This window comes from Tachysurus fulvidraco, chromosome 13, assembly GCF_022655615.1.
Source record: "Tachysurus fulvidraco isolate hzauxx_2018 chromosome 13, HZAU_PFXX_2.0, whole genome shotgun sequence".
Classification (NCBI taxonomy): Eukaryota; Metazoa; Chordata; class Actinopteri; order Siluriformes; family Bagridae; genus Tachysurus; species Tachysurus fulvidraco.
In genome coordinates this window covers 13,476,966-13,604,900 of record NC_062530.1, presented here as the reverse complement: position 1 = coordinate 13,604,900, position 127,935 = coordinate 13,476,966, and the positions used below count along the sequence as shown (strand labels likewise).

At 39.9% G+C, this 127,935-nt stretch overlaps 1 protein-coding gene across 4 annotated transcripts; it reads right to left on the bottom strand.

Moving 5' to 3' along the window:
- Window positions 1-35,540: 35,540 nt before the first annotated feature.
- Window positions 35,541-126,951, bottom strand: slco3a1a (solute carrier organic anion transporter family member 3A1a). Of its 4 annotated transcripts, none has more exons than XM_047822270.1 (11): window positions 126,462-126,951; window positions 98,745-98,857; window positions 90,796-91,252; window positions 60,944-61,042; window positions 55,717-55,977; window positions 48,784-48,948; window positions 48,451-48,649; window positions 47,977-48,145; window positions 38,539-38,720; window positions 38,209-38,273; window positions 35,541-38,054 (listed from the first exon to the last, which is right to left on the bottom strand). In XM_047822270.1, the coding sequence occupies exons 1-11, from the start codon at window positions 126,502-126,504 to the stop codon at window positions 37,693-37,695; spliced, it is 2,115 nt and encodes a 704-aa protein (XP_047678226.1). In that variant the 5' UTR covers window positions 126,505-126,951; the 3' UTR covers window positions 35,541-37,692. The 4 variants fall into 4 exon arrangements, with proteins under 4 accessions (XP_047678226.1, XP_027017583.1, XP_047678225.1 ...); XM_027161782.2 differs by lacking the exon at window positions 98,745-98,857 and adding an exon at window positions 95,928-96,040; XM_047822269.1 differs by lacking the exons at window positions 98,745-98,857; window positions 126,462-126,951 and adding exons at window positions 95,928-96,040; window positions 96,264-97,740.
- Between the last annotated feature and the right edge of the window lie 984 nt (window positions 126,952-127,935).

Below are 127,935 nucleotides of genomic sequence, written 5' to 3'. Positions count from 1 at the left end.
TTCAGACTTTTCATTCAATATATTCCGAGTTTTTCAATCAATATATTCAGACTTTTCATTCAATATATTCTGAGTTTTTCATTCAATATATTCCGAGTTCCCTTTCGAGGGAACTCAACGCTGCGTCAGTGCTGACGCTATGGGAATGCTTCTGTGAGGAAGTTCTGTGCGCACACACACCATTTTAATGGCTCGGGAAGGACACGTGACGGAGTGATTATGCGCCAGCAAGTCCATATAAGGGCATCTACGTCACACTACTCCAGCTTCCTTGTCTTCAGGAAGCGCTCTGTGTATGTGTGTCAATTGTTTGTCCTGTCTGTCTAGTACAGGGAGAAAATATATACATTTTAGGGCTGTAATTTTCAGCTGCAACTTCGCCTCATTGTTCGGGTCCAGTGTCCGCCGAGGCGGCGCGGCGGCTTCGATCACGGGGTTCGCAGGTTGAGTTAGCGGATATGGAGCAAGAGACGGGTTCTTCCCTTTCTCTTTCCCTCTCCACTAACTCTGTTCGCTCGATTTCGGTTTTGGGAGCTCGCGCTGCGATTTCTCCCAACCCGGGCACCCATGATTGTTGGCAGACACAAGGGGGCGTTCCTCCAAGAGGAACTCTCTCACTCCTGAGGAAAGTGGCCATAGAGCATGTTCCCCTCCCGAGCGGGACTCCAGCTTTACAGCCGATATTTCATTGTTCCTAAGAGGTATGGGGGCTGTGTCCGATTTTGGACCTGTGGGCTCTGAACTGTACTCTGAAGACTTACAGGTTCAAGATGCTCATGCTCAAGGTTATCGTGTCCTAGATCAGGTCCAAAGACTGATTTGTGACGATCGCCCTTGAGGACGCTTATTTTCACATAGGCATTCTGTCAGAGCACAGGAAGTTCCTCAGGTTCACTTTTGGGGGCGAAGTGTAAAACGGTGTCAGCGGTGAAAGCTATTCGGCTAGGCCGAGGACTCTCTGTCGCCGAGCCAACGTTATCAATTTGGTTCTGCTCCACATGAGGCCATTCCAGCTCTGGCTCAGGGGTGTGGGCTTTTGTCCTCACAGACATCCCCTCAGGGTTATAAGGGTTACGCGCTGTGGACTTCGTACCCCTATGTGGAAAAGACCCTGGTTTCTGGCCTTGGGTCCTACTCTAGGGGCGTGTCACTGTTGCGGGACTCTTTCGACAGACGCCTTGCTTTTGGGCTGGGGAGCGGCCTAGGATGGCCGTCCTGCCCAGGGTTTATGGGAGGGCCCTATCTCTCATGGCACATAAACTGCCTAGAGATGAGGGCCGTGTTTCTAACACTTTATTTCATGCCTCAGGGGCTGCCATGTCTTAGTACAGACAGACAGCACTGCGGTGGTTCCCAATATCAATCATCAGGGTGGTCTGCATTTGTGCCCCCGTTTTAGGTTGGCACAGCAGATTCTGCGCTGGGCGGAGACCAGGTTCCTTTCGCTGAGAGGGATTTTCATCCCAGGGCATGTAAATAGGGAGGCAGACTTCCTGTCGAGGCAGGTGCTGAGGCCCAGGGAGTGGCGTAGATGCTATAAATCTCTCCACCCCCATGGGGTGGAGCGACATTGGTGTGGACATGGCCAAGTCTCTCTTTTCTCGGGGCTTGTCCCCATCTACTTTAAAGGTGTACTTGACCGCCATTGCTGCCAACCACGAACCTGTCCTCTGGCCTCCTTGGGTAGGCACCCTCTGGTCTCTCGCTTCCTGCGTGGTGTCAGGCGGCTGAGGCCTTCCTGCAGACCGCGCCTTTTCTCCTGGGACCTTTCTGTGGTCCTGGAGGGGCTGCTGGAAGCCCGCTTTGAGCCCATGGAGTTAGCCTCTGAGAAGTTTCTGACCCTGAAGTCGGCTCTGCTTCTTGCCTTGGCCTCTCTCAGGAGAGTCGGGGATTTGCAGGCTTTGTCGATCGCCCCCGCCTGCCTAGAATTTTCCCCCGGCATGTCCAAGGCTATCCTGCACCCCAGGATATGTCCCTAAGGTGCCCAGGATGGTGGGTTGTCCAATCATCCTGCAGGCCCACTGTCTCCCGCCCCATGAGTCGGCGGAACAGGGGAGGCTGCACTTGCTTTGCCCGGCAAGGGCCCTGAGGACTTGCGTCCACCGCTCTAGCTCGTGGTGTAACTCCTCCGCCCTTTTTGTCTGTTTTGGGGGCCGGAATAGGGGTAATCCGGTTTCCAAACAGCGCCTGGCACACTGGGTGGTTGAGGCCATTACTCAGGCCTATGAGGTGCGCGGTCATGCCTCACCTCTCGGCATCAGGGCCCACTCCACTAGGGGTATCGCCTCGTCCAGTGCCTTGGCCAGGGGTGTCCTCATTGAAGATATTTGTGCTGTGGCAGGGTGGTCCTCTCTGCACACCTTTATCAGATTCTATGACCTGGACTTGGACCCCACTCCAGGGTCCCAGGTACTGCGGGGCCTGTGATGTACTGTTCCCAGTCTGCTCGTGCTCTCTCACGGCCTCTGGCACAGTCATTGGCCAGTGCGTGGTGGCGTGGGTTTTGACGTTCCCATAGCGTCAACACTGATGCAGCGTTGAGTTCCCTCGAAAGGGAACTACACCAGGTTACGTATGCAACCCGGTTCCCTGAGAAGGAAACAAGATGCTGCGTTGCTGACCACGCCCTGGGCATCCTCTTGCGCTTCCTTCAGACAAATAGAAGGTGGAGTAGTGTGATGTAGATGCCCTTATATGGACTTGCTGGTGTGTAAGTGTGCTATGTGTGTTTGTTAGATACTTCAACAATGCAAAGGGTACATCCTGTGAAGACTTACTTAGCCTTACTCCATTCTGTCACACTAGAATTGATGCCAAGAATGCTGTGTCCATCGCTACAGTGTGTGATCTGATGGCAACAGAGACATCTAATGGCAACATTCCATCTCCATTCCTGGTCAAGAATGTTGAGGAGTTTTCAAAAGAAACCAAAAGCATCTTCACATGGGCAAGCAGAGCATCTCTGCAGACTGAACTCATTGACTTGCAGGAAAATGTGGCTTTGCAGGAAGTGGACTGCGACACTGTTTTGTACTAAAGTGGTTAATGCGCTGAAAATTTCCCTAACTTACAGAGGGAAGCCATCTGTTTTCTTATCATGTTTAGGTCTACCTCTCTGTGCAGCATTGTCAGCAATAAATGTTGTGAAGAACTCGTACCATAGCAGATTGTCAAATGAACATTTAGGCCAGTGTCACTGTCTAGCAACCACACCTTTTGTGCCACAGTTCACAGGCAGCTGATGGAAGACAGACATTTCTCACATTAGACTGGTTTTTATTTTGCACCATCTTACTTTTCTTCTACCTCTTCTGCTTTGTTCAAAAATGCTCATACTTAAATTTATTGTTTTGCCATTTTTGTACTTGTTTTGTTACACTTGGTATTTTGAACACAAAAATCACTTTTTAAAAAAAACATTTGTGTTGATTTTGTATGCATGTTTATAAAAAACAAGTTTTGTAATAACTAATTGTTCCAGAACATTGAAATTGCTGAAAATTCAGATTTGTACATTTGAATGTAGACTTCGAGAACCCCTGTTCTAACATCATATCCTTTTGAAGTAGAACATGAAATAGTCCATGTATAGTTTATAGTGTTAATAGCAAGATGTTAGTATAAGAAATTATTACTCTTGCAGTAGAGTTAAAGCAGAATTAACTTTATTAAAATCTTTTAAAAAATATATTTTAATCTTTATTAAAATAATTAAGAACCCTTCAAACTAATTGAACAAATCGATTTGAACAACTGCTAGCATCTTTTATATTTTATGTCTTTTGATGAATATCCCAACTCCAAATGCAGAACACACAAAAAATGTATGTAAGTCTTGTTAATTTCACCTATTACCAAAGCACAGAGATGTAGAAGTACGAATATATTGTTATAACACAGTTTAGGTTTGGGATGCAAAGCTTGAGGAACGGCACAGGGTATATGTATTATATGTATGTATATCATATGTATTATATGAAACAGAACATGAATATGGTGCCCCAGAATTTGTAATGACACAAGGTTGACATATTGTAATAGCGGTATGTACAGCACAGTAACGTACAACAAATACAGGAATTAGGAACTAACTAAGCTACACACAAAAACGCATATAAAAACACTTGACTTCTCTAACTACCCTTACCAAGGAAAACAGAGACAAAAACCCACTCCCCAAGAAAAATTAAACCCCTACTAACCCTAATGCATACAGTGTATCAATAGTTACAAACATAAATGAAAAATATAGCTGCAAGCAGCGATGGCGGGCCCTCGCACGTTTTTTTATCGCTATACGGTGCCTCCCAGAAAACAATGCACGGTGGGCAAGTGCATCAAGTGGGTAAATATCAGCGGACAATTTTATGTTGTTACTGACCCATTTGGGAACTGTGGGTAAATGAAACCCCACATTTTAGACAAACGGGGGTGCTAGTGAGCCACTTAAGAGACACACCTTTGTCTGACCTTTTTGTCCACACTTAACAGCCGACAAATGTGATGTATGTATAAAATTTCAAGTTAATCTAAGCATGCCAAAAGCCTTAAATATGCTTGAAATAAAAGTAAAATTTGACACGATGCCATGGCAACAGTGTTTGAGATATCAAAAATCCGTTCGCAATTTCGCATCTCTGATATCTCTGCATCATGGTGGCCAAGTCTGGTCTCAATTGCATGAACCTCCTAGTAGGAGCATTTAAAAGTTTACCGCATGCAGCTGTCAAAAAATCCACCTTTGTGACTGACACACTTCCTGGAGCCTGTTGGTGGCGCTATACCCGGGACTCACAATAAGCACATCGATGCGATCAGAATCCTTGGCCGAACATACACACCGCGTGTCATCACAATAAGACATTTTTTGCCTTAGATAGAAGACACTTCCTGTTTCTCTGAATTCGCCATAACTTAGTCGCCTCGCCATGGCAGCACAAGATATCAAAAATCCCTTTGAAATTTAGCAAGTGCAATTTCTCGGCATCATGTTCACCATGTTTGATGTCAATCGCATGAATTCCCTAGGAGGAGTATTTAAAGGTTCACCGCATGCACGCACTTTAAAAACAATCCAAAATGGCCAATTTCCTGTTGGGCGGAGCTCATAGTTTAGAGTGGTACCAACTCTCGTACATGTGCGTACATAATTGCCCGATCTGTGCACAAATGTTTGTTTTTGCATTACAGGGTGCGCTACAGAGCCCCCCTGCCACGCCCATATTCCAGCCTTTGCTCGAGCCTAGCGTCGCACGACTCTGACGTGTGTGCCAAATTTCAAGAGTGTTCGAGCATGTTAAGGGACCCCAATTGGCCAATGTGTGCAAAAAAAAATAAAAAAAAATAATAATAAACTCGAGCAAAAACAATAGGGCTTCGCACCATTCGGTGCTCAATTATGTCATAATAACGAGAAAATAATTTGTTAAAACGAGAAAATATGTCATAATAACGAGAAAATATGTCATAATAACGTTAAAATATGTCATAATAACAAGAAAATATGTCATTAAAATGAGAAGATATGTCGTAAAAATGAAATCATATGTCGTTAAAACGATATATATTTTTGGTAGTAGTTTAGTCATGTTTTCATAGGTGAACCACGGCACGGCCCACTGTAGGCTACGGTAGTCAACATTGCCACAAGACGGTCAGGTCACCATGGATTTTTGTACCTTTCTGGATATATATATATATATATATATATATATATATATATATATATATATATATATATATATATATATGGTGAGGTGAGGTGAGTGGACAGAAAGATTGTGAAAGCTACTGGACCGCTAGGGTGCCAATACTTTTGGAGGTGAGCAGACATGAGCATATGACGTGATCCGAATACCCGTGAGATAGTTCCCCTCATTGTGCTGAGTGTTTTGATATGTCACATGTCCATGTTGTGCAAATTTTTGATTTCGCTTGTTTTGGGGGGCGGGGCTACACGTGACGTCACGTGATGTGACCAGAATACCCGTGGGGCAGTTCCCCTCAATGTGCTGAGTGTTTTGATATGTCACATGTCCATGTTCTGCAAATTTTTGATTTTGCTTGTTTTGGGGGCGGAGCTACACGTGACCTCACGTGACGTCACGTGACGTGACCATAATACCCGTGGGGCAGTTCCCCTCATTGTGCTGAGTGTTTTGATATGTCACATGTCCATGTTGTGCAAATTTTTGATTTTGCTTGTTTTGGGGTGGGGCTACACGTGACGTGACCAGAATACCCGTGGGGCAGTTCCCCTCAATGTGCTGAGTGTTTTGATATGTCACATGTCCATGTTCTGCAAATTTTTGATTTTGCTTGTTTTGGGGGCGGAGCTACACGTGACCTCACGTGACGTCACGTGATGTGACCATAATACCCGTGGGGCAGTTCCCCTCATTGTGCTGAGTGTTTTGATATGTCACATGTCCATGTTGTGCAAATTTTTGATTTTGCTTGTTTTGGGGTGGGGCTACACGTGACGTGACCAGAATACCCGTGTGGCAGTTCCCCTCATTGTGCTGAGTGTTTTGATATGTCACATGTCCATGTTGTGCAAATTTTTTATTTCGCTTGTTTTGGGGGGCGAAGCTACATGTGACGTCACGTGACGTGACCAGAATACCCGTGGGGCAGTTCCCCTCAATGTGCTGAGTGTTTTGATATGTCACATGTCCATGTTCTGCAAATTTTTGATTTTGCTTGTTTTGGGGGCGGAGCTACACGTGACCTCACGTGACGTCACGTGAAGTGACCATAATACCCGTGGGGCAGTTCCCCTCATTGTGCTGAGTGTTTTGATATGTCACATGTCCATGTTGTGCAAATTTTTAATTTTGCTTGTTTTGGGGGCGGGGCGACAAGTGACGTCACGTGACGTGACCATAATACCCGTGGGGCAGTTCCCCTCATTGTGCTGAGTGTTTTGATATGTCACATGTCCATGTTGTGCAAATTTTTAATTTTGCTTGTTTTTGGGGCGGGGCTACATGTGACATCACGTGACGTCATGTGACGTGACCATAATACCCGTGGGGCAGTTCCCCTCATTGTGCTGATTGTTTTGATATGTCACATGTCCATGTTGTGCAAATTTTTAATTTTTCTTGGTTTTGGGGCGGGGCTACATGTGACATCACGTGACGTCACGTGACGTGACCATAATACCCGTGGAGCAGTTCCCCTCATTGTGCTGGGTGTTTTGATATGTCACATGTCCATCTTGTGCAAATTTTTTATTTCTCTTGTTTTGGGGGCGGGGCTACACGTGACGTCACGTGGTGTCGAGTGACGTCACCAGAATATCCGGTGGGGTGCCAATACTTTTGGCAAAAAGTGGCTACTGAGGGTTTGGACATTTCATGTCAATACTGCAGTCATTAATGGATTCTACTCATTATTATACTGCGTGGATCACAGAGAGAGAAGCCGTGCCTGAGCTCTGCGCACGCTGTGTGTGTGAGAGCTTAGAGGAATTTTCGGAATTCCCCATTCAAGTCTATGGGATGTTCGATCGTCGACTACCGGCAAACCGAAAATTCCGTCGGAAGTCCGAAATAAAAACTTTGTCCGGAGTAAGGTCCTAAAGAACCTATCCGAGTTCGGTGTAAATCGCTCGAAAACTTGCCGAGTTGTAAACCTCAAAAGTTTATAATGGAAGTCTATGGGAAAAAAGGCCACTTTGAGCTTCCGTACTGGGAATGCCGGAATTTCGATCGCTTAGAAAAATAGAAGCAACAAACTTCAGACCAGGGTCTACGACATATTTGGTGCATGTGGCTCGAAAGCCCTAGGCCGCATTTTTTTAAATAAATTTTTGTCTAATAATAATAATAATAATAATAATAATAATAATAATAATAATAATAATAAGCTTATAACGGAAATCAGAATGTTGGCTTCTACAAAACCAACATAATAATAATAATAGTAATAATAATAATAATAATAATAATAATAATAATAATAATAATAATAATAAGCTTATAACGGAAATCAGAATGTTGGCTTCTACAAAGCCAACATAAGCTTATAACGGAAATCAGAATGTTGGCTTCTACAAAGCCAACATAATAAAGTAGAAAATTTGATGTGCAGTCTAGTTCGAGTATATGCACTGTTTAAACGAGTGTTCTCAACTTCTCACTGATACTTTTGTGATTCGCGGAGTTTTGACAAGTATTATAGCATTGATATTGTATGGACACGTTAAGAAGCCCACTGTAACTGTGAGGCGCCGTATGGGGTTTAAATCAAACATTTTTAATATATATATACATATATATATTCAAAATGTTTGATTTAAAACCTATTCGGCAACTTATAGTGGGCTTCTTAACGTGTAGGTTACTGTAATACTGTAGGTAAATGTAGCAACGTTTTAGCAAATAACCTGTCTGTGAATCTATACCTATCATCTTTTAACTGATAGATGAAGCTACAATAGAAGACCTTGATGATGACAGCTTATCAAGGTAAATTCCCATATGGTGTAGTGTTAATTTCGAGACAAGACGAAATATGTTCGTCAACAACCTTTTTTTTCATGACTAAGACGAGACGATGACAAACTGCACCACTGTCTAAAAACGCTGACTAAGACTAAATGAACATGCATTATTGTTGACGAGAAAAAACAAGATGAAAATGTTTTGTATAAAATAAAAACTAAGATAAAATCTCTCTTCATTTTCATCTACAATTGTCTCTGCTTTTTCATCAGCTGTTACGACTTTAAAATATTCAGAACGAGTTCGGCTCGGCTTCGCGCTGTTGCTCAAGTTACAGGTCTCATACGCCTGTGGCTGCAACACAAAACTGCTGAAAAATTGTTTTTCTTCCACTAAAGAAAATAGTGTGCTCCGCCTCTATGGTTAGAATCCTGTGTGTCCATGGCAACGCTCTGTTTTTCACAGCAACGGTGTGTTATAGTTAGCAGCGGTCTGTTATCAAGTAAAATAGTGTGTGCGTAGAAAGAATTCGTCCACATGCCGCTCAAAAAATAAATAAATAAATAAAATTATATAAAAAAATATAAAAAATCCTGAGTGCAAGTCCACCGTCTAGGCAGGTTTTTGTGTTAAATTATATTTCCTGTCGCTGCACAGGCTCTTTTATTGTACATGACAGCTTATGTCCCAAAGACCGGTCTTTGCATTACGATTAAAAGCAGTATCAATAAAGTAAAAATTGTGATGTGCAGTCAAGTTCGAGTGTATGCACTGTTTAAACGAGTGTTCTCAACTTCTCACTGATACTTTTGTGATTCGCAGAGTTTTGACAAGTATTATAGCCTTGATATTGTTTCTAATTCAAAAGTGGTGCCAGAAAAAACTCAGCACCCCCAACCTGAAACCTCTTCCCATGCCCCTCTCACAATCACATCATAATCAAAATTAATAATTAGGCTTAAAAGCAAATTTATGTATACTGTATGCAAGGGAATCAAGTTTAACAATTACATGTAAAATTGCTCCAAATATCATCAATAATGGTGTGTGCAATACCATGTATAACTTTATTAAGTTGGTAATTTACTTATATAATTTACTTATATATATATATATATATATATATATACACACACACACAATTTTTTGACTAAAACTTGAGTAAGATACCTTGAGTTTTCTTTTGACTAAAACTAGACTAAAATGATGAGACTTTTAGTCGACTAAAACTTGACAAACAAAAAAAGATATGTGAATGACTAAATATGACAAAAAAATAAAATAAAAAGGACATTTGGCCCAAGACTAAGACTAAATTAAAAATAGGTGACGAAATTAACACTAATATAGTGACAGGATTGCAGCAAGAGGCTTTTGTAAAATAAATAAATAAATAAATAAATAAAAAAAACAAATCACATGATACAATACAGACTCTGCTTGAAAAACTAAGACAAAAGATGGGAATAAATACCAGAACAGAGGCTGGTTCATCTGAGGACTTTTATGTCAATACTGTAAATACAGGAGGGCAGAATGCCTGCAACATGACAGGTTGTGAGGGGGCCGAAGGCACCTTAGGTACTCAGGTTATGGATAGAGAAACACTCTGGTCATGCCAGGGGCAAACTCTAGGTGAGACGGGGTCATGGACAAGGCCTGCAGATCCCCTATCCTCTTCAGGGAGAAAATCGCCAAGAGGAAGGTGGTCTTAATAGACAAAAACCTAAGGGCCACTTTGGTCAATGGCTCGAAGGAGGGCTCTGATAGAGCCGCCAGCACAACTGCCAGATCCCAGACAGGCACTCTGGGTCGCGTTCCGGGCCTCAGCCTCCGGGCGCCATGGAGGAAACATGTAACCAATGGGTGCCTACCCAGTGACTGCCCCACCGGAGGGGTGCTATATGCCATCCTGGGGGAATTTCCCACGGAGGGCCATCGAGTAGGGACACCAGATCCGCAAACCATGGCTTGCCCGGCCATCGAGGTGCTACCAGGAGGAGACGGAATCCATCCCGGCGAACTCTCTCCAGAACTCCAGGGAGCAGTGCGATCAGGGCAAAAGGTGTACAGTCATAGCCATGGCATTCAGACCTAACGGGGCTGGGTGAGAGAGAGAACCAGAGGGAACCTCCGCCATATGAACTCCACCACGTCGGGGTGGAGACACCATTCCCCAGGCCTTTCATGGCCTGGCGTCACCTTGGGCCCATAGGCCTTGCCCGCGGAGATCGGGTGGCCACGCTCACAGGTGGAGTCACCTTGGGCCCTTAGGCCTTGCCCGTGGAGATCGGGTGGCCACGCTGAACAGCCCCGCGAGATCGCCAAGGGAGGTACTGCTGAAACCCAGGGCATCGACAGGGCATCTGCTCTGACATTCAACCGTCCCAGGATATAAATGGCCCTCAAAGAGAGAAGTCTGTCCTGAGACCACAAGAGGACCGCTCATGCTAGCTTGTACAAAGGGCGAGATTGTGACCCCCTTGGTGGTTGATGTAGGAGACCACAGCAGTATTGTCCATACGGACCAATACATGGCAATCTCACAGCTCCAGGAGGAAGTGTTTTAACCCCAAAAACACCGGCATCATCTCCAGGCAATTTATGTGCCACGAGAGACGTGGGCCGCTCCACAGACCCTGGGCGGAGTGGCCACTCATGACCGCACCCCACCCCGTGAGGGAAGTGTCCGTCATTAGCGTCACGCGATGACATTGAGCCCCCAACATGGGGCCTTGGGACAGAAATGTTCGGTCTTTCCAAACATCCAAGGCTCGAAAGGCACGCCGTGAGACCTTGATGGAACGATATGGGTTTCCCCTGAGAGAAAACCCTCTGCAAAAACCGTGCCTGCATCCTGGCCGAGTCCCATACCACGCCCAAAAAGGTGGTTCTCTGTGCTGGAGAAAGCACACTTTTGCTGGCATTTAGTCTAAACCCAAGCACCTTCATGCAGGCGAGGACGGCATCTTGATGCCAAATCGCCTGGCGCTCTGAGCCAGAATCAACCAATTGTCTATGTAATTTAAAATGCGGATGCCCTGGAGCCGCAGTGGGGTCAGTGCTGCGTCGAAACATTTCGTGAAGGCAAGAGTGCTAGGCCGAACGGGATGACCCGATATTGGTAAGCTTCACCCCCGAAAGCAAACCTCAGGAAACGTGAAAGTACGCATCTTCCAGATCTATTGTGAGGAACCAGTCCCCGGACCTGATCTGAGTCACAACATCTGAGGGTGAGCATCCTGAACCTGAGCCTCCTGAGAGAGCGGTTCAAGGAGCATAGATCTAGAATGGGACGCAACCCACCATCCTTCTTCAGAACGATGAAGTACGGGCTGTAGGAGCCTGACTCTAGAACCGAGTGGGAAACCACCTCGATGGTTCCTTTCCTCAGGAGTGTGTGCACTTTTTGTTCCAGGACCAGAGCCTGCTCGGGTCCCACCAGGGTGGGACACATCCCGTTGAAACGGGGAGGAGAGGATGAGAACTGAACCATGTAGCCATCTTCCCTGGTCCGCAGTACCCACCGGGAGACTCCTGGCAGCTCCTCCCAAGCTGCCAGAAAGTTCCTCAAGGGAACCAGCCCCTTGGGGCTGGCCTCCGACCCACTCAGAGCAGCTGCGGCCAAGCCCTGCAGCTGATGGTGCCTCGCGAGAGGCAGCGGACCCTCCCCCTCCACAATGAACCTTCGAGTGGAAAGGTGGGGAGCGAACCACTGTGCCCTGAAGCACATCTTGTGGCAGGGCTGACAGACCGGCCTCCATGACCCGACCGGCTGAAGCAACGTACTGTGGCCATTGACACCTCCTGTGAGGCGGCAGGTTTCCCCCATCCGTACCGAGACTTTGGGCGGAAGTGGAGGGAGGTGCCCGCTGGAGGGGGGCCATGCTCTGAAGCACATCCTGTGGCAGAACCGATGGCCTGGCGTCGCCTTGGGCCCTTAGGCCTTGCCCGTGGAGATCGGGTGGCCACGCTCTGTTTCTGGGCTTCGCGGTGCCCGGAAGGACCAGGCTGGGGCTGCCGCCGAACAGCCCCACGAGATCGCCAAGGGAGGTACTGCTGAAACACAGCCGACTGCTTTTTAGACTCCTGGAACTTGTTCACGACCACCGTCACAGCGTCGACAAACAGTCCAGGAGGAGCCATTGGTGCGTCCAACTGCACAGACAGTCGACAAACAGTCCAGGAGGTCGGACAAGGTGAGCCACAGATGCCTTTCAGTTGCCACCAGGGTCGCCATGGACCCGCATCGTGTGTTTCGTGACCCGAAGTGTCAAGTCGGCAGTGCGACGCAACTCCTCAATATCAGCGGTCTCGGAGCTAAGTTCCTCATCCAAATCTCGTAGCAGGTCAGCCTGGTATGCGTGCAACACACCCATGGTGTGGAGGCAGCCCGTGGCCTGACCTGCTGCCGCGTAAGCCTTCCCCACTAAGGCCGATGTAGCACGTAGCTGCTTAGTAGGGAACACTGGAGCCTTTAGTGATGATGCTACGCTAGGGGAGAGATAGCTAGCCAGCGTCTCTTCCACACGTGTCATCGCCCCATAGCCGCAACCACATTCTTGTAGATCGAGGAGTGACGAGGAGAAGTGCATGCAGAGTACGGGGTTTCCCAGGATCTGGACACCTCGGCGTGCAGATCGGGAACAAATCGCAGGCCCCGGCGCTCAGGAAGTATATATATATATATATATATATATATATATATATATATATATATATATATATATATATATATATATATATATATCTTTCAAAAACCATCATTCTGTAAGATTTATATGCTGCTTCCCTCAAGGAGCCCGGGAAGTCAACATTTGTTGGTATTACTATATTTAATTTGTGTAGACACTTTAATCCCTAACGAACGATTTTTAAATGTTTTTAATTCTTTGTTATTCAAAGCTTTTTGAGCTTTGTTATTTCAGCATGGAATTCATGCTGGTTTTTTTTTATTTTTCAGCAGGGTTGTTTTTCTGGGAAATAAGGGGAGGTCTTACTGTGTATTTTGCAAAGTAAGGGGAATTTAGAAAGGATTACCTGAATGTATAGAAGGCACCTAGAGGTGCCAGGGTATATATTGAGGAGATTTCCTTTGCAGGGGGCTCTTGCTTGTTTTGTGTTGAAACTCTTTGGGTTGCAGGGGGATGCTTGCTTGGGTTTTTTCATTTGATTACTTTTGACTTAGAGATTTTTCCTTGAGCTCAATGGAATTGTTGGCTGATTGTTTTAAAATAAAGAAGTTTGCTCATTCTCATCCAGGTTTGGAAAGACTTCTCATTGTTTAATTTGTATCAATTATAGTGTAACAGTAAAGTTTAGTTTAGATAAATTGTTTAATAGTTCATGTAAATAGTTAATTTTATAGTAAATACTTAAATAGTTCATTCATATTCATATTCAATATACAATATCCGGCTAAAAGTCTAAAAGTGCGATTCACCCTGTGATGTGTCCACTCGGAGGTGGGCTCTGAGTTCCGACACAGCCCTATCACAGATCAAGCAGAAGCTGCATCTAATGGGGTCACGGTTTCAGCTTCAGAATATACACTCCTACGTGTAACCATAAAGCTGCATAGAAGCACTCTTTTGGATGAGATCATTGGCCAGTTTAAAGATTCAAGGATCATGACATACAACTTAAAGTACAGTATCATAGATGAGAAGGGAGCTGATGAAGATGGTGTGTCCAGAGATGTGTACTCAGGCTTCTGGTCAGAATTTTTGGATCATGCAGCTGAAGAGGAGGATATGAGAGTGCCATCACTCTCTGCAAAATGGCAGGATGAAGACTGGAAGTCAATTGGAAGAATCCTGGCCAAAGGATTTAAGGACCACAGATATTTTCCAACCCGTCTGGCAACAGCTTTCACAGTGGCACTCATTTTGAAGAGAATTCAGTCATAGATGAGATTATGATTGAATCATTTCTCTCATACCTGAGTCAGTCAGACAGGGACCTGGTCTCTTTAGCCATAAAATAAGATCTCCTTGGTGATGATAGAGATGAGCTGCTGGATCTCTTGGATTGTTTGGGTGTAACCACCATGCCAACACAACAAAACCTAAAAGAACTGTTGCTAAAAGCTGGTCGCAAACAAATAATCCAACTGCCAAAATATGCTTTAGACAACAGGTCTGGAGAAGCCAAACAGATTTTCAGAGAAACTTTCAATAGCCCAGTGGATGTGCAACATATGTATGTAGACAAAAGACCCACAACAAGAAGGTTCTTGAAATTGCTGGATGTCTCACCTCAAATTCAAGCAGAGAGCAAGTGCTTGCATTTTTTACAGAAGTACATAAGAGGATTAGATGGAGTGGGATTGAGGAAAATGCTTAGATTTGTCACAGGCTCTGATGTTGTCTGTGTCAATGAAACACCTAGCCCAGTTCTGGAGCTTCCTTCCACATGCAGCTCTTACCCAGAGCTGCGCTCTGATTTCGAAATTACATTGTCAAGTACACATGTACTTATCATGGACATTGTCAAATCATGACCTAAATGTTAACAGAAGAAAATGGTGGTGATTTGTTATTGTATTTGCCATAAAAATTGGAGTTACCTGTTAAAAATGTTACCTCAAACATGTGCACTGCATGGTTTTTTATTTTTGAAAGTTCAGCTTTTTCAAAATGTTTACATTGTTTACAAATGTTCATATTCAGCATATAAACTGTTAAAACATTGATTTGATGTAAATTTGCAGTTGATCTTATCCTCTTCAAATAATGTAATTAATGTAAGGTGTTCAAGGCTGCTCAGGTGACTTTTTTATTGATATCTTCAAATGGAAATCTTAACTGGGAATGTTATAAATAGGTTGCATTTCCTGTGACATAAATAAAAAGAACCCAGTTAATTTTATAAAACAGTATGAAATTTATTATTGAAATTTGATTTTACATTGTGCTTGATTTTATAATTGTTAGTGTGTCTCACATATCACAATAGATTAGATTACATTGTACATTTTTGCATCATTCACTTCTCAAATTGTAATGCAGATGAACTGATGGATGAAAGATGATGGATATACTTGCAGAAACTAAAGGTATAAGAACACATGTTTGGGACAAGTGAACATTTAAAGATAAAAGTGGGGTTTAAAGGTGGTTATCAGAAGAACTAAATACTGCTAAGATGTGGTACTTAACCAAGTGGGATAAGTTGTTGAACTTACAGGTTGAGTTTTCTGAGTTTTCCATCCCTTTGTTTGATTTTTTTATAAAAGATCCTGACAACAAAGAAGAGGAACGTGATACATTTAATCCAGGCCAGACCTGTCCAACACAACTACTGTTCAGGGCTAACAGCAATAGTCACTGTAGAATTAAGAAGCATGAACTGTGAGAGACGATTGACAGTATCTGTGCCTATCTCAGGCGTCATCGGCATCACAGGGCACACACACACTTTCATTCACTCACGCAATCACACACTACGGACAATTTCCCAGAGATGCCAATCAACCTACCATGCATGTCTTTGGACCGGGGGAGGAAACCGGGGTACCCGGAGGAAACCCGGAGAACATGCAAACTCCACCCACAAGGCATTGGCCCTGGAGGTGTGAGGCAAACGTGCTAACCACTAAGCCACCGTGCCCCCCCACAGCGGTTCAGAAAAGAGAAAATGCATCCTTACTTGGACCACAGAAGCCCTTGCAGCATTTGGCTTGTTAAAAGGTGGCTTTGTTCTGGGCCAGAATTATCTGGGCCCGATTACAGTAAACCATTTCACTTGTATGTCTCATGCAACCACTGTTCTAACTCAACATTGTGAGGGTTAGCAGCGGCCGCTTTTGCATATCAAAAAGCGTCCTCAATTATTATGGGCCACCCAAAAACTTAATAAACATCCCATGAATTGCATGCCCTTTTAACAAGTCCAGCATTATTAATTGCCCATGCACAAAAACAGGATACGACATGATTCTTTCAGCACCTGAATTAACAGTCCAGAGGTGTCGTACAGTAAATTCAGCAGACAGAATGGTGACAGGGGAGCCACATTACTGTCATGTCTCTAATGAACTTTTATAAGCATGCCAAGATCTTGAGAATCTGCCACAGCCATGTTCAACCCTAACTTATTTTGTAGATGGATCATGTTTTAGAGGAACAGAAGGAAATGTAGCTGGCTATGCAATTGTGGCCCCCAGCCATGACCACTCATCTTTCGATACTGTTCAACCTCTACCTGTTAGTTAACTCTGTACAGGTTTGGAAGTATGTATTACCCACAGTCACAAGGAATGGTGGAAAGAGCTAACAGAACATTGAAAGAAAAATTGGCTAAAATCTGCACAGAGAACAAAGTAACATGGGATGCAAAACAAACCGCATCACACATTTAACACCACATGAAATGCTTACGGATCTACCCATGCCTGTGCCATACTTAAGGGGTCCTTACAGTGGGAAGAAGAATTGCCAGCTATATAAAATATCTAACCCAAATACACAGAAATTTGTTTCAACAGGTAAAAGGGACAACAAGGCAAAACTACAACCCACCAACATCACTGAATTAAACCGGAAAGGGAAAGATCCAGAAAGTATGAATCAAGAAAGAGTGCAACATGAAACAAAGCAAATAATAATAGAACACTTGGAGGAAGGTTTTTACTCTTTTTACTGTTCCTACCAATGGGACGAAGAAACGATTCAGACAGTAAGGAACACATCACTGGTATGAGCATGGTGACAAAGGTTTACAGCTATGCATCCCACAAGTTGCTAGGTTTTCTTGAATTGGTACAACCCTAGCTGTTTGTTTTCTCTGAGCACAGTCTATCTTCACAGTTTCCTTAGCTGTAAATGTTAGCCATTTTAGGTACAGATTTTCTGTACCATGGTCTACAAGGGCTATGGGCACAAAGTACTATGAGAAGTAAAAAACTGTGAAGAAGTGAGGGAAACTAACAAAAATGCACAAGTAATAAATGAGTCAAATGAAAGTATGTGGAGCCAAATGAAAGAAAAATAAAACATACTTGGAGAATTTCAGACATGGTAAAAAATAGGCGCGCTGCCAATAGCAGATTTATTCTGGTATTGCAGACAAGGAAAAGCTCTACAATAGAAGCTCCCAGAACAATGGGGACGAATTTGTGCCCCAGTAATTCTGTTGGGTCGCTGACAATTCTTCCAATAGGACAATCAGAGAAACCCCCGGAAAGACGGAAAAGATTCAACTATGTATCAATATACATTGACTGGGTGGGGGTTCCAAGGCATACCAAACTATTACAGAGCCCAAGGACAAGCAGCTGTGGATAATCTATTTGTGCTTTTTCCATGGTTGCAAACAAAGAATACAGAATAGATTAACTTCAAATGGTATAACCAGCAGCGAAATTTAAACCATACTATCCTAGCCTTACAAGGAAATGAGCAGCAACTACATGCAGTATCCATGATGGCATTGCAGAACAGGTTAGCCATCAACACAATGAGAGCACCAGATGATGGGGTGTGCAGCTTAATTGGAGATGAATGTTGCACAGTAATTCCTATCCATATAGAGGAAGGAGGTAACCTCACCGTTGCCATCAAAGCATTGGAAGACCTTGTAGCGTCTGGCACCGTTCATTTTAGATTTCATGTCCCAGGCACCCTAAATTTCAACATCTACTCCTCAATTAACCGAAGACCACTCCGTTTTACGATTTTATTGAGGGCTACACTCCACAGCGTCACACACCCACACCTGGCTCCAGAATGTCTGGAGTCTCCACAAAGACCAGATAACCCCATGCGGCTCATTGGGGCCCGCAAACAGAACTCGCACACACACACACACACACACACACACACACACACACACACACACACACACACACACACACACACACACACACACACACACACTTTTCTCTCATTAAATAAAAGATATCAACAAAATGAGTATTTCAGCTGAGGAAAAAGACTCCCTATGCCCTAGTAGCTAGTATTTCCCCCTTTGGCTAAAATAACTGTCGGAACTTAGAGCCCGCCTCCAAGTGGACATATCACAGGGTGAATTGTACTTATAGGCTTTTGGTCAAATACTAGCTATTAACTAATCTTAAATGATAACACTATAATTATTGCAAATAAAGCAATGAGAAGACTCCTCAGACCTGGATGAGAATGAGCAAGCTTCTTTATTGTAGTCACTCAGCCAACAATTCCATTGAGCTCAAAGAAAGATCTCTAAGTCAAAAGCAATCAGATAGAAAACCCAAAATAGCATCTGCATGCAACCCAAAAAGTTCTAACTTCCCCAAGAAATTCCCCTCAATATATACGGTGGCACCTCTAGGCGCCTCCTCTATTAATTTACATACTCTCAGGCAATTTCCATTAGTTGGCATTTCTTAAAGTTGTACTTGAAGCCCCACCAAGTCATTTACATTTACATGACTTCTCATTTACATGACATTTTCGTCATTGTTATTAAAAAATGTACTCAAGATAGCCTTACTTCCTTGTTCTTGTCACTTTTGTCATTCTGTCTTTCATGACAGACATCTCGTGGATTAATCCTCTTTCCAGCCACAATGAGTAAGTTTTCTCATTTCTTTTCTTACTATTTTCTACCAAGTATGATTTCTACAGAGTATATCTTAACTTCGTGAGTTTGACTTATTATGAAAGTTCTTACTTATATTAATTATCTTTGAATAATAGAATGTCCCCCACACCATCTTATCCAATCACATTGATCTTAATCTCAAAAGAACTGACAAAATTCTAGATAATTACCATTAAACCCAATTCTTAAAGCACTTCTAAGATGGACCCAGTTAACCCAGATATTTCCCATAATCATATAGGCTACTGTATTAATTCTATCTTCTGCTTTCTCTCAACCATGTCACAATTCTTGAAGACCTGTCTACGTCCCATCATTGACAACCCTTTGATCCTTATGGCTAAGTGCCTGGAAGCCTATACTCCCCACTAATGCATAGCCACTAGAGCTTCTACCAAAATGCTGAATTTTTCCTCAAAAAATAGACAGCTCTCCCAAACATTAAACTGACTTGAATTCAAGTTTCCTAGAATTCCATGCAAAAAGGTTTCAGTAAATCACACTACACCTTATTAGAACTGATTGGCATGTGGCAATGTCAATAAAAGATAACAGATAAGTCTCCAAATCAGAACAAGCCTTATAAAAACACATACCATATTACATGCATGTCTGGACTGTGTCTGGACCGTTTCTCACATACCAACGAGGAATCGAAAGGTTCAGTAGACTTTTTGCTTTAAATGAATGGTTACACAGTCATGGTGTGACACTCAGAATTTACTCTTCATTGATAACTGGAATCTTTTCTGGGAGCATCCAAGGCTATTCCATGCTGATGGCCTGCACCCCAGCAGATTTGGAGTTGAAATCCTCTCAGACCACATCTCCAGGGTGCTGCACACCTTCTGACTGGTAAACTATGATTTAAATCTAAATTTCAATAGCCATCCTTCATCACATTGATACAAATACACACATAGCTCATCCTATAGAAACTTTGTCTGTTCCCCGAGTAGTGAGATCAAAAAGTAAATGCATGAGAAATTCTCTAAATAATCAGCGTAATTAGACCAGAAAAATGCCAAAGAAACAAACAAAAACAGTTCCTAAAGTTTGGGCTTCTGAACATTAGATCACTTGCACCTAAAGCACTTATAAGTAAATGAAATCATCTCAGAAAATAGCCTTACTGCACTCTGCCAGTCTGTAACTTGAATTAAACCAAATGATTACATTAGTCTAAATGAGACTACCCAATCAGGATATATCTATAAGCATGAGCCTCGTCAGACTGGTTGTGGAGGTGGTGTTGCCACTATCTTTAGTGATTTCCTTACTGTTACTCAGAGAACATGGTATAGATTTCATTCTTTTGAAGTTCTTGTTCTTAATGTTGCACTCTCGCACAGGCACACAAAAAATCCCTGATGTCTCTTGCTTTAGCAAATCTGCAAATTCTCTAAGAAAATCTGCAAATTCTCTAAGAAAATCAGTGTAGGGCCCTGGGGGTCTATACACAACCAAAATTTGCAGATTTTGTTTCAGACCTGGGGGGGGGGGGCATGGTGGCTTAGTGGTTAGCACGTTCGCCTCACACCTCCAGGGTCGGGGTTCGATTCCCACCTCCGCCTTGTGTGTGTAGTTTGCATGTTCTCCTCGTGCCTCGGGGGTTTCCTCCAGGTACTCCGGTTTCCTCCCCCGGTCCCAAGACATGCATGGTAGGTTGATTGGCATCTCTGGAAAATTGTCCCTAGTGTGTGATTGAGTGAGTGAACGAGAGTGTGTGTGTGCCCTGCGATGGGTTGGCACTCCATCCACGGTGTATCCTGCCTTGATGCCCGATAACGCCTGAGATAGGCACAGGCTCCCTGTGACCCGAGGTACTTCGGATAAGCGGTAGAAAATGAATGTTTCAGATCTATTGGTTAATTTTGATAAAGTATTGAATGTAGGAGATTTTAACATTAACGTTGACAATACCAATGATGCTTTAGGACTCACATTTATAGATGCTTTAGGACTCACATTTATACTAAACTCATTTTGGCTTAAACAAAACATCACTAGAGCAACCCATTGTCTTAATCATAGATGTCACTGATATAGATATCATACCTCAAAGTGATTACACACTACCTGTAGAACAGCCTAACTGTGTCTCAACACGTTGTCAACGCGGTAGGACTATTATTCTGACCACTAAAGACAGATTCACAAATAACCTGCCTGATCTGTCTCAACTCCTTACTGTACCCATAAACACAAACGATCTAGATGTAATGACTAACAGCATAGGTGCTATATTCACTAGCACATTAGACACTGTTGCCACCAATCGATTAACGAAAGTTAGAGACAAAACATTAAGAAACAGAATTTAGATCCTAATGAACTATCAAATTATAGACCTATTTCACATCTTCCATTTATGTCTAAAATACTATAAAAGGTTGTGTCTGTTCAACTGAGCTCCTTCTTACAGGAGAACAATATCTTTGAGGAAATTCAGTCAGTTTTCAGGCCCCATCATAGCACAGACACTGCACTTGTGAAAGTTACAAATGACTTGTTCCTAGCTTCAGACCAAGATTGTATGTCCCTATTAGTTTTACTTGACCTTAGTACTGCATTCGATACTAGAGAAAACAACATTCTCCTAGATCGATTACAAAATTACACAGGTATTCATGGACAGGCTTTAAGTTGGTTTAGCTCCTATCTGTCTGATCAATACCTTTTTTATAGAATTAAATGGTGAATCCTCCAGTTAATTATGGGGTCCCTCAAGGATCAGTCCTAGGACCCCTGCTTTTCTCAATATCCGTGCTTCCATTTCCATTTCCATCATTTGGCAGACACCCTTATCCAGAGCAAAATACCTAAGTACTTAAATCTCTAACATTGAATACATTAATACTGGCTCACTAGATTACATACTTAAGATACCATGAGTTTTAAACATTTGTTCAAAGTTACAATGAAAAAGTGTCAGTTTTTGTTTTGTTTTGTTTTTTGTATTTTTTTTAATGCAAAAGATAAAGAAAGAAGTGCTAGTTGAAGTGTTTCCTGAATAAGTAGGTCTTCAACCGCCGCTTGAAAATAGCCAGTGACGCAGCTGTCCAGGGGTCTCATTTATAAAGTGTGCGTATAAACGTTGCCTTTTCATGCAAAGGTTGTGATCTATAAAAAACAAACTTTTATAAATTTATAATTTATAAAAAACAGACTGTTGATGGCGCTAAAGGGTTTGAGCTAGACACACCAAAGTTGCTAGAGTAACTTCTAAGACTGGCCTCTACATGTGCGCCAAATTACATAACTTTCCTATGTACGGTTCTATGGGCTGCCATTGACTTCAATGGAAGAAGAGGAATAATAATAATAATAATAATAATAATAATAATAATAATAATAATAATAATAATAATAATAAAACTGACAATAACAATAGGTGTCTACGCCCCAACAAGGCTTGACCCCTAATAAATATAGCTGCAAGCAGCCATTCTGCAGTCAAGCCGATCACATGTGCTCAGAACACGTCGCTGATGAACCATACCAAGTTTTATAGCGATATGGCATTGTTTTTAAAATCTCGTTGCCACTAGGTGGCGCTGTCACAAAACGTTGCATGCACCCTCAGGTCATGACTATAATAATACCAAGATTCGTGTCGACATGCATAAGTTTTGCGAAGATACAGCCTCACGTCTGTTTTGGCGTGCTCGCCACCATGTATGTTGCCACGGTATACGAGAAGGCATTGGTCTATCAAAAAACTTTTGATAACTTTTTTGTCTTGGGCGTCTCTAGATGCTAGATACCAAAGGACATGCAAATTAGACAAACGGTCTAGGAGGAGTTCAAAAAAGTAGGTTTTAAGGAAAATTCTAAATGGCGGAAAGGTATCCATGACGGAAATGATGTCATATGGTGCATTCGAATCGGCATGAGCAAAGGATCCAAAATATGCAAGAACTGTGTCTCTAGGCCTTATGAGTCAGCAGTTATGAACATGAACATAATTGGATGTTTGGACTGTTGGTGGCGCTAAAGGGTTTCAGCTAGACAAACCAAAGTTGCTAGAGTAAATTTTTAAACTGGCCTGTACATGTGTGCCAAATTACATAACTTTCCTACGTACGGTTCTATGGGCTGCCATTGACTTCAATGGAAGAAGAGGAATAATAATAATAATAAGAAGAAGAAAACCGACAATAACAATAGGTGTCTACGCCCCTTCGGGGCTTGACCCCTAATAATAATAATAATAATAATAATAATAATAATAAGAAGAAGAAGAAGAAGAAGAAGAAGAAGAAGAAGAAGAAAACCGACAATAACAATAGGTGTCTACGCCCCTTCGGGGCTTGACCCCTAAATATAGCTGCAAGCAGCCATTCTGGGGTCAAGCCGATCACATGCACTTAGAACATGTCGCTGATGAACCATACCAAGTTTCGTAGCGATATGGCATTGTTTTTAAAATGTCGTCACCACTAGCTGGCGCTGTCACGAAACGTTGCATGCACCCTCAGGTCATGACTATAATGACATATACCAAGTTTCGTGTCGACACGCATAAGTTTTGCAAAGATACAGCCTCACGTCTGTTTTCGCGCGCTCGCCACCACACAAAATGGCTGTCCGAAAACCGTTTGGTATCGTTTGACTCGACATGCCTCAAAGAAGTCTAACAACACATCCTTCATGATTTTAGACTCACGTTTGCAGTAGTTATAAGCAAAAATAGCTGTTTTTAAAATCTCGTGGCCACTAGGTGGCGCTGTCATGAAACGTTGCATACACCCTCAGGTCATGACTATAATGACATATACCAAGTTTTGTGTCGACACGCATAAGTTTTGCGAAGATACAGCCTCACGTCTGTTTTGGCGTGCTCGCCACCATGTATGTTGCCACGGTATACGAGAAGGCATTGGTCTATCAAAAAACTTTTGATACTTTTTGTCTAGGGTGTCTCTAGATGCTAGATACCAAAGGACATGCAAATCGGACAAACGGTCTAGGAGGAGTTCGACAAAGTATGTATTACAGAAAATTCTAAATGGCGGAAAGGTATTCATGACAGAAATGATGTCATGTGGTGCATTCGATTCGGCATGAGCAAAGGATCCAAAATATGCAAGAACTGTGTCTCTAGGCCTTACGAGTCAGCAGTTATGAACATGAACATAATTGGATGTTTGGACTGTTGGTGACGCTAAAGGGTTTGAGCTAGACACACCAAAGTTGCTAGAATAACTTCTAAGACTGGCCTCTACATGTGTGCCAAATTACATAACTTTCCTACATACGGTTCTATGGGCTGCCATTGACTTCAATGGAAGAAGAGGAATAATAATAATAATAATAATAATAATAATAATAATAATAATAATAATAATAATAATAATAATATAAATAATAGTAATAATAATAATAATAAGAAGAAAACCGACAATAACAATAGGTGTCTACGCCCCTTCGGGGCTTGACCCCTAATAATAATAATAATAATAATAATAATAATAATAATAATAATAATAATAAAACCGACAATAACAATAGGTGTCTACGCCCCTTCGCGGCTTAACCCCTAATAAGAAAACCGACAATGACAATAGGTGTCTACGCCCCTTCGGGGCTTGACCCCTAATAATAATAATAATAATAATAATAATAATAAAACCGACAATAACAATAGGTGTCTACGCCCCTTCGGGGCTTGACCCCTAATAATAAGAAAACCCATCCATCCATCCATTTTCTACCGCTTATCCGGGGCCGGGTCGCGGGGGCAGCAGTCTAAGCAGGGATGCCCAGACTTCCCTCTCCCCAGACACTTCCTCCAGCTCTTCCGGGGGAATATCGAGGCGTTCCCAGGCCAGCCGAGAGACATAGTCCCTCCAGCGTGTCCTAGGTCTTCCCCGGGGCCTCCTCCCGGTTGGACATGCCCGGAACACCTCCCCAGGGAGGCATCCAGGAGGCATCCGAAACAGATGCCCGAGCCATCTCAGCTGACCCCTCTCGATGTGGAGGAGCAGCGGCTCTACTCTGAGCTCCTCCCGAGTGACTGAGCTCCTCACCCTATCTCTAAGGGTGCGCCCAGCCACTCTGCGGAGGAAACTCATTTCGGCCGCCTGTATCCGGGATCTTGTCCTTTCGGTCATGACCCAAAGCTCATGGCCATAGGTGAGGGTAGGAGCGTAGATCGACTGGTAAATAGAGAGCTTCGCCTTGCGGCTCAGCTCTCTCTTCACCACAACAGATCGGTATATCGACCGCATCACTGCGGAAGATACACCGATCCGCATGTCGATCTCCCGCTCCATCCTTCCCTCACTCGTGAACAGGACCCCAAGATACTTAAACTCCTCCACTTGGGGCAGGAACTCTCCACCAACCTGAAGTGGGCAAGCCACCCTTTTCCGGCTGAGAACCATGGCCTCGGACTTGGAGGTGCTGATTCTCATCCCCGCCGCTTCACACTCGGCTGCAAACCGTCCCAGTGCATGCTGAAGGTCCTGATTTGAAGAAGCCAACAGGACAACATCGTCTGCAAAAAGCAGAGACGAAATCCTGTGGTCCCCAAACCTGACTCCCTCCGGCCCCCGACTGCGCCTAGAAATCCTGTCCATATAAATAATGAACAGGACCGGTGACAAAGGGCAGCCCTGCCGGAGTCCAACATGCACCGGGAACAAGTCTGACTTACACCCGGCAATGCGAACCAAACTCCTGCTCCGGTCATATAGGGACCGGACAGCCCTTAACAGAGGGCCCCGGACCCCATACTCCCAGAGCACCCCCCACAGGCCATCACGAGGGACACAGTCAAATGCCTTCTCCAGATCCACATACTGGCAATAACCGACAATAACAATAGGTGTCTACGCCCCTTCGGGGCTTGACCCCTAATAAGAAAACCAACAATAACAATAGGTGTCTACGCCCCTTCGGGGCTTGACCCCTAATAAGAAAACCGACAATAACAATAGGTGTCTATGCCCCTTCGGGGCTTGACCCCTAATAATAATAATAAACTTTATTTTCTATAACACCTTTAAAAAAGTAGCATCTCAAAGCTCTTCGCAGAAGACAAAGGAAACATACAATTATACAAATAATATGTAAGATATAAAAACACACCAAATAAGAACATACCATCAAAACAAGTAAGTTAAAAAAATAAATTAAGTCAAGTTAAAGCTACCCTAAAGAAATAAGCTTTAAGGGAGGATAAACCAAGATAGCTGTGCGAGGACATCGCAAGGCTCAAGGTCTCTCCAGAATCTGCAATTTTGTGGTATTTCTGCTGCTTATCTCGGGTCTGTTCGTGCAGAACAGCTGTGCCTATACATCGTACACCCGACATGAGCGTTTGGATATTGGTTTGTGACTTTCAGACAGTTTTATTGACAATCTTCAACTCCTTCCTGAGATAGCCAGAACACCTGAGGCCGCTCACTCTACCCGGCCGGGCGGAAGTGCTCGCAGGTGCCGTCAAGACCGTAAAACAAAAGCGGGGGAAGCGTGGTGGAGTGAAAGCTAAGCTAAAGCTAACACCACACCGTCTCTCTTTACCCAGCATCTTTCTCGCATGTTCTGTCACTGGAGAACAAAATGGAGGAGATACAACTCAGCATCACTCTCAGCATGAAACTGTTAAACTGCAATGTGATGATTTTCATGGAAACATGGCTGCACAGCGGCATTCCGGACAACGCTATTGAGCTAGCGAGACGGCACACACTTCAGGCAGATAGAACATTTGATGGCTCCGGTAAGACCAGTGGCGGTGGACTGTGCATTTATGTTAACAAAGCTTGGTGCACAAACTCTGTTATTGTTGGGAAACATTGTTCAGCTAACCTGGAGTTTCTCATGGTTAAATGCAGACCGTTTTATCTACCGCGGGAGTTCACTTCCACCATTGTAACTGCAGCTTACATTCCCCCCGATGCTGATGCTAAGCTTGCTATGAAAGAACTTTATGCGGCCATCAGTAAACAACAGACTGTTCATCTGGAAGCTGCGTTTATTGTTGCGAGTGATTTTAATCACCTAAAGGCAGTGCTCCCCAAATTTCACCAGTATGTTTCCTGTCACACCAGAGGGAACAAAACCTTAGACCATGTATACACAAACATGGCTGGGGCTTACGTTGTGACCCCCCTCCCCCACATAGGACAGTCAGGTCACCTTTCTTTGTTCCTCACCCCCAAATATGCACCTGAGATGCAAATGTACTCCAGTCTGTGTGTTGAAACCTTCTCTGGAGTGTGAAATCTGCTTCTGCGGGCCAGACCTTGATAGTTCTTACTGAAGGCTTCACTCGATTGATGAGGATCAATCGAGTAAGGATCAATCGAGTGAGGATCAATCGAGTGAAGCCTTCAGTAAGAACTATAAATGCACTTCCATTGTGCAAGTGCCAAAACCCTCCAGCCCAATGTGCCCGAACGACTACCGCCCTGTAGCACTGACACGCATTGTCATGAAGTGCTTTGAGCGGCTGGCCCTGGCACACCTGAAGGGCTCTCTGCCATCTAAATTGGACTCTCACCAGTTTGCTTACCGCAGCAAAAGGAGCACAGAAGATGCAGTTTCCATGGCACTGCACTCTGTGCTCACACACTTGGACAATAAGAATACCATGCACGTATGCTGTTTGTTGACTTCAGCTCAACATTTAACACCAACATTCCATCCAAGTTGATGTCCAAATTAGTAGATTTGTTCATTAACACCACAACTTGCAACTGGATCATGGACTTCCTGATGAACAGACCACAGCAGGTTCGATCGGGCTCCATCTGCTCCAACACTATCACATGCAACACTGGTGTACCACAGGGCTGTGTGCTGAGCCCCTTCCTCTACTCCCTCTTCACCTCCGACTGCAGGCCTGTGAATGGATCTAACTCCATCATCAAGTTTGCAGATGACACTACAGTGATCGGTCTCATCACCAACAATGATGAGACTGCCTACAGGGAGGAGATCCAACACCTAGCCACATGGTGCAATAACAATAATTTGCTCCTTAACACCTACAAGACAAAGGAACTCATTGTGGACTTCAGGAAAGAGACAAGAGGCACGCATGACAACATCTACATCAATGGGATGGCTGTTGAGCGCGTCTCCAGTTTCAAGTTCCTGGGAACCCACATCTCGGCGGACCTGTCCTGGACTACCAACACCTCCAGCCTGGTCAAGAAGGCTCACCAGTGCCTCTTTTTCCTGAGGACACTAAAGAAAAATCCTCGGACATCCTGGTGAACTTCTACTGCTGTGCAATAGAAAGCATCCTAACCAGCTGTGTCACAGTCTGGTATCGAAGCTGCTCTGTTGCAGAGCGCAGGGCATTGCAGCAGGTGGTGAAAACCGCCCAGCGCATCACAGGAACTCCACTGTCAGCCATGGAGGACATCCACAAGAAATGCTGTCATAGACTGTTTTCACTTCTGCCCTCCGGCAGGCGTTTCAGGTGCCTCCGGACCAGGACTAGCCGATTAAAGAACAGCTTTTTTCCTTAGAGCTGTCTCTTTATTGAACTCTGCCACTCGTGCCACACACACACCTCACACTATGCTATTGGACTGTCTAAAATAAACTGAGAAAAGAGAGAGATTCAAATAATGATAATAATAATAATAAAAAAAAACCCAAATAAAAGCAGATAACAAAATGTCAAAATAGAAATTCAGTAAAAAAATTACTACTAATAGTAGTAATAAAAAAAAACATCCAAAATTGATAATAATAAAAAGGGCAACAATAAAACAAAATGAAAAATAAGAATAACAAAACAATAATAAATGAAGATACAAAAATAAAAATGAAATAAAATTGAAGGGACAAACCTCAAAAACCAGGTGGCAGAGAGAGAGAGAGAGAGAGAGAGAGAGAGAGAGAGAGAGAGAGAGAGAGAGAGAGAGAGAGAGAGTTAGTTCACACATGCTGAAGTTATATACGTGTCATGCGACCTTATTTCGACCGGTTCAAATTAAGGAAGCAGGCTTTATTCGCTACCTATAAAATTGTAAGACTGAGAGGATGAAACTTAATAATAAAGATAAAATAGAAGTAGTATATAGTGTTTAGTATATAGTATACAGGGTTTCCTTTGCTGTTGATAAGAGTTAGCTGGTAAGAGTTACATTACTCAAATCACAGTTTAACAACTGAGGAAAGGTTTCTCCTTTCCACAAAATCAACAGTTTGTGCCACTCAACAGCACACAGTGGGTGGGTCAGGTTTTCTTCGCTGCCCCCCAAATAAATAAACAAAAGAACAGGGTTTCTTCTCTGTTTTTATTCGTTACTTGATCAAGGTTTGGGACTCCTTTTACATACCAATCAACAACTGGTCAGTAGTATCTTTATGATTGGATCTGCATAAGGCACGCATCAGTTAGCTACTCTGATGGTTAAACCTAAAGGAGTGCTATCGTCTAGTTGAACGAATTTGGAACACGCAATGACTTCAACAGCGATACAATTACAAGGCCTTAAAAGATGATAAGAGGAACACGCTCAAATCAATCTTTAATCGAACTATGGGGAGATTTCTTTGTCCCCACAGCTGATCTTGATAATATTAAAATGTGCAGTAAAGAGATTTCTTCATCTTTACGAGGGATTTTTAATATTATGATGGCAGTTTAAATTCTTCTCTTTTCTTTTTTTTTTGATTATATGTGAGTTAGAAATAATTTTTTTTTAAATCAAATAAACTCAAATAGTGATCACTGAAGCTGCGTCTACGTTGCGACCTATCTCACCACAAGCGCACAGTAAATCAACACAAGTAAATTGATGCTGAGTTAGCTCACAAAGCAAAGCATGCCCGCATTCTCCACCATTATATGTAGCGATTTTAGCTCGCGAAGCAAGGTAAATATTTATAAGTAATTATAACATGTTATAGTGACTCCTAAATATTTTAACCTAAGTTGAAATTAACGGTAATGGAATTAACGTTACACTTATTTGGTCTGTTTGTCCGGCGAACAGGCCGTGTAACCTCTATTAATTCTATGAAGGCGGTATCTTCCTGGCCGAGAAAGACGCACTTTCCTTTTACTTTATACCATAATATAAATTAAATTAATTTTATTAAATTAATATTAATAACTTAATAGAGCATGTAGTTCAGACCAGATGTTGCAGGTACCTTACATTTGTGAGCGATACACAGAGACAATCACTTGTGGAACAAAAATATGTCATTTAATGAATGAGACAAACACAACATAAAGCCCACTACACAAACAAACAAAAGAAGTAGAGAAAACGAAGACGAAAATAAAAGTACACAAAAGAAATTAAAGTTGGGGAAAGGGAGGAAAAGGAAGGAAAAAGGAAGGAAAGGGATGGCAAGCTTAAACTTCAAAATTAATCACACCCTAACTGGGAAATCGTCACCGGAAACTTAAATTCACCTTAAGACTCAATACAAGGTTCATACTTAAATTACGCATCTAAATTGGTTGGTAAAGGAAACGGTTACTTGCATTGGCTTGCTGCACAAGAGTCCGGATGCAACAGAGAAATCTCTGAAGAGTCAGTTAGGGTGGGGTCAGACGTTCTTCCAAGTTCTCCTGAAGATCAGAGCAGTTGTCATTCTTGGAAGTGAAGCTTGCTGGAAGTTCTTTGGAGGAAGATGGAGTCGTCTCCAATCTGTTCCGAAAGTCTGACCATGTATTGGTGGTGTTTGTGACATTTTGAAGGTCCCGAACTCCACCCATCTTTGGGGAGATGGCCAATATTACGGCCTGAAATTTCGGAGGGAAAAACTCCCTTTCTTTCAGGTGTCTGTGGGCATGGTTTAGCTATAAAACTTTTAGATGACTTTAAAGTTTTATCCAAGGTGTATTGAGACGGTATGGCACCTTTTGTGCTCAAATAAAATACACCATAGTTTGAAAAATGAGTAACTGATAATTTTGTGGTCATTTGGATACTAAACATGAAAGGGAATGTTTGTATAAAGGCAGCGGTACATTACATACACAGATCAGTAATCAAAGTGTAACTGATGTTAATACAGTGTTGTGTTCTGATAAAGGCAAAGAAACAAAAATGAAACACAAAACAAAATGCACTTTCATTTGGGAAGTGAAAAACCGATAACTTCGTATACATTCTGACATCAGACCTTAAAGGGGCATACAGCATTAGAAAAGGTATACATTAACATGCCAGGATCAGTAATTAGAGTATAAGTGATGTTGTATAGAGTGTTGTGTTCTGACACATGAATAAAATACACCCTTGTCAGGAAAGTAAGGAGCAAATAATTTTAAGTCAGGCAAGCGTTAAGCAGGAGGAAGTTAGTAAGCATCCACTGTCTAATGTCCTTCACACAGTCTTCAAGCTTATTAAGCTCACATCTGACTTAGCTCAAACATAACAGGTAACGGAACGTAACAGGTCATTTACAACTTTAACCAGCACTGTCTCTGTCTCTGATGAGGCATAAATCCTGACTGATATATTTCATGAATATTATTCCTATGTAGGTATGAGCATTTTCTAGGATCTTGGAGATAAAGGGGAGGTTGGATATTGGCCTATAGTTGGACAGCTGGCTTGGGTTGAGGTCAGGTTTTTTAATCAAAGGTTTGATAACCGCTAAGATTTTGGCACATAGTCAGTGCTAAGGGAAAAATTTGTTATCTTTAGAATGGGTTAGATAGCTACTGGTGGTATCTGTTTAAAGAAACATGTGGGTAAGGGATCCAGTATGCAGGTTGATAATTTTGAAAATAAGTCGGTCTCCTGAAGGAGATTAAAATGGTCTAAATACTGATCAAAATCAGAAATGTTATCTACGGCATTATATATCAATCTATTTGGTATTAAATGAATGCTCTGAATTTTCTGCCTGATGTTATCAATTTTCCATTGAAATAATTCACGAAGTCATTACTGCTACAAATAGATTGTGTGCACATTTCGAATGTGTTTTTATTCTTTACTACAGTATTAAATAAAAATGAAGAATTATTTTGTTATCTTCAATTAGGCTGACAAGAGAGTTACACAGAGTTTTTTTGTAGCTATGAAGGCTTTCCTTCCATGCTAAACAAAATACTGAAAATTTAGTATGATGCCATTTACATTCTAATTTCCTAGCTGATTGTTTTAAAGTTTGTGTGTTGTTATTGTACCAGGTTGCAAGTTTTTTCTCTCCAATTACTCTCCTTTTAAGTGGAGCTACAATATTTAGGGTGCACCAAAACACTGACTCTATAGTCAGTCACCTGATCAAGTTCTGTGGAGTCAGATAGTGATCCAACCATGAATGATAATTCTGGGAAACTGTTGGTAAATCTCTCTGCAGTAGCAGGTGTAAATGTACGTTTAACACGGTGATGTGGCAAATTGAAAATATTGTGTCCAAAGCACAATTTAAATGAAATGAGATAACAGTCTGTGAAAGCTTCTGATTGATGCACTGAGACTATATTTTCTATATTTAATCCATGGCCTAGAACGAGATGGAATCTGAGACAGAAACAACTGATTTTCTCAGAGGATCTTTTAACTTATCAAAATGAAAATCTCCTACAATTACTGCTTTTGTTTAAAGAAACAACTAGGTCTGAAATGAAATCTGCAAATTCACAGAGGAATTCAGAATATGGTTCAGGAGGTCTGTAAATAACAATTAGAGAAATTGACTTAAATTGAGTTAAACATGTCTACAGTATATGTCCTCGGATTACTGCGACACATCCTCCCCTGCCTGTTAGGTGTGGCTGATGTATTTAACTATAACCAGGCAGACAAGCTTCATTTAAAGAGACAAAATCGTTTGGCTTGGTCCACGTTTCTGTTAAACACAGAACATTAAACTTCTAATCAGTAATCATGTCATTAGCTATAACAGCTTTAGATGCAAGTGATCTTATATTTAACAGTCCTAGCTTCAGATCAACGGTGCTGGCTTGTTTTTGGTTTAGTTTGAAAAACAGACTATATATCGTATCAAAGGTACTACTGTATATGCTATGCTGCAAGAAATGAGAGCAGCACCTTCCCGAGTGGGATGGACACCGTCCCATCCTAACAGGCCAGCCTCAAAAGTGCTCCACGCGACCATAACCTGCTGTAAGCTACAATGCCACGGCACAAATTTCAGAATGTTCCGCATGTTAAAAAGTTTCCAAAATTTGCCGGGTATTCAATCCGCATGTTCTCTGTAGTTATTTCCATCTCCCGAGCATTGCAGTTATTGTTCAAACCTTAGTTTAGGACAGCAGCAGAGCTCCTGATAAACTATGATTTTTTTTTTTACCTCTGCCAGGTGGTTCTAATAGGTGGATTTGCTGTGATAGTAACAATGTCGCCTTTTCTGATTTTCAGATTTAGTTTTTCTGTTTATTTTGATGCACCCATGTCCTTTGTAAACTCAATTTCATCCATATTTAAATAATTTTCTTTAATGTATATAATGTATATAAATATTGTATATAATAATGTTTATAAAAAGTTTAAAGTATAGAAAGCACTGCAAAGATTTATTGATATAATAGATTAGACATTAATTAGACATAATTACACTAATAAAACCACATTTATTTAACATTTTTTTGTGAAAACATCTATGTATAATAATAAAAATTGCCTTAAAAAGTCCTATAGCATGAAAAGAACAAAAATTTCTTAAAAAAAAAAGAAAATGGTTATTCAAAAATAAAAAACTTTCTATGGTATTTTACCTTAGACATGTAAATTCACAGAATATATGTGTCAAATTAATTGTATTCTGTGTTTCTCAAAAATACAAAAATCAACAGTAAAAACACCATAAAAGTAACTCCAACTACTTAGTTTTATTCTTTTACTCATCAGAGTGTGAGCCTAAAGAATTATCAAAAAGGTGTTGATCCTGATCAAGCTGAAATTTGGTACATCATTATGCTAATTTGTAATTTTCATTGCAGTGAAAGTTCTTGTTAGATATGAAAACTATATAAAATTTTTATTTAAATCATTTACACTGTCCACTTCAATTTACATTAATTTACAATTACCATGATCCAAAACATCTTATGGCATGGGTCTTTTCAAAACCTATATTTGCGAACTAGTCCTAGGAAGTCAAAGGATCTGATTTTCTCAAACATTTATAATTCATGAGTCCCAGGAAGGAATTACACTTTTAACTTCAATTATAACTTGAAATGCATAACCAAAGATAAGGGTTAGGCTGATATAGTTCCAATTTTGCTGAAATTTGATGTTCTGCATCAAAGTTTAATCTGTACCAGATATTAATCACTACTGCTTTATTTTCAATAATATGACCACCTTCAGCCAATCAGAGTTCAGCAGTCATTTAGCTATTCAGATTAAAAAAAATAATTATAATTTCATGTTCATGTATGGTTTCTTGATTGTTATTACAGCAGCAAGGACAATTCTTTTTGAAAATTAAATTTTATAGATCATTTAAAAAAGCACTTTCTTTGGTTTTATTTGTTTATTTATATTACTTGAATTTTCCAATATTGTTAAAATAAAAATAAAATGCCTCAATATGCCGCAATCAAACAAATGAGCTGAAAATATTATATTTCTTCATTTAATTATTGAGTAAACTGATCCAGCATTATATATCTTTGACTTGCAAAACTATGTGAACTTTCGATTTCAGCATCTGTTGTGAGCCCTTGCACAGTCATTCAATCCTGCACAATGGCCTGGAAGAATTTTATTCCATTCCACAGAACAGAACAGCTTGGACAATGGGGTTTTGGTGGATGTCCTCACATGAACTGCTTGCTTCAGATCCTTTGGATTAATGTCAGGACTTTGACATGGCCATTCCAAAACAATATCTTTGCTCCTCTTTAATCATTGTTTGGAAGACAGACTTGAGTGCTTGTGATTATTGTCTTGGTGTATGACCCATTTTCTCCTGAGATTCAGTTCCTGGACAGATGTCTTGCCAGTGTCCATTAAAATGTACTTTTATAATTCTGTATTCATTGTTCCATCAATGATGGCAAGCTGTCCTGGCAGATTCAGCAATGCAGGCACACAGCATGATACTACCACCACCATGTTTCACAGAAGGTATAAGGTTAGTACGCTGGAATTCAGCATTTTCCTTTCTCCAAAAATTAACGGTCCTCATTTTAAACCAAAAAGTTCTATTTTGGTCTCATGTCTCCACAAATATTTTTTCTAATAGACCTCTGGCTTGTCCACATGATCTTTAGCAAACTTCATGGGCAGCAATGTTCTTTTTTTCCCCCTGCTGCCATGCACAGCAAGGTTGATCAGTGTTCACCTCATGGCAGACTCACAACCATTAACATTAACCAAAGTAAAAGAAACCTTTAGTTGTTTATAAAGTTACCATGGGCTCCTTTCTGACCCAACAAACTATTACATGTCTTTTGGCTTTTGGAGTTATCTTTGTTGGTTTAAAACTCATGGGGAGGGTACCAATAGTCTTAAATTTCCTCTATCTGTACAGAATCTGCCTAACTGATATATATATATATGTGTACGCACACACACACACACACACACTGTGTATAGTATATATATTTTATGGAAAGCAGAGTGATCAAAAGTAGACAACAACAACCACTGTAGACTGAAAGAATATTTCAGAGTTAGAGTTAGTTATCATAACTTAGAGGGAAATGAAGAGGCCCCTGTTTGAATGATTGCTGCAGCCACAAGGATATCACTAATTTCTATTCTGGTGTAATCTTGGTCCATTCTTCTTCTAGTCTCTTTCACATTTCAGTAACTGTAATGGGTTTTTTAATAATAAATTTGTTTCCCCAGATTTTATAGAAGTTTTCAGAAAACATCACCGAAACCATGGCATCTCCTCTTTCAACTTTGTTTATCTTTGTGTGCAAATGTTTATCAGAATATCGTTTGGCAACTTGCAGTTCCTTCCTTGTGAGAATCTCCCAATAAGCCTGCAACAAAGTTATTGCTAAATAACCCACTACAGTTACCAAACTGTGGGAAATAAGTGGACCAAGATCACACCGGAGTAATTTGAGAAAAAAAAACATGACATTCTGTGGCTGCATGTATAGTACATGTGAATATAAATATTTGCTTCTTGTTCAAAAAATTCCAAAATCTACTACCAACTATAACACAGTCAGGTCCATAAATATTTCAACACTGATAAAGTTGCCATTTTTGCTTTCTACCAGGGTACATTGCAGTTTAAATTACCGTAAATCATGAATATTTAGTATTAATAGCTTTAATTTGAGGGAATTTTCATCCAAATACAGTGAGAAGTGTAGAAATTACAACATTTGCTCCCCAACCTTTTTAAGTGACCAAAGTAATTGGAAAATTGGCTTCATGAAAAGGTTTGTATCATTTTTCCTCCTCATTATTTTAGATAAAGATAATGATTATTAACAGATAAAATGTCTAGGGATGATGGGCATTTTCATTTGAAATCTGCTGCTGTTAACTTGCAATATTAAGTCCTGTGAGCTGTCATTGCCAGCAAATCAAGCATGATTAGGCTAAAATACAAACCAATCAGAGACATAGCAGAAATATTAACTTTGGCCAAAACAACAATTTACAACATTCAGTACACAGGTGAGCTTAGGAACACCAAAGAGCATGCAAAAGAACAGTGGTGGAAAACAGAAGAAAAACTCATCTAAGACAATTGGCCAGATAAGAAACACTCTCCAGGAGGTAGGTGCAACTGTGTGAAGTCAACAATCTACAGACATCCTCACCAGAGTGATTACAAAGGTAAAATTAAAAAACAGCAAAACCGGACTAAATAATTTTAGTAAACTAAAACAAATAAATAAAATGTCAAACAACAAAAGTTGGTACAGTTCTGAAACAACACTCTATGAATACATAAATGTTCAATGTTTTCCACAATGATAGGAAATAAAAAAATTTGAAAAAGGGAAGGAACTGCTCATTATCTAAACTATACCACCTCATCTTATAGCATCTTATACCACCTCATCTTATATGTATAGCTGCCACTGGAACTGTTTCCTTGTATTTTTTTAATCCATTTAACACATATGACATATGAGAGCTGACAAAAACCATATGACATATAGCAGCTGACAAAAACAACAGGATAAATTCTGATATATATCTATATTATCTGCTCAGATTCAGCCAAAAACCAAGTAAGAACTGCAAATATGTGCTGTAAAGGCCTGAGCATCATCAGGGAAACCCAGCATCTGGGGTTGTCTATGGATTCCTGACTAAAGGCAAAGAAATTTACGGCAAAGTATTTAAAACTGTGTGTTAAAAGCATAATTTATTTGAAAAAAATGATTAATTATAACTATGCTTATCTGATTCGATCAGATTTTATCTGGTTCCTTTAATAATAAGCTGATTAAAAAAGTGCTGTAATGGTGCAGTTTGAGCTCATATTAGTTTCTCTCTTTCAAAATTTACTTTGGTATTCAAATAAAAATAGCCATGCCAATGACAAATTATTTATGGACCTTACTATGGATTACTGGAACTGAAAAATGAGCCACACATTGGACTAAGAATTATTAGCATTACTTCCAAAAGTGCATTATAGACAGTGACCAGTGAAACTATAAACATCACTGTATATGGAGGAAATCAAGTGCTATTCTTTAAAAAAGTTATAAACCACCAATGTTATCCTCAGAAGATAGTTATGCATTAACAAGCACCAGCCACTATAAAACAGATTCCATGTTTTCACACCATTCATGATCTTCCAGGTTGTATATAAATTTTGTCCTGTTAATTTCTTTGCCTAGACTATCCAAATTAATGTCAGAAGAGAAAATTTCAGGGGATGTCACATACACCTCATTATTCTTGATGTACTTCTTGTAGTTGCAGCGTAAACACTGCCATGTGGTGGTGTACAGCAGGAAGGCAATTATTTTTAGTACAATGGCCAAGCTCACATAGAGGTGGCGATAGGCTACATTGTCATATAGCATGCATGCACCCTTTGTGTTGCATTCGCTGCTCCAGAACAGGCAGGTGGAGTCAATTCCAATACCAAAGATCAAAGGAGGTGGGATGAATCCTGCAGTAGAGTAAGATTTAGTAATCATAGATGACTTTACAATTTCAATTAAAGATGACTGTAAATCTACTTAAATCTAAAAAGTATTCAGAGCCCTATAACAACAGAATCTGTACCTAAACATTTCCTTAACATTCAGTGTTATGCATCTTACCCAGCAGTCGCAATAAGAGAAACAGTACACCAAGTGCATATGATTTCAACTCTGGGCTGACTGTTCTAAAAAGACAAGAGATGCAAAGAGAGGGTGAGAAATATATAATTAATGTAGTTACAGAGTTAATGATTCTAATATCCTGTCTAGCAAAGAAAAAGTTAAATGTAAGCAAGGCAAAATATTCTTTTTGCAAATTAACAAATTTTACATAATAATGTCAACTCAAATATGTTCATTCTCTTTAAGCCTCAAATGTCTAGCCAAAGCACATGTGAAATTCTGAGTCCCTCACTATGTCTCAAACTACCTTGAGGAGTCTCAAGTTACCTGATGAGGATGATGACTGAGGGTGTCTGAGCCATAGCTCCTATCATGCTGCAGGCACAAATCACACACAGGAAAATGAGAAAAGCCTCCTGGCACCCAGGACGTGGGCATTTTCCTGGAACAACTGTGGATGGAATCCCATCACCAGAAATGCATGCACATTCTGTCAGGTTCTGCATGGACTAAAGGGAGAATGGAAAATTAGTCCAAAAGTGAAAAGATTATTTTTATTGTGCATTACAATAAAAAATGTATTAATATTATTCATTAATTTATTATTTACAAAAGTCTAACAAAACTCTAACTGTAACAAAATGGAAAAGTCTAAAAGCAAATAATAACAAGGTTCACTTTATAAATCAGTATAAAATGTATAAAAATTAAAAAACTCATGATATGCATGATGATATACATTTTGTAATTTAATATTACAATTTACTTTGCTTTCTAGAACTGTGTACAATATGCTCAACACGTACAAATTCATTGTAGAACGTACAAATTCATTGTAGTTTTTAAATTAGGCCTATCTTGTTGAAGTTAGCAACTGTTCACAGATAGAGACAACATAGCAGTTGTAGTACTGTGACAACATACGATCATAACATTTCACTAGCATACTCTAAGCCTGTGGTCAGATTTGTGCTCAGGTCAGAAATTACATTGAACTACAAATGTTCAGGAGCTCTTGGTTGAACAACTCCACTTGACTGTAAACAGTTGGAGAAATCTACATGATTTAATGTCTGGTTTCACCCAAATGGGCTGCGGTGGGCTGGGGTGGGCTCCCTCCCATGGTTTCTTCCTCATATCATCTCAGGGAGTTTTTCCTTGCCACTGTTGACTAAAATGGCCCCAATGGTTGGGAGGTTCACCCAGATCAGAATAATTCTATCACTCTCCCTGTTCACCCTTCCCACAGGACAGTTGAAATGAGGCAGACAAGAACAGTCAGTAATTAACTTGGCTCCTTAGCAGGGATATTGGCCATTGAATCCTGTCTCAAAACAATGAGGGTTATACTTATACTTGTATATATATATATATATATATATATATATATATATATATATATATATATATATATATATATATATATATATATATATATACTGTATACTGTATATATATATAGTACTCAGTGCTAATATATTTGTCTGCATTAAGCTATTTCCTCTTAAGTACTCTCATTGTACGTTGGAAGAGTGTGCAATAAATTGGAAGCATCAGGATGCACATGATCATGATATTAGTTAAAGAGATAATGACTGCATGAAAGTACAGACTTAATTACAACTTGAGGCACTTTAAAGTAAATTTAAAGCATTTCAGTTGTTACTTATTTTTTGTATTTTTGCCAACAGTTGATTTAGCACCTGAGGTCATGAGGTCAGATGTGAAATGAATGTGCTGCACTTTATTAGGGCCCGAGCACCGAATGGTGCGAAGCCCTATTGTTTTTGCTCAGGTTTATTATTTTCTTTTCTTTTTTGCACACATTGGCCAATTGGGGTCCTTTAACATGCTCGAAAACTCTTGAAATTTGGCACACACGTCAGAGTCGTGCAACACTAGGCTCGGGCAAAGGCAGGAATACGGTACGCATGAGTTGGTACGCGTATAGATTTCATCGACCCGACCAACTTTCGCGCTCTAAACTATGAGCTCCGCCCAACAGGATGTTTTGGATGGTTTCAAAAGTGCCTGTGGTGAACTTTTAAATACTCCTCCTAGGGAATTCATGCGATTGACATCAAACGTGGTGAACATTATGCTGAGACATTGCACTTGCTCAGATGCGAAGGGATTTTTGATATCTCGAACGGTGCTGCCATGGCGAGGCGACACATTTATGGCGAATTCAGAGAAAAAGGAAGTGTCTTCTATCTAGCAGTACTGTAAAACAAGGACCTATGTTTTGTTGTTTTTTTTTAAATGGGGTTTTATGACCCCTCAGAGGAAAATAGTGTTGTTAAACAAGTCCAAATGTTTGATTGACTAGATAGGAGATCGGTACTTAAAACTCGTGTTTGATCCGGGGGTGTTTTGCGATAGCCCTCCCCTCAGACCGGATGGTTTTCAAATCAAGATTATGACACCTCCGCTGTGTTAGAAGCATCTCTCAGTCTGATCGTTAGTCAATGGGTGCTATCGATAACGTCACACAAGCGCACCCTGAGCAAACGCGTGTGAGAAAAAATGCACACATGCGCACTGAGCAAATGTGCATGAGAAAAAGGAGCACACCCCCCCTCGAATTTAGTCTTCAAATACCATATGGCCCCTCCACGTATAACACGTGTGATTCATTGAACATAGCTATGGCTGTTTGTCCCGATGCACCAAAGAAAATGCGAAAATATACTGAGTCAAGTTTTGCAGAGATTTTAGAGCGTGAATGTAGTGAGTATTGGGCAATGTCAAATGGATGTACAGCCGGGTTTCACTTTAATGCTGAATCAAACAATGTAACGCTTTTTAAGCTATCTGTACCTGATCACAAACACTGGAGCAAAGCTACTGAGGTCGTAACTTTTGATCGGAGTGAATGGAGCAAATTTCATAAATGGTGTAAGGATTTTGACTACATTGTTCGAGAGGATTTTTCACCAGAGGTCTACGAGCATAAATGGTGGAGCGACTGTTCAACTCATCACCAAATATACTGCATTGAAGCAAGCAATCTTTCAAAGGATGAGCTATCACTGTATGCATCAACAACGATTTTCGGTGACTTGATGTCTGATAAAAAAGAGAAATACGAAGTGAGGTTTGATCCAATCAGCCAAATAATCAAATCGATTATTTATTCTGGAAAAAAGTTGATGTCGATGACGGAGTAAGAGTACAACTAAACTTTGATGAGGAGTGACTATGCCTTCCCCTCCCTCCGCCTTCTTCTGTTACCTGTACCACCCACATCACATCCCACTAAAAAGGTGTTTTAAAAACAGTTGCATTTGTGTACGTTGTATCGGCTGTTTGAGCAACGACGAGTGAAAATGTCTCAGGAATTCTTACCTTACTTTTACAACTCACTCGCAACCTTGGATAAAGATGATGATGAGACGCGTTCCTGTTCTGAAGACGAAGAAAATACAGGTGAATCACTCGGAAATAGAAATCTGACCTTTTAGCATTCAAATGATGATGAAGCCGATGGCTGTCTTTCCACCGCCACTTTAGCGGTCATCCGAGGTGTCATTGCTGAGCTTTTGGACCGGATTATTTATGAAGATTTGAGAGATAACTGTCATGGATGTGCCATAGATCACCCGAGTCAACTCCAACATGCTTGTTTGTTTGAGCCCGAAGCCTACTATCTGCACATGAATGCCTTCAGATTGCTGAAAAAAATGTTTAAACCTGGGCTGAAATCCACTCTGGTAAAGGCTCTGAAATTGTGTGGAATAAAACACACCCCATCCCTGGAAAAAATTCTAGGCATCGCTGAAGCCATCATATGCGACTGGCGGGATGAGCCTAGCATCAAAAACGTTGTAAGTGAAGCTAAAGGCAAAACCAAAAAGATTTGCAGCGATCAAGTGTATGAAGACTGTTGATATTACTAAAATATTACACGGTTGATTTTGGATGCAGAAAAAAAATAAATGTAAAACTAGTCACGTGATGTCTTTTTTAAATAAAATCCTAAAACCATTCGGTGTTTTGATCATTGCCGTTCTGATACTTCAAAATGAATGATCGGCTGTTGAAGAATGTGTATTACACGCCGTCTGACCCCGGCTCGTATGGAGGTGTTAAGAGTTTGCAAAGGGCTATAGTTGAGAAACTTGGTAAAAGAGTTAATGATGGTGAGATAAAAAAACTGGTTAGCTGAGCAAGATGCATACACTCTTCATAAACCGGTGTTTACAAAGTTTAAAAGAAACAAGGTTTTTGCAAAAAACATAGATGAACAATGGCAAGCTTGACATGACATGAGCAGCTTGTCAGAAAGTAATGAAGCAAAATTTTTTATAACGTGTATAGATATTTTATCTAAGTACGCTTGGGTGCGTGTGTTACGAAACAAGACCGGCGTTGAAGTAACTAAAGCTTTTGATTCCATTCTAAGGGAAGGTAGTGTCCCAAAAAAATTACAAACTGATCAAGGGAAAGAATCTTTTAACAAAAATTTTCAAAACTTGAACATTGTACATTTTGCCACGGGTACCAGTCAGAAAGCTGCAGTGTGTGAAAGGTTCAACAGAACGCTAAAGACCAAGATGTGGAGATATTTTACAGCGTTTAACATGCGAAAATACACGGACAGGGTGCAGGAAATGGTTCATGCTTATAACCACAACCGTCATTCCAGCATCAAAATGAAACCTGCTGAGGTCACCTAAACCAATTCTTTCACAGTATTTAGGGTTACAGTCATTAAAACCCAAGGAAATAAAATTCAAGTTTGAAACCGGTGACGTTGTTAGAATAGCCAGTTCGAAAGGACAGTTTGAAAAAGGATACGAGCAAAATTTTACAGATGAATATTTTTCAATTTCCGAGTGGATAACTAGAGACCCTCCTGTATATAAATTACGAGACTATGACGGTGAAAAAAATGAGGGAACTTTTTACGAGCCTGAGTTACAAAAAATCATTATAGGTAATGACAGATCGTTCAAAATAGAGAAAATCCTGTCTGAAAATATTCAAAATTGGAAAAAGGTCTGTCTGGTGAAGTGGGTGGGATGGCCTGATAAATTTAATTCCTGGGTTCCTGCTGAAGATGTAGTAAACATTGAACTTTAGTGTTTAAAAAGATTTATCACAATCATACCTGTTAACTATAATTGATAACCGGACGAGTATTCTATGTGACTCTTCCGAGCAACGCGTCGAAGGACATAATACCCTAATAACCATAATTACCCTAATAACAAAATATCTCACTACACGACTAAATTTGACAAACCTATTGATTTGAAAGGAGACTGGGAAGTATCGCTTTCAGAGGTTCAATATGCTCACATCCAAACTCAGCATGTCTATAGTTTATAACCCTGTGAAAAATAAAATACGTATGGACGCCTCAAAACCATATTTCTTCAAAACCAACGGAAAATTAGCATATACGCTCGGCTTGACTCCGGATAAAGCTTTAACGCAGCTTGACTCAGAAGCACTGCACCCTGCTGATATTCACGCCGGATTTTACACAATGTATGTATATACGGACATTATCGCGTACCAAAGAGTCGGTGACAGCTTTGCCCCACTACTCAGATGCGTACATATACCGGGTGAAAACAACCGAGTCATCAGTATTTCTTACAATAAGCCACACTACGTGCCGCTCATCAAGAACGACATTATAGATATTGTAATTGAAGTCAAGTGGGATCAGAACAAACACATACCTTTTACTTACGGGAAGTTTATAGCTAAACTACACTTCAGACCATCTAAACATTCCTTCCGTTTGTAAAAAATGGTAGAGAGAGCCACAAACCTACATAGATTATTATGTCGCTCAAGGGATTTCAAGAACAAGTGTTAAAAAGTTTGTGTTCAAAAGTTTCCGTGTTCAGTTTCAAGAACAGTGTTAAAAAGAACAAGGCAAGAGTCAACAAGCGTCAACCTGTCTCTCAAAAAAGAAAGCTGTTGAACATTTTCTAAAATCATGGCTCTCTTACACAGACTATCCGCGGAGTGCACAAAGTCCGAATTGGATATTTTCACACACTACCTTATACACAGACGAGTATTGAAAAGTACACCTTTATCGAAATACCCCCCACTTTCTGCTCTGACAGACAACGGTCCTCTGGAGTTCTTCATGGCTGGAAATGGTGGAGATTACCTGGATTTGAACAATACATTTATTCAATGTTGCCTGTAAAATCATGAACGCTGATGGCACCAATATAGCTAACGACGCAAAGGTGGGGGTTGTTAACTATCCTATAGCTTCTCTTTTTTCACTAGTTGATGTTATGCTGGGGATCGCCTTATTTCTCAATCTAGCAATACATATCCGTCCGTATCGAGCAATTTTTGAATGTCTCCTTAACTATGGAAAGGACACCTGGGAAACGCAATTTTGTTCGGGATTATTTATGTTTTGAAAAGTTTTGTTAAAAAATTCTTTCCCTTGATCAATTTGTAATTTTTTTGGGACTCTACCTTCCCTTAGAATGGAATCAAAAGCTTTAGTTACTTCAACACCGGTCTTGTTTCGTAACACACGCACCCAAGCGTACTTAGATAAAATATCTATACACGTTATCAAAAATTTTGCTTCATTACATTTCGACAAGCTACTCATGTCGACTAAATCAGCTTGCCATTGTTCATCTATGTTTTTCACAAAAACCTTGTTTCTTTTAAACTTTGTAGACAAAGAGTTTATGAAGAGTGTATGCATCTTGCTCAGCTAACTAGTTTTTTATAGCCCTACTTAATCCTTAACTATAGCCCTTTGCAAACTCTTAACACCTCCGTACGAGCCGGGGTCAGACGGCGTGTAATACACATTCTTCAACAGCCGCTCATTCATTTTGAAGTATCAGAACGGCAATGATCAAAACACCGAATAGTTTTAGGATTTTATTTAAAAAAGACATCACGTGACTAGTTTTACATTTATTTATTTTTTTGGTGTCAAAAATCAGCCGTGTAATATTTTAGTAATATCAACATTCTTCTTTCTGAGCAGTTTTTTTTAAAAAAGAAAAACACACACACACGTCAGATACATAGGTTAAGATACATAATACAATGTTAATGAGTTTTTCTAGTGATTAAACACATTCTTTATAACAAGGAAGAGGATTAGTGAAGAATAGAGGTGAACTCGGACTTCAGATCTTTCTCGGAGACAGAATAGACGTGGCACACTTTGAAGTTTCCCCATGTGAGTGATGGTTCGGGCGGTTCCAGAGCTGAGTGAAAGGTCCAGTAATACACAACGTCTTCATATACTTGATCGCTGCAAATTTCATTGGTTTTGCCTTTAGCTTCACTTTCAACGTTTTTGATGCTAGGCTCATCCTGCCAGTCGCATATGATAGCTTCATCGATGCCTAGAATTTTTTCCAGGGATGGGGTGTGTTTTATTCCACACAATTTCAGAGCCTTTACCAGAGTGGATTTCAGCCAAGGTTTAAAATTTTTTTCAGCAATCTGAAGGCATTCATGTGCAGATAGTAGGCTTCAGGCTCAAACAAACAAGCATGTTGGAGTTGACTCGGGTGATCTATGGCACATCCATGACAGTTATCTCTCAAATCTTCATAAATAATCCGGTCCAAAAGCTCAGCAATGACACCTCGGTTGACCGCTAAAGCGGCGGTGGAAAGACAGCCATCGGTTTCATCATCATTTGAATGCTGAAAGGTCAGATTTCTATTTCCTGAGTGATTCACCTGTATTTTCTTCGTCTTTAGAACTGGAACGCGTCTCATCATCATCTTTATCCAAGGTTGCGAGTGAGTTGTAAAAGTAAGGTAAGAATTCCTGAGACATTTTCACTCGTCGTTGCTCAAACAGCTGATACATTGTACACAAATGCAACTGTTTTTAAAACACTTTTTTAGTGGGATGTGATGTGGGTGGTACAGGTTCCGGAAGAAGGCGGAGGGAAGGGAAGGTGGAGTCACTCCTCATCAAAGTTTAGTTGTACTCTTACTCAATCATCGACTTCAACTTTTTTCCAGAATAAATAATCGATTTGATTAAAGTAGCGTTGTAGATCGTGCCAGCTGATTGGATCAAACCTCACTTCATATTTCTCTTTTTTATCAGACATCAAGTCACCGAAAATCGTTGTTGATACATACAGTGAAAGCTCATCCTTTGAAAGATTTCTCGCTTTAATGCAGTATATTTGGTGATGAGTAGAACAGTCGCTCCACCATTTATGCTCGTAGACCTCTGGTGAAAAATCCTCTCGAACAATGTTGTCAAAATCCTTACACCATGAAATTTGTCCATTCACTCCGATCAAAAGTTACGACCTCAGTAGCTTTGCTCCAATCTCCTATCTAGTCAATCAAACATATGGACTTGTTTAACAACACTATTTTCCTCTGAGGGGTCATAAAACCCCATTTTAAAAAAACAACAAAACATAGGTCCTTCTTTTACAATACTGCTTCCTCTGAGGGGGTCAAAAAACAAACCCATTTTTTTAAAAACAAACAACATATGTCCTTGTTTTACAACACTGCTTCCTCTGAGGGTCATAAAACCCCATTTTTAAAAAAAACATATGTCCTTGTTTTAATTACTTATCACCTGTCTACGGGAACCAGACACAATGGTGTTAAAACAAAATGAAAAAAAAAGAATGAAAAATGAAAGATGGGGTGGTGGGAGGGAAAGGGGGCTCTTTAACTAAAAAAGGGGGCTCTTGGAGTCAAGACATACATCTACCAGACCAGTGGTATGACTTTTGACCTTTTTTAATTTCATATCACTAATGACAGCTGTCATAACAGCTGTCAGGGTAATAAGAAGGTAATATAACTGTCAGCTGATGGAGTATGACCATTATATTCTCTCTAAGGTGTGTCTCTTAAGTAGCTCACTAGTGCCCCCCTTTGTATAAAATGTGGGGTTTCATTTACCTACAGTCCCCAAATGGGTCAGTAACAACAACAAAATAGCCCACTGATATTTACCCACTTCATGCACTTGCCCACCGTGCATTGTTTTTTGGGAGGCACCGTATAGCGATAAAAAATGTGCGAGGGCCCGCCATCGCTGCTTGCAGCTATGTTTGTCTTTTTTTTTTAACTTGTATAAGTGAATATGTGTTTGTATATGTTTTGTCTGTAGATTATTAGAATATTCCTTATTTGATTTTTTTACAGCTTAAAAGACTGTTATTAAAGTTGATGTGTTATGTTGATGGAAACAATGGATGTACTTTGATGCAAAGAAAATAAGCCAAGGAAAGTGTAACGCAAATATCAGTTTGAAAACAAATCCTTTTAATTTTAACCAGGGTTGCTATACCATTTACCATCATAATTTAATAATTACTGGTACCAGCAGATACTCATGAACATCTTCACATACCTGCTGCACACTTGAAGAGGAATCACACAGCACACTGAATGTATAATTAAGGAATAACTTTAACTCAAGAGTAATGCACTCTTGCTGGTTGGTGGAACAAAAGAGAAGTTGTTGTGGTGGGAGGTTCAAGATTTGGATATAATGTGGCATGACAGAGTGCATTATGTTTTCAAAGCAAGAAATGGAGTGTACTAATCCTTAATTATAAATTTAGTGTGCTGTGTGATTCCTCTTCAAGTGTGCAGCAGGTGTGTGAGAATAGAGTTATATATTTGCTATAGCAAATTCTCTTCATGGGTTCCAGCAGTTGTGTGGTTAATTACAGAGAGAAAGATGAAAGTTAAAAGAAGTTAAAAGAAAAAAGGACATGGGAGAAAGAGTGTGGTATATGAAAGCATAATAAATAACCTGAGAAGGTTGAGGAATCACTCCAGTGCTAATGGATCTGGTGCAGCCAGCAAAGCAGGATGACAGGTATGTGACCCCATTAGAGCCACAAACAGGACTAACAGATGACGTGTGGCAGTTACAGTTGCTAATGCATGGAGCTTCTGGTTTTTGGCCTGGCTGCAAAGTTCTACACACACACACACACACACACACACACACACACACACACACACACACACACACACACACACACACACACACATTTATGTCCCATTAGCAGAGATTTCACATTCACAAGGTGGCATTTATGAATTAAGTGCTTGATTGAATCATTTTAAAATACCCTTAAAGATAGTTTTTTAATGTTTTTTTTAACCAAACTGCTCTTTATTCCCAATATAATAAGTGTGCAATGATTTGAACAAAACATAAAACTGTTTAATAAAAACAAAAATGTAATAAATTAATGAACAAAGCATTAGCCATGCTCACTCATTATCATAGGCAATGGTCACACCAGCAACAGGGCCAGTGTCACAGCCAAGAAAGAGGAAAGATACATAGCAGGCGGTTGAAATCAGGTTGACCAACATGGCCATCCGAACAGCACCCAAAGCACAGAGGTTCAGCTTCTTCACCAAAAGACCTCCCATAAAAATGCCTAGACATGCACATGGGATGGCTGTCATACCTGCAAGAAGCAATAAATTTCTTTAATAAAATTAATATGAATTTGGCATGAACTCATTTTAATAGAGAAGATATAAACTTTTGGACACTAATGCATGCAGAATGGTCTATATGAGAGAGGGATGCCTCACATACCCAGAAGCTGATTGGCTGAGGTGGTTGTAAGGTTAAACTGCTGCTCCAAGTACTTGCCCAAGAAGGCAGCAAAACCAGCAACTACAGCAATCTCCATACAAGCAGCAAGGACAATACAGGTGAACACCGGATTAGACAGCAGGTGTTTAGTCACCCTGGGAATCACTGAGCAGAGAAAGAGAGGGTGCTTGTCATTATAGCAACATTACTGAACAGACTTTTTTTTTTATTTAGAAAGACATTTTAATTGTCTCAATTAATTTAGCATACGTTATGCTCTAAAACAATGGTGACAGGTCAGATTACAAGAATTTTGTGAGATGATTGCAACACATTGTGTAATGAGGGATATGAACAGTGCCTGTTTTTTTTTGAGTCTTAGTTTAGTGTGATGGGAAAAATGGGTTAAAACTGCCCAAATTTGAATGTGATGGGGGAATTTTTTTTTACCCATTTTCCCCCATAACTAAACTAAGACTCTTGACCTGTTTTCTATGTAATATCCATTGTATTGCTGCCATATACTTGTCTGGTTAAATAAATGCCTGAAATAATCTTTCTACCACAGCAGATAGGTATTATCAAATTAGGTTAACAGTCCAGATACTACACTGATTTTTACATGTAGTCCAAAGGGACCAAAATAATTGGAAAATAGAGCCATGATACGGCACGTCTGGAACAAAGAGTACCTTGCACAGGTGACCTTCTGATCCGTAACCCAGAGTCTTTAAGCCACCACTACCCTCATCATTTAGAACCCTTATTCCCTCAAAATCTCACTTTACAAGCAAACAGGTCAAAGGACTAGTAGTTTGTATTTTTTTAACCTGTTACTGAAAACTGTCAAAGTACACTATAGTTCAAAAGAGAATGTATTCCTTTATTATGAACTAATACTTTTAATCATAAAATAAGTAATAAAATAATTTTTTTTTTAAAGTATTTAATTCATTGAATAGATTAGAAATTATAGTTTCCGTTTATAATAAGAAATTGGTCCTTCAAATTTTGCTTTTGTTGTATAACCTTCCTTTTGCAGCAATTTACGGCAGGATGTATCTCTAGTGATCAATTTGCTGAGGACAACTCAGGAAATTTCACCCCATGCATATTGAAACAACTCCTATATTTTATGTGTGTGTGTATATATATATATATATATATATATATATATATATATATATATATATATATATATATATATATATATATATATATATGAGATCTTACAGATGGACTGTGCTATGGGTCATTGTTCTGTTGTGGGAGAAAACTACTCCAATCAAGCATTGTCTACAGTGTAGACAACAGCCTTCCTTGTCCAAGATATTTTGCATAGTCACTCATTTGAGCAAAACCAAAGCTCAACCAGGCCATCACTTTTACTCCACTGTGTTTGACAGATGGTTTCAAGCACTCCCTCCAGCATCATTTTATTTTTTTCCCTCACAAATATTCTTGTTTGTTTTCCAAATACCTCAAAATGTAGATATGCCTGTCCTTAGCACATTTTTACAATCTTCCTCTTCTACATTGTTCTTTGTCTCATCTTAAGCTCTTCTTTTTACTGATCAGTCTCAAATCTCGATGTGGCCATCAAAAACTTGCTTCAATGGAAAGGGATCCTGGGATTTGTGATGGCGGAGCATGTACTGCCACCTTTCAACATAATCCTATCGCTCCTTCTGCAGTTGTGCTGAAAGGACCGCAGCATTTCAGCACCACATTTGTTGTGGATAGCCAGAGAGAACATGGTTGCGAAAGCATACCAAAATCTCAACCTTTCCACTTGTTCCCCCACCTGCTCTCTACAGATATCGATGTCATCCATAAACATCATTGTCCATCCTTTATAACCTTTGCCGTTTCCTGTTCTACAATATTCACCTCTTCCATACTACAGTGTGTGCACAATTATTAGGCAAGTGATTATTTTGACCATATCATTTTATGAATAATTTCCAACTCCAAGCTGTATAAACTTCAATGCTTAGTGGTTTTAATAAATATCAGGTGATGTGTATTTGTTTAACGAGGGAGGGTGTGGCCTAAGGTTCCAGCAATTCCAACAGATTTTTCAAAGGTTTTGTGGACCGATGAGATGAGAGTGACTCTTGATGGACCAGATGGATGGGCCCGTGGTTGGATCACTAATGGACACAGAGCTCCATTTCAACTCAGACGGCAGCAAGGTAGAGGTGGGGTACTAGTATGGGCAGGTATTATTAAAGATGAGCTAGTTGGACCTTTTTGGGTTGAAAATGGAATCAAAATCAACTCTCAGACCTACTGTCAATTTTTAGAAGACACTTTCTTCAAGCTGTGGTACAGGAAAAAGTCTGCATCTTTCCAGAAGACTTTGATTTTTATGCAAGACAATGCACCATCACATGCATCAAAGTACTCCACTGTGTGGCTGGCCAGTAAAGGCCTTAAAGATGAAAAACTGATGACATGGCCCCCTTCCTCCCCTGACTTAAACCCTACTGAAAACTTCTGGGCCCTTCTTAAGTAGGAAATTTACAGTAAAGGTAAACAGTACACCTCTCTGAACAGTGTCTGGGAGGCTGTGGTAGTGGCTGCACAAAAAGTTGATTCTGACCAGATCAAGAAACTGACTGACACCGTGAATGGAAGGCTTGTGACTGTTATCAAAAAGAAGGGTGGCTCTGGGTGGGCAAACACATCTCATCCACCCTTACCCTCAGCACTGGAGCCCCCCAGGATTGTGTTCTGAGCCCCTGCTGTACTCACTGTACACATATGACTGTGTGGCCACTTCCAACTCCACCACCATCATCAAGTTTGCAGACGACACTTTCGTGGTGGGCCTGATCTCCAACAACGACGAGACGGCCTCCCTAGTCAGCAAGACTAAGGAGTTGATAGTGGACTTCAACACAAAGCAGGAGCAGTCATACCAACCACTAAACATCAAAGGGACTCTAGTGGAGAGAGTGGACAGCTTCCAATACCTGGGTGTTCACATCACACAGGACCTGTCGTGGTTCTGTCACATCAACACCCTGGTGAAGAAGACCTGGCAGCGTCTGTACCACCTGAGACGCTTAAGGGACTTCAAACTACCCTCTCAGGTGCTAAAGACTTTCTACACCTGCACCATTGAGAGCATCCTGATGGGTAGCATCACTTCCTTGTTCGGGAACAGCACCATGCAGGACAGGCGAGCCCTCCAGAGGACAATGGACTCTTTTCTTTGTTGCGCTCAGGGAAACACTTTCGCTCCTTGAAAGCAAACACAGAGAGAATGAGGAGAAGCTTCTTCCTGCAGGCCATTCGAAATTTAAACTAGGAAACACCCAGGATCTGGATCTAGTACTGGACCTCTACTCTTCACAATTTTTTCACACCTTTTGCACTGTCACTTTAACTCTGGACTTGCACAGCACAGTACCACTTTATACATTTTATACACACTATACTGCACATGGACACTTTAAGGACAATAATTAAAAACAATATGAATTTATGTATATTTATGTATATACATTTTATTTCACTTATATTTTCATATTTTATATAGTTTCTTTTTATATAGTTTATACTTTTTTATTTATCTACCTCCTTTTGGTTATATTTTTTATCCCAAATGTTTGAATACCGGACAGATGCAAAAAGCATTTCACTGCATGTTGTACTCTGTATGTATGTGACAAAATTTGATTTCCTCCCGTCTTTCCCTCTCATTTTCCTCATTCATCAGCTCTTCAAAATATTTCTTCCCATCTTCTTTGCACACTTTCCTTGCCTGTAAGTCCCTTTCCATCTCTATCTTTAATCACCCTTTTCTGTTGCATATCCTTCCCATCACACTGGCTGGCTAATCTGTACAAGTCTTTCTTGCCTTCCCTCAACTCATAATATACTTTCTGTTTGGCCTTTGCCACGTCCATCTTAACTCTGCACTGTGACTCCTTGTAATCATCTCGATTTTCTACAGTCCTTTTTACATCCCACTTCTTTTTAGCTAGCCTCTTCCTCTGAATGCTGTCCTTCCTCGTTTCACCACCATGCTTTCTTATCTTTTTTTCCTTCCAGATGACACACACAATCACCTCTGCTGTAGTTTACCAGTCATCTGAAAGCTCTTCCTGACTACCCAAAACCTGTCTCAGCTTGTCTCGAAATTCCTCACAACATTCTTCCTTATTCCCACCACTTCTTTTCTATTTTTCCTCTCCTCTTCTTCCTGACCACCAGAGACATCTTTCACATAACCATCCTATGCTGTCTGGCTACACTTTCTCTCAGATTTCCTCACCTATATAGAATGCATATAGGAAGTTTTAACCATCACCTTCTAATCACCTCTGTTCCCCTCACCAACATTCCCGTTGAAGTCTGCTGCAATCACTACTTTCTACTATCTGGACATACTCTCTATCACCTCATCTAACTCACTGCAGAATCTCTCATTTAAGGCATTTAGCAGACACACTTATCCAGAGTGAATTACATTTTATTTTAGTTTATACACCTTAGCAATTAAAAGTTAACTGCCTAGGTTAGCAGTGGCACCTTGGATTTGAACTCATGAGATTCCAATCAGTAGTCCAACACCTTAATCACTAGGCTACCACATCTCTCCTTCTCTTCTAACTCACACTCACAGGTAACTCTAAAACATTCCTCACAAACTCATCCTTCAGGATCACTCCTATCCCATTTCTTTTCCTATCAAAACCATAATAAAACAGTTTGTATCCCCATTTAATATTAAGTTATTATATCTACCTACCTCTTTCCATCATGTCTGCCAGCTTTCTACATTTCCATGTCATTGTACCAACGTTATGAGCCCCTTTCTCAGACATATACCACTGCCTTTCCTCTACTCTCTCGGTCTTCAAACCCTTCTCCCTCCTCACCCAACATTAGCCAAATTAGCAGTCATTCTCTCAGATGTCTACAAATGTGTTACATGACCAATATGCATATAAGTGCATAGCAAATGTGGCTTTCCTCACTATGCACTGTAGTGTGTTGTGTTCTGAGGTTTTGCAATTTCCAAACAGATGCAGCTGGACAGGTTGCTTTCCACAGTTTCTCTGTAGAAGGTAGTAAGGATGAGTGTTGGGAGGAAATTAAGACATTGTTGTGCCCTCTTCACTGTGATGGCACTGATGGCACAAATCTTTTTTTTTTTTTTATTAACAGCCCACCACGACTCAACTGAAGCACCTGCACAGTACCATGTTATACTATGTAGCTGGATAGCTGTGTTCGGGACAATGCTCTGCAGCCATGTTTCCATGAAGATAAGCATACAACAATTCCTTGTTTCAGCCTGGGTGGCCAGTCAGAGTCTGAGGTCGTCCATATTATTATTTAAGAGAGCGCAGATTATCCAAGTATTACTAACAGGAGGGCCAGTTGGCTAGGGTTAGCATCTAGCCTCCAGCTGACACCCTTGCTTCTGGTTCCTCTCGCAGAAATGTGGTGCCTCCATACCCGTTTAGCTGGATCATGCCATGTAATGTGTGTCTTTTGTCTGTGTTGTAGGCCAAAGCAGTGTAGTGTCTCTCATAATGCATTTGGCATTTCAAAGTTGTACTTTGAGCCCAAAAGATTTGTTTTACACGATTTTATTCAGCCTCTATGACAAGAATTAACACAAAAAGTTGCAGTTAGCTAGAGCTGTAGAAGCCACTGTGTCCATGCGTGCTGCCATCTCGCAAATGTCTCACTAGCTAACTGAAATTTCCTTTATTGCATTATTGGATTGTTAACTGTTACTCTTTGTTTTTTTCTATAATATTGACATTACTGTGTAATATGAGTAAATTAAAAAAGTTGGTATGATTTGGTATGATTCATTTGTGTCTGGTCTTTGTTATTGATAAGAGAAAAATATTTGTTGCTGAATATTTTCATCAGTAATTTAGTTTCAACAAAATAAACACTGCAGGTCAATCTAAGCCCATATTGTGGTGTAGTGTACTAAAGACAATTTTGGATTACTAGTGACACTTTAATCCAAAACAAAATTTTTCAAGATTTTTACAATAAGATTTCTCCCCAAGCCAATTTTCCAAAATCCATGTTCATAGACAGATGTTGTGGCAATAATCTAAAAGGAAAGAGCAAAAGAAAAATAAATAAAAATACCATGTACAGTACATAAGGATTCCACTCTCCATTTTTTTCGACAGATTGTTGACTCCATTACATGGGAAATAATAACAATAGACCTTTTGTATGCAAATGTTAAAGTATCCACAAGAATTGTAAGGAAGTGGACTTTGGAGGCCAGTGTGGCCCTGCAGGACTGCTTTGAAACATTTACCCACAAAGATGTCAAGTTTTCATTGAAGAATGCTTAATATATGAGAATGGGTTGTAGATACATGAGCTATTTTGTAGCAGGTGCATATTGTGTAAGTTCACATGATCAATTTTCATGTAATTAATGTACACTGTGAAACTTTTAAGAAACTATACTATGTGGCCTGGAATAGCCTTTCTTAGAACTAAAACAGACTTGGACATTTCAGAAGAGTGTTTCAGATGTTTTTTTTTTTTTTATCTAACATAAGTGCAAAAGGGTTTTCTAATTATCCATTATCCTTTTAATTTAAAAAGTCTTCTAAAAAGAAGTCTTCACCAGCATAAATGCAGAAAATTTAACATATGATGTTAAACTTTTGGAAATTCTCAAAAAGATCAGATTAGGTGCTGCTAAAAAACCCCACAAACACTAAACACAAAACATAAAAAACATGTACACTACTAGAACATCCTATGCACACAAAGATCAACTTGTGCCAGAATGATGGGCAAAAAGGTACGTGGAGAAGGAAATAAACTGCTCATGATCCAAAACGTATCACTTCATAAATGGTTCCCTTGTATATCTTGATGAGATTTATTTAGAGTTGTAAAAGTGTGTGACAATATACAATAGGCTACCTCGAAGCTGATCACAACAGGAACTGTCAGGATGATGGTTGTGAAGGACACCATTACTTGGCTTTGGATGCTCAAAACTCTGTGATCCTGGCAGCATGGGCTGTTCACTCTCGGTCCTGTTGTTACCATATCGCTGTGATAGAGATGAGGGGAAACCAAACATGAAGACAGCGGAGAAAAAAAGTAAAGCCCCACAGAGGAGGAAGCCTCCCCACCAGGCTCCAATCCAACGGGGGTCATCAGGGGTGATGTCCAGCTTGGCTGAGGACACAGGGTTGGTGCACACATAATAATAGACATATAAGAATATACTTAACATATACACAAAAAATTTAGATTCACCACTTTTAATCTCATCTTAAAATGCTTTCACTGGTTTCACATATGGAATATTTGACACTTCAATTACAGTATTTTCACTATAAGGCGCACCAGATTATAAGGCGCAGTCTCAATTACAGGGTCTATTTCCGTACTTAACCCATACATAAAGCGCACCTTATTATAAGGCGCATACTAAAACATACGGTCTACAAAAAAGGTAACAGAAGCAAAACAGTGAGTTTAGTTGAACTTTATTCTACTATTTAACAATACACAAATTATTTTTTAATCAATCTTCTCCCAAAAATCCATCAAAGTCCTTATCTACTGTGTTTTCTTAACTTGGCGCAGTACATTTTCTTGCTTCCTCCACTTCCGAAACATAGATTCATTGATGCTGAATTCTTTCGCAGCTGCTCTATTCCCATTTATGTACAACCGCATAACTGATAGACCATAGTTTGAATTGTGCCTCGTAAGCATCTGATTTTTATTAGCGGATGGCAAACCAAATTAAGGTGCATTTACCGCCACCTACTGGACTGGAGTGTGGAGCGCATAATGGTTAGGAAGAAACAAATGATGTTCTGCAACATACCAGTAGTATAACTACCGGAGGTGTGGCGAAGGTAAGCGTAATGTTCTCTGATTGGTTTATCGCTGTCAGCATACGTAGTGTATGTATTACATCCCTGTATCAGCGGGAAATGGTCCAACAGTCAATCAAGCGGAGCGCTTACCAAAGTCACACAACATTTTTACAGATTTTTGGAACTCAGTGCACACATAAGACGCACCAGATTATTAGGCGCACAGATGATTTTTGAGAAAATTTAAGTCTTTAGGGTGTGCCTTATAGTGCGGAAAATACTGTATGTACTTTTCATTCATTCAAAAAAAGGTTCAGATGTTTAGCCTGTTTAGACTAGATTGTTAGCTTCTTTCACTGTTTGTGCTAGTGTCTGTAATAGTTGATCTGTTTTGATTCTGCAGTCCCACTCCACTACTAGGCTGGGGGGGGGGGGGGGGTTGTTATAGTGGCAGAAAACATCATTACAGATTTTAAATACTAAAAGTATGCAGTTTGCAATCTGACTTTTGTGGGTGTGGAATAATTTGTCCCAATATTACATACATTTATGAAACAACAAATGCACTTATCCAAAGCAACTTGCAAGTACTGAAGGTGCAAGACACATTGTTTTATTAGAATTTTAGGTACCTTTTGTAATTGTTAGAATATTGCACTATTATTATTATTATTATTATTATTATTATTATTATTATTATTATTATTATTATTATTATTATTATACTGTCACCTCTGGGAATCCATGGCAGACCATAGGACCCCTTGGTGAATTTAAAAGCCAAGTTAGTGGCCCATCCAGTCACAGTGGCCAAGTGCTCTTTAAGTTTTGGCACCTATTTTGTGTTTTTCCTGCCCACACGAGCAGATTCACATGTACAGTACAGTGGAGCCAAACTGATAAAGGTGTCAGACAACATTCACTGCTCTACAATAATAAAGATCTAGTGCTCTCCCATGAGCTGATAAATCACCAACCCACACAGAGTCCACACAATTGGCGGAGGCACCAAAAACAAGTGGGGCAAGAGAAGGGGCCTGAAATCAAAGCTAAAAGTATCCCCTAAAAACAGGCTAATGGACAAGCTATGACTACAGATCACTTTACATTGCTTAAATCACTGTGCAATAATAACAGTGGCTTTCGATGAATATGAACACCGCTGCTAGTGAACCATGCTGTCTGGATAGAACTATACACTGCAGTAAGAGCAAAAGGAGTTTGCATTTACACAAACAATGTTACGATGCAGGTCATCTACTTTCCCAGGGAGTTTATACGGTCATTATAACAGCTTTTTTTGTATCACTGCAAGCTAACACTAGGTTAGCCATGGAGAAGCTACATCACTCCATTAGCTAGCATCTGTCAGCACAACCACACAGCATTACTATAGCAGTAGGAGACTGTAATCTTGCATCAACTTCTGTTTTGCCTAAATTCCATATGTGAACTTCTAAATTAAAGAGAAAAGAACACATTAGATGAAGTCTTCTGTAACATTCCACACGCCTACAAAGCCAGCTCTCTTCCACATCTAAGAGCCTCATCTGTCTCTGACCCTAGCATATACACCACACAGCTGCAGACAAAGATCATCCCTATAAACAGTCAAATAATGGACTAAGAAGCCACCTTTTTGGTAAGTTTTTGGTAAGTTTTGCTATGGCACTTCCTGTAATGGCACCAAAACAGTACGTGCAATAAACCAGTTTAAACAGCCATGTGTCCAGGTACTTAGTCATCTACCTGGTGGCCTTGAGGTGCCTGGCCCATTCGTTGCTGCTTCTTATTATTATTAGGGCCTGAGCACCGATGGTGCAAGGCCCTATTGTTTTTGCTCGGGTTTATTATTATTATTATTATTATTTTTTTGTTGTTGCACACATTGGCCAATTGGGGTCCCTTAACATGCTCGAAAACTCTTGAAATTTGGTACACACGTCAGAGGCGGGCGACGCTAGGCTTGGGCAAAGGCTGGAATACGGGCGTGGCGGGGGGGGCTCTGTAGCGCCCCCTGTAATGCAAAAACAAACATTTGTGCACAGATCGGGCAATTATGTACGCACATGTACGAGAGTTGGTACGCATATAGATCTCATCAACCCAATCAACTTACGTGCTCTAAACTATCAGCTCCGCCCAACAGGAAGTCGGCCATTTTGAATTATTTCGTAATTGCATGCGGTGTACTTTTAAGTAGTCCTCCTAGGAAATTCATGCGATTGACATCAAACGTGGTGAACATGATGACGAGACATTGCACTTGCTAAATTCCGAAGGAATTTTTGATATCTCGAATGGTGTTACCATGGTGAGGTGATGAAGTTATGGCGAATTCAGAGAAACAGGAAATGTCTAATATCTAAAGCAAAAAAATGTCTTCTTGTGATGACACGCGGTGTGTATGTTCAGCCAAGGATCACATCGATGTGCCTATTGTGAGTCCCAGGTATAGCGCCACCAACAGGCACCGGGAAGTGTGTCAGTCACAAAGGTGGATTTTTTCACAGTTGCATGCAATGAACTTTTAAATACTCCTCCTAGAGGATTCATGCGATTGAATCTAATGCGAAATTGCGAAGGGATTTTTGATATCTCAAACACCGTTGCCATGGCATCGTGTCAACGTTTACTTTTATTTCAGGCATATTTAAGGCTTTTGGCATGCTTAGATTAACTTGAAATTTGACATATACATCACATTGTCGGCTGTTAAGTGTGGACAAAAAGATCAGACAAAGGTGTGTCTCTTAAGTGGCTCAATAGCGCCCCCATTTGTCTAAAATGTGGGTTTTCATTTACCTACAGTGCCCAAATGGGTCAGTAACAACATAAAATAGTCCACTGATATTTACCAACTTCATGCACTTGCCCACCATGCATTGTTTTCTGGGTGGCACTGTATAGCGATAAAAAAACGTGCGAGCCATCGCTGCTTGCAGCTATATTTTTTACATTTTTTTGCACACATTGGCCAATTGGTCCCTTAACATGCTCGAAAACTCTTCAAATTTGGCACATGTCAGAGTCATGCGACACTAGGCTCGGGCAAAGGCTGTAATACGGGAGTGGCAGGGGGGCTCTGTAGCTCCCCTGTGATGCAAAAACATACATTTGTGCACAGATCGGGCAATTATGCATGGACATGTACGAAAGTTGGTAGGCATATAGATCTCATCGACCCGAACAACTTTCGCACTCTAAACTATGAGCTCCGCCCAACAGGAAGTCGGCCATTTTGGATTGATTTATAAGTGCATGCGGTGAACTTTTAAATACTCCTCATAGGGAATTCATGCGATTGACATCAAACATGCTGCCATGGTGAGGCTACTAAGTTATGGCGAGTTCAGAGAAACATAATTCAGTGTCTAATATCTAAAGCAAAAAATGTCATTGTGATGACACGAGGTGTGTATGTTCGACCAAGGATTCCGATTGCATCGATGTGCTTATTGTGAGTCCCGGGTATAACACCACCAACAGGCCCCAGGAAGTGTGTCAGTCACAAAGGCGGATTGAATCCAACATGATGCCAAGACACTATAGATGATAATTTGCGAAGGGATTTTTGATATCTTGAACGCTGTTCCCATGGTAATGTGTCAAACTTTACTTTCATTTTCAGGCATATTTAAGTTCTTGGCATGCACTTTGGGTGCCTTAAAATGCTCGAAAACACCGGAAATTTGGCACAGACATCAAATTCGTCTGCCATTAGGACCTGTCAAAGGCTGGAACATAGGCGTGGCACTAGGGCTCTTTAGCACCCCCTGAATTGTAAAAATAAATATTGGTGCACAGATCGGCCAAACATGTACGAGAGTCGGTATGTATATAGATCTCATCGACTCAAAACAAATTTCACAATCAAACCTATTAGCTCTGCCCAACAGTAAGTTGGTCATTTTGGATGGTTTCAAAAGTGCCCGTGGTGAACTTTTAAATACTCCTCCTAGGGAATTAAAAAAAACGTGCGAACCTGCTTGCAGCTATATTTATTTATTTATTTTATTATTATTATTATTATTAATACTACAGTTAATATTAGATTGAACTTTGTCATTGCACATGGGTACAAGGCAACAAATGCAATGTTAATCCAGTATAAAATGCATTGCTCTGTCCTAATAGTTTAACTTTCAATCAACAAATCAACAAACCAGTGTTAAAGATAATGTATTAATCAAAACTTTCAGTTTAGCCTAATCAAAATACATACAAAAACTTTGCACGAATGTTAGTATATACATAAATATAAACTCAGAGTTACTACGAAACAGAAATAATGGAAATAAACCGAAACTTACTGGTATCAACAAAGACAGCATCCACATAGAATTTGGTGCAGACTGAACCAAGGATGAAGCCACAAGCAGGTCCAAAAACCAAGGTTGAGAATAATATACCTTCAATTAGAAAGATGACACAGTTGTGATCAGCTGTTGGCTAAAGTTTGCAATACCATTTGGCAAACAGAATACAAAAACTGCCAAATAAAACAAAGAAAATAAATTAAATAAATTTATTGCATGAAAATATAAAAAAAATCAACATTTTTATTTCAACATTTTTGTTCACCTCATTGACAGTATATAATACTATATAATATTATAGTACATAATACCCTCAATACCCATAATCAATTATAACCATAATTTAATTATGCATACATTGATGAATGTCAACTATGTGCTGTAATATAAAATTGTAGTAAAGTTAAAGTAATGTGGCAGACTAGGAAAACCGGTTGAAGGTACCTGATTTCTGGGGAAAAAAGGCATAAATTACAAAAGTATGGATTTGTTGGACAATAACATATGACATTGCTACTTTAATAAAACAGTGTAAAATGGGCCAACACGAATTACTATTTCCATCATTTTGGTTCTACACACAAAGCCAGTCATTTAGCAAAAGCCACTTGTGCTTTAGTAGTCCTTTCAGGCAGAATACGGTATCCTATCTTCTGTCATTTCTATCTATATCAGGGACATGTGCTCAGTCAAATTTAAGAAAATGTTATTTATAGTTATTGTTATTTATAGTAAAATATCTAAAGTACTGTAGAGGTTTTAGGTAGGTGTAAAAAAATAATGCTTTAAAAAATAGAAGTTGTAGTAGGTTTTTTGTGTAACAATGAACAAAATAGAAAGTAAACGAATAGAAGATAATTAAAATCAAACCAAAATTTGTAGTGACCACCCTGCAATAATTCTTCTAGGTACACTTGCAAACAGTTTTTGAAAAAATTTGGCATCTTTGAGAACTAACCACAGATCTTCTGTGGATGTAGGCTCCCTCAAATCCTTGTCACTTCATGTAATCCCAGACATACTTGAAGATGTACAGATGAAGGTTACAGATGAAGGGCACCAATCCATCACTACCAGGAATCCTCTCTATACTGTATGTAGTTCTTAATGACATTATCTGTATATTTGGAATCACTGTCCTGCTGAAGAATAAATTTGGGTCCAGTCAGATGCCTTCCTGGTAGTATTACACGATGGATAAGTATCTGCCTTAGCAGCATTGAGCACACAATTAATCCTGCCCAATTCCATTGCAGAAATCCAACCCTAATCTTGCAAGAAACATGCTTCAATGTTGCCAGCAACAGTGCTTAGACATTTTTCCATGTCGAATGTATGGCTTTTTAGACCACATCTGCCCAAACTTCTCCAGATGAGTGTCAAAAGTGTGAACATGGGTTCCACAAGTATTTTTTTTGCTGGCATTGCTAGACATCTTCCATTAAAGCATTATGGGCCTTTCGGCTGCTTCATTAAGTTTCCTTGGTTAACCACCAGTGTTGTGCTGGTTACTAATAAATAGAAACTAGTTATCGTTACTAGTTACTACATTCAAAAAGTAACTCAATTACTTTGTTGATTACTTACACCAAAAAGTAACACGTTACTGTTAAAAGTAACTTTTTAGTTACTTTTTTAAAGAACGTTCTTTAAATGTTGTTTAACGTTGTTTAAATGCCCTTTTATGCGTTATGTTCTATACGAACACAAAACTGTTTGTTGATCTGTCCCTGGCTAACAGTCCGGTTAAAATCTAGTCGCTGTTGTTTTGCTGGAGGGGCTTGACTCACTTCAAGTTGTAACACTTTCCCTCGTAACGTTATGCTGGGGTGCCAGATAGAGATAAATACTCTGTCAAATTATAGTAAGGATTGTCAATCCAGTCAGAAGGAGAGTGAACAAAGGACACATGTATCATAATTCATGATTATCACATGCAAATTCTCAGTGTATTCATGTTGAAATGTATTTCTGTGTTATATGTCATCTTAAATTCTTCTGATTTAATGTTCTTGGTTTGAGTCTATCCTGTTCTTTTAGTGCTCTATCTTGACAGTATGAAGGAGTTGTGAGGAAGCGGCATTCTTGCATACCCCTATCTATGTTGAAAAAAACTCCTCCCCCCCGCCTTATCTCATACACCACAGCTTGTTCCATTGCATATATATTCTGTTCTGTAGCTCAGTTCACTGAGCAGCTGTTTGGAATAAACCAGATTTGATTTCACTCGTGTGGTTTGTTCTCTCAGTGCTCTGGAGCGCTCCTAACATCCTCAACAGACAGACACAGATGAGCTTCAGGAGAAACTTTCTTACAATTTGGTGACCCCAACATGATACTTCTGATCAGGTAAGACAAGTTTTGATTGACTACCTGGTTGGCAGTATTACAGACGTGTAGATTACCTTCTGTAGATAGGAGAACCGAGAAGAGCGAGCTATACAAATTTTAGTTGACTCCTCTGTCTTCTGATTGACGAATTTTTTGTGGATTTTACCGTAATCATGGGAAACTCGTACCCTAAGCCTGAGCCTGGGGAGATGCCACGAGATTGGTTTATTCCATACTTAGATAATTTAGCAGGCTGGACTGAGGCAAATCCTCAGATTCCTCCCTACCCACGGGTAGGGACTTTTGACCCTGGCTATCTCACCTCTGCATATTGTATGATATATGAGGAAATAGGCGACCCTGACTGGGATTATTTATACATGCGCGAGTGTTACGCTAAATGTATGAAATGAAAAAGATATGGGACCAACTAAAAAAGATATACGTGCCACGCTCTGTTCGAAAGGCAATTCCAAAGCCTAAAAAGATGTTGTATGGCACCGATTTGGGATCTCCTACTAGTGGGAGTGTTGAACCGCCACCATATTCTAAAGAAAAAGAAAAAAGGTCCCGTTGGCCTCTAATCGGCCTACCTCGCCTCCTGTGCCATCTCTATACCCCTCTTTGGCTGCTTTTCAAAGCAAAACGGCCCCCAAAACACAAACATGATCACGGCCCAAAATTAGAAAGGGATTACAAAACCCACCAGCAAATAAGCAGGTGAAGGATTCAGACTGGGAGGACTGGGATGATCCAGAGGAAGTCAGACCTGACGCTGGATCAGTTCCAGACCCTCCCCCTGTTAATGCTGCTTGTGTATGGGTGGCCATAGCGTCTGGTGTGCAACTTACACCTCCCCCGCCTTCTGCTCTTAAAGACATCATTAGCCTTTTACCTCCCACAGATAAACCATTACATTTTGTTGATATGTTAATTAAGAGTTCTCGTAATTGTCAGCTTACAGGAGCAGAATATTGATTTATTCTTCAGAATAAATTAGGAGACCAGTATGATGAAGAGAAACTAATTGAACAAGTCCCTGTGCTAAGACCTCAGAATGATGAGGTGGTAAATATAACGCAAAAGGAGGAAGAACAGGAGCCAGGGGAGGGAGAGGAACAGGCGCCTCCCAGGACACAGTCAATGAAAAAGAAAACTAACACCCATGTTATCTCCTTATTTTTGGAAAGACAACCCAGAAGCTTTAGATCAGCTGCGTAAGCAACTCACTAAATACCTGCTTAATGTTAAACAGGCTAACCGCAATCTCTCTCAGGTTACTAACTGTAAGCAGGAAAAGGGAGAGTCCACCTAGGTGTGGCAATATTTAGGAGGAATGGAGCTCGAACAGTCCACATTTTTGTCTAACTGCCGTCCTGAAATCCAGGGTGCAGTAAATCACCACTGGAGTGGCGGGAATCATTTGACCGTTCACGTGGCAGGAGAAAAGCTTAGAACATTAGAAGGAGATGGTCTCTTGGATGTTAGGAATAAAGCATGCTTATCTGTGGCCTCGCAGGATCAGAAGGGTGACAGAGGCAGATATGAAGGTCAGAATTCCTGTAGCTCCGGTCGTTCCTGATGTGACATCTATAATCGCTTCTATCCCATGTAGTCATGCGTACTTTTCTGTCATTGACCTGTGCTCTGCCTTTTTTAGTGTTCCTGTCGAGAGGCAGACACAGCCACTCTTCGCCTTCACGCACAGGGGCCAGCAGTACACATGGACTAGGCTGCCACAGGGTTACATCGATTCTCCGGCGGTCTTCGCGACCACGGTAAAGAACGCTCTTGCTAGCCTCTGCCTTCCCCCAGGTTCCACGGTCCTTCAATATGCAGATGATCTCCTTATCACAGCTGAAAATCCTGCAGTCTGTGAAGCAGCCACTGTAGCACTCTTACGACACCTGGCCGCCAAGGGATTCAAGGTATCAAGGACTAAGCTGCAGTTTTGTCTACCCACTGTGTGCTATCTTGGCTATGAGCTCTCTCAAGGCTCTAGGAAATTGACTGCTGACCGCATTCCGGTCATCTTGGACACGCAGTGCCCTGCAATGAAGCAGGCTCTGCAGGCTTTCCTAGGTCTCATCAAAGCTCTCTGTATGACAAGCGCCTTTCGGTCCGCCATCAAACACTCAGACTCAAGAGGCTTATACCGCCCTCAAGCATGCCCTTTGTGCGGCTCCGACCTTAGGCCTACCAGACTACTCACGACCTTTTCATTTATATGTTGCTACACAGCCAGATACTGCTTCCGGAGTTTTGGCCCAAGAGCATGGGGTATGGGGGGGCATGCGACCTTGTGCGTTTCTTTCCAAAACTTTAGACACTGTGGCTCAGGGTTTGCCTGCCTGTCTTTGTGCTGTGGCTGCCTGTGCGTTGATGGTGGAAGATGCGGAGAAAATTGTCTTATCACACCCCATCACATTACATACCTCACATCGGGTTACACAAATTTTACGAAATCTTAACACCCAACATATGTCTGCCCAGCGGCAATCTGGCTATGAGACTATTTTAATGGCTACTGATCATCTCACCATTTGCCCCATGTCGTTACTTGACACCATTGCTCATGCTTTACAGCACCTTCTGAATGCTCAGGATGACTGTATTCCCGATCCTGATCATGACTGTTTAACTGAAATAGTCACTGCTACTAGCATTCGCCCTGATCCTTCCTCCACTCCTCTTTCTACTGGTGACTCTCTCTTTGTTGATGGGTCGTGTTCACATCCCCAGGATGGGGTGTATTTATGTAGCTACGCTGTATGTCAATTACCCGATGTTGTTCTTGAACCTCACTCTCTGCCTTTTTCCTCCGCGCAGGCTGCTGAGCTCTATGCTCTAACTAGGGCCTGTGTTATTTCGCAAGACTCTGACGTAACCATCTACACCGATTCTCGTTATGCCTTCGGTGTGGCTCATGATTTTGACAGGATCTGGCAGTCATGCGGGTTCACCGCTGCTGATGGTAAGTCCATTTCACATGCCTCATTAGTTCAAGACCTCATTACGGCCTGCCATTTACCACGCTCCTTGGCCATCGAAAAAACCCGCGCGCACTCTACGGGCGACACGGAAAAAATTCATGGTAATAGCTTTGCAGATCGCATGGCCAAGCAGGCTGCAACTTCTCGCTCTCTACCGCCTGGTCTTAACCCCTCGCTGATTTCTGTGAACACCATGGTCAGCGCTCTTTTACCTGACATGGACCTCCCATCACTTCAGGCTTCAGGCCTTTACACACATGCCCAAACAAGGCCCGTACAAGTATCTGCTTGTAATGGTAGACAAGTTTTCAAGGTGGGTGGAGGCTTTTCCTTGCTGTAAAGAAAATGCCAATGTAGTGGTGCAAAAGCTGACCACGGAAATCATACCTAGATATGGCATCCCTGTAGGGCTCGATTCTGACAAATGCACTCCTTTTACATCCAAAGTGACACAACAATTATGCAAAGAGCAAAAAATTGATTGGTGTTTTCACATTACCTATCATCCACAATCATCAGGTATGGTGGAACGGGCAAACCGAACTATTAAAGACAAAATCTGTAAAGCTATGCATGCATCGCGCTCTAAAAATTGGCTACACGCCACTCATCTTAGCAGACATGAGAATGACTGCGCAGGTGAGCCTCGCTCAACTTTCACCATACAAAATTGTAATGGGGCGGCCGTTTCCCCTCCCTTGGCGTCAAGGCAAGCAGGCTGTGGGGGCGGAGGACCTAAGAATACACCTCAGTGAGTACTCTGCAGAGTTAATTCAGAAGCTCAATGAGTATTGGGCACGGGTAAATTCAAAACGACCCCAAATTCCAGTTGGCAATACTCACCCTTTTAAGGTGGGAGATCGTGTCTTGGTCAAAAATTTGGGAAATTAGGCACGCCTTTGGGTGAGACCCCGTATAGTGAACCTGCAGAAATAGTCGATGTGACTCGTACAGCTGTATTAACTGACCTTTTTCCACAGTGGATCCATGCCAGACGTTTGAAGCCAGCTCCAAAATAACAATATTTTATGAGCAAAAATTCTGTGTCTAATGATGTGTGTGTTTCAGTGACTTGGGGTAATAGCTGACTACCTTAATGGGGGTCCTCCTCTCCCAGCATCCGAGGAATCGGGTTCGGCTGACCTGCAAAGAGGGGACGGTCGGTGAGCTTCAACAAAGCAGACAAACACATCTATTGGACCAGGACTCCGCCATCATTGCTCGGCCAGAAACAACGGTGACTCCCCAGACTCTTCTGTGTCGGCTCTTTGGGCATCACCTACGTTGCAGGAGGTGCCGGGAGAAACTACGGGGGACTGAACAACAGCCTCTTCTTGGACCTGGAAACACAGCCAGTGACCAGTATGGCTGTTCTACTTCTACTACTCGCAACGCTTGGGACAGGGTTACCCGTCCAAGCTCATCCTCATGATAACATCTTTTGGCAGTTCACCAGTTGGACGGCACGACGGCATACCAACGAATCATGTTATGTATGTCAGGCCTTCCCAACATCAGCCACTACCACCAGCCTGAAGCCCCGCAATGACACAAAAATGTGCGTGGGTGGTAGTGATGAATAAACGACGCACAATAATACGCATGGACCATACCTCAAGAACACTGGTGCTAGATGGTGTCAAAATAATACTGACCAACTCTTCTGTATAAGTGCATTACGGCACGCGTTAGAACCATATTTAAGAACTAATGCTTTTATGGTTGGTTTTCAGGCCTTTCAAGGGACTCATCATCAATATACGGTTTGTGTAGAGGGAGGGGGGAATCTGTTTTTGGGTAATTTAACAATTAAGAGCTGCAATAGAACCTATGTCGCCTGCTTACCTGGGTTAGAGAATCTAACTGCGTGCTCTGTATTACATCCTGGAGAAAATGGAAGCAGGACTGGTATTGGGTGTTTGGTAAGAATGTCTACTTGTACTTACCCAAGGGGTGGGGGTGGAAGATGCGCACTCACACAATTTTCCTCTCATCTCTCTATCGTGAAGTGAGGGAGAGCCCAGAATATTCCTCATAAGAGATCAAATGTCGATCCACCCTTTCCACCCCTTGAGCATCAGTTAAAGACTAAGTTTGCTAAATTTTGGGACGCCTTTTTCCCACAATACGGCATCACACAGCTATGGAATCAGATTGAGGTCACACACTACCGATTGGCCACTTTTGCTAATGAGACTTTATTGGCTCTAGAGGGTGTTCGTGCTGAGCTTACAGCCCTTCGCCTGATCGCTATTCAGAACCGCATGGCCTTAGATATGCTCCTCGCTGAGAAAGGAGGTGTTTGCGCTGTTGTAGGCTCACGATGAGATTGGACAGGCCATTGATAGGATGAGTAAAACGACAGAGGCGATTAGAGAAGATGAGATGAGAGACCGCTCCGGGTGGGGGCTGTGGTATGTCCTGTTTGGGCAATGGACCCCTTATTTGTCCATGATTGCTCCTGTCCTGATCATTCTGTTTCTATTATTTGTTTTTGGTCCATGTATTTTCCGTTGTTTGATGAATCGTGTCTGGGCTTTGGCTGCCGCTCTCCGGTAGCCACATTATATGCCCCTTTCTATTCAACCTTCTGTTAATTATACTAATACTCATGTGTAGTTATCCTTAATAGTTATTAAGTATAAAAGAGGAGATTGTTGAAATGTATTTCTGTGTTATATGTCATCTTAACCTCTTCTGATTTAATGTTCTTGGTTTGAGTCTATCCTGTTCTTTTAGTGCACTACCTTGATAGTATGAAGAAGACAAGATAGGCTGACCTGCTTGTGAGATTACTCGCAGGACATTCGGTCCCTCTTTGCTCATGCACAGGCTTCCTGACCTTCAATGCCTGGATAAGAGATGTGAGGAAGCGCCATTCTTGCATACCCCTATCTATGTTGAAAAAACTTCCCCCCGCCTTATCTCATACACCACAGCTTGTTCCATTGCATATATATTCTGTTCTGTAGCTCAGTTCGCTGAGCAGCTGTTTGGAATAAACCAGATTTGATTTCACTCGTGTGGTTTGTTCTCTCAGTGCTCTGGAGCACTCCTAACATCCTCAACAGACAGACAGAGATGAGCTTCAGGAGAAACTTTCTTACAATTCAATAATAACAGTGCACCAATTGCATCACACCACGTAACACAATTCATTAGCAATAAACACCAGCATAAACATCATCATCATCAACAGCAAAAAGTATTCATCTCACAACCCTTCAGCACAGTTTAAATAGTCTGGAATTTAAAGGATTGTACAAATAAGAATAGGTCACAGTTACCAGTTCATCAATAATGCCACTCAATCAATTGCTTCCATTGTCAAACAAAGTGTTCAAGCAAAGTCAAAGACAGTTCAGTGGCGCTTGTTAAGGATTACCCGTACTCACAACTCCACCAGCTTTCAAGAATTAAAGAGCAGCTCCCAATCCTCCGTCCGTGTTTTATCTTCATTAATTTAACTCCATTCACGATGCGAACACTCCGTTGTACACAGGAACAGCAGCATACTCCATACACCCGTGAATTCAGTAAATAGAGTAAATTTCCGTTCGCCAACGTCACGTACCGTTGCGACAACACAAGAAACACGGCTTTCATCGAGGTGAGGCTTCCGGTGAACCGTCCTTCATGTTATCTCCGCCATTGCTCTTTTAAGCGTCTCCAGCACCTCCTAGTGATGGCCGGTTCGTGAACGAATCGTTCTTTTGAACCGGTTCTTTTTAGTGAACTGAATGAACCAGTTCACCAAATCGGACTGATTCGTTCTAAACAGTTCGCGTCTCGAGTCAGCGCTGATCCACAAGTTACTAAAGTAACTCACTTTTGGTCATGCCTGACAGCCCCTCCGACTCTAAATAAACTACATATACTCTCCCAGAGTATATGTAACTCCTGTATACTGAACTGAGACATGTTGTGCTGAGAGAACTGTGAGCTCGAGCTGTTGATACTGCACATGCGTAAATAACTGAACTGATACAGCCAATCATCAGTACACTGAACTGAGAACTGTTTCTTTCAGACATGACTGAGAACCAATGAGCTGTTGATACTGTGCATGCTTGAATAACTGAACTCAACGTAGTACTTAAAGTGTACTGAACTTAAAGTGTACTGATGGAGCGAAAGAAACATTTCAAAATTATGCTTTTTTGTAAGTTGATTAGTTTATTAACTTTATATCTTTAAGACACGTAAAACACCCACGTTTGCACATCAATGCCTGTACTGGGTGTTTTAGTTGCAAAGCTTAAATGTAAGAAACGTATTCAACTAAAGTTATGATTACAAGGAACTTTTCAAATGTGTTGAATTGATTGTATTAATATCTGCCGGCATCAGCGGGATGAAGGAATTACGTCATTGTGAATTACATTATTACGTCAGGACATAAAAGAACTGGTGAACTGGATTATTGAACTGGTTCATTAAAACGAACTGTCCGAAAGAACCGGTTAGTGGAAAAGAACCGAATTTCCCATCACTAGCGCCTACGTCATCGTGCATCTGGGACTGCCCGAGCAGACCAACATAGACTCCATCTTTGTTGTGGCCACTTTTGCCAATAACTGGCATCCTTATATTAATGAAACTGTGCCATATGTTAGAACAAAAATGGTAAAATTACAATTTAATTTGTTTTTATGAAAGTGCACTGTCACAGAGTGTGTCCACCGACACCGGGTTAGCTTTTTACTCAAATTTATCTAAAATTGACAATATTCATTATCAACTGACCTCTCTGAACACCTCTTGTTCTTTGTTTTCCATTTCTCTTCTTACACGCTCTGCTTCTTCATTGTCTAGTTTTAAACTGACACCTTTTACTGAAGTATTGCAGTTTATTCATGAATCCAAACATTCAACTAGTCAGTTGGATCCTCTCCCAACCTACTTAATAAAAGCCAGAAGCAATCACCCTGATCAACAACTCACCATAATTATATTCACTGCTTCATATCTAGTACTGCATTATCAGGACTGTCAGGCATCAAATCATCTGTATATATTACACACACTACTGCTGCTATATATTGTACAAAAGGCATAATATTGCACAATATTGTTATTTGCACTCACACACTTGTACATAACTGATCATTCATATTCTATATTCATATTTAATACTCATTCTGTCTATATTGTGTCTCATCGTCTGCATTGTCTTGTATAGTTTGTATATTATAGTGTTATTTATGTCTGTACTTTTGAGAGTCACAAACAGATGGAACCAAATTCCTTGTGTGTGTCAACATACCTGGGGTCTCATTTATAAAGCGTGCGTATGCACAAAACAGGGCTGGAAACGTACGTACGCACAAAACGGGGCTGAAAACGTACGTACGCCAGTTCCCACGCAAAGGTTGTGATCTATAAAAAAACAAACTTGACGGGAGAACGTGCGCACCTATAAGCAAACTTTGAGCCGTGCATACGCACATTCTGGAGACAAAGGGAATTGTTGACACAGATGGTGAGGTCGTGAACTGAAGTTCGATTGTAGAAAATAAATGTGAGAAGAATGATTATAAGGATTATTTGTTCATTCATTAATTTTGTCCGAACTTCTCGGGTCACGGGGAGCCTGTGCCTATCTCAGACAGGCAGGATACACCCTAGACGGATTGCCAACCCATCGCAGATTATAAAAATTAATGACATTTAATTTTCACTCCATTTCATACGTTATATCCAAAGTCTGCAAATACAGTCATGAAGCACAATCATCACTACTCATCATCGGTCCTAACTATTACCGTGTTCATTACAAAACCGTCATGAAGAAGCATGTTTTCACTATAAAATTTTCGTCTTCGATTTTTGCCCACAAATTAATTGTTAGAAACATATAAATCCTCCGGTGACCCGGGTATGTAATGCTTCATGATGGCACTGCTGGCACTGTTGGAGGATTACGCAATGGCAGAATACACCCCATTTTTAAACCCGCAGAGGAAACTCATTATAATGAGGTCCACTCTCGTTCCCGTGCAGTTGTGGAGCGTGTAATGGGCATGTAAAAATGGGCGTGTACAGGGCGAGATATGAGGCTGGTTCATGTACGAACATCTGCGGGAACATTGCTTACAGGTGTGCGTACGCACAGTTTTATAAATTGGAATATTTTTAGAGAACTAACTAGAGGTGTTCCCCAAGTTTCCGTGCTAGGCCCTCTTTTATTTATTATCTATCTCCTTATTCTTTGCAATATCTTTCATAAACACAATATTAATTTTCATTCACATGCGGATGACACACAGCTCTACCTGTTCACCAAGCCTACTTCTTTTCTTCTGTTTAAATGAAATTAAATCTTGGTTTCCTTGCAACTTTCTTCAAAATGAATAGCAAAAAACAGAAGTCCTTCTTGTTGATGTTGATAGTTTTTCATCAAATATTGATAATTCAACTGTTTTTCCTTCCCCTCAGGTAGAGTTTTGGTGTTATCCTTGATAGCACTCTATCTTTAGAGACTCATGTTAATAATGTTACTCGGTCTGCATACTTTCACCTCCGCAATATTAATTGCCTCCGCCTAATCTTGACACAACACCATTTTAGTCCATGTCCTTGTTACATCATGTTTGGATTAGTAACTGTTCCTTTTTGATTTGCCTTCAATAACAATTTGCCTAAACCAGCTCTCCCTCAATAAATCAATTCAATTTATTTGTGAAGCACTTTTAACAATAAACAGTGTCTCAAAGCAATATTAATATTTATCCCTAATTACCAAGCCTGAGAAAATGGTGGCAAGAAAAATCTCCATTAGATGATATGAGCAAGAAACCCTGAGAGGAACCAGACTCAGAAAGGAACCCATCACCATTTGGGTGATACCAGACAGTAAACAATGTATGTAAATTTAAAAGTATATAATGTAAATAATGTTCTTTCTACAACTGTTCATAATTAAGTGGAATTGTGCAAGCAAGAGCTCCTGAGCAACTAGTTTAGCATAATAGTTCGTTATAAATTTAACTTTAAATGTTCACTGAAGAAGACCTGAGCACAATGTGCACTGGTCATATTGTTTATAAATGTCAGTATGTTTTTGAAAACTACATTATATGTAAATTGCCATGAATCTATTGGACAGAAAAAAGAAATCCTTTCTTAAACTGAACGTATCTACGCATGCAGCATACTGTACCTGAACAGGAAAAAGTTCATTTATTAGACTTTAGGTTTCCAAATAAAAACACAATTCCAACACCAAGTGGCTAAATGAACAGACATGCATAAATGCATAAATATTATGCATGCAAAAAAACTGTCACAAGTAATTGCCTACTATATGGTACAAACACAACCTTGGTGGAGCCTGAAAGCTGAGATCCTGGAGATTCCAACAGTATAAAGAGGTGCACTCTTTTACCAAAACTTACAGAACCAAAAAAAATCCACTAGACATATATCCATAACAATAAATTTGCTCTTACATTTGGTACTTCAGCATTATAAATCAAAACAAAGATGGCAATTGGCCATCACTGCTGACACTCAAACTTTTCTGCACTTCAATTCTCTTGGCTGTAATGTTTCCACAGACATGTCAATACAAATCAGCCAATGTATGGATGTTTCTCACAGACTTTAGTTAAGTATTCAACACAATCACCCCATCACTTGATCAAAACATCAAACATTGACGGATCCTCCATTGAGGTCATGAAGAACACCAAATTTTTGTTGGTGTTCAACTGGCAGAGAATGAAGCTTGTCTGCCGGTTTCAGTTATATACATCAGAAACGCCTAACAGGCAGGTGTGTATGTTTGTAATAAAAGTGACTTCACACCATGATGCAGCTGTCAAATGGTTTACTTTCCACTTCTCAGGTTCTCTCATCTGTATTAAGTATAACAGACAACATCAGGTAGTAACAAAACATCTGATCTAGAAGTGCCTCTCATCACAATGAGATCCCGTGAAAGAGAGCACGCACCGTAAATTACATCAGTTCCACCCTCACGCTTACACATGACACAACTTAATTAAACAATTCTTACTAAACATATTTTTAAAGGTTAACAGTTTCATAAGAAAGGAAAATAGAACAACAAAGAAATACAAATTATACATGTAAAAAAAGAGAGAATTAAAAATAACAATAATATTGTGCTTGTGGTCACATGACCATTCATCGCTGTGCAATTTCTCCTAATACAAATTTCAAAATAAAAGCCTCGTGTTAGTGCAATTAATTAATAATTTCAATAATCTAGTGTAACATTACGTTTGCCACATTCACCCCCACTGTTTTATACTAGCTTATTGGACAACCCAACATCTTGACATACCAGCGTAGTCATTTAACCAAACCACCTTAGCTTATATAAGGTTATTCCACCCATCAAATTAACAGGTGTCCATTCAATCAAATACACTTAGAAACAACAAAAACGATACATAAGAAACAAGGTTAACTTCCAGAACAGGACAAACTATTTGAGTTAACATTGTATGTATCAGTCAAATTTGACTGATCTACACAAAAACCTACACTTGGAGGGTGAAATTTCTCTGCAGTCTCTGTAAACTTTCTACCTCTGTCTTACCAAAAACTAACAGATCATCCAGGTAACAGAGCAAATTCATGAAATTTTGATCACAGAAAATAGTCAGCATCATTTTCATGAATGTAGCAGGACTGTTGCAGAGGCCTTATGGTAAGTGGTTAGGGAGTTGACCTGCTCAGTCCAGTGGCTCGCTCCCACCCTGCTCTCCTCCATGTTCTTTCTCATCTTTTAGAATCAAGTGATATACAATAAATAAATAAATAAATAAACAGGTTAAATAGTCCGCATCTAGCCGGCTAGCACAAGTAGCCCATTAGCTCGGCTACCGCTACTACAATCTGTTGTACTTGCTCTGTAACACCATGCCGGTTACGTCTCTGTCTTTGAGTGCAGGTGAGGACGCATTGGAGCTGCACTTGGTAGAACTCCAGCTGGTTGCTGTGGAGAAGCAGATCCGCGAACTACAGGTGAAGCAGGCCGAGCTGCGGGAGCGGAAAGCCGCGCTGGAAGCTCCCCGGTCGGTCGCTCACCTGTCTCAGGTAAACTCCCAGGATGTAACTACCACTCCCTCCACCTCTACCCCGCGTGTTTCTCTGTCCAGGCCCAACACACCGATGAAGTGGCCTGCCCAGGAGCTGTTCACTCCGGCGCCAGGACACCGCAGGCCCTGGGTGCAGCAGCGGAGGACGCGTGCCGGTCCCCGGCCTAGGACCTCTCCCCCTCCACCACCGCCGGTCTTCGAGATCCCCACCCGGAACCGCTTCGCCCCCCTTCGCAAGACGGACTGCGACAACGTGATCATCGGAGACTCCATCGTCCGCCACGTCCGTGCTACGGTGGCTGAAGGTAAGGCTCGCAGTCACTGCTTACCTGGTGCTCGTGTTCTTGATGTCTCTGCACAGGTACCTAGAGTCGTGAGCAGAAACACCAAAGCTGTGGTTCTTCATGTCGGCTCGAATGACACCAGCCTGAGGCAGTCGGAGATCCTGAAGAGGGACTTCAACACCCTGGTGGAGACGGTTCGCAGCACAGCGCCCACGACGAGGATCATCGTGTCTGGACCACTTCCAACTTACCAGCGAGGAATTGAAAGGTTCAGTAGACTTTTCGCTTTAAATGAATGGTTACAGTCATGGTGTCAGGCTCAGAAACTACTCTTTATCGATAATTGGAATGTTTTCTGGGAGCGTCCTAGGCTATTCCGTGCTGACGGCCTGCACCCCAGCAGAGTTGGAGCGGAGATCCTCTCGGACCACATCTCCAGGGCGCTGAACACCTTCTGACTGGTAAACTACTCTTTAAATTTAAATCTTAATAGCCATCCTTCACCCCAGCACATTGGCACAGAAAATGCACACATAGCTCACCCTATAGAAACTGTGTCTGTTCCCCGAGCAGTGAGATCCAAAAGTAAATACACGAGAAGTTCTCGAAATAATCTTACTGTAATTAGACCAGAAAAATGCCAAAGAAACAAACAAAAACAGTTCTTAAAGTTTGGACTTCTGAACATTAGATCTCTTGCACCCAAAGCACTTATTGTAAATGAAATGATCTTAGATAATAGCCTTACTGCACTCTGCCTCACCGAAACGTGGATTAAACCAAATGAATACATCAGTCTAAACGAGTCTACACCATTAGGATATATCTATAAGCACGAACCTCGTCTGACTGGTCGTGGAGGTGGTGTCGCCACTATCCTTAGTGATTACCTCACTGTTACCCAGAGAACACAGCATAGATTTAGTTCTTTTGAAGTGCTCGTCCTTAATGTTACACTATCGCACGTGCACACGAAGAAATCCCTGATGTCTCTTGTTCTAGCGACCGTGTACAGACCCCCAGGGCCCTACACAGTTTTTCTTAGAGAATTCACAGATTTTCTCTCAGACCTATTAGTTAACTTTGACAAAGCATTAATTGTAGGAGACTTTAACATTCATGTTGACGACACAAACGACGCTTTAGGACTCACATTTATGGACTTACTAAACTCACTTGGGCTCAAACAAAACATCACTAGTGCAACTCATCGACGTAACCACACACTAGATTTAATAATATCACACAGAATAGAAGTCACTGATATAGATATCATACCTCAAAGTGATGACATCACAGACCATTACCTTATAATGTACACACTACCTATAGAACAGACTAACTGTGTCTCACCACGTTATCGACTCGGTAGAACCATTATTTCGACCACCAAAGACAGATTCACAAATAACCTGCCTGATCTGTCTGGACTTCAAACTCAAACGACCTAGATGCAATGACTAACAGCATAGACGCTATATTCACTAGCACATTAGACACTGTTGCCCCAGTCAGATTACAGAAGGTTAGAGATAAAACACTTGCACCATGGTATAATAGTCATACTCACACCCTCAAGAGAGAAACCCGTAACCTCGAACGGAAATGGAGAAAAACTAAATTAGAGGTGTTTAGAATTGCGTATAAGGACAGTATGTCCAGCTATAGACAGGCTCTAAAAGCTGCTAGGGCTGAGCACCTGAGCAAACTCATAGAAAATAACCAGAACAATCCCAGGTTTTTATTTAGCACAGTGGCTAGTTTAACAAAAAATCAGAAATCTGAACACACTATTCCATCACATTTCAGTAGTGAGGACTTTATGAGATTCTTCACTGATAAAATCGAAAGTATCAGGAATAAAATAGGTGACGCCCAACATATGAGAGCAACCAGTGACACAATCTCACCTAAGGCTTTACACAGCTTTACAAGTACAGGACAGGAAGAGTTAGATAAACTTATTACTACAGCTAAAATCAACAACATGTTCACTAGACCCCATCCCAACTAAACTACTGAAAGAAGTGTTACATAAAGCTGGTGAGCCTCTTCTTAATATCATTAACTCCTCGTTATCTTTAGGTTACGTCCCGAAGTCTTTTAAGTTGGCAGTCATTAGGCCACTCATCAAAAAACCTAACTTAGACCCTAATGAACTATCAAATTACAGACCTATCTCACATCTTCCGTTTATGTCTAAAATACTTGAAAAGGTTGTGTCTGTTCAACTGAGCTCCTTCTTACAGGAGAGCAACATCCTTGAAGAGTTTCAGTCAGGTTTCAGGCCCCATCATAGCACAGAAACTGCACTTGTTAAAGTTACAAACGACTTGTTCTTAGCTTCGGACCAAGACTGTATGTCACTATTAGTTCTACTTGACCTTAGTGCTGCATTCGACACTATAGATCACAATATTCTTCTAGATCGCTTACAATATTACACAGGTATTCATGGTCAGGCTTTAAGCTGGTTTAGATCCTACCTGTCTGACCGATACCATTTTGTAGAATTAAATGGTGAATCCTCCAGTTTACTACCAGTTAATTATGGGGTCCCTCAAGGATCAGTTCTAGGACCTCTGCTTTTCTCTATATACATGCTTCCATTAGGGAACATTATTAGAAGACATGGGATTAGTTTCCATTGTTATGCTGATGACACACAGTTATATATCTCATCAAAACCAGATGAAATAGCCACAGTGTCCAAATTAACTCAGTGCCTTAGAGAGATAAGAGACTGGATGAGCTGCAACTTTCTATTGTTAAACTCCGATAAGACTGAAATACTACTCATAGGTCCAAAAACCAGTGCACATAAACTCTCACAACTTAACTCCCATTTAGAGGGATGTACTATTACAAGTAGCTCGACAGTGAAAGACCTCGGTGTTATACTAGACAGTAACTTGTCTTTTAAAAATCATATCGCCCATACTACAAAAACAGCCTTCTTCCACCTTAGAAACATTTCCAAGCTGAGAAACATCCTGTCTGTATCTGATGCTGAGAAGCTAGTTCATGCGTTCATGACCTCTAGACTGGACTATTGTAATGCATTACTAGGTGGTTGTCCTGCATCTTTAATAAATAGGTTACAGTTAGTCCAAAATGCAGCTGCCAGAGTTCTCACTAGGACAAGAAAGTATGACCATATAACCCCAATTTTATCATCTCTACACTGGCTACCTGTTAGGTATAGAATTGACTACAAACTGCTGCTACTTACGTACAAGGCTCTTAATGGTTTAGCTCCCATGTATCTAACTAGTCTTCTAACACGTTACAATCCTTCACGCTCTCTGAGATCACAAAACTCAGGGCTTTTGGTAGTTCCCAGAATATCTAAGTCTACTAAAGGTGGTAGAGCATTTTCTTATTTAGCTCCCAAACTTTGGAATAGTCTTCCTGATAGTGTTCGGGGCGCAGACACACTTTCCCAGTTTAAATGTAGATTAAAAACTCATCTCTTCAGTCAGGCGTACACATAATACATCCCATAATATCATGCACCAGTACATCAGACCAGCACATTTTTATGAACAGCAGATATGTTAATCCCTTTCCACTGCTTCTCTCTTTGTACCCATCCCGAGGCATCCAGACACTGTACCAGCTCCCAACGTCCTCTGTGGGACGAAGCCTTTGGACATCCACTGAGCCGAGGCCGACTCTAAGAATCCTGAGACACCTCCAGTTAGACTCTGTGGTACTCAGAAGATCAGAAGTTCTTGAACCTCACACCAATACAACATTTGTTTGACTGTATATTACAATCACACCCCCAGTGTCACCCATATGAGGATGGGTTCCCCCTTGAGTCCGGTTCCTCTCAAGGTTTCTTCCTTTACCAATTTAAGCGAGTTTTTCCTTGCCACTGCTGCCTGAGTCATCTCAGACTTGCTCATAGGGGAATAAATACATACACACTGTGAACTATATACATCTAATAATAATCTAGAATTTTTATTCTGTTAATTCTTATTTCTTTTATTATTCGTTATTTCCTTTATCATTAATTATGTTTACCTTCTGCTCTATGTTTATGTTCTGTAAAGCTGCTTTGAGACAATGTCTATTGTAAAAAGCGCTATACAAATAAACTTGAATTGAAACTTGAATTAAACGGTTGTACTCATGTAAACCAAGGGGAGAATGGAAAGCTGTAAATTTCTTATCCTCCTCATGTAAAGGAATGTTGTAGTACCCTGATGTTAAATCCATGGTACAAAATTAAGTATTCTCCCCCAACGCCACTAGAACATCTGCTTGGTGAGGGAGAGGATGTGGAGGATGTCCTTCACCTTACGGGCGTTAAAATCACCGTTTTTTTTCCAAACTAACACTAACGGTGACGCAAACTCACTGGACGATTTCCTGATTATTTCCATCTGAACCATCTCACCGATCATTTCCCTCAACTTTTGAGAATGAGCCAGGAAAACTCTGCAATACGGTAACCGGAAAGGTTTGTCATCGGTCAACCGAATGTGGTGACAGAACCCCTTTGCTTCACCACAATCCAATGAGTTGCCTCTCCAAAAAGGTGACACCTCACAGTCATTTAAGTTCTTTTAGGCCCAGCTCATCCAAACCAATGTCATTGAAGTGCTTAACACCAGACATTGAGCTCTCCGCTGATAAACTACCACAAGAACTACCACTGTTTATAGCTATGTTCTGGAAATCTCTATGTCCTTTCACATGATCAAAATCTTCCAAAGCAATGCATGCGTAGACATCAGCCAATTTCGCAATTTTGCGCAGCACAATTTCTGAGTTCGTCGGATTTATAATTTTCACCAGGAGCCAACCATTGCCCCATAAGGGAGAGATTATCGATAAACACATTATGGTGGATGCAGTGAGAGGTGCTAGGTTCAATTACAACTGTGCTGCCCACTGAGAGTTTCAGCCCTGGTGGCAGCTGACCCCAGACAAGGTGTTCACTCATTGGCTGCAAAACCACAGCAGACTTAGACTTTAAAGTACCAACCTTGTCTGGGATAGTACTACCCCTCCACCTCTCCATGCTTGAAAGCATACACAGAAACTGACAGTCTTCACTCTGATTTGATTGGTCTGGTTTATCTAGAACTCTCCAAAATCCCTCGTTGGATTTCATCACTCTGATCAGAGGTTTCAACACATTAGTACCGATGATAAGCTGGTGCACCTGTCCACTCACAATAAGGACTGGGACACTAAAACTGAATTCATACATCTCCAGTTGCAGATCACACATACCTGCAGGACTAGTCTGCTTCCCACTGCACCCAACCAGGACAATGTCTAACGTCGAAACAACTCCTGAACCAGGACTCCAGCTTCTCTCAGTTGAGGTACCACACTGGCACTCAAAGTCCCCATAGAGCCACTGTCCAGCATTCCCTTAACACAAACTTTGTCCTGCACCAAAACACTGGTATAAAACAGAATGTCATTCTGATTGATTGAATAGTATTTTGAAAAGTCACAGTTTTATCTTCGCTTACACTCTCACAATAAAATGAATAAACCGATTCACCGTCAGTCCAAGGACAAACTATCATTTTGCCCCACATTGCCCTCCCCCCAATGGAGGATCTCTAGTTTCCCTGAGGCGCGACATCATCTTGTCTGCCAGCATTTTCCCTGGGCATGATTTTCTTACAATTAAAGCTCATATGTCCAGAAGAAAAACACTTAAAGTCAAGATTATACATCCTGCAGTGAGTAGTAATACTGTGATCCTTGCTGGTACAAACTTTACATTCCTGGCTCTGAATAAGTAGGTCTTCAACCGCCGCTTGAAAATAGCCAGTGACTCAGCTGTCCGGACCTCTAGGGCAAGTTCATTCCACCACCTTGGTGCCAGAACAGAGAAGAGTCTTGTAGTATACTTGCCTCTTACCCTGAGAGATGGTGGGACCAGTCGAGCAGTGCTGGTAGATCGGAGGGTGCGGGGTGCAGTGCGAGGAGTGATGAGGGCTTTGAGGTAAGAGGGAGCTGGTCCATTTTTGGCTTTGTAGGCCAGCATCAGTATTTTGAATCTGATGCGTGCAGCTACCGGAAGCAGTGGAGGGATCGCAGCAGCGGGGTGGTATGCGAGAACTTTGGAAGGTTGAAAACAAGCCAGGCAGCTGCATTTTGGATCATTTGCAGAGGACGGATTACATTCATAGGTAGACCTGCCAGCAGTGTGTTGCAGTAATCCAGTCTAGAAATGACAAGAGACTGAACAAGTACCTGAGCAGCCTGTGTGGACAAAAATGGCCGAATCCTTCTAACGTTGTAGAGAAGAAACCGACCTGAGCGAGTCACATTAGCAACATAAGAGGAAAAGGACAGTTGATTGTCGATGGTTACCCCAAGGTTGCGAGCTGTGGCTGAAGGGGAGATCAGATCGTTGTGCAAGGATATAGCAAGATCATGACCTGGGGATGAATCACCTGGGATGAACAGCAGTTCAGTTTTGCTAGGATTAAACTGATGAGTAGTCATCCATGATGAAATTTCTGCCAGACATGCTGAGATCGGATCAGAAGCTGAGGTATCTGAGGGTGGGAAAGAGAAGATAAGTTGTATATCATCAGCATAGCAGTGGTAAGAGAACCCATGTGAGGAAAGTACTTCACCAAGAGAGTGAGTGTACAGGGAGAAAAGAAGAAGACCAAGTACTGAGCCCTGTGGGATGCCAGTGGAGGGTCACTCCCCTCCATGTTACCTGATGGATAAGAGAGGGTGGATAAGAGAGTCTTGTGGTTGACCATATCAACCTCTGCTGAAAGGTCAAGGATAAGGACAGATGACAGTTTGGCTGATCTAGCAGCATGTAGTTTCTCAGAGACATCCAAAAGGGCTGTCTCTGTGGAATGAGCTGCTTTAAAGCCAGACTGGTTGGGATCTTGGAGGTTGTTCTGTGAGAGACACCCAACCCACTTTGTTACTTTCTGTTCCCTAAGCATCCCATCTAATCTCTCTTGGACCTCAGAAGCTGTCCACGACTGTGTACGTTTGCTTTTGAACACAATAGACAGTTCCTTATCAGGGCAATGTCGAATAAACATTACAGCCAGTTCTCTGCTTCGATTTTCCAAGGCTCTGCCCTCCTCTCTACGGCTTCGCTCAGCCACCTGAGCTGCTTTGTTCAACCTTAACCAATAATCCAGAGGGCTCTCATTGGAGTAAGGTTTCACAGAATAGAAATTGGCTAAAGGCATTCCTGAAAAACTGGAATCAATAAAATGTTGTCTCAATACTGTGAACACAGCATCTACAGTTGGAGTAACCATTCTGTTGCTCAGCCAGACCTTTATAGTACTTTACAGTTTTCTCAGATTTCAGTACTAAGTTTAACTTAGAAGCATTGATAATGGTTGCATTCCGTATCTTAGTATCTTAGGCTGCAACAAACTGTCCCTGATAGCATCAACAATTTCACATCCAATTTGTTTGATGGGGTTACTTTTGTCATTTGAGAGTCCTGATTCATTTTTTGGTACACTCTGGGTTGCCAGGTTTTGTTATTGAACTACTAGCTTATGTCAGGTCTAGCATCTAACAATCTCAGCATTTCACCACTCCCAGTGCTTGTATACTTAGGACCCATAAACTGAAAACCTCTGTCAGGTGTGGTTAGTAGAGCACCCCTTCCTCTACCAGCTATCATGCTGTGTTCAAATGTGAACCTTTCATCCTTTTCATCTGTCATAACTAATTTCCTCAATTTTCATAAACACAAAAAATAAATTTGATCTGAAATCAAAAGTCCTTTTTTTCCGAAACAATTGTCCTTTCAAAAGATAAATAACCAAACCAGTCCAAACGAGCCGTTCCAGTCACGCAAATCAAGAATGATGTCACCACAATCCCAGGAAAGACAGTCACACTTTCAGCATCCCAGGCAGTCAGCTACCAGCAAACCAAATGGACAGGTCATGGCACCATTTTATAGTGTGTTTTCTTCTGCATTCAGTATGTTTGTAATAAAAGAGACTTCACACAATGATGCAGCTGTCAAATGGTTTACTTTCCACTTCTCAGGTTCTCTGTATACAAGTATAACAGACACCATCAGGTAGTAACAGGATAACATCTGATCTAGAAGTGCCTTTCATCGCAATGAAATCCCGCTAAACAGAGCGTGCACCAGAAATTACATTAGCTCCACCGTCGCACTTACACATGACTCACACTGTAAAAAATGTCTGTGAAATTAACTGCGAATTTGTGTAAAACCACCACATCAAATTTTTGTAGTCAAAATCAAATAGTCATTTGTTTCATAGCCTAGGTGTTCATCAGTCATTTGTTATATTAAATTGCAAATAAAAGAAAAAAAAATTCTGTTGTTTTTCCATTTAGTTATATTTATATAACTAAACTATATATATATAACTATATAATGTCTTAAGGAAATTTTATATGTAACAGTAATGATTTCTCATAAAAATTTACATTCCCACGTAAATTCACGTCGTGTAGGAATTTAAATTGATGAACTCTGCCTCGTCTAATCAGCATTAGACCTGATTCCTGATCATGGCGGGAGCAGCCATCTTGAAGCAGTTAAAAAGCCGTTATTGAGAGCACGCTAATCAGCCTATTATTCTATTTTTAATACTCTGAAATCTTTTCATATTTGCTAGAATGGTCTCCCACCTTGTTTAGGCCATGACATTTTTGAGGGTGTCCTAGCCTATGATATTGCATTGTACTTGAAGTATTTCATTAAAAATAGGCAATGGCTTACATATTCAATTTTGAACAGATGCATCAAGCAGTTTAAATGGTCAGAGATGCCCAAGCTTTCCGGAGAAAGAATACTTGGAATCAAGAAAGTCTTTATTTCCGCAGTGTCCACTAAAACCAAAACATCACTTTTTGAGGCACTACCCAGCACTAATTTTTAAATTTGTCCCTTTGATTAGATTGTGGAAAATGCGATTCAAAAGCAAACACAGCTACTTCAAGAGATGTGCCAGGCATTTGAAAAACTTCAAAAACATCTGCCTAACATTATCTGAAAGACACCAGATGTTTCAAACATATCTTTCAGCCAGCCATATTTTACCAGGGTGCAATGTCTTAGAAGTAATGACTTGGTGTATTTTTATCCATTATCATCATAGATTGTTAATGGGCACCAATTTATTCCACTGAAACACAGTGTGCTGTCAGAATAAAAAATGTTTTGTGCAAAATGGTAAGAAAACAATACTAAAATGCTATTGTATGCTTAATAAAATGTGAACATATGCAGGACTGTGCAAAAGTCTTACTACTTTAACCTACCAAAAATGATTTTGAGCCAGTTAATATATTTTGCTGTAGTGTATCGGTAGGAAATATCAGTTTACATTTCCAAACATTTCTCTGAACAAATTTTGATAATCCAGTGAAACTTTTTTATGAACAGAGTCTGGCATCAGGTGCTCCACAAAAAGATGTGAACTCGCCTTCAGCTAGTTCATCTGCAATTATATGAAGAAACAGATAAAAACTTTGTCTCTTTTTCTGTTTCTTTGTGCAATCGTAGATGGACTCAATTATGTACAATCAGATCTCTTTGTGGAGCATAAGATTCTGTGACTTTTTGTGCATACAAAAATCTTACTGGATTATTAATGTCAAAAGAAACGTTTGGAAATTTAACCTGAGTGAAATTTTAAATTTCCTACTGACACTACACAAAATATATAAATAAATGGCTTAAAACAGTTTTGGGTGAAAATACTAAGGTGCCTTAAACTTTTGCACTATTGCATATTGAAATATTAACACGTTTTTTTTTTGTACTTTTAGATGTGTAGTTAGATAAATCTGCATACATATTTTATTCTCAAAATTGAAGACGAACACTTTGAACACTTAAAACTACTAGTGCCCAAATGTGCTTGCCTAAAACTTTTAAAAGGTAATCAATATAAAAACATTTACATTGTGTTATTGATGATTCTTTTTTGTGTGTTTTTTGCAAGCCATACTCTTGAAACCAGCAGCTCATCTGTTGGTTCATCACTATTATATCCCACAACCTTGCAGTCTTTTTCACCTAGTAGTAGTAATTTGTTGATCTACCTATTATATATATATATTTCTTTACTTTTTTCTCTCTTCTGTTTCTATACTTCTTAAATGCTGTTTGAGACAATGGGAATTGTTAAAATAATTTTAATTCAGTCTGAAACATATTGTAATGTTGCTACAAACTGTTTTGTACAGTGTTTTTTTTTGTACTACAAGATGTTTTTGCACATCACATTTAAATGTTGCTATATATTGCAACTGTTATACAGTGGTGTGAAAAAGTGTTTGCCCCTTTTGATTTTAAATTCATTTGCACATTTTTCACACTTTAATGTTTCAGATCATCAAACAAATTTAAATATTGGTCAAAGATAACCCAAGTAAACACAACATGCAGTTTTTAAATGAAGGTTTTTATTATTAAGGGAAAACAATATCCAAACCCACATGGCCCTGTGTGAAAAGTGTTTCTGGTGTAAATGTAACACCACATTTCAGAAAAAGAACATAAGACCAACAATCTGTTCGTGACCTGAATCTGTCATGATTCAAAACACACCAGCAAGTCCACCTCTGAATGGCTGAAGAAAAACAAAATGAAGACTTGAGTGGCCTAGTCAAAGTCCTGACCTGAATCCTATTGAGATGCTGTGGCATGACCTTAAAAAGATGGTGCATGCTTGAAAACCCTCCAATGTGGCTGAATTACAACAATTCTGCAAAGATGAGTGGACCAAAATTCCTCCACAGCAGTATAACAGACTCCTTGCAAGTCATTGCAAATGCTTGATTACAGTTCTTGCTGCTAACGGTGGCTGAACCAGATTTCTAGTTTTAGGGGCAAGCACTTTTTCACAAAGGGTCTTCATTTAAAAACTGAAGGTTGTGTTTACTTGTGTTATCTTTGACTAATATTTACATTTTTTGAAGATCTGAAACAAAAAATACAAACCAGGAATGGGCAAACAATTTTTCACACCACTGTATGTCTACATATGTTTACAAAACAAATCATCATTTTTTGATGATGAACCACACTGTGCTACTTTACTGTAGTATATTTACATTTACATTATTTAGCAGACACCCTTATCCAGAGTAGTGGCAGCTTAGTGGACCTGGGGTTCGAACCCATGACCTTCCGATCAGTGGCCCAACACCTTAACCACTGAGCTACCACATCTCCAGTATTAGATATTCTGGGGTAGTATATCTGTCTTGTAGTGTGGTGTATTGTCTGTCTTGCACTGCTTGTGAGCAAGTATAAAATAATAAAGAAGGAGTGCCTGGCCATTGTAATTACATGCATTAGTTTTATTAGTATGCTGGATGCCTTTAAAAGACTGACCATCTCACTTATACTACATGCTGTGTGGTAATAACAGCAACTTTATGACTATGTATCTTGGAAAAGAAGTCAATGGCAAGTCTGCTCTACTGGTTTATTATATTTTAATCTTTTTTTTGTAAAGCTACAAACAGCTACTTCTTTATGTATGCCATGTGTAATACAGTGTCTTGCTGTCAATCTCTCTGATTATATTTCTGTTCTTAGTGCTACAAGTCCTTACCCTACAGGAGAGAGCTGTGCAGCGCAATTGCAGTGTGTGTGTGTATATGCACACATACCCCCTAAAAATGTAAAGCTCATAAATCAGTTAAACATAAAGTTTCATTTAAGCTATTCCCATCTCTTTGGTCTGACCCAACCCAAGTGTTACAGTCTGTACTGTGCAATGCATAATCCTTAAGATTTTTCAGACAATTACCAACATTTAAATTCATAGCTATGTGTTTTAAACTTGCCATTGCTTAAAATACTCAGGAATTGCTGGCTCAACTGCCAACATCTAAATACTTCTGATAAACCTTGGCATAGTACAGTGACTGCTGGGAGATTTATAGTAAAGAAGCAAAATGGACAAAAATGCTCAAAGTTCACTGTGCTGGCTATGCTATGGGTTTTGAATGAGTGTTTAGTATGTGTGTGCTGAAAGTCTCCACACCTTACAGCTCGCTGGTTAGCATTCCAACCTTACTGTGTAATCATGGGTCCATGCTGGCAGTGGCCTTCTCATAAACCAGTAAAACATATACAGAAAACCATAGAATGGATGTGTGCTACTACTTAGTCCTATAATCGATTTATAGTGTTAAAAACACTTATCTTTGGCTTTCTAAAGAATATGATAGAAAATTAGGTTAGGTGAATTAGAAAGGGACAAACTGGAGAAAAACATACAATTTTAAAGAACAACTTGTATAAGACTCAGTTTTCCATTCTCTCTTAAGAACACATTTTAAAGAATGAGCACATCAAAAATGCCACATTATCAGAGCAAGGCCAATAGTGACTTCAAAGACAGAAAACAATTTGGTCCTTAACCACCGACTACTAGTCTCATGGTATCTTAAGTCTGTAACCTACAGTAGTGAACCAGATTTATTGTATTCAATGAAAGAGATTTGAAAGCACATTTGTACGTCGATCTGGATAAGGTGCCAAATGCTGTGAATGTAAATGCAAATGATGAGAGAAACTGTGCAGTTTGGGTAAATCTGTGCCTATGATAGCCTCAGATTCCTCTACGTGTCTGATAAGACTGAACCCAATGTGGTCTTCTGCTCATTTATCCCATCCACCTTAAGGTTTTGTGCATGCTAAGATGCTTTTCTTTTGTTCATCATGGACATAAAAAATTGCTTAAGTTGAGTTCAGTTAAGATGATGTGTGTCAGGTCTTCAAGAAGAACAAAAGAAGAAAGGCACCAGGCCCAGACATCGTTTCACCAGCCTGTCTGAAAACCTGTGCTGATCACTGGCCCCCATCTTTACACAGCTATTCAACACATCACTGGAGCTGTGTGAAGTCCCCTCATGCTTCAAAAGCTCCACCATTATTCCTGTCCCAAAGAAATCCAAAATTACCGGACTTAATGACTACAGACCTGTGGCTCTAACTAATGTGGTCATGAAATCATTTGAAAGACTGGTTTTGGCTTATCTGAAGGACATCACTGGACCCTCTGTAGTTTGCCTACAGAGCAAACAGGTCTGTGAATGATGCAGTCAATATGGGACTGCATTATGTTCTGCAGCATCTGGACAGACCAGGGACTTATGTGAGGATCCTGTTTGTGGACTTCAGCTCTGCCTTTACGTTTGTGACGTGACATATGGCTAAGTACGGTGACCCATACTCAGAATTTGTTTTCTGCATTTAACCCATCCAAAGTGCACACACACAGCAGTGAACACACACACACACAAACCGTGAACACACACCCGGAGCAGTGGGCAGCCATTTTTATGCTGTGGTGCCCGGGGAGCAGTTGGGGGGTTTGGTGCCTTGCTCAAGGGCACCTCAGTCGTGGCCGGCCTGAGACTCGAACCCACAACCTTTGGGTTACGAATCAGACTCTCTAACCATTAGGCCACGACTGCCCCACCATCAACCCATCACTCCTCCAGCCCAAATTAACCCAGCTATCTGTGCCCTCCTCTGTCTGTCAGTGGATCACCAGCTTTCTGACAGACAGGCAGCAGCTAGTGCGACTGGGAAAACTAAAATCCAGCACCCGCACCATCAACACTGGCGCTCCTCAGGGTGTTGTCCTCTCTCCACTGCTCTTCTCTCTGTACACAAACGACTGCACCTCTAATGACCCCTCTGTCAAGCTTCTGAAGTTTGCAGACGACACCACACTGATTGGCCTCATTCAGGACGGTGACGAGTCTGCTTACAGACTGGAGGGTGAACGGCTGTCTGTCTGGTGCAGTCTTAACAACCTGGAGCTGAACATGCTGAAGACAGTGGAGATGATGGTGGACTTCAGGAGAAATTACTGTTTGGTTCAGCTCAGCTACCAATCTGACCTCAGGAGACCACAGAGGGTAGTCCGGACTGCTGAGCGAACCATTGGCACAACTCTCCCCACTCTTCAAGACCTGTACTTCTCCAGAGTGAGCAAAAGAGCAAAGAAAATCACTTTGGACCCCTCACATCCAGCACACTCCCTCCTCGAACTGTTGCCATCTGGCTATACGCTATAGAGCCCTGAGCATCAAAACGACCAGACATAGGAACAGTTTCTTCCCTCGGGCAATGCATCCAATGAACCCTTAACGTACACAGAACAAACCCTATTCTTACATTGTTTACACATACTTATTTGCACATTCATATTTCAATTTGCACATTTTTCCACTGTACATACAACTGTCTTTTTAATATACATGTTAATTTCTTATCATTGCCATTCTGTTTACACTGTGGAGCTCCTGTACTAGAACAAATTCCTCATATGTGAAAACATACTTGGCAATAAAGACCTTTCTGATTCTGATTCTGATATAAACATAAACAAAACTCTTGTAACCAAACTAAAGGTCAATGTATCCGTATGATTTTGTGCATTGTTCTGCTGCAACATGATTGGCTCATTGTATAAATGCATTAGGGCCAGTGTACAAATGATCTAGTTAAGGTGGATGGTGAATCAACATAAATAGAACAGGATACAATTAAAAATTATGATTTTACATTCAATGTCTTAGTACTTACATAACTTTTTGTCAAAAATGGAAGTTAGCTATACAGTAGAACAGGGATCAAGAGACTTGGACTTTGCTTAAAGGAAGCTCATTACTGACAGTACAAACTGACAGGAGGTTATTACTCAGATTTGATTTAAAGCCCTTTTAATGTTTGTGATTGAGTCTAGACCAAAATAAACATAATAATGTATAATGATTATTGTTTTCATTGATAAAGACTTCAATGCAGGTTGTACGTTGCTATGAATAAGGGTGTCTGCCAAATGCTGTAAATGTAAATGTTTTTGAATGCTGTTTCCTGTTTTCATGGTGTCAATAACAAGTGACAACCTCAAAGAAAAACACAAATTAAAGTTATGTTTAAGTTAAATTTAAAGTTTAATCGTAAAATTTAAATGCAGGATATTAACAATTTTACCTCGGAAACATTCAGTTATCTGAGATTTGCTATTTGTAACTATTAATGCTTTTTCTTCTTTTTTTTTTTTTTTTTTTTTTTTTACAGTTAACATTTTGTTTTATGTGCCAAACAATAATTTCAGTGAAGCAAAATTTTTTACTTTCCCATTTCAAGGTGCAAATAAAAAAGGACTCACCAATATACAAGGACGAGTCTTTTTTTCTCACATGGTCATCTATATAAGACACTCCCAGAGGCTGTACAGGTGTTGCCCCAATTCCCAGTAGCATTTGAGCACCAATAAGCAGCAGGTACATCATGTTTGTATTAGATTTGTTGCTGCATATGCCATCATCCTCCATATTTCTTCTTGTCACATTAGAGCACATGTCCCTTCCTGGCTCCTTCCTCCACAATTCAGTGTTTTTGTACTCATATTGGTTAGTGAGGAATTCAGGCAGTGCAGACAGCAGTGCACCCAATGCCATGACAATTCCACCACAGCCGATCAGACGTGGCCGATGAGCCCTAGCACCAAAGTAGCTGACGAACAGGATGAGCGCCAGGTTCCCAATCTCAAAGCTGCTGGCGATCACACCCACATCAGCACTCTGCAGGTTAAAACGGCGCTCCAATGTAGTTAGAACACTCACCTGTAATTTGCAACAAAAAAATATTATTTTTAAATTTGCACTAAAAAGAAAATCTAAACATATTCAAATATATAGGAAAATATAAAGACTTTTTTCCTGACACCTACCAGAAACTTTACTTCAAATCAGTTGTGAAATAATTGATAGTGGAAATTGCAAACAGTTATAAGTAATCGCTACTAAAATGTGTTTAAATGCCTTATTTACTTATATAGATTACATTATTAAACCTGAACATTGAAGAAATCAATCTAAGTTCAAATAAAATAAACATAGGTCATGAGATTTAAGTTTTTGCTACTCAAATGTATTTAGGATCACCAAGCTGCCACTGATGGATTTTTGATCAAGGCTTTACCCTTACTGTACAGTTGTATAAATAGATAATTGTACATTGTTTTGATTAGGGCATCTGCTGAATCACATAAATGTACATTTTAAATAAAAAACAAATCAAGTTAGGGTGTTTAATTTAATTTCAGTTCAATTAGTGCACCTTTGTAAAGGTCCACCTTCATAAAATTACTTGATGTGATGAAGTGCACTGTTGCAGTGAAGTAAGTTCAAATAAGTTCAAACAACATAAATTAGAACACGTTTGCTTTTTTGTTTTAAATCAATGATTTGCGTATGTTGTTTAATTATACTGACGGTTTTATGTTGAATTAACCTAACTAAGCTCATTTTAGTCCGTTGTCAATGGCAACAAACTGACATCGAGGCAGAGGACCTCAAAACCATAAAGATTTGTTCACAAGAAAAATTTCCTTCAATGTTTGCTGAGAAGTAGAATCACTTGATCTAAAATAATATACTATTCATAATTTAGAGGTCGCAGTAAAGGACTAATAAAGGATGTAATTTCCAAACGCTTTGTTGCAGTTCGATTACACTGACTTTCATCACCTGTCTAGTAACAATTTGTTGGAATCATTTCAATTAAAAAAATTATTTACATTTTTTTCACGTTTTTGATCACTGTTTGTTTGCACCACAGCATGTAAAATAAATGTTCGACTGTGCACATGTTAAATATTTGACCATTACAGAGACAAGGTAATTAATCGGAGTTGTTCATTAAATGGCTTTATTGTAAATGCAGAACAACTTTATCGACATTTCAGAAGTTTTCAAATTTATTTTGTGAGTAATGAATTACACAAACTTGTTTACATTTTAAAAAACTGTAACACACAAACGTGATAGATAATATCCCAAGTAAGATCTTGAAAAAGGCAGCCTCAAACTCATCCACATGGTGTTTGCCAAGCTAGTTAGTCACTGAATATATTTTAACATTACAATGTCATGCCTTATAACTTTACTGTAACTTAGTGATTTAATGTTCGTATATGTGTTTGCCCTGTGGGTAACTTTAAATTAATATAACATAAGCTTTTATACTTTGCAGGTTACAAGAAAATGCATGAAAATGGAAATGTGAAAATGTAAGTACTGCCAATTTGCTTGTGAAAAGAGGGTGCAGCTGTTGAAGCATTACAGACTTAAATATGGGATATGTTATACAAGATGCCAGCCTTTTCTATGTCTGCATCAAGAGTGCTTATGTACTTTTAAGACTTTCAACTTAAGACCTTAAAGTAAATTTATCATGTTTGCATACAATAACTCAGTAACAACAATCTGGGACAGTTTCAAATTAAGTTTCACTTAATTTTTGCCCACCTTCAGTGTAGACATCTCAAAGACCACCAAATGTCAAGGCTGTTGATTTAAAAGCAGTTTATTCTACTTTCAGTGGGGAATAATGAATATGAAAATGATTACACCATTATTGACACTCAGCAGGAGATGATTTCAGAAGAATTAGACCAGGATGATGTTAGTGCAGAACCCAGTGAGATGGAATGTCAAGATTTATCACAAAATTTGGAGCATAATTTAGCAGCTCATTTTTTAAAAATGCAAACAATCCTTTATATAAAAGAAACCTCTGTTCAAGAGGTAATTCAACAGCTTTGAAAAACAGTTAAAAAAATGTAAAAGAGGTTGTTGAGGCAGTGGCAGTAAACAATCTTGGGGAAAATCTTGTAGTCTATCAACCAGCAAATGTTTCCTCTTGTAATGCCCACAGAGCATGTAGTTAAGAATGAAAACTGTAGCATATGTCCCTCAACTACAGATTACAAAAACTGTTCAAGAACAAAGATATTTAGGATAAGGCCATGTCATGGCAAGAACAAAATCCACATGAATATAAGACTATTTAGAGATAGCTCAAGTTTTAGAGAAAATGTTCTTAATTGTAATGAATTCAAAATTGCTTTGGGCCTATACATTAATGGTTTTAAAGTGGCTAACCTTTTAAAGACATCTAAAAGGAAACATAAGATGTGTGCAGTTTACTGTGTTGTTCTGGGAAGTACAGGTCAACACTAAGCACTATTTTGTGTATTGTCTTGTAATTTTTTGTTTGCACTGTAATTTTGTCTTGCACTATCTTGTCTGTCTTGTCCTGCACTGTCTGCAACAGGTTGCACTTTATGTGACTACTTACTAAGTCCTTAGCTCTGTCTTTGTTTTATGTAGCACCATGGTCCTGAAGAAATGTTGTCTCATTTCACTGTGTACTGCAAGAGCTATATACGGTTGAAATGACAATAAATGCTTCTTGACTTGACACCTAGAGGTACGTAATACTACATTTCAACTCTGAGAGAAATGTTCACACAACATTCAGGTGCAAGAATCTTTGCAAGATCCAATTCTAAGTTTGGGAAAGAAGGAGCTGATAGGCAAAGTTTTAGCACTGCCCAATATCTCAAATTTATGTACTCTGTACATGTTAAGAGTCTGGCAAATGTTTACATCTGGCATAGTAATACAATACCTGAATACATATTATGAATGTTCAGAGTTTTGGAAATGTTTATGGATTATATAAAAAAATATATAAGGCAACATATAGTGCCTGTTCAGAGTTCAGATATAAGAATAAATATGTTGTGTATGTAGTAGAAAACAAAGCAGTCACTGCCAAGGTTAACTATAACTTTCTTTACTCAACTTCTTCACACACGGTTCTCTCTCTCTCTCCTCCATACATACGTATTCTGTTGAATAACATAGGTGCACAGTGCCACTAACTGGGCAGGAGGTGTATTGCACTATACCACATATCTTGTAAGAAATACAACTCTGTACTGTAGCACCAGAATATCAGTACTTCATTATCAATATATGTAAACTGAAACATGAAGCGTCTTTTCCTTAAGTAGCAAAAGTTATTAAAAATAGTAATCTCACGTGATCACATGGCAAGTATGTAACAAAATCTGCAGAAATGTAAGTCATAATATCACTAATGACCTAAACATGGAAGTAAATAACAGAATCCATAGGCATGTCAAATCTAGACTAGCATGTAACAGAAAGTCTAATCAGTATCACAATTCAATCTTATGACAAAATAGACTAGTAAATGAACTGTAGATACAATCTTCAGGGAACAGAGACAGAATAAACATGTTCACATCGCTTTATCTTTTTTTTTTTTTTTTAAATCACAGTCTCTGGACCACAGGGATTGCACAGTTTCAGGTGATTCAGAGGTGCTTGGTAGCAAACAAGCATCATCAGGCTGTGATGTAGGAACACTTGAATTGGTGGGGGGTGTAGGTGCAAGGTGGATGGCATTCCACACTGTTCCATCGGATAACAGGTAAGTAGCAGGACCTTTCTGGGCTACCACTATAAAAGGTTGGGTGAACATCATTTTGCAATGAACCCAGGCTTGCGGACGCAGACAGAAGATCCAACTAGGAAAGTGGATGGTCTTGCACTACGTCATTTGTCTGTATACCGTTTTGTTTTCTGTTGCTTCATCTGGATGTTCTGTTTCAAGTTTGTTTGCTCTGTAAGAGGCAATGTGGAGTGGAGACCTCTGATATGCAGCTTTGTATTGAGTGGTCTACCATGAAGTAGCTCGGCAGAAGACACTGAGGTCATGGCATGGGGAGTGGTTCTGTATGTGTGTATAAATACAGTGACAAAGGCTTTCAAAGGTTTACTTCTATTTCTATTTCCCCATTTGCTTGTGGGTAATACATGGAGCTGCGGCAATGCTTGACATCTCTGTCAGCAAGGAAGGATTCAAACTGAGCTAAAACAAACTGAGGGATATTGTCAGTGACCAGTTTGAGTGGGTTATCTTCTCTACTAAACACAGTGGCAAGAAAGTTCATAACAGTCATTGAGGTAATATCTGAGCTGAAGGCAATCTCAGGCCATCAGCTATAGTAGTCAATGAGATTTATTGCAAACCGGCAGTCAGGAGGTGCAGTTTGAATAGGTCCCACAATATCCACAGCTACCTTTTCCCAGGCTGCAGTCGGAGTAGACACAGGTTGTAGCACGGCAGCACGGGTGATGGCAGTTTTGTCATGCTGCAGGCAGGAAGAGCATGACTTAATGGCAGACTCAACCTGTGAATCTATGCCAGGCCACCAATACAAGTCTTGCAGTCTTTGTTTTGTGCGAACGATCCCTAGGTGTGTGGCATGAGCTAACTGAATGAGCTTTGATTACAGAGCTTGAGGTACAATCACACGATGAGTGCCACGAATTATGTAACTATCCTGCACAGCCAGTTCATTCTGGATACGAAAGTAAGGTGTGATGACAGGGTCTAGGTTTCTTGCACTCCAAGTCTCACCTTCTGTAGCACAGGGCATGCATCACAGGCTCTTGAGAGCTCTTCAGCAGTGACAGCTGCAAAGTCAGCTGACACAACAGCCACCATCTCCAGCTCAGGATCTTGATGTTCTCCTGTAATGGGAAGAGGCAATCCACTGTAACATTCTCTCACCCTGGTTTGTACTCAATGTTATAGTTAAAATACAACAGGCGAGCAGACCATCGGGCTATACTCATGCCTGCACATCCAAGGCCTTTGGTCGAGAGTAAGGTAGTCAGAGGGCTGTGGTCTGTTCTTAAACTTTTCCAGTCGCCCAGACACACGCTAAGGCTTTTTCAATTGTAGAGTACTTACGTTCGCACTCGGTCAGTGCTCTAGAGGCGAATGTAGCTGTCTGTTCTGTATGGCCCTGGATCTGTGTCAGAACAGCGCCAATACCGTAATCTGACATGTCAGTTATGATAACTGTCAGCAAGGAAGGATTGAACAAGGCAAAAGCAGGGCTTGTAGCTATGATGTCTTTAACTCAGGAGAAGTTTTTCTGAGCCTCCTCAGTCCAATGGAAAACAGTAGACTTTCGAAGTAGATCACAAAGACGTTCTACAAGTGTGGCATAATTGGGAATGAACTTTGAATACCATGAAGTCAGGCCAAGAAAAGAATGTAGTGACTGAGCATCATGAGGAGGGGGAGTTTGGGCCACAGCTTGAACATGGCCAGGGTCTGGTTGTAGGCCAGAGGCAGAAATGAGATGCCCAAGAAAGGACAACTCAGACATCCTGAAGTGGCATTTAGCTGTGTTCAGCTTTAATCCACTCTCTTGTAGGCAATAAAGAACGGCTTTCAGTCTCATGTCATGAAGTTCAGGCATCTCACTGTATACTATGATGTCATCTAGATAGCATTGCACACCTTTTTTATATACCAGAATCTGCCACATCATCCACTGGAAGGCACTAGGTGCTGAGGCCAAGCTGTATGGAACTCTTGTAAAACAAAAAAAGTCCGTCATGCTTTATAAACGCTGTAAGATCTCTGCTGCTTGGGTGTAACAGGACTTGATGGTAGGCATTTTCCAAATCAATTGTGGAGAACATAGTTGCACCACGGAGCTCAGTAAAGACTTCTTTGGTGTGTGGCAAAGGGTGACTATCACCACCACTCTGTTTGGCTCACGTAAATCCACACAAAGACGAATGCCACCAGTCTTTTTCTTCACGACCACCAGAGGAGACACCCAGGCAGACAAGTCAACTCTCTCTATGATGCCTTCTGCTTTGAGTCTTTACAACTTCTCTGAAACAGCATAACAAACAGCAAATAGCAGTCTGCAAAGTTTCTGCTGAACTGGGGGCACATCTGAATGCATTTTAACTTTGTGGGTAAATCCAGTAGCAATGCCTAAAGCCTCAGTGTTGTTGACAGCAGTTTGATCCTCTGCTGGTGAAGCAGGTGGTTCAATGTGTCCATCTTGAATTTGAAGGCGCAGAGCTGTGAAAAGATCCATTCTGAGCAAAGAAGTCCCATCACGGACAATGTAGAAGACTGTTTGCGTGCTATGGTTGCAGTATGTAAGAGTAAGGTGACGACATCCAAGGACAGGAATAGGTTTCTTCATGTAGGTCACTAGACGTACAGTAAGCTTTTTAAGGGGCATATGCAGGAACGTCTGGCGGTAAACATGCTCTGGAAGAATGGAAACTGCTGAACCTGTGTCTACAAGCAAATCTGTGGTAAGTAACTGTCCAGCTTTTACATGAAGAGACACAGTACAGGTAAGACGTTTTGTCTTATCGCTTTCGCTTCAGCCACTGCAGTTTCAATTTGGGACACAATTGTAATTGTAATAGCTTTCTGCAGTGTGAGAGTCTCTAATACAAGTCTGCGTGTGATGCTTTACAAGCCTTTTTGTTCCGAAAGTGAACATGATTGCCTAGAGGAATAAATTTTGTCAGCATGCACAGAGGCATGGCGAATCTACTATTCAATATGTTTTCAAGCTATTTTCTCTATAATCTGATCCCTAATCATGTCATCAGCGAGAGCGCCAAAATTACAGTTCAGAAGCAAATCCCGTAATGCAGCAACATATTGAATAGTAGATTCGCCATGCCTCTGCGCATGCTGACAAAATTTATTCAATTCAATAGGCAATCATGATCGCTTGAAAAAAGGCTTGTAAAGCATCACACGCAGACTTGTAAGATGTACCGACATCCGGAAGTGTAAGAAAAAAATCCGCTGGCCTTCTGTGCCCAAACAATGAAGCAGCAGCGCAAGCTTTTTCTTGTCTGGCATCTTGTTAACAGTGAGTGCCAGTAAGTAATTTTTCAAACATTTGTATCCAAGACTTTGTCGGCTCACTAGGAACATTGTCGGTTCACTAGGAGTGTCCAGGATAGCTGGGGGTTGTGAAATCCCAAGAAAAGCGATTCCTCTTTGCCAATATGTTGTGTATGTAGTAGAAAACAAAGCAGTCACAGCCAAGATTAACTATAACTTTCATTACTCAACTTCTTCACACACGGTTCTCTCTCTCCCATACATATGTATTCTGTTGAATAACATAGGTGCATAGTGCCACTAACTGGACAGGAGGTGTATTGCACTATACCACAAAATACTGGGCCGATTCTGTCAAGAAGAGATAGGGTAGGTTCCAGACAAACAAAAACCCCAGCATGTCGGTACACTGTGAGGTTAGGGTTAGGCAGCCCCACCAACCGACTATCCTGCACAGGGCTAACAACCCACCCAGGAGAAACCTCTTTTGTTATGAAATCGATCAGAGAACTGGACTGCTCAACACGGTAACGGACACCGACTAATGAGTACCTTCGTCATAGGACCCGAGTCACCACATGGAATGTCCAGATACTCCTTCGCCCTGGAGCTGCCACCCTGCTGTCCCGAGAGCTCTGCTGCTATAACATCTCCTTGGTAGGGCTCTGTAAAGTTCGATGGCACAGCAATGGCGAAATAACAGCAGGCAATACTCAGCATATATCAAAACACTCAGCACGATGAGAGGAACTGACGTCACGTGCAAGCACATTCACATTTTCTTTAGGAAATGTCCCGTTCTAGTTATTATTCTTCTTCTTCGGCACGTAACTTATCCCGCAGCTTTTGCCCTAGACCCATAAATGAGGTGTCAAATCGACCGGCTCATTGAGGAGAGGTGTGCTATCTATTTTGTAAGCGATCAGAATTCCAGAATTCCCAGTATGGAAGTTCAAAGGGGTGTTTTTTCCCCATAGACTTGAATGGGGAATCTCTCTGTAGATGTGCTAACATCCAAAAGAGGGCAGCAGACACCAGTGAATCTGTCAGATCACACACCGTTGGAAGTACAGAACTAGGACGGAAGTACATTTTTCTGTCAGAAACGCGTTTTGGATTAAAGCGTTTTGGACTAAAAGGCTTACATATTCCAGTTCCTTAGACTCTTGGGGATTTTTTACAAGCATTTGTTTTGGAAAATATTACCCCAGTGAAGAAAGGTAAGCGCCGCCAATTTCCGGTGACTATCAACTTCGATTAAATTAGTATGATGGCTATAAATCATATTATGCTTTGTGTGTGGGCTTAATAAAATCCCGAGAGTCTAAGCTTTCAAACACTATAACATTTAACCGTGTATTTAATGCTTAAACCTAGTGCTGGGGTGACTTGGACAGCACGGCGGTCACATATGTTGTTGTTTCTGCCATTTGTATAACGTTTTGTTGTTTTCGATTATCAGTGTCGTTTTTATAAGTTTTTATTTCACTTTAAACTAATGCCCTTTTAAGAACATCAACGGCTCTTTTAAGAGCCACCCATTAATTAAAATTAAGCGCATTTTTTCTTTGTCTCCTCACATTACATAATTTTTTTTTTTTACATGATATGACACGTATATCACAAAAAATGATAAGAATGTCTTTAATATAATAAAGCTTAGGTACTATTAGACGCGCCATTCTTCACATTAGTGAATTAATACATAAAACCGCAAAGGCTTTCTTGTGTTCCTAGATGGCGTAGTGGATAGCGAATCCGTTTAGCATGCAGAGATTCAGGGTTCGAATCCACTGTCAGACAGTTTTTTTTTTTCTAAAACTTTATAATAAAGGTTCATTAGTTGACATTAGTTACCACATTACTTAACATGAACTAATAATGAACTGCACTTCTACAGCATTTATTCATTTTGTTCATGTTAATTTCAACATTTACTAATACATTATTAACACCGTGTTAACATTACTTAATATACTGTGAACTAACATGAACAAAGAATAAACTTTATTTTAACAAAGATTACTAAATACAATAATTTATTACTCATGGTCAGTAAATGTTAGTTAATACATTACATTTGAACTAATGATCCTTATTGTAATGTGATTATATTTTTTCCCAGTAGTTAATATATTGTGAACTAACATGAACAAAGAATAAACTTTATTTTAACAAAGATTACTAAATACAATAATTTATTGCTCATGGTTAGTAAATGATAGTTAATACATTACATTTGAACTAATGATCCTTATTGTAACGTGATTATATTTTTTCCCAGTAAAATCACTGATTGATGCTTTAGTTCAAGATCTTCATGGCGCTTGTTTCAGGAAAAGATAAATGGATTTTCAGGTGTGCTCTTTTGTTGCAGGTGAGAAACTAGTCTGCAAATATAACCATAGTAACTGTGCAGCCATACCCTAGCAACCATGTAGTGCACCTTACGAACCATATTGCAATATAAAGAAGCCATATCTAAGTTACACAACATAAAACACTCAGCACGATGAGGGGAACTGATGTCACGTGCAAGCACATTCACATTTTCTTTAGGAAATGTACCGTTCTAGTTCTTTATTTATTATGTTGGCTTTGTAGAAGCCAACATTGTTTTCCTACTGGAGTTATTTTTTATGTTGGCTTTGTAGAAAAAATGACGCGCACTACAACACACACTGCTGCACCATGAACAGGGACAAACCAGATCACAACAAAAAAAGTAAAGGTAACCCCACTCCAAACTCCAAGAGACCTCGTCCCGATTCACCTTTCAGCTCAAGTACAACACCATCCACATCACCCAAACCGCCGTGCTGCACTGAGGTAAGCGACATTTTGTTGTCAATCGAAAATAAACTCACCGGACTTGATACCAGGATTGCACTCATAGAAGTCATACACAAGGAATTCCAGGAATTGCGGTACAGCTTAGAATTCAGCGAAGAACAGATAGACACTCTCACTAAAGAAAATAACTTTTTAAAGGACTCCATACAAGCACTTACCATTCAACTCACTTCCATTGTCACCGAAAACAAAACCATGAAAGAAAACATTTTGGACTTGCAATCATGCAGCATGAGGGACAATTTAGTTTTCACAGGCATCCTGGAACAAACTCCAGACGACCCCGAAAAATCAGTAAAGGATTTCATGATAAAACAACTCAAATTACCGGCAGAAACAGTACAGAGCATCACCTTTCACCGAGTTCACCGTATAAGATCTAAAAACAATAACAACCGACCACGAGCGATCATTGCAGAATTCGAACACTATAAAAACAATGAACTGGTTCAGAGGCAAGGCAAACAACTCAAAGGCACAAACTATGGACTCAATGATCAATATAACCGTTCCCAATCCGAAAACAGAAAATAAAAGAAGGAAAAAAGGCAGTCATTACAGTGGACAAATTATACATAGATGGACAACTATATCGCGATAAGGACATTACTCCCTGGCTTTTCTGAACACTTCACTTTCATTCCTGAGTCAATAACTGTACATAATCATATAACAATCACTAAAATATGTCATCTATCACTTTTGTAACCTGGAACTTTCGTGGATTTGGTTCTCAGACAAGGAAGGTCAAAGGTTTTAATCATTTGAATAAACTACAAGCTGACATATGTCTCCTGCAAGAAACACATCTATCGGAATCAGATTATAACAAAATTAAATCATCGAATTACAATCATTTATTCTCAGTTCACTACAACACAAAAACAAAGAGGAGCATGCATTCTAATAAATAAAAAAATCTATTTTGTTCATAACACCACTATTACAGACCCTGAAGGACGTTTCATTATTATAAACATCTCCATTAATAATAGCCCGGTCAAAATTGGCAACGTTATGGCCCAAACACAGATGACCCATCCTTTTTCCAGAACTTTTTCTCTTCAATTTCAAATTTTTCTAATTGTTCAGTTATAATTGCAGGTGATTTCAATACAGTTCTAGATACAACAATAGATAGATGTAATAGTTTAGGCAATAAACGCATTTGGAAATCTGCAGAAACCATAAAACAGTTCATGGGTGATTTTGGTCTTGGCGATAGTTGGCGTCTACAGCATCCTAACAGTAAAGAATACTCATTTTTTTCACCAGTACCCCACTCATATTCCCGCATTGACTTCTTTCTTACCAGTAATTCTATCATATTAAATATTTCTGAATCAAAGATTTATCCAATAGCCATCAGTGATCATGCCCCGGTAACATTAAAATGGAACACAACTAGTCAACATAAACCCACTACCAGATGGCGATTTAACATCTTTTCTGAAAGATCATGATTTTGACAGTTATTTCAAAAGAGAGTGGGCATGTTTTCTAGAGATGAATGACTCGCCGGAAACATCTCCATCTCTTCTGTGGGAAACAGGAAAAGCAGTACTAAGAGGAAAAATAATTTCATTTTCAGTTTACAAAAAAAGGAAAGAAAAGGATGAACAAGTAGAATTGGAACAAATAATTAAACAACTAGAAGACATTAACATAAATAACCCAACAGAAGAAACCCAACATTACCATCAAGTTATCGCCCGATTTCCCTAATCAATGTAGACATTAAAATCATTGCTAAAGCACTAGCTCATAGAATAGAAAAAGATGCCCACTCTCCCCTTCATTATTTACCATTTTCATTGAACCATTAGCAGCAGCTATCCGTCAAAACAGCTACATTAAAGGAATTCAAACACTAAACATGCACCACAAAATTAGTCTTTATGCTGATGTTATATTACTATATTTACAAGACCCCTCATCATCATTACAAGAAACGATTAAACTCATTGATTCATTCTCAAATATCTCTGAATACTCCATCAACTGGAGTAAATCAGCCATAGTTTCATTACATTCCAACAGCTTGGATGTGACATCCCAGACATCACCTATTCCTTTGTGCACTAACTATATCACATACTTGGGCATTACTGTTTCCCCCTGGCTGTCAGAGCCACTACTTTTTGGCCAATCAGCTCTAAAACATATACAAATGGATTCATCCTAAACCATAAGAAAGCACATGGCTAGATGTTGAACAGTCAAATTGTAAAGAGATTAACATTTCAGAATTACCTTCCTATAGTCAGGCAATCAAAAAGCACCACTGTTTTAAATCACCAACAATAGCCACAGCTCTGACAGCCTGGTGGAAATTTCATCAAATCAGAAACACCCCTCTTGCATCATCTAAATACACCCCGATCTGGAAGAATTTATAGTTAATAAGAAGCAACTCAACTTACGACCATGGGTAGATAAGGGCATCACACAACTTCGACACATCCTCCTTAATAACAACTTGGCACCATTTTCCCACTTGGTCCAGAAATACGGCATTGGGAGTAATTGTTTTTTTGGAATATTTACAAATCAAATCATCTATTCAATCAAAAATCGACACTCAGAGAATTAATCTAGACCTTTCGCCTCCAATTTCAGAACTAATTAAAATAACCTCCCCCCAAAAAAATTTACTCTCCAAAATATATAAAATAATATCCAAATCAGACAACACATTAAGCCTACCCAATGCTAAATGTGAAACCGACTTATCTATTGCTCCCAATGCCGCTTTCTGGACACAAATCTGCAAAAATATCTACTTCATGACAAAAAAAACGGCAACTTACACAGTATAAAGTACTTCATAGATTTCAAATAACTGAAATTATTTAAAATGGGTTTTACTTCAGAAACATGCTCACATTGCACACAAAACACCCCAGACACATATTTACACGCTATTTGGCAATGTATGCGGTTAAAAAATTCTGGGAAAACATTACTGACTCACTATCCAACCTTATGGGTTGTCACATCCCGCTGTCTCCCTCCCTCTGTATATTAGGTGACATATCCATAATCAATTTAAACAGTACCAACAGTCAATTACTCCTAGTGGCTAGTGACTCCTAATGTGTGTATATATGTATATATATACACATATATACATATATAAGCACATACATAGGGTAAGTGTGGCATGGGCGTGGCAGCCTGGGCCTTGCACTGGGCTGGTTCCATGCTACACGCCATGCTTTTTTAATGCATTATACACTAATCCTCTTTGATGTATGTGTGTATATATATGTATGTGTATGTGTATATATAGGTATATGCACGACTTCCCTTCTGTGTTCTCTGTAGATGTAAAGGAGACTCAATACATGTACCTACACTAGGGGTGGGAGAAAAAAAATCGATTCACCAAACTATCGCGATTCTGTTTAAAACGATTTTGAGATCGATTTGTTTAGCTCAGAATCGATATATATTTAATTATTTTACTTTTCCAGAGAGGTGTTGGGAGAGACGTTATCGCTTTTATTCCAACAGAGGGCGAAACGTATTTTGTTGTTGTCTGTATTAGCCGACGTCGTATCCGTTTTAAGCTAGCGCGAGAAAGAAAAACCATGGCAGAGGCAGGGGAGCAAACCTCTTTGAGAATTGTTTCTACACCTTCACGTTTTAAATCACAAGTGTGGAAACACTTTGGATTTTACACACTGCCAGGAAGAGCTGCGCTGGACATGACTAAAACAGTATGCAAACTCTGTCATACAGTGATAGCATATTGTGGCAATACAACCTACCTGAGTGCACACCTTGCTTGACACCATCCCGAGCTGAATTTCGGGCTGAACGCCAAACAACCTGCAGCATCTCAACAAACTCAGGATGTGACTTTGAGTAAATTACCATGCACTTCAGAGAAGGCAAAACGCATCACAGAGTCGATTGCTCTTTTTATCTCCAAAGACATTCGACCTTATAGCGTTGTGGAAAATGCAGGTTTTCGAAATATGATCCATACTTTGGAGCCGAGGTACGTTATTCCATCGAGGAAGCTTTTCGCAGACACAGTCGTGCCTAAAATCTATGACGAGGTTGCGTCAGAAGTAAAAATACGTTTAAGCAAAGCTCAACGAGTCGCACTTAGCTGTGATGCCTGGACATCGCGAGCTACAGAGTCCTATGTGACCCTGACTGCCCATCACATTACAGATGACTGGTATTTGACTTCTCACGTGCTCCAAACCAGAGCCTATGACATGGTTGAACGTTTTCTGGAGCAATAGGCTGCAGTAACAGCTGCACTGCTCTCACCTGAGGTGAGGAATAGAGAGAAGGATATTAGCACCTTGACTGAGTTGGACATAACCAATGCAGAGTTATTCATTCAGTCCCTAAAGCCAGTGAAAGTAGCTACATGTGTTATGTCAGATGAGAATAACCCAACACTCTCTGTCATTGCCCCACTACATGCACAGCTCCTGCATGACACCCAGAAAAACCTTGAGGATCCCGTGTTTGTCAGAGAACTCAAAGATGCCATTCACGAAGACCTCAGTAAAAGGTATGCATCTGATCTGGAAAAAACACTCTTAACCTGGCTTCAGCAGTTGATCCAAGATTTAAAGCACTGCCGTTTCTGTCTGATGAAGAAAAAAATGAAATATTTGCAAAAATGGTCACAGAAGCCACAGCCACAATGTTGGAGCATCAGGTAAAAATGTCTTAGTTCATAATCGTGTGTGAGCGTGTGTGTGTGTAAAATTGTATATTAAATATTTGTGTAACTTTTTTGCTTTTCTTTTAAACTATGCATTGATTTGGTACTATTTAGTGTCAAAGATGGAACATAACATAAAAAATTTAAATACAGTACTATTTTTTTTTTACCAACATGTTTAATTCGTTGTACTTTTTAGGGAGAAGTAGCGAGGCAGGAACTGAGTGATAATTGTGCACTAGACAAGGAAGATGATGATCACAATAGCTCTCCATTGGCTAAAAGAAGAGTATCCTCCTGTGCGCTGGCTGATCTCCTTGGTAACACTTTTGGGGATGCCAGGCAGCCATTAGCAAAGTCAGCCTCTGACATTGCAACAGAGGAAGTGCAAAAGTACAGAATTGCTGATTGTCTGCCACTGTCTGAATGCCCATTGGGTTGGTGGAAAGAACATCAACATGAGTATCCTCTACTTGCAAAGATAGCTAAGCAATACTTATGTGTACCAGGGACAAGTGTCTCTGCAGAACGGGTTTTCTCTACTGCTGGGGACATTGTGACTGCACAGAGAAGCAGCCTCACCACAGAGCATGTTGACCAGCTCTTGTTTTTGCAGAAGAATCTTAACATTCCCAAGCATTAGTTAAGTTTGTAGCACATTTTAGTTGCAGTTTAGGGTTTAAAATTTAAATAAATATAGTTCAATTTTAAATAAATTGTTCTGGAGCTTTTTATTTATTGTTATTTATTGGAACAGTTTAACAGCACTTATTTTATTTCAGAGAGTATTGTTTTTAGTTATTTTGTTGCACAATTAAATATTATATTCAAGTTTTTGGTACTTGAAAGTTTTATGGTTCAAGGTTCTGTGTATGTTTATGCTCCTGAAATAAAAATTCAGAAGGATGTGATGCATTGTTTTTGTTAATATAACTCATATACAGTCTCTTTAAGGGTATGATCAAGTATTTGCCATTGTCTAATCTTTATTAAGCAAATAAAAATCACAATTTAAACAATGAATCGCAATAGCTACAGAATCGCAATATGTATTGAATCGGCACAAATGTATCGGGATAGTATTGAATCGCCAGGTTAGTGAATCGTCCCAGCCCTAACCTACACACTATCAATCCAATGTTTGCAAAGTATTGGCCCCCAGTCAGATACATTTACCACACATCCATCTACGTATCTATCGATCTATCTATCTATTGTTCATTCAACAGTAGAAATTACATGTATTCTTCTATGCCGTATAATAATAAGTAGAATCCCATAATGACTGTACGATTGACATGAAATGTGCAAACCCTCAGTAGTCACTTTTGTCCAAAAGTATTGGGACCCCACCAGGTAGCCCCACCCCCAAAATAAAGGAAATCACAAATTGTGCACAACATGGACATGTCATATAATCAAAACACTCAGCCCAATGAGGGGAAGTGCCTCATGTGTATTCTGGTCACATTAAAATCGAAAATTAGCACAACATGGACATGTTGTATATCAAAACACTCAGCACAATGAGGGGAAGTGCCTCACGGGTATTCGCATCATTTCACATGCTCATGTCCGCTCACCTCCAAAAGTATTGGCACTCTAGCGGTCTGGTAGCTTTCACAAGCTTTCTGTCCACATGCCTCAAAAAGTCACACATACCCATATGTCCAGTCGCTTCCAAAAGCACCGGCCTTTGTGAATACTTGCACCGTCAAAGCCAAAGCCAACAACAAAGTTTGTCATGACAAACTTTACAAATCTAGTTTACAGTAAAATCTATGCCAACCGACTGTATAGCCTTATGTAAATGTACCATATTGTTTACCATACATTTGTAAACTTCAATAAGATACTATAATATAATATACAATTCTATTGTGTTTATGTCAGAGAGATTGTAATTATGTTGGCTTTGTTTATGTTGGCTTTGTATAAGCCAACATTCTGTTTTCCTATTTAAGCTTAGACAAAAATTTATAAACAGTAACTCCTCCTAGGGCTTTTGAGCCACATGCAACAAATTCGGATATGTTGTAGACCCTGGTCTGAAGTTTGTTGCCATTACTTTCCTAAGCGATCTGAGTTCCGGTACTTCCGGTACCAGGTCTCAAAATGTTTTTTTTTTCCACATAGACTCCCATTTATAAACTTTGAAGGTTTATAACTCGGCAAGCTTTCTAACTAACTACACCAAACTCGGCCAACTCCTTTAGGGTGGTACTCTGAACAAAGCTTTTAATTGGTGTACTGACTGGCCTTTGAGTTTGCCGCAGCCCCACCCCCAAAATATGCAAAATCAAAAAACATTTTACAACATGGACATGGACAAGTGACATCAAAACAATCAGCAATATGTGGGGAACTTCCTCAGGAGTATTTGAATAGTGTCACATGCTTGTCTCTACTTACCTCCAAATGTTTTGGCAACCTAGCTTTTTGTCCACTTGACTCCAAAAGCCACACTAACCCTTATGTCCACTTGCCTCCAAAAAGCACCATCCATTGCAAATACTTGCATCGTCAAAGCCAACATCAAAGTTTACAACTTTACAAATCTAGTAATTGTTATTTGAAAACTTTGGCAGGAAAGAATTATTGTTGGGTCCATAGTGAATTTAGAGTTTGCGCTGACCCATAAGTTCCTCAGGAGCTCTCAGTTTAACTATTAGAAACTGTTGTAGAAATGACATTATTTACATTTACATTATTTAGTGTCCAATGTCACCCTAATGAGGATGTGTTCCCTTCTGAGCCTTGTCCTTCTCAAGGTTTCTTCCTTGTATCATCTCAAGTAGTTTTTTCTTGCCACTGTCACCGCCGGCTTGCTCATTAGGGATAGATTTTACAGATATACAGTATTTAAAATTTTTAAATAAATATTTTTAAATTCATTGAAATTTTTTTTTCACACTTTAATATTCAAATTTGTTTGATGATCTGAAACATTAGTCAAAGCTAGCCTTGTCAAAGAAAACTAAGGGCAGTGGCTTCATCATTGCACTCTTGACAAATGTTGAGAGAAAAGCATTGAGCAATTATTGCAGAAATGTGAGAGCTGCACTTTCAAAATTGAAAACAGCATTGAATGCAAGAATGCATTGTAATTTTTAAAAATATATATATTTTTTAATTTATTTTGCAAAGATTTTAGTCAAACGTCTTTTATGTTGACACTATTGTCATTATTGTCACTATTGTGGGTATTGTTTGTAGAAATTAAGAAAATAATGAATATAATTCATTTAAGTCTAACAAAGAGGTTTTTTCTGTTAAACAGGTTTTGTCTATGGCAAACCATTATACAAGTCCCCGTTGCTGCTATGTCTACTCATGCAATGTGTGCTAGAGAACTTTGATGCAGTTACTCTGGTGGACCTCAAAAACGCTGTCCACGAGTTGAAGCCCACCACCTGCCCTCTAGACACTGCTCCTGCCAGGATTTTGAAGGAGGTCCCATCATAGGTCCCATCCTTGTCTTCTTCATAAACAGCTGCTTTAGGGTGGGTACTCTTCCCGCTGCTCTCAAACACACTATTGTTAGACCGCTGCTCAAGAAACCCAACCTTGATCCCTCAATACTATCCAACTTCCGCCCTGTCATTTCTGTCTAAGTTTATGGAGAAGCTTGTTTTCGCACAGCTTCAGTCTCACCTTCAACTGCACGGCATTGGTGATAATAATGACATTCTTGGAGCCCTGGATGGTAAAAGCTTTGGGGTTTTGGTGTTACTGGACCTAACCACTGCATTTAACACTGAGGATCATGCATTCAAGTCAATTTGGCCTGGAAAAAAAAAACAGGTTTTATTATTTTCTGATGGTTTCAAAACAATCTCCTGCCTTTGAAATATACCAGCCTTTAATTTTGCATCAACTTTAGTGCCTCTATAGTGAAAATAATTCAAAATTTCTGTTTTTTTTTTACCAAATGTTTTATATATATATAAAAGTGACGTGACATACGGCGACCCATACTCGGAATTCGTTCTCTGCATTTGACCCATCCAAAGTGCACACACACAGCAGTGAACACACACACTGTGAACACACACCCAGAGCAGTGGGCAGCCATTTATGCTGCGGCACCCAGGGAGCAGTAGGGGGGTTCGGTTCCTTGCTCAAGGGTACCTCAGTCGTGGCCAGCCCGAGACTCAAACCCACAACCTTAGGATTACGAGTCAGACTCTCTAACCATTCGGCCACGACTTGCCCCAAAATATCAAATATCATATATCATATATGTAGCGTCTGGTACAGGTCATTTTAGATTTCATGTCCCAGGCACCCTAAATTTCAACTTCTACTCTTCAATCAACCTATGAGCAACCCAGTTTTACACACACAACTGGCTCCATAATGACTGGAGCCTACACAAAGACCAGATAACCCCATGCGGCTTCTCTGATTGAACTCATAGGGGCCCTCAAACAGAACACACACAACACAATGAGACATTCCTTTAACTAATAAAACCCGAAGATAAGGTACTCTAAGGTTCTCATTCTTATAACCCTTTTTTTAATGTGTTCTTCTTTTAAGGCTTGCCTGACTTAAAATTATTTGCTCCTTAATTTCCTGACAAGGGTGTGTTTTATTCATGTGTCAGAAAACAACATTGTATTTAACATCAGTTATACTCTAATTACTGATCATGGCATGTTAATGTATACCTGTTCTAATGCTGTATGGAAAGCACGAAAGGCGCCATGCCATCTTAATACACCCTGGATCAAACTTTAAAGTCATCTAAAAGTTTGATAGCTAAACCACGCCCACAGACACCTGAAACAAAGGGAGTTTTTCCCTCCAAAACCTTGACCGAAGAATTGGCCATTTCCCCAAAGATGGGTGGAGTTCGCGACCTTTAAATTGTCAACCACACCACAAATCCGTGGTCAGACTTTCGGAACAGCTTGGAGACGACTCCATCTTCCTTCAAAGAAGTTCCAGCAAGCTTCACTTCCAAGAAGGACAACTATTCTGATCTTCAGGAGAACTTGGAAGAATGTCTGACCCCACCCTAACTGACTTTTCAGAGATTTCTCTGTTGCATCCGGACTTTTGTGCAGTAAGCCAATGCAAGTAACCGTTTCCTTTACCAACCAATTTAGATGCATATTTTAAGTATGAACCTTGTATTGTGTCTTGAGGTGAATTTAAGTTTCCGGTGACGATTTCCCAGTTAGGTTGTGATTAATTTTTGAGTCTAAGCTTGCCATTCCTTTTCTTCCTTTCTCTAATTTCTTCTTTCCAGTCTCTTCCTCCCTTTCTCCAATTTTAATTTCTTTTGTTTTATTTTAATTTCATCTTTGTTTTCCCTATTTCTTTTGTTTGTTTGTGTAGTTAGTTTATGTTGTGTTTGTCTCATTCATTAAATGCCATATTTTTGTGCCAAATAAGTGATTGTCTCTGAGTATCGCACACAAATTAAGGTACCTGCAACATCTGGTCTGAACTACATGCTCTATTAAGTTAATTTAATTTAAATTACGGCATAAAGTAAAAGGGAAGCGAATCTTTCTTGGCCGGGAAGATACCGCCTTCATAGAATTAATAAAGGTTACACGGACTGTTCGCCGGACGGACAGACCAAATAAGTGTAACGTTAATTCCATTACCGTTAATTTCAACTTTAAATAATATTAAAATATTTAGAGTCACTATAACATGTTATAATTACTCATAAATATTTACCTTGCTTCGTGAGCCAAAATCACCACATATATATATCATGTATCAAAATATATGTCAATATGTTGGAAAAAAGTTGAAAAAAAATGGCTATCATATATACTTCATTTTTTATAAGCAGTCAAAGCAGACAAGGTCAAGTTGACTCGGCGCTCCTAATTTGTATAGGAGGACGATAGGAGGGTTAACTCATCACACAAAGAGGTACACAGTACATTCACTGTAAACACAGTTTCACACGGGGTTAGACAAATTTGTATCTGTTCTGTTGGTGCTAACAGAAACAGATGTCTAGAAGATGAGAGGCAAGTCATCTGTTTGAATGGATGCTGCCTCTGTGATAGGTTTCAGTGTCGTAGAACCAACTACAGAGTTTTGAGATAGGGCATCCACATCCATATTACGGATCGAGCCCCATAGCCTACAGACCTCTATGCCTTGTGGAATCAATGTCAAACTTCAATCCCTGGAGCCCCAACAATGGGTTGAGATTTGTAACAATTGTAAAAGGGCAATTGCTCAAGTATTGACGGAAATGCATGAGAGACCAAACTACTGCCCATAATTTTCTGACCCTTCAGTAGAAGTATGTGACTAACGTATGCAAGCAGGTGCTCTTTGTCATTTTAAATTTGAGACAGAACAGCACCAATAGCTGTAATAGATGCATCTGTGCTTAATGTGAATGGTTGGTCAAAGACAGGGAATGCCATGACAGTTGATGAAAGGCTGCTGAACAATCATCGGTCCATTCAAAACAAATGTATTTTTGAATTAGTTGACTTTTAATGACATAGTCTTGAATAAATTACCTATAGTAACTACACAAGCCCAAAAATGCTTGTACCTCTGTAGCAGCTTTAGGAGCTAGCAAATCAATAAGCTTCTATTTCAATTCATTTATATAGCACTTTTAACAATTTCCCATTGTCTCAAAACAGCTTTACAGATGTATTGAAACAGAAAAGAGAGAAAGAGAAATAAATATATAATAATAATTAGAAAAAATAAGGATAAAAATAAATAAATGAATATATACAATTAAACTTTAAATTTAATTTAAAAATATTAACTTAAAATGTATACTATAAATACTATATATCTATCCCTATCCCTAATGAGCAAGCCGGAGGTGACGGTGGCAAGGAAAAACTCCCTGAGATGATATGAGGAAGAAACCTTGAATGCAACCAGGCTCAGAAGGAAACCCATACTTATATGGGTGACTCTTCGAGACAACATGAGCCATATACTTTATTGATGCCTTGCAAACTGACATTTTGTAAAGTTAAGCTTGCGACTATTGTCTTTCTTCCTCACAATCACTACTGGACTCTACCAAGGACTATCACTTACATATCTTGTGCTTTGAGCATTTCTGCCTGACGGTGAATTTCTGCCTGATGGGCAAGAGACATCCTGTACGTTCGCTGGGGAATGGTTGTGTCATCTATGGTCCCGATTTTGGGGATAGCAAAGCTGGTTCTACCACAACCCTGAGCATAAAACATCAGAGAAACAGGTGACTAACACAGATAACTAATCGTAAAAATTGATAACACTGCTATAATGCCACGACCATCGCAGTTAATACCTGCCAAAAAGAAAGCGTGTCATCAAACCTGCTGCCACCAGAAATCTAAGAGGGGCTGTGAACCCTTAGTGGAATCTCCAGTCTTTAGTGGGCAACACAAAAATGCAGGCAAACACAAAAATATGAAACTTTTCGAACTTTCATTTGTCAGCATTCATGTAGTTATGAACACCGTGTGTTGTATCTTATTAGCATTTTTAGCATGTAATAACCCGTAAGTGATGCTAGCAAAGAAAGTTTTGCATATCAGACTCACTTCCTGTTTGGAGGCTTTGCTCTGATATCCGCTGACCTACTGAGTGCAAACCAGTTGGAGTATTCTGCTAATGATTTGTGCTAAATCTGCTACTAATTGTACATACTTTGAAGAAAAACAAGAAAAATTTTTTTTTGACCAATTCCAAGATGGTTAATTCCATATGGTTGTATGAAGTAGCTTCAGCATACCACAAGGAATTACATGTAAATAGACTTGTGAATTTAGCACAAAATGTTCACATGATAAATGAAAAAATGTAAGTTGCTACAGTTCTTGACCACAAAGGGGTTTTCCCCATTTTCTAATGCTTTACAAAAGAAAATTTGATATGTTTTTTTCTCAGGATGATATAAGCAAAATTTGATATACAATAGACAATATTTGGATTAAGAGAAGCAAAACTGGAACTTAAATGGAAGAATGTTGACATGCAAGTGGCACAGTGCTCTCAGCTCATGATCCTGAAGATGCCTAGCAAGTTTTGTGCCACTGCACAACCAATTTATTGTTGAGATACTGAGATTCATTTGTCTATTATGAGCAAACAATTTGTAGTATTCAAAATTCTTTGAATCTTTTATTTTTATGAGAATTGTTTTTAAAATGGTGTATGCCTAATTTGATGAGGGCTGGCTAAAATTTACAGGAGTAGCAGCAAAAAAATTAAATTCACTGGATTTAAATGGACTACATAGTCACCCTCAACAGAAGTAGTAAATACAACAAAAGGGTGTCTATGCAGATGGGAATAGAACGAGGCAGACCTAAACAAGTCAAAAGACTAGTGTTTTAGAGCCCTGATAGTGGCCACCTTATCCACAAAAAACTGAAGAAAGTTATTACACAACTCATTGTGTTATTACAAGCAAGCAGACTGTGGGCATTAAGAACAGAGTTGATTGTATTAAAGAGCATGTGTGCGTTATGACAGTTGGAGGAAATTACGGATAAAAAATGCTGTCTTTTGGCCTCTTTAATAGTGTTCTGATAATTATGCCACTTGCAGTTTGTCCTCCTTCCACCTAAATTCAGCTCTTTGACACTCTCATCGGAGTGCCCAAGATCTGTCATTTCAAAACTGGAAAAAGGAAGATACAATGGAACGTTGCTTGCACTTACATCCTCTTTATAAACAATTGCCATTGTTTATAAACAACCAACAACTCGGCCTGCTGTCCGTGGGGAATTAAAACAGCCATAGCCCATTAAACGAAAGCTCAAACAGAATGCTGGAATTCTCAACAGTCAGCCATGTTTCAGTTACGAAGAAAACATCCAAATTTCGTGAAGTGAAAAAATCTTATTACGAAAGCTTTGTTAGCCAGTGATCTGGCATTTAGCAAGTCAAACCTGGCAGAAGATCAGAGCAAAATCATTAAGAGCAGTTAGTCCTAGCACGTCCTAAACCAACCTTCCACCAACACAGGACGCTCACCAGTTTCCCTAACATAAAAACAGGAGCACTAGACCCCCTTACTAACTCACCTGAATAACAAGAACAAATATACAAGAATGCTGTTTGTTGATTTCAATTCAGCATTTAATACAGTCATCCCCTCCAAGCTGAAGGCTAAACTTGGCAACCTTGTCATCAACACCTTCCTTTGCAATTGAATACTCTACCTCTTCGCCAACAGACTGCAGCATATTATGTCAAATAATATCACCTTATCCATCATACTAAACACTGGTATTCCCAAGACTGTGTGCTGAGCCCCTTCCTGTACTCTCTCTCTTTCCCATGACTGAAGACCTGTGCATTGTTCTAATGCCATAATCAATGCAGATTTGCTTGCAACACCACTGTGATTGGCCTCATCGGCAACAACGATAAATCAGACTACAGGGAGGATACTGACAACAACTTGCTCCTTAAACCCACTAAGACCAAGGAGCTTATTGTGGACTTTTGAAAGAAGAGAGGTAACACTAACACCTATTAACATCAACAGGATGGTAGTGGAACATGTAACCAGCTTCAAGTTCATAGAGATCCATATCTCTGAGGACTTGTTTTGGTTCACTAACACTTCCAGGCTGATAAAGAAGGCTCTCAATCACCTCTTTTTCCTATGTATATTGGACAAAGAACCACCTTTCCTCAGCAATTCTGAAGAACCTCTGTGGAGTTGAGAACTTCCTAACCATCTGCATCACAGTCTGGTATAGGAATTACTCCAACACAGGCCTAAAGCTATACAGAGGGTGGTGAAAAGTGCCCAGCAAATTATTGGGACCCCACTAACCTGAGGAAGCGGTTTCTGCATTAAGCTTGTAGCATTCATTGCTTTTCATCATAGCATTAATCATAGAATTCATTCAACTGGTCCCACTAACCAGAGCACTCACTGATCAGTCTGTGAAGCCTTTCAGAAAAATATGTCCAAGATGGAAAAGCAGAGGTTGGGCTGCTTTAGGTTGGGTTGCTTTAGGTCAGGCTGTGGCTATCGGCAGAAGGCTAGCTACAATGATGAAGAATTTCAGGGCTTACTCTGCTACTCTCCATGTGCCCTGAGAGAGGTTTATAAGCCACTCACCAAAGTTTTTTCCCTCTGGGGAGTGATCAAAGATGAAAATTATCTTACATATTACAAACAGAGTTAATTAAATCTTCAATGCTAATTTCCCTACATCTTCTGGTGGAGAATGTAGGCATATCAACCAAAATAGCTAATTTACCTGGTTTACAACAGGTTTCACTCCCTTCAGCACAGAACAGGTATGTAAATTTATATTAGGCAAAGACTCACTAAAGACTGAAAATGATGAGAAATCTTTACTTTGGTTTATAAAAATATTTATATACATGATACTAAAAAATGCTGAAAAGGTACAATTAAAAGACAACAAACAATTAAGACCTTACTCCGGACGAAATTTTTATTTCGGGATTCCAAAGGAATTTTCGGTTTTCCCGTAGTCGATGATCAAACATCTCAGACTTGAATGGGGAATTCCGAAAATTCCTCTAAGCTCTCACACACGCAGCTGCACAGAGCTCAGGCACGGCTTCTGTTCTGTGTTCTATGCAGTATAATAATAAGTAGAATCCCATAATGACTGCAGTATTGACATGAAATGTCCAAACCCTCAGTAGGCACTTTTCACCAAACGTATTGGCACCCCAACTGGTATTCTGGGGACATCACGTGATGTCACGTGTAGCCCCGCCCCCCAAAATATGCAAAATCAAAAATTAGCACAACATGGATATGTCATATATCAAAACACTCAGCCCATTGAGGCGAAGTGGCTCACGTGTATACTGGTCACGCCACGCACAACATGGACGTGTGACATATCAAAACACAGCACAATGAGGGGAACGGGTATTCACATTCTCATCCTCACATTCTCATGTCCGCTCCAGTCCAGTAGCTTTCACAATCTTTCTGTCCACTCGCCTCCAAAAAGCACGGGCCTTTGCGAGTACTTGCACCATCAAAGTTAGTCGCGACAAACTTTACAAATGTAGTTATTTGTTCTTTTTCATTTCACATTTCAATACCTCACTTAACCCTCTGGGGTCGACAGGCTCGCTGGCGCGTTTTTTGTGCTTTTTTCCTCATCAACGTGAAATCCACTTAAAATACTCCGTCATTCATAATCATACACACACATGTAATACATCATTCGAAACTATGAAGTGTCTACTTTTATTTGACTGCCTTCATAATAACAACAAAACGCTGTGCGTTTGGCAAATAAAGAAAATATCCAGGGTGTGCATTCAGACATCTCTGTCTCCTTGACCATCTTCCTGAAACACGTTACAAACATGAACCGATAACTCCGCCAATTAAAATCGAAAGCAAATATTGTCTTTTTGTGTAATCTGTATGTAAGTAAAGAGACCTCATTAGCACTTAATGTGATCCCACCTACCGCGTGCGCGCCATGCAAATGAAAATTACCTGAGCGGGCTATGCAAACAAGATCAACGCCCCCAAACAATGCTATAAGAAGCACAAAGTTTTAACAGATTCATTCACTTGTGTAATCATACAAATTACACAAAAAGACAATATTTGCTTTCGATTTTAATTACCTCATTTAAAAGTAGACATTTCAGGCTTTCATTAGACATATGTATCATGTTCGTGTGATAAGTATTGGCGGAGTTATCGGTTCATGTTTGTACAGCGTTTTGTTGTTATTATGAAGGCAGTCAAATAAAAGTAGACACTTCACAGTTTCGAATGATGTATTACATGTATGTGTATGATTTTGAATAACGGAGTATTTTAAGTGCATTTCACGTTGAAGAGGAAAAAAGCGCCAAAAACGTGCCTGCGAGAACAATAAAGAATAAATGTGTGCGCTGCAAGACACTTGGAAATGCAAAACATGTCATGTTCCCTTGTGTGTTCAGTTAAATAGGAACTGTTTTGAACAATGGCATGACAACATTTAACAAATTTATATTTATATAAATATTTAATTTATATGTAAAGTATTTTTAGATGCACACCAAACTGTACATTTACAGCTGACATTTTGAATCATTGCATACAATTCTTGACTCTTGACTCTATTATATTGTTCATGTTTTTTAACATTGGTAAAATAAGTCTTATTTTGTCAAGTACAGATATAAATAAAATCTTAAGTCTTTTGTACTTCATTGTACACTATCTTATTACACTACAAGCAAAAGATTTTCTCTTTAAGTCTGCCCCCATTCATTCTTTTGTCAACACAATCCAGACTAAGCCATTAGGGGGTTGGGTCTCCTCAGGTGTGAATCATCAATATTCATGACCATTGACCCTCCCTTGCATATTGCCTTTACACAACAAAAACTGTCTTACAAAAGTTAAATCAATGAATTGTTTCATGTGAATGAGTGGGTAAAATGGTTTTCACATCTTTTTGTAGCAAATTATCAACTCTACAAGAGTAGAGAACTTCTGTGCACAAATGTTTAGTATGTGTTTCCTGGCCTTATTTCAGCATCTTTTCTTTTTCTTTTTTTTACTACCCACACAAACATAATTTACTTAAAAATACAAACATGTACATACATTTTACTTACATAATATTGTAGCACAGTTTGTGCTGAATACAATGTTATGTGATATTAGCCATTAATATGTTTTGAAATAACTGAAAAAAGACCAAATGTAAGAGCATGTCAGAACCTCTGCCAGTGTCCCAAAATGGTCAGACCCCAGAGGGTTAATTGCTGCTTTAAAACAGAAGTGTATACCGTGGTATTAAAAAGTGTTGGCCCCTTCCTGATTTTGTTTTTTTTTTTTGCATGTTTTTCACACTTTAATGCTTCAGATCATCAAACAAATTTAAATATAAGTCAAAGATAACTAATAAACACAAGTTTTTAAAAAAAGGTTTTTATTATTAAGGGAAAACAAAATCCAAACCTACATGGCCCTGTGTGAAAAAGTGCTTGCCCCTGAACCTAATAACTGGTTGGGCCACCGTTAGCAGCAAGAACTGCAATCAAGCGTTTGCGATAACTTACAAAAGTCTGTTACGAACTGTGGAGGAATTTTGGTATCTTTGCAGAATTGATGTAATTCAGCCACAATAGAGGGTTTTTGAGCATGAACCACCACAACATCTCAACAGTATTTAGGTCTTATTTTTCTAAAAGTATTGGGGATCATCAAGATGTATTCTGGCAAATCTGAGACAAGCCTTTAGGTTATTTTTACTCAGCAGCGGTTTTCGTCTTGGAACTCTTTTGGTCTACTTCACTTTGTCAGTCAGGTCTTATTTAAGTGATTTCTTAATTGCAAACAGGTGTGGCAGTAATAAGGCCTGGGTGTGGCTATAGAAATTGAACTGAGGTGGGGGGTGTTTACTTGTTATCTTTGACGAATATTTAAAAGTGTGTGATGATCTGAAAAATAAAAAAGTGTGACAAACATGCAAAAAAACAAAAATCAGGAAGTGGCCAACACTTTTACACCAACATATATGTTTGCAAGAACCCGATGTTTGCAACCCTCTTTTGCACAATATTTATAACCCTATATCTTTGCACAATGTTTTGTACAACATACAGAATGCACATTCTTTGGCACTATCTTGTGTTTTTGTCCTGTAGTGTTTTATTTTGTCTGTCACTCCCCTTGTCACTCACCTTGTCACTCACTGTTGCACACATTGCACATTATATGTCTAAGACAACTTTCAATCCTTAGCTCTGTGTTGTTCCATGTAGCTCTGTGTTGTTTTATGTAGTACCATGGTCCTAGAGGAACACTGTTTCATTTCACTATGTACTGCATCAGCTATATATAGTGACAATTGACAATTAAGAAGAAATGACAATTAAAGCTTCTTGACTTGATAGAAAAAAATAGAATTATAATGCATAATTACATAAGACCCAGCTTTATCCACAACCAGCCAATGTTAGCTGAACTGCTAAAAACGTTTATAAATCAGTGATTATATCTAATGAGGTCAAGATGGATGGCTTTCATTAACAATCATGCTAGATCATTAGAAAGTAAATACAAAAATCTCACTCAGAATAATTTCAGAAACCCGTTCTCTCTTAAATAATTATTTTTATAACTAAATATCAGACTTTTTCCCCTCTTCTGTCTTGCTTGCCAGTGATCTCAGAATGCATCTCAAAACTAAAACAAATTTGACCTGACAATGAAATATGTTTACAGACTTGAATATCAGTTTTATACTGCCTGAGAATAGAGAAAATCCTCATACAGTTGAGGCCAAAATCCAGAGTAAACACCTTTATTCTAGCACATTCCTGTGTTGTAATTTAAGGTCTAAAAATTATGTAAACAAGAGGCCATTTTAAAATAATAATAGGTGAGATACAGGTCTGCTTTTATTTACTGTACCAGGTTCTCAGTGGGTCAAAACTTTAGGTACACTTTGTTAGTATTTTGTTGCATTGCCTTATCCAGCTTCACTTAAATCAAAAGCCCTGGGCAAAACCCTTCCAAAAGCTCTCAAAATCTATGGGAGCCAAAAAGGAGCTTGTATCTTCACTCATGCATCTTCAATAACCACTTCATGCTTGTCAGGGTCACAGTTAACCAAGAGCCTAATCCAGGAAAACTGGACACCAGGCAATAATATGCCTTAAATTAGATGCTGTTTAGTATATTCCATTATCAAACCAGTGATAAACACAGTGAATGCAGTGTTTTGAAAATTTCAACAGCCCCATACAATACCCTGAAATGAATTTCCCCCTGAATTTCTTCACATCCTAATAAAGCGTTCAATACCACCTTGCAAGAATCAATTGTCATCTCCATGTCTACCAGCCACTGTTGCTGGTGAATAGACTCAAATGCAAATAGAGCAGGTGCAAAGAAAATGGAAGTAAGGTGTGTAAGTGACGTAATGGTTGAACGTCATGTATACATCATGCAGTGACTTTGCAAAAAAATATTACCAATGAAGTACGAATTAAATATGAAGAGCGATGACAGCAGGCCAAATATAAAGTGTTTCCTTATGTAATTGTCTCTTTTTCTTTACTTTTTTGGGAACAATGGTTAAGCACTCCAACTAGACATGTATGGAAACCATAAAGTCTCTATTATATAGGGGTGGGCAAAAAGGTTTATTAAAAATTCAATAATTTATTGCATGTAATATTTCATTTCCCACTCGCCAAAATTTACATAAAGTGCTTTCATCACAGAAGAGACATATAGTTGTTGCCCTTCACAATATGGACAATGGATATACATTGATCATCCATAACATTTAAACCATTGGCAGGTGAAATGCAATGACACCTGTCAAGGTGGGGGATATATTAAGTAAAGTGTCAGTTCTTGAAGTTAATGTGTTGGAAAAATGGGCAAAGTGATTTGACCTACAGTACTTTACCTAACGTTTTTCCAGGACCATGGTGCTACAAAAAACATTAAGCTACATAAAACAATGCAGAACTAAGGATTTAAGTTGGTCCTAGCCACATAAAGCATAATATGTGCAACCTAGGGCAAACAGACAATACGAGACAAATACCCAAAATAGCATTGACCAGTGTGTGGAATGAATGCTATAAAGTACATTGTGTAAAATTAGAGAAATTGTAAACAGAGATGCTCTGTTCAGGATGCGCTCGATGGTTCTATAAAACGTGTCCTTTCCTCGACCAACATAGGAAGTAGGCCAGGTAAAGTTCTCCACCAGATGAACACCCAGAAATGTGGCACTCTTGAAGATCTCCACAGAAGATCTATTGATGTTCAATAGTGAATAGTTGTTCTGAGTCAGAGCATGCCCAAAACATCAGGTCTATTGGGGTGTTTGCAGTATAAATTGGTTAGTTCCAAGAAAGGACAACTATGCCCCTTTTCCACCGAGGCAGTTTGAGTGCTGGTTCAGAGCCAAAGCCTTATGTAGAACCAGTTCTTTCTTTTTTGAACACCCAAAGCACCTGCTCTGAACCAGGAAAAGTGGTTCTTAAGTAGCACCAAAACATTGCTGGTCTAGACTTAAGAACCGCTTGTGTCATGGGCTGTGGGCAGAGCTACTTAGTGCATTTGATAATGTACCTTAAGTATACTAATGTTTCTTTCTCGAATAACAACCTCCGTTTATACAAATTACATGGAGATGCACGTACATGTTGGATTCGCCGCGTTTGGATGCCAATGTAGGTTCACAAAGCCATGAGCATCAACAGTAAAGCAACAAATTGTTGATGTGTTTTTTTTTGCCGCTGCTACGCTAACATTGCTGGGAAACATGACACGTATACAGTGACGTCAGATTCGGCTCTGTGATGGCTCTCTAGCTGATGGAAAGGCAAACCGGTTCTTAGAAGGTTCGCCAGTGGAACCATCTTTGAAACAGCACTATGTCTGAACCAGCACTCAGTTCTTTTAGGTGGAAAAGGGGTACCAGTGAACCGAACAGAGGGTCATGGTCACCCAAATTAATTAATGTGCAAAGGCTACTTTGTCTGATCAGATCCCACAGAAGCACTCTTTTAGCTTAAATTGCTGAAAATGTTAATTCTGGCTATGCTAGAAAGGTGTCACATATATAGAATACACATTGCATTGCAGTTTACTGTGTATTGACATCAGATAGGACATCAGTGACCAGGAAAAGTGCCTACAATATGCTTTGCAATGCTCTCAACAATGTTCTTCTGGGAACCTTGGGTTAAACTGTTTTTTTGCAGTAATTTGCCCTAAAATGTGATCCAGTTGTCATCTAGTTCACAACAACAGACAAACACAATGTGCTTAAGCCGATAAAACACAAACAATTCAAATCTTGTGTCTTTATTGAACACACCCATTAAACATTCACAGAGATGGAGGAAAAAGTAAGTGAACCCATAGACTAATTAATTCAATGAAAGCTAATTTATGTCAGTAGCTTGCACACATAGTATCAAATTAATGAAATACATTTGAAGGTGTGGTTTAGAGCTACTTTAGTTGATAAAAGACACGCATCATCAATTGTCTATTTGGATGCAGTTTAGTACTGTGGCTACTCTTTCTAGAAGTGGGCACCCAGCCCAGGTAAAGAACAACCCTCAAGTAACAGTTACAGGCTTGAAGACATCACTGGAACTAGCAAAGACCTCTGTTCATGAATCTACATCATGCAAGTCTTTAAACAGGCAGGGGGTCTATGGCAGAACACCATGGAGGAAGCCACTTCTCTCCTGAAAAAACATTGTTGCACACCAGACGTTTGCCAAAGAGCACCTGAGCTATCCACAGTGCTACTGGGAAAATGCTTTATGGACTGATGAAATAAAGTTGAATTGTTCGAAAATAATTCTCAGCAGTATGTATGGTGCAAAAAGAGCACAGCTGTCCACCATCAAAACATCCCTTCGATGAAGTATGGTGGAGGGAACATCATGATTTGGGCTTTCTTCACTGCCTCAGGGCCTGGACAACTTGTCATCATAAAGGGGAAAATGAATTTCCAAGTTTACCAAAATATCCTACAGTATAATCTCAGGGTGGCCATTGTAGCGTCTGGTACAGGTCATTTTAGATTTCATGTCCCAGGCACCCTAAATTTCAACATCTACTCCTCAATTAACCGATGAGCAACCCAGTTTTACACACACACCTGGCTCCAGAATGACTGGAGCCTACACAAAGACCAGATAACCCCATGCGGCTTCTCTGGGGCCCTCAATCAGAACATACACACACACACACACACACGAGACATTCCTTTTACTAATAAAACCCGAAGATAAGGTACTCTAAGGTTCTCATTCTTATAACCCTTTTTGTAATGTGTTCTTCTTTTAAGGCTTGCCTGACTTAAAATTATTTGCTCCTTAATTTCCTGACAAGGATGTATTTTATTCATGTGTCAGAAACAACATTGTATTTAACATCAGTTATACTCCAATTACTGATCATGGCATGTTAATGTATACCTGTTCTAATGCTGTATGCCCCTTTAAGGTCCGATGTCAGAATGTATACGAAGCTATCGTTTTTTTTTTACTTCCCTAAGGAAAGTGAATTTTGTTTTGTGTTTCATTTTGTTTCTTTGCCTTTATAAGAACACAATATCGTATTAACATCAGTTACCCTTCAATTACTGATCTATGTATGTAATGTACCACTGCCTTCATACCGTCATTACCCTTCATGTTTAGTATCCAAATGACCACAAAATTATCGGTTACTCTTTTTTCAAACAATGGTGTATTTTATTTGAGCACAAAAGGTGCCATACCATCTTAATACACACTGGATCAAACTTTAAAGTCATCTAAAAGTTTGACACAGACACCACAACAAAGGGAGTTTTTCCCTCCAAAACCTTGACCGAAGTATTGGTCATCTCCCCAAAGATGGGTGGAGTTCACGACCTTTAAATTGTCACAAACACCACTAATCCGTGATCAGACTTTCGGGAACAGCTTCAAGACGACTCCATCTTCCTTCAAAGAAGTTCCGGCAAGCTTCACTTCCAAGAAGGACAACTATTCTGATCTTCAGGAGAACTTGGAAGAATGTCTGACCCCACCCTAACTGACTTTTCAGAGATTTCTCTGTTGCATCCAGACCCTTTGTGCAGTAAGCCAATGCAAGTAACCGTTTCCTTTACCAACCAATTTAGATGTGTAATTTTAAGTAGGAATCTTTCATTGAATCTTAAGGTGAATTTAAGTTTCTGTGACGATTTCCCAGTTAGGGTGTGATTAATTTTTGAGTCTAAGCTTGCCATTCCTTTCCTTCCTTTCTCTAGTTTCTTCCTCCCTTTCCCCAATTTTAATTTCTTTTGTTTTATTTTATTTTCATTTTCCCTATTTCTTTTGTTTGTTTGTGTAGTTAGTTTTATGTTGTGTTTGTCTCACTCATTAAATGTCATAATATTGAGCCACAGGTGATTTGTCTCTGAGTATCGCTCACAAATTAAGGTACCTGCAACATCGGGTCTGAACTACATGCTCTATTAAGTTAATTCAATTTAAATTACGGTATAAAGTAAAAGGGAAGCTAATCTTTCTTGGCCAGGAAGATACCACCTTCATAGAATTAATAAAGGTTACACGGACTGTTCGCCGGACGAACATACCAAATAAGCGTAACGTTAATTCCATTACCGTTAATTTCAACTTAGGTTAAAATATTTAGAAGTCACTATAACACGTTATAGTTACTTATAAATATTTACCTTGCTTCGCGAGCCTAAATCGCTACACCATGCACCAGCTGAATCTTTGTAGAAGTTGGGTGATGATGCAAGACAATGACTCTAAGCATCAAAGTGAATCCAGCCAGACTGGCTTCAGAAAAACAAAATACACCTTTTGGAGTAGCCCAGTCAGAGCCCAGACCGTAACCAATAGAAATGCTGTGGAATGGCCTGAAGGGATTCTCTTTCAGCAGGCTTATACACCCTACCACATTGCAAAAATTCTATCTGTGATGACATCCATACTTCAGCAGGTTAGAGCTGTTTTTACAGGACAAGGCAGACCTATCCAATATTAGACAGTTAGTTTAATGTTATAGTTGATCGGTTATGGTTGAACAAGCAGGTAAAATGCCATTAAGCACAATCAAGCTATTTAAAGATTAAAAGGACTGGAATAGCTGAAAGTTGGCAAGAAAGATTAAATATAAATATGACCTCAGAATAATTAACTATGATTAGCTACAAACATGTCCATACAGTTGTACAGACTGCAGAAAAAATACTTCAAGACCTTCACACAAAATACCACCTATACATCACCAAGTTTCAAGAACTCACAAGTTCAAATTTCAGTAAATATGCAATGTAAATATGCAAAAATATACACAGCCTGCTACTTAAGTACACCAAATATCAAATGGATGCTCTTGTTATTCATGTATGTATCCAAATAGTCTAATTACAAGGGATGAGTAACTGTTACATAAGCAACATAAAATGTGGGAAAAAGTTATTGGAAAAGGCCTAGGTTGATGCTGTTCTTAATTCTTTGATCCAATGTAGAAATAAATGTCCCCTTTTCAGATAGCTGTTTTGTAATGTGTTGTGGTTAAGTGGCACCAAATTGTTAAAATGACAAAATAAAGCCTGGACTCAAAAAATGTTTTGCAGAGTTCGACTAACTTGGGAGTGTGGCACTTGAAAACACAGTCTTAAAAAGACTGTCATAACAGTATTGAAATGACAAGGCAAATTCCTTTGTTTGCTATACTCTAAAGACATGGCCCAGGTCATAGCATGTCCACTGTGCTTAAACGATTAGCTTTTATGTTTTGGTTACTTTGGTATAGGCTAATATTGATTCCAAAACTTTTGAAGCTCATCTCTATATTTATTTGTAAACTCCAATCTGGCCTTACAAGTCTGAATGATGAGTAGTTTTAATCTGGTCATATTGCATCGATATTTCTGCTCTAAAGCTGAATTACAAGCCAAATGTCAAAGCTCAGTAATGATTAGGGGATCCGCTTTATATTCCTGATGTTACTATGTTTATAAGCATAACATAATTTGCATTTTCAGTAACTATGCATTCCGCCCCATATTCATTTTATGACGTCACTGTAAGAGTCGGCACATTTTTTATTATATCTTTCCCAACGCTTGTATAACCACACACACACACGGCCTTGGAGACCTATTTGCAAATTTAGTTCGCATTTACCGTGTTAAATCGTGTACGTAAATTTCCGAGTCTCTGTAACCGGAAACATAAGTAAAAGCGAAATGGCTCACCAAGTACGCGCCGACCGTCCCCTGCGCTAGCATCAGTGCGCATTCCGACAAAAGGAATATTTTGATGTTAGAAAAACATGACGTTTTTCTATTCATGTTCTCTTGCTGTAGGGGAGAGCTCATTTCCTAGCTTTTTCACCTGCCCTGGCAAATCGCTGAGCTTAGAGGTTTGGCTTAGAAACCAAACGGATCAACATAAGACACTAGAAACGTTTCCACAGTTAAGCCACCTTCTCCGCAGTCAGAGCCCCGCGGTGTGACGGTGTACGCTCATTTAACTTCCAACAATGACGAATAAAGAGGAAAAACAAGCAAGCGGGAGCGTTTCATGAATCTGAAGATACAAAACCGATTTTCTTTAGCTTCATTTTTGTTAGTGTGTAGCAACTTCTTGTCTTCTTAAAAAAAAATGGGCAGGACTTCCAACTGCAGCACGCAATGTCTGTTTAGATCCAGTGCAACTCTGCTACTTACTCACTTCCCGTCATGCATAGTAAAGCTCTAGGGGCGGGGCGGGCGGTCTCTCTCTCTCTCTCTCTCTCTCTCTCTCTCTCTCTCTCTCTCTCTCTCTCTCTCTTTTCCCTGCTCTTCCATTCACTCCCTGCTCTGTTTCTCTAACAGTCATTCTCTTTAATTGCAGAATAATTACTAACACGGCCACGTCATTGTTTGTCACTTAATTCTGCCTTTCTATTTCGTTCCCACTCTATATTACTCATAGTACTGTATATATCACTAACGTGTTGTCTTTATCTCTCTCTAAATTGCATTTCCTGTTTCTAAGTCACGAAATCTGTCGATCTTTTCCCCATCCCACATACTCTTAATTTCATTGCTCTGCGTCTGTGTTTCTCATCTATTTTTGCGCGCGCTCTCTCTCTCTCTCTCTCTCTCTCTCTCTCTCTCTCTCTCTCTCTCTCTCTCTCTCTCTCTAGCGGCAGAAATTATATAATTTGGTGCTATAAAAATTCTGCGCTGTGTCGCAGATGTTAACATTTACATTACATTTATTACATTTATGACATAGCAGATGTTAGAGCATCTCTAATATGATCGGTCACAAACATAATCCCTACACGATATAGCCTCAAATATCTTAAAATAGAGACACAATGAAGGCTTATAATATGCCATATTTTAATAACAATAATAATAATACATTTTATTTAAAGGCGCCTTTCTAACACTCAAGGTCACCGTACAAAAGAAGAAGAAAAACAACAAAAAATATAGTTATACAATACTTACATAGAAAAAAAAAATTGGACCAACATTACAAATCATGATCTAGAATATGCTAAACTAAACAGATGAGTTTTAAGCTGAGATTTAAATGATGAAAGAGAATCAATATTACGGAGTTCAGATGGAAGTGAGTTCCAGAGCTGAGGTGCAGAGTAACTGAAAGCTCTGTTCCCCATCGTTACAAGACGGACAGAGGGAACAATGAAATGAGTGGAAGAAGAAGACCTAA

Coding starts and splice junctions, on each gene's coding strand:
- slco3a1a (XM_047822269.1), bottom strand. CDS start 96,360: ATGTCAGATTACGGTATTGGCGCTGTTCTGACACAGATCCAGGGCCAT. Junction 48,949..55,716: donor CTGTTGTGATCAGCTTCGAG/GTAGCCTATTGT, acceptor TTCTCTGCTCAG/TGATTCCCAGGGTGACTAAA. Junction 38,274..38,538: donor TCAGTCATCATCCTCATCAG/GTAACTTGAGAC, acceptor TTGTCTTTTTAG/AACAGTCAGCCCAGAGTTGA.